Source organism: Salarias fasciatus, chromosome 1 (assembly GCF_902148845.1).
Source record: "Salarias fasciatus chromosome 1, fSalaFa1.1, whole genome shotgun sequence".
Classification (NCBI taxonomy): Eukaryota; Metazoa; Chordata; class Actinopteri; order Blenniiformes; family Blenniidae; genus Salarias; species Salarias fasciatus.
Genome location: NC_043745.1, coordinates 15,341,785 through 15,446,641, shown reverse-complemented (window position 1 = coordinate 15,446,641; position 104,857 = coordinate 15,341,785). Strand labels below are relative to the sequence as shown.

At 41.1% G+C, this 104,857-nt stretch overlaps 3 protein-coding genes and 1 non-coding gene across 5 annotated transcripts; 2 read left to right on the top strand and 2 right to left on the bottom strand.

The window, feature by feature from the left end:
• Positions 1-3,275: 3,275 nt before the first annotated feature.
• On the bottom strand, positions 3,276-16,678 carry alpk3b (alpha-kinase 3b). Its single transcript, XM_030096578.1, has 13 exons — positions 16,551-16,678; positions 15,084-15,205; positions 14,554-14,671; positions 13,136-14,375; positions 9,709-11,800; positions 8,829-8,976; positions 8,611-8,738; positions 8,460-8,495; positions 8,104-8,378; positions 7,812-7,900; positions 7,473-7,690; positions 4,671-4,719; positions 3,276-4,560 (listed from the first exon to the last, which is right to left on the bottom strand). The coding sequence occupies exons 1-13, from the start codon at positions 16,676-16,678 to the stop codon at positions 4,230-4,232; spliced, it is 4,974 nt and encodes a 1,657-aa protein (XP_029952438.1). The 3' UTR covers positions 3,276-4,229.
• On the top strand, positions 14,857-103,877 carry LOC115391751 (FERM domain-containing protein 5-like). 2 transcript variants are annotated; one of them, XM_030096216.1, is made up of 15 exons: positions 14,857-14,870; positions 30,699-30,844; positions 85,008-85,112; positions 86,366-86,408; positions 86,553-86,631; positions 90,818-90,915; positions 92,522-92,645; positions 93,983-94,070; positions 95,451-95,539; positions 96,315-96,378; positions 96,978-97,069; positions 97,159-97,233; positions 97,331-97,399; positions 97,483-97,589; positions 101,147-103,877. In XM_030096216.1, coding segments are annotated over exons 1-15 (1,770 nt in total). In that variant the 5' UTR covers positions 14,857-14,869; the 3' UTR covers positions 101,737-103,877. The 2 variants fall into 2 exon arrangements, with proteins under 2 accessions (XP_029952076.1, XP_029951993.1); XM_030096133.1 differs by lacking the exon at positions 14,857-14,870 and adding an exon at positions 27,625-27,635 and having other exon boundaries at positions 30,675-30,844.
• Positions 21,711-27,519, bottom strand: cry5 (cryptochrome circadian regulator 5). The gene is made up of 11 exons (XM_030096340.1): positions 27,412-27,519; positions 26,122-26,337; positions 25,821-26,015; positions 25,618-25,736; positions 25,361-25,515; positions 24,345-24,485; positions 24,017-24,184; positions 23,727-23,867; positions 23,375-23,526; positions 23,047-23,297; positions 21,711-22,936 (listed from the first exon to the last, which is right to left on the bottom strand). Exons 2-11 carry the CDS (start codon positions 26,325-26,327, stop codon positions 22,866-22,868), a joined length of 1,599 nt encoding a protein of 532 aa, XP_029952200.1. The 5' UTR covers positions 26,328-26,337; positions 27,412-27,519; the 3' UTR covers positions 21,711-22,865.
• Positions 27,823-27,894, top strand: trnah-gug (transfer RNA histidin (anticodon GUG)). The gene has a single exon. It is a non-coding gene; the product is annotated as a tRNA-His (tRNA).
• Positions 103,878-104,857: the final 980 nt, after the last annotated feature.

Sequence of the window (104,857 nt, the reverse complement as noted above, 5' to 3'; positions counted from 1 at the left end):
GGCAGGTGCGAAAACTAAAGCGAGGAGATCAAAAAAACCTTCTACACAGACAACTTGTTTGTACTTCTAACACTAACTGACACATTTAATAATTTGGTGTGCCAAGCTTTTAAGTAGAAGGCTGTCTCTTTTATGTTTGTTGAAGTAGCAGTACTGCAGGGAGCAACCATGTTGCTTGTTGTTGCACACACACACACACACACACACACACACACACACTGCAGAGTTTAGTTCCTCATCATGTCTGTTTGGCAGCTTTCAACAGCAACTTCTCATTTCCTACATAAAGACCCAAACATGTAAGTCAGATTTAGCTGTCTGAACTTATATTTTCATATCAACATACATCAGCAGAGCGGAGTGTATACGTTTTGAGCATTATATCACAGTTGGCTTGTTACGGCTTCACACTCTTATCAGAGTGAGCTGCCGTATTTTCACAGTCGTAAACTGGTACACAGGATGTCGTGGTGAGTGCTTGTCCTTTATCCGTGTTCACCAGAGAGCTGAGGGTCGTAGTCATGAGATACAGAGAAAACAACACTGTGCAGACAACACATGCTTTATTTTGATTTAGCCTTTAAGTGTTCTCACAAGCACAAAAACAATCAAGATCTGAATCTTGATGTCACTGTTTTATAGTAGGAAAAGTTCGCCGAGATGTGACAGATTAACTCTGCACTGACAGTCAGCTATAGCGATGGCTCGGGGACCAGTGAATGGAAGCGTGCGACTTTTGGAGGAGTGGAGATAAAAGTTTTTTTCAAATGCCAGCTAGTCTGTGGCATTTACGAACGTGTGATCTTTTTCATATAATCTGCCTAAATGGTCACAAACACCCTGGCCCGCCAATGGTAATTGAGGTCAGTCAGACTGAACAGTGTGAGGTCTGAATCACCGCCAGCCGGGTGCGAAAGTGGCCGTCAGATACACACCTTGTAGCCTCTGTTTTCCTTCTTTTCTGACGGATTTAATCAGATCTTGCAAACAGTTCATTATCTTTATGCTTAAATATAATTCGTGCATCCTAGTGTGAACTCAGAATTAAAAAAAAATGGACTCTTCGTCTTGCTATTGTCAGTGTTATCTGATAAAACTGTCAACATGGAATGCAAATAAGATCTTTTGTGTTGAGCACATTTCTTCATGTTGCCATACAATGAGAGCAAATGATAGAATGAATGCTGCAACTGTGTTTAAAGGGCTAAAGACCTGGCAGCTGAGCGCAGGATCTTCACATTAACTCAACACTATGTCTTATTAAATGAAACAGGAACTACTTTGCCTCAAATGTACACGCAAAATTTCTGCAGTTGGGGACTAACAATTCACTCATTTGCCATGTCTTATCATGGGTATTAATGCTGAGATCACTCGAAGTGATCCAATTCTTCTCATTCAATTTCGTCAGAGCTGATCAGTGCGGCATGAAGAGCTGTGCCAACGCATCTTTCCTCTGTAATTTCCCTACTTCTCTTATAATTCTTCCTTTAATGTCTTGTGGGAAACAGCTGGATCAAGGGCTGTCTCATTTTTTGACGTTCTGCCACGGCAACTTTAATTCCTCAGACAAAAACTCTCTCACAGAGAAGTGAACGCGAACAGACTGGAGATTATTTCACTCAGCTTCCAAAGCTACAGTCTCAGACTGTTGGCTTTGTCATAGGATCGCACTGTTGGAATTAGTTATTGGTAACAAAAAGGAACATTTTACGCAGAAAAAAGTTAGTTATGCCAACTTTTACAATTATTGTATCTTCTGCAGATAAACCTTAAGAGTGAATATTTGTTCAAATTAAAAATAGACAACATGCTCTTAAACTCTTTATTGGCAAAGTGACAATTTTTATCCTCTTATATTTTCTTTTAAACTGATAATGGTAAATTTAAGAAGATGTTGGCATTTAATTTTTGTTTAAAAAAAAAAGTAGGTTTTTTTTTTTTATTATATGAAGATTGTTTAAAAAACTGCTGGTCTTGAATGCCAACACTGGACAGAGAAAACTACTGAAAGTGACAGTTTGTTTAAGTATGTCAAATAAGTCACATTTTTTTTCCCCTCATGATACTTGTGATTGTGGGACAGCATTGTTCAGCATTTAGCCAATATGAAGTCCAAATATAAATATCATTTTCAAAATTTCTTCTTCAGAAATAGCTGAAAAATATTATAATATATCATTAATATTAATAAAAACTAAATAAATGATAAAGAATTTTATTGTGTAATGAGCATGTTTTATCTTTATACTGTTTCAAAAGAGTTAAAAGAAATATTGTTCAATAACATAGATGGATTTACACATATTAAATTACTGTGCCATAAAGGGTTCATCACAGTATTTTTTTTTTAATATTAAACAAACATGGCTGTTGAACTAAATGTAGATTTTTTTGGACACACTTAACATTTGCCATCTATATATGTTGTCATTGTTACACACAGATGATTTCTTTATTTGAGAACACAAATCAGATGCATGAAAGTCTTGTATAACTGGCATTATCCATATTATTGGAGATTAATACGATTGTAACACAAAGGCCCTTTGTGCATATTAAATACTGTATGTTGGAGCGTGCAACAACTGTGACCTGTGTGATAAGATCACAAGCTGCTTCACACCACAGTTATCTCTCTCTGGTTGACAACCCTCCAACCCTGCCCGTGCTACTGGACAACGTCAGACGTGAGATGAAGTTTTTTGTGTGCGATTTTCCCGCGCTGTTGACACTTGTGTGTGAAGCCCTCGCTTACATAAGAGATGACTCACTAATGACTGGAAATCACATATGATTATCATGATGAAGTTAGCTTTTCATGCCGTAAACACACATTCTGTAATATCTGTGAAAGACTCTGAGTGATAGCGTCCTTCAGCATGCAATGTTAAATCAGGTGGATTTAAAGCACCAAAGAATCAACACTGTCGCCAGATTTACATTGATTTATCTTTGTTTTTTCTGTGGAAAGAATGAAGACATCAGAAGCAGGGATATTTCTCTTCATTTGTTTTAAGAAATCTTGATAAAATAACAGTAAAACTAACTGGGAACTGGGAATGAGGGAATTAACCTCATACTCCTTCTCATGTGTGACTGGAAAAAAAAGCACAATTACACAGTAACACACATCGACCCATTTTGTGCTCCAAAATTCAATTAGGTTTTGAGGGTGTGTCAGTTGTGACACATCCATCTCATTGCACTGAACATCTCATTTAAAATGTAGAAAAGACTTTCTGACGTGTGGAAAAAAAAAACTGTCATAATGATTTGATGATTACATTTTTTACAGAAATCTGGCAACTGCTGCCGTGTAAGCTGCTTGTCCTGATGACGGGGCTGTGCGTAAAATTTGACGACGCCGTTTCAGATAAGAGGCGTCACTGAGACATATGTGAAAACTGATATCAGACAGGCGGAGTGGGAAGGCTTTTATTACTCAGCCCTCTCCACTGAAATGCAAATGTCTATTAGGGCTGACATTCAGAATTTAAACGGCACACGTCATGCACTCTGACAACGTCTCCAAACAGCCGAGATGTAATCGTATCTTTTATTGTACAGCCAGTTGCATTAAAATGTGCAGTTTCTAAAAATGCAGTGCAAAGTCGGATCGCAGTAAACATGTCAGGATACAATATAAAAGCACAGCACCGGTAGCCACTGTACAACAGTGTTCTGTGAAACTACATTTGGCTTTTTATGTTTTTAAAAACAAAGAAGAAGAGAAAAAAACTGATAACTCCCCAGGTTTTAAAACGTGCTGCACAATCACAGGGCTGACTGCAAATCAAGGTTGCCTTTTCCCTAGAAAGAGTCACGACAAAAGAAAAACATCAACGATTGTGCATACATTAGACCTCATATAATGCCACTTCAGTCCCAAATGCCCCACATGACTGCAGTAACGATTTACTGACCTGAGATAGGCATCGACATCCTCTGAACCATTACTCTTGACTGATAGAAGACAAACCCAGAATAGATTATACTTCTCGTTACGTAACAACTTCAGCCTTCGGAACATAAATGTATGCCGGAACTGAGACGCCCCACAGCCTAAAAGGGCATCACTGCACTTGAGTGGCATGATGGAAAGGAATGGTGGCTGTAAAAAAACAATTAAATAGATAAATCTTATTATTGATAAATCTTTTTGCGCTGTCTTCTTGGGGTTCTGTACTTTATATGTTTTATAAATATGCAGTTTGTTCTTTCAGTCCTTATTCGGTGATTCTTTCTTCAGTCTTAACCTCTTTGGGAGCGTCGGCAGCTTTTTGTTTAGTGGCCGTCTTGTTGCCGTCTTGCTCAGCCTTTCTCTGCAGCCTGGGGCTAACAGCAGCTTTCCTGGCCGTCTGAGGGCTGGAGGAGCCGCCTCCCATCCTGCGCTGAAGTAAGGGGCTCCTGGAGCCCTTCGGCTTGGACGGCGTCAGTAAAGAGTCCATGACCTTCAGTGACCTCAGGCCGAGCAGACCGCAGAAGTAGTTGCATTTGTGTTGTGAGATGAAATTCTCAAAAACTTTGGGAGTCCCTTCAACAGGTAAGCCTTGATGCCTGCAACAAAACACAATGAAATCTAATGTTACTGTCACCGTGAAATGATCTGTAAAGTGGAATTTTTTTAATTTCATGTACAGCAAACAACACAATTGAAATACACAAACCCTGTTGATTTGACTGAAATCCCAACATTGGTGATCTTGGTGTCAACACCTGAAAAACAGCACAGTGGATTCACTTTACCTTCCAGTTTATTTGTTCAGTTTTGACAAAATTAACTGTCATTTGCATCAAGGTGAACTGCAGCGCTGCATTAATCAAACAGAACACTTGCACATTCTATAAGAAATTATTTCCCTAGTGGGGTTCAGATAAGTAGATTCCAGGGGTTTTTAAAATAATTTTATGTTCCTTTACTTTTGGATGAAAGAGCAACAGATGTTTTTGTGTGTGTGTGTGTGTGTGTGTGTGTGTGTGTGTGTGTGTGTGTGTGTGTGTGTGTGTGTGTGTGTGTGTGTGTGCGTGTGTGTGTGTGTGTGATCACGGGTTCATTGGGATTTGAAAGGAAACAACCGTCATCATTCAACAGCACATAAACAAGGTAATTACTGCATATATGCATGTGTATGCACACACAGATACACACATGCACGGCAAATAACAATAATAACATGAAAAATTAAAAATGTAGCTATAAATAAATAACAGACAAAAAGAATCAAATGCCATTGACAAGTAACCTAGTTAGACCTATTAAATGGTTAGATGTTATCCACAATTTGCATTACACAGTAAAAACCCAAACAGGGAACATGAACAAAATAGCCTGATACAAAAGTTTGATCGAAGAGTGATCCTCCAGTGGACCTTGCTGAGGGGCAGCATATGTTTTAATGGCTGTTCTTCACTGCAAGTAAAAATAAAAAAGTGGAATGTTGCAACTTGAAGCGGAATGTGAGCTCTTCAAAAGACTTTACCCCCCTGTCCCCAAAAATGTCAACAAGGGAGTGAATCCCCTTGTCGTACCACTGTCGACATTGACCATACTTATTACAATGCAAGTGCATTGTCTGTACTTTCTATATGAATTCTGGAAATAAATATTCCTCCTTTATTGTTAGACCACGCATCCAGCAATTTAAAGTGCAAATTAAGATGGCAGATAACTGCTACACCTTTGGTTTTATTGCTGGCAGAAGAATGAGCAAGTACATGGAAAAACCTATAGATCAACGGTTCACATCACGTCCAACCATAAGTGTTGTCATGTAGCAAAATGGGCTCCTTGTTTATGAAGGAGGTCAAAAATAGCAACAGTTTTCACTGGATTATTTAAACCCCTTTTGTTAAGGTTCGGGACTTTAAACTGGAAGCCATCACCCATTACAATATAAAAACAGAGACAAAAGGAGGAAGACTGTGTAATTGAAGGGTATGGATATGAATTTCGCAAAGGGGGAAGGAAAAACCACTGGACCTGCAATAATTCAAAACCATTTGAACAATGCATAAAGAAACACAAAACAAGAATACAAAGACACCCGTGTCTGTAGCTCTTATAGAAAGAAAACAAGTGAGTCAAAACTTCAAAACCCTTAAGAAAGTGTCAAAGTCACTACTTTACCTAGCTTAAAATTGAAACGTGTTCCTTAATAATTCTAAAAATCATTGAAAGGTGGTCAACTCCCCATTCAGATAACTGCATAGTTCAGGAAAAAAAGGAGGGGAGTTAACTAATTTGGTGTGTGGGGCGCAGGGCACTGAAGTCGTGACTCACCAGCTGTCAGCAACACAATGAAAGGCAGATAACAAGAAAGTCACATGTTACCGTCCAGAAATGTCTTAGCATCCTCTGGGTCCTTGAATGACTTTTGTACCCCATTTAACCTGAATAACAGCACGGCAGGGAAGATCATCTGGAAGCAGATGTTTCTCTCAGTAAGTTCGGTCCAGACGGGGGTGAAAGCCCTGCGTGCAGACCGGACCAGCGGAGGATGTCGGGAGCAAAGCGATTAGACTGGTTGTCATGTTGGATGGATCCTTTGGGTCCTGCAGCAGACAATATCATGGAGACATCTCTGGAACGATGGATCTTGACAATGACAGGACGAGGGTGACCTTCCAAAGGTGGCCCGAGACTTCTGTGTGCCCGGTCAATTGTGATGGATTAGACCGGAAGCTCCAGCACCTTGGGAATGAATCCTTCAAAGAAACGAGTTGTCAGCTTGGCCTTTACTTTCTCCATTGTGGTTAGTTTCCTCTTCAGCGGCGTAATGTCCTCCTCCAAGGCAGAGAGACAGGCCTTGTGTTCTGTCTGACGTTCAGTGAGAGAGCTGCCGCAACCTCATCGATGCGCTTCAGCACGCCGTCAACTTTTTCCATCAGTAGGGATTCAAAGCTGATGAAGACCGACTGCCTCATAGTTTGCATCCACTTGCCTTCGTTGGCTATGACAGTGGTAATGTGTTTAATCAGCGCTTCAGAAGACAACTCAGATAAAGAGCTTTTGGCATTATGCTTGGTGTTAGCATTAGCTTCACTCAAGTCAACAGGGTCTTCTGCCGTATCCCGGGGCTGGTCAACATTATGCTGTTTTGCAGGCTTCAACATTACAAAGTGAAGTTAAGAAGACAGTTTGATTCGTTTTTTTATGTGGTTCAGCTGGTGAAAGATAAGTTAATTAATACTGAATGGGGAAAGACGATGCCACGCTGCTCCTCGCTATCACACCATACCGGAAAGCTCCAAAGAGTCCACAAATGTTATAACATTTCTTTTCAGCTGCCTGTGTATTCTATTTTTGGTTAACTGGCTTTTCAATATGAAACTGATTTCACTTTAAATATGTGAATGTTGTGCGGTGGATTGACCTCAGACTCAACCAGAGGAGGCTGGCTCCCAGTAAACTGTCTGTCCTAAACTGTCAACCATCAACACTCTTCTGTCGAATTTGAATGTCAGCCTACCCTCCAGCCGAGTGAACAGCAGGTTGCCATTGGTCCACTGGAAGATCCAGTGCTGCAGGGCGCTGCACTTCTGCTCCACATCAGAACCAGACCTCATGTCTATCCTGCCTGTGTGATCCAGGATGGAGTATTTCTGATACACTCCTGTCAGGTCAGTCTCCACTGTGGCGTAGGGGATGGTGTTCGCTGGTCGATACATCATGTAGACTGGAATAACCCTGTGTGAAGATAATTGCCACCAACTTAATGATTCGTAGAGCGGCTGAGCAGTCTTCATTCTCAACTGTGGCAGTGGAACATTTGAGAACTTTTGATCAACAATAAATTGATTATACTCACTCAAGACAAGACCCAAAGTTTTCCAGGACTCGTGCCTCTGCTGAAAAAATTTTACAGTATTCCCGGGCCAAGTTCTGGATTTTACAATCCTGTATGCAAATCATTTGAGAATATCCAGTAAAAATCACATCAGCCTACATTATTTATTTCAATCTTAATTTGATTAGTGTCACAGTGATCCGGGGGTGGCTGGAATAAAATGTTATTCACTTACATGCTGTAGGGGTTCTGTAAGCGTGTGACATATTTCAGTGTAAAAAAAACATTGTAAAATCAAAACAGTCTTATGTACCTGCTTCACTGTGTCCAAGTTCTTCTCCACAAGAAAGCTTTCCTGTTTGCCTCCATAGGCGATGGGATTGCGAACTTTAATGATGCAAGTGTTCCCGGACTCGAACACGGGCTCCAAACCATAGATGACGTTCGCTCTCCAGACTTTGTGAGAACAGCCCTCTCCAATGTGAGATTCCTTCAGCATTATACGACCGAAGAATTTGTTGCCCCACGCACCAGAATCAGCTACACCCTTGCTGAATATCAGGGGTATCATTTCGATTTCCTCTCCAACTGCAACCACAAGAACAGAAGAAATGCAGTGAGAGGAACAAAAGTAAAACTACAGTCTAAAACACTGAAAACACGTCTTACCACCGAGGTCCTCACGCAAAGACATTCCAGCCAATACTGCAAAACAGCAGGAAAAAGAGGCAGAGAATATAATGTTATGTTCGAATAAAAAAAACCATATATTCTAAAATCGTATTGAGGAAGAAATCTTTTATTTCAAAATAGTACATACTATCTGTGCTGAGCAGGATGTCAGTGGAGTCTGTTCCATATTCATTTGTGATTGAGCATCCATAAACACCAGAGTCTTTGCATGACGCCTGAACAATGGCAAGATTCACCTGAGTTTCATCCCCTGCACTGAAAAACACAACAATAGTTACATCTTAATATCATTCCAAATATTTGATTAGTTGGAACATAGCATATAGCTTTACTCTAACCACTTACTTTCTTTTCATCTGGGAAATCTCCTCTTCGTTTTTGTACCATGTGATAGTGGAGTCACTCAGAACATTGAAGAACTGGCACCACAGTTTTAAATGTCCGGAGGAATCTGCAAAGTTTTCACCTCGGATCTTACGGATAACCTGAGGAGCTGAGCAGAGAGAGAGACGCAACACAGACAACATGATGCATATTCTGTATGCACGAATCATGTGTTTACTTCAATATTTCCTTTTTTTTAATTCATTGTCCATCTGTGCAACTCCGAGCACATGTCACGGTTTCTATGAATCTAGAAAATGTGACAAAATTACAAGTTCTATCATTCAGATTCATGAGTATGCATTTTATATTTTTTCTGATCTTGTGGAGAAGGTTATCTACAATGCCTGTGTACATGTTTCCAATTCATTTTCTCCTAACTTTACAGTCACGATTCTGAAATGAGGTAGTAGAAATTTTCTATTTTAATTAAAAACTGTAATCGGCAATCAGTTTGACTGAAAGCTTAACATATGAGACACCTGCACACCTTCATCACTTTTCCACAGCAGGACTACTCATCTGAAACTCATCAGCTGTGGACAATTGCATTTCAGCTCACTGGAGTGTTTGTTAAAAAAAAAAACCCTCATGTAAAATACGAACATTTTCAAAAAGAAAATAAACTGCACGTGATTATCAGTAAATGCTCAATTTCTTTTCTCTTTGGTTTGGTTTGTCCTGTATATTTGCATGAAGGTTGTCAATTATTTTTTTCAGATCTTTTGAATAGCAGGAACTACCAGCAGAGGGTGTGCTTCAGTAGGAAAACATTTCCTTTGTGTCTCATGATATTGATGTTTACTAAAGCAGAGCTCCCAAATTTACTGATTTTCATTACCTTTGAATGGGTTGTGCTTGTCCTTTTCTGCAGGTTTCTGCTCTGTCTGACTCTCATCAGGTTGCAAGAGACTTGGAGTTTGAGGTTCAGGTGCTGTCTTCCTCCTGCTCACTAGAGGAGAGCGTCTCTCTGCAGGAGGGGTTTGCTCCCCAGCATCAGGCTGAAGTAGAGGTGACCGCCGGGACAGGCTTGGAGATACAGAAGGGGTCAGAGGGCTCGTGGAGAGCTTGCTGCTCTGTTGAGACGCTTCCTTTTTCTGTGTTTGGCTATCACCTTGGTATGTGGCCTCTGTGACCTCCTCAGGTTTGGCCTTTGGTGTTAAGATTTTCCTTCTGGCCCCAGAGGCCAGCTCTTGTGGAGTAGCAGAGGGAAGAGGGGAAACACAGCTTCTTCTCTTTAACAACGGACTTGGCTCTGGAGTGGGGTTTGTAAATGAGTCGGACTTCACCTGTTCATTAACCACAGAGCTGTCCAGCTGAACGAAATTATTAATTTCTTGTTTTCCAGAATTAGAGTCACTTTCAGAGGGAGACTTCAGTGCAGTCTGCACAAAGCCTGAGACAACACAGCATTCTTCCATTTTGTTGTGATCATAATGGGATGCCACATTAATTTCTGTAACCATCTTCTCAGATTTGCTGTTGAGTTCATTTCCTTCAGTAACGTTTTGTTCCAATTCAATATCTTTGCCTTGAATGAGTTGTTCTTCGGTATGACCTAAAACAGTAACATTTGTCTCTGGAATATCAGCCTGTGTCACTGTGATTGGAGATGCATATGTGTGACTGACACGTTCAGGTTGATTTGAAATAGCTTGAAATGTATTGTTCAGTTTGTCCTCATTCAATATCGGCAGAGGAGAGCTTTGTTTGACTGGAGAGTCTTGAGGGAGAATCAAAGGTGCTTCAGTTTCTTGGCCAATATCCATGGTATCGGCATGTTTATATGATTCTGCTATGCCTGCAGTAAGGCCCGTGTCTACAACAGAGATAGGTGGGACCACAACAGGTTCCTGCAAAGCCTGAACACATGCTGACATTTCATTTTGCTCTTGATCATCTTTAAGTAATTGATTATAAACTTCCATAAGTGTTGCCTTTATGGTTGTGAGAGGTGTATTGTCAATGCTTGTCTCACTTTTCCTGTCTGACCTTGATTTTTTCAGTTCAGACGTGTCTTTTCTCTCAGCATCTCTCAGATCAGGGCTTGGCTCTGTAGCTGTGGCTGAAGGTTCCTGCACCAGGTCAGAGCTTGCTGGTATGACGGAGACTGAATTTAACAGTGAGATCTCAAGTGCCTTTATTTGTGATCTCAACATTTCAGCGACAGAAATGATTTTCGTTGCAGGTTTTTGAACTTCTTGAAAGTCTTTGACGCGATCCAGTGAGTTGGTGCTTCGTGGAGGTTTTGGCTGGAGCGGTGGTGTCTCAAATGTATCTGACTTTGGAGTCTCGGATTTCGGATTGACTTTCTCCACAACGTCCACCTGAGACATGGCATCATTCTTGCCACTTTCTTTCTTTCTCCTTTCGTTGACGCTGACTACACCGCTCTCCCCATCACCTGCATCTTTGGTCCTTTTTGTTCTTGTGTGTTCAACCGCAAGAACTTTGACAGGTTCCGTCTCCATCTCAACTATTTTTTTATTTGCAGGCGTGCTACCAGCCGGTACAAACAGTTCATCTCTCCCATTAGCTTCTGCCTTCTTGCTGTCATGTATTTTTGGCCCTTTGTCAGATTTTATAGCTGTATCCACTTGGCTTTCGAGGACTGTGGGCAGAACATTACACTCTTGGGTGTTTACAGCCCCACCACCACTCGGGCTTTGAAGCGGTGGCTTTGGCAGCTGTGTAAACCGTGCTGTGTGGCTTTCATTTGATTCCCTGGATTTATCTGATGTGTTCACTTTTATCTCATCAATGGTATCTTGAAGGCTACTGTGCAAAGAAGAGGTGTGGATGTCACGTCTCTTGGTTTGCTTCTCTGTTGGGGTCTTTTGCAGTTCTTTGGAGGCGATGGCGTGCTGGTCGGGCGGTATCTCAAGGCTGACAGGTGCATCATTCCTGCTCATCTTTGCATGGGCCTGTGTAACCTTGGGACATAATACAAGCAGAGGTTTCCATGCTGTAAATACTTATTCCCTTATCCCTAGCAATGCTGGACATGGATAAACACATGCAATTTGGAAAACAGCAACAGCGTAACCAGCAACAAGCAGAGAAAGAAATGGAAAGACCTTTGAGGAAAAAGTCATTTATGCCCCAGAGGAAAGGTTGAAGGTGTTAATCTGCCCCATTGTCCTGTTGTCAAATTCAGATGACCACAAATGATAAAGCTTATGAGATTCATCCTCTATTATGTTAGCATTTGCGTTACTGTGGAGAAATTGAGGATAAATCCTTTATTCTGATTTGATTGAAAATTCAGCTAGGAAACATGGTAGCCCTGAATCCCAAACCTTCTCACATTATGTGCTAAAATGGCACACTGGTATTTTGCAGAACAAAACATTTTGCACCACACTATAGAGCTGCACCATTCAAGTGTGTGTGATGAGTGTTACTTCCCCTCAAACTCTGTGGTTCAGCAGTACCCCTTTTTAAAACCGGCATGTCTCTCTTTGTCACATGTCATTGCATCATAAATAAGATATTGTATATCATAATATAGTCCAAGTTTCATCCTTAAAGCTTTTGATGCACACCAACATGAAACCACAGGACTCATTTTGAAATATGTTGCATTTGAAATCATACATTATACGATTAAAACGTATCACTGCTGATTTCTGTAAGCTTCTACACAAAGTCCCACACAGCCTATTGAAAAGGAAGGTTGCTATTTTACATGCATGGGTAGCCAGAAAGGAATGCAAATTATTTTAAGTGGTGCTCAAGTCATGCAGTGTTTCTGTCTTGGCTCTTCGTGCCGTCAGTGTATAACTATGCAGCCCTGGTGGTGGAAATTGCATAACCAGTGTAGAAAGAGTGACAGTTTAATTGTCGGATTCACAGTAACAATGTTTTCCTCCACACAAATCATAGATTTTATTTCTTTAATGTGTTCCTAATCCTTTGAACAACATAATAAATTAATAGTTTCACAAGAAAGTTTTAAGCGTTAAGTAGCAAAGAAACCAAGGTCTCTAAGTGGAGTTTCCAAATCCTCAAAGGAACAACGCAGTCTGCTTAGCTCATGTAAAATTAGGTTTCCCGGTTCCTATCTTGAGACCTTCAATCTTACAATATCAAATGCACTGCTGCCATATACCTGTTGCGACTGTCAACATGTGCGTCATTTAATTCTTGTCACCCAGTGGGGCATGCTTGTAAAAAGCTATAAATAGCCCCGGCGTGCTTGTGTTACTGATGGGGCCTGTCTTGGCAGTACAAAGCACCCATGAGCTCATGTGGGAAGGTTCACTCACCTCGCTTGGCGGTGCTGGCCGAGAGACAGACGCCTTTTTTTGGTGGGAGCTGGTTTGCCTTGCAGACGGTGTGCTTGAACGCTGAGGCAAAGCAGTCCTGCTGTCCTGTGATTTGTCCACTGACGGACTGTCTGTGTGCGCTGCAGATCCGTCAGAAGAGGCTTTCAGCTGCACGTCAACATCCATGACTGTGACATGATCTGTTGCATATATATCCTGCTTTAATGTGCTGACAACTGGTGAAGAGGCACTCGACTGTGGTAGAGTTGAGGTTATGCCGGGATGGGGGCTTTGCGTTTCTTTTACCTCTTTGCGTCCAGCTTTCTTCTCCGGTATGGGAGCTTGTTTGCTTTCAGCTCCTGATGCAGCATGTCTTGTGGATGTAAAAGCAGCTGGAGCCACTGAGGTGGAAGGTCTCTGTTCTTTCTTTGAGGACATATTTGTCTCAGCACATGTACGCTCATCCTTTAAAGACCTGCGAGAAAATCTTTTCTCCTGCGTTGATGGTGTCTGATGCTCTTTTGTCTTGTTTTTTGAGTCTGAGTTTGCACCTGTTGAATAAACAGTGTTCTGTACCTCCATAGCTTCTTCTGGGCTCCATTTAGGCTGTGAGGTCTCCTTGCAGGCCGGAGCTACAGAGGGTGAAGCTTCTTCTTTGCCTCTTCTGTCAACAGATACCCTCTCTTTACTTGTATCTCCCCTTGCAATCTTTGCATCACTGGAAATCTTAATCTTCTTCTTAACAAAAGGAGTTTTGGCTTGGTGCGTGGTGGAAATCTTCTGAGTGGAGTCATGTGTTGCACTCTCACTGGCCTTCTCATCGACGGCCTGTCCATTAGTCAAAGTAGACTCTACTCCGTTAGTGACGGGGATCGGCTCCTCCTTGACTTCGGCCACAGCGGTCTCCTGTAATCTGGTCTCAGTTTCTGCAGCCGGACCCTGTTGAGTCTCCTCGCTGCCCTCGTCCTCCAAGGAGCTTGGTGTGCTCAGGAAGGCCTCCATTGTGGAGCGACGCTTCCTCTGGGTGCGGTCTGGGCTGATGGTTCGTAGCGGTTCCTGGTTCTCCTTCCCTTCTGCTTCCGTGCGTTTGTGCTCAGCCTTCTGCTTGAGCTTGGCAAAGTAACGCTGGTGGATTTTAAACTCGTTCATGTCGCCCACTTCCAGGACCCCTGAGCAAGACACGATCCCTTTACAGTTGATGGCTGAGGCCTGGTATATAGCAGCATCCTCCACAGTGCAACTACAAAGTAGATAACAATGAATCAACCAGTTGTCCCAAAGAAAAAATAAAGCACACTGTATATTAAAGACATTACTAAACAATTAGGATTACAAAAACATGCATTCATGAATATTTCATACTGTATTTGTGATCAAAGCTGTATGCATTAAAAAGTCATAAAAATGATTCCACGTACTTGTAAATATGCAGGGAATGATTTTGTCCGTTGCGGAATATTTCATATTTAGGTAATCCACAGTATCTGTCCAACTGCATGTCATCCTTGTACCATGTTACTTGAGGGGCAGGGTATCCTACAGAGGAAGGAAGGAAAAGGAAAAGAAGAACCAGCTTAAAAATTCTAGTTGATCTCCAGTTAGAAATATGGAAAATTATCTGCTCTTATGAAATATTTTATATATATATATATATATATATATATATATATATATATATATATATATATATATATATATATATATATGTGTGTGTGTGTGTGTGTGTGTGTGTGTATATATATATATATATATATATATATGTATGTATTTTTTTTTAAAGGCTTGAGATGTTTTATATTTAATGAAACTGATTCACTGTCTGAATTAAATTATGGAGAAAAGATGAACTTTTTGTTTTCTAAGTTTTGTAGATGCATCTGTATGTATTATCTTGGATGCATTCCCGACAAAATCTCTCTACATGTATCACCTGTGATGCAGCGTTTACCTGTCACCACACAGGAGAACTTCACGGTGCAGTTTTCCGACACAGCTTTTGACTTCAGGGTCGTCTCGAACGAGGGTTGCATCTCTTCGGTTAATTGTGCTATCACACTGCAGAGCGTGCTCCTGGGAAACACAAGGCACAGTGTTGAATTCTGCCACACAAACCTGATTATTTAGCAGCTTTCAGACTGAATTACTGTATACAGTTTACTGTTTAGTAAATTTAAGACTTGACAGCAAAAGTATTGGAAGGACTAGATGTTTTCAATTATAGACATAACAAAGGTCACCCTGTGATGGACTGGCGACCTGTCCAGGGTGTATCCTGCCCTCTCCCATGCTTAGCTGGGATTGGATCCAGCACCCCGCGACCCTGAACAGGATTAAGCGGTATAGAATTGGATAGATGGATGGATGGATGATGAATGGATAATAATGATCATGAAAACTTTTATAAAGTTTCAAGATTTATGACAACTCATGATTGGAGTTGAAGATGTATAAATAAAATACTGTCAAGAATATAAAAACAGCTGCAATGTGTGTAATGTCAGCCAGTGTTTCATAAAAAGGAATAGTAAGATTTTAGTCCAATGCATGGCAACAAAAAGAAGATCAGTCATACAGCTTTGAAAGACAAAATGCAGTGTTTCTTTTTCTTTTGAGCTTTCATTGCTGAAGGTCAGTGTGAGGAAGCGCTCTTCCTTTGAGAGTCTCATTGTTCGTATGACATTAATTACAGAAATTAAATATGGAATGGCATATTAGCAAAAGAATATTGAACCATAACAGCTTGTGCAAACCTCTCATAGGGTGTATTCTGAAATGATAACCTTTCCATGGATTCTATAAGAGCGTGAAGCATGTATATACTGTATGTCTGGTGTTGACGTCCATTTTAATGTTGGGTCAGTGAACAATTTAATGATACCGTCACGCTTTCCTGAACTTTACTAATGATTAAGCAAACACGTCAGGACACTAGAGCTAAAAACAGCCACATTTTTGAGTGTTATTCAAATTATTTATGACCCATAACATAGACTTGCTGTTCATGCTCTTAGAATTCAAAGCCAACCCAATGTGAGTGATAATAAAATGATGGTGAATTTATGTATCAAGCAAAAATAAATCAATCGTTATGTTCATTATTTTGTTTATTGGTCTCTGCTGATGATAATTGACTTTATTAATGCTTGAAACACTACATCTCTGGAATGTTAGATTATATTCTGTGTCAGTCAGACCTGAAGGACAACACCATTTGTTCTATGAACAAGTTGTTGTTCAAGTAAGAAATGGAGCCCGGGATGCATAACTGAGATTCTTCTCCTAATCAGTAGTTTATTTAAACTCTGGTGACCAGACAAAGAAATATACTAGTGACACACTTTCTGAACAAGTTCTGAAAATGTTTTTGGAAATGCCACTCAGCGGGCAATCCTCGGAGTGAGGGAGGAGGTGTTACCTGGTTTCTGGTCTCACGTTGGAGAGGTAGCTGCAGCCACCGGGCCGGTTATTCCCATTGACATGAGCCCCATTAGTGGTTCTTCCGTTCCCAAAAGAAGAACGTGCTGTCGTCCTTCTTGAATCCATTTTCCACCAAAAGAAAAAAAAAAAAAAAATCTAGAGTTCTCCAAGAAAAAAGAAATCTTATTGTCACTCTCTGATGGACTTTCTTGAAAAAAATTCTAAAAGAGCTGCAGGACGAAAGAAAGAATAACAGAAATTACATATTCTGTCCAGAACAGAAAACAATAACAACAAAAAAAGAGCTGTGACTACTTTGACTTCTCTATTGTCTCACAGAAGAAAAACACATCAGCAGAAGGGATGCTGAGTTTAGAGACAGTAAATCTTCTCTATATGCTGCACTGTTCAGTATGTTCATAAACAATAGTCTAGTTGGTAGGATTAAAGTTAGCTCACCATTCAGGACTTTCATGCCCTCCTTTGACGGATACCCCACAGCACTGACTTAAGGCACTGCAATTTCCAATCAAACATGAGCATGCGTAGGTCCTGCTCTATTTATAGTTGGCCTGCAAATAGGCACAAGAGCACATCACACTTTCCGAAACTCGCCTTTGGATCATTTTATAACATAAAAAACAATCTGCCAAACAGCACGGAGCCACAATCTAACAAAAATCAAACTGTTTAAAGATCTTGAGAGTGATAAGAGGGAACTTTTCGAGTGGAACAATTCCTCCGTTATCCCACGTCCAGCACAAGGTCGCCCTGATTTGGTAGTTCCCCGAATAGAGGGAGAGGATTTAAAAAATAGAGCCAAGGTTTTTTTTCTATTCTGTAACCAGAGGATTACATGTACTCAAAGAGAAGAGGGGCGTCACTTGTGTGGTCATGCCTTCTGCTGCAGTTATCAGACATTTCAGTTTTACTGAATGAAGTGAAGAGTCATCTGAACTTTTCGATCATATGATGATGTTTTTGGTTTAAAGTCTTTTTTTTTTCCGTCATGTAATGAAAAAGTGGCGCTGAAAGCTTGTCGCATACAAAAATATCACAAACTGGTAACTGTCTTCACTAAGAGGGAGTTCTTCTTCAGTGAAGTCTACATGAGGGTGAAGCTGACCGAGTATTCTGGCATTCATTGTACAGTGGCTGACAATTGCATTGGGTCCCAAGAGGAAAAGCAATAGGAATAGAACAGCCTTATATAGGCAGATCCTACTGACTGCCAACTAGCTACAGGCTCTTATCTTCTCACACTCACACGCACGCACGCACACACACAGTGATCAGCCTCGCATTTTCAATTAGTTTTTCATTTAGTTGTGCATTGTTGAGATTTTCAAATATTTACTGCATGTTTACGACTATTCAGGTTTTCCTTGGACAAATCAATATTCAGTCAAGACTGTATAGTTGGAATTGGATACCTACATGTCAAAACAACCTTAATGACACCTTTGTTTTTCAGCTTGGTATGCCTCGTCCATGGTAAACAAACTGCGAATCCTCAAACTTGTCTTTGACCCGGTTTTGCCTGATGTTAGAGTGATTTACAGTTTCCTGACTGGGTTCTCAATAAATCAACTTCAACTTCAAGGATATCAATGTGAATTATGTCTCCTGTTACCACATAGCTACATAGATTTTTATTTCTGTCCATCAATCATGCCGCACTTTCCACTTTCCTCCGCCAGGGTAAAACACTGACTCGTGAAACTTAAATCAGACACTTAGTTCAAAAATTAAAGTACCGTATAAAAAAGCTTAAAAGTGCTGTACCTCAACCTTCGTAGAAACAATATGGTGAGCTTATTCCTGAGAATGGACAGCAACACACACACACACACACACACACACACACACACACACACACACACAGTGGTGATAGACATGTTCTGGCTGCAGAAGCTTTGACTGTCTTCCAGTTCCCCGTGGATGGGCTGGAAAACACAGTTGCCTCAGCATGATAGGAATACTTTGGATGTGTGTACTGGCAGATCAAAGCGGAGCTGGGTGTGGAGACGGCAGCAGGCGGTAGACTCTCACATGACTGTATTTGACTGTGTAGCCTTCTTTAGCCTATGAGGTAACCTGTTGATGGTAGAAAAGGGATTTCCTATAGCTATATGTAGTACCAATTTATATTGGCAATACAAACAATGATGCTGCCTGGTGGAAGACCCCCCCCCACCCCCCCAAAAAAAAAAAAAAAAAAAAAAAAAAACACTCTTCCCATTGATGTGCAACAGCAGGATGGGATGCTAAAGATATGATTAAGAAAATTCTAAACATAATAAGTGATAAGAGAACATGTTGGAATGATGTCGTCCTGCTGCATTATATCGGTGTTTTAACGTTCCCTTTCCATGTCTGAGTTCCTGTTGGACCAGTGTTTTCAGTGTTGCATGTCCATTGCCTCATGTCTTTGGATGAATAGCACTTCACAAAATCCTGCTGTGGCTTCGCGTGACAGATTTATAGAGGCGCTACTGATGGTGCTTTCTGAGATCACTACCTCTGGCTTTGTTTATATCATTATCTGTAGTTCGTAAACATAATTGTTCACTATCAGAAACAGAGACAGGATCCTCTGGGGCAAATGCAAATTGTCGCTATCAGTCATTAGAACCTGAGCGCTAATAGACGATCACAATCCAGACAACTGTTGTTGTTCTGGATGCTTGCAGGGCTGCGTGCCTGGTCCACACAGGGACAGACCAAATGGCATGAGGCAGGTTGGACAACTGTCAGCTCTTCAGTTTCACTGTGGCATTTATGTACCATCTCTGTACACTTCCAATAAATAGTGACCTTTCGGCGTCAGATACTGAACCTTTAACTTCCTCCTGTCACTCACAGTTTTTCCTCTAAATACGTAATAGAGAAAAATCACATACGCTCGGCATGTAGCAGGATGAGTGCAATTTGAAGGACAGGTGTGTCAAACATATGGACAGTGGCTCAAAACTGACATTTCAGAAAGTCCAATCCTGCATGGATGACCTTGAAAGTGCTTGTTCCTCTGTTCAGTAAAACAAAGGAAAAGGAGAGCATTTTACTCCTAGTTTTCAGTGCTATCATTTTACTGGTCCGGCCCCCTTCAGATCAAATTAGGATGTATGTGGCCACTGAACTAAAACGAGTTTGACACCCCTGGTTTAGAAGCTCGCCATCAGATAACACCTGCCTTCAGACTAGAACGATTTAATGCTTTCATGCTCAATTTCAGCCAAAACAGGTGCAAAGGTGGTCCATTTGTTTTTCTCTGCAGTTATACTGTAGCAGCAGTTTTGTTCCGATGGAAGCCAGTCCTCAGGCAGAGGAGCCTCTCACTGCTCACCTTTGTGTTGAATGACAGTGCTCAAACGGTCTCTGTCATTTGTTGGCTTTGGAGTGCAGGATTAGAATGAGTAAAATGAGCACGTTCGCTGGAGTGGTAATCTTCAGAAAATGGTGATGAAAGCTTGAACTGACCCACTTGAAGCCAGAGGGCAGCACCTACTCCAAGTGAGCAAGTATACTGACCCGTGGTTCCCTAATCAAGTGATTGAATCCTCTCACATTATAATTCATGTTATTAATGTCAGGTGATGAACAGCATCTGTTACAAATGGTGCTCTTGATGAATATTAAATTTCTTTTTACCTGTTATTAAAGGTTGTGATTGGTAAAGGCAGTTTTTATCTTTTTCACAGACACAAAGAGGGACTTAAATGTATGATTTTGCCATTTGTTGAACAAATAAACTCTAGAAAAAGCACTAATATTAAAGCTACATGAAACACCAGCTGCATGAGAACAAACTGTTGTAATCCAGTGGGGATATTCCGGCTCCCAGGTCCAAGACGGTTTGTGCAGCGAGGTGTCGACACAGACACACAGAGACTGGCACACCAGTGGACAAACAAGGGCGGAGGCAGTTATAAATGGGATTTTAATCAGAGATTAATGTCAGTCTTGAGGCTGGGAGCCAATTTAGTTCATTCACCATATCAGAAACGGGAGAACAAAAAAAAAAAAGAAAGAAAGGAAGCTTCCTGCTATAAAGTTGCCTCATTTGCCACATGTTGAAATTGAACATCAAATAAATTTGTAATCAGTGTCAGTGATTTCATTTGGGCCAGAACCACCAAGCTCAGTCCGTCAGAGTTCATTGGTCGAACGGCCCTGCGCCAAGCGGCGTGGCCCCTAAGCCACCCACAGCATGCATGCACAGTTGGACAGCAGAGTGTTTTGATGTTTGACAGGTCTCTCTGGAAACTGAGCTTGGCTTTGTGCGACCGTCTGGCCTGCTGCGGAGGTTATGACATCATCCTCTGGATATTCACACCAGCGTCGACTCCAAGGAAGCAGAAACAGGAGAAGACTTGACCTCCATGAACAGCTGTGTGCCCCCCCCCCCCCCCCCCCCCCCCACACACACACACACACACACACACACCAGCTCAGCCAATCGCATTCGCTGACAGTAAACATGCATGATTTTCTATCCTGTATAGACTAAATGATGAACAGTTCATTCAGTATCATGACACCACTGATTATGTAGAATCTCTGAATATTCACAGAGTGTGTGTTTTGAGTCAAAGTGGATCTCTTACATCCAGCAGATGATATATATGACATTGAAGTTTTAGTTTGGAAGGGATTAAAAGTTACACAGGAGACACTGAATTTAATATTGTAGAATAGGTTAATTTTTAAAACCCTAGTGTTTAGAAAAATCAAGCGTTATCTACTTGGATCTTGTGTAAAAAATTTCAAGGAAAAAGGTTTGTATTCATTTTAGAAAGTCCACAAAGCTTTCTGAAATGTTCTTAACTAAAGGTCAACAACAGACTTAATCCATAATAATCTTTCTGATGTCTAGTTTGATCACTTGTTTAATCTATGGAAGAACTAACTCACAGTGAAGTGAACGTCCATGTCGTTTGAGGAGACAGAGCTCTACTGTCCTCTGGTGGCGACAATGAGGCTCTGAAATATTCTTTGGAAAACGTTTTAGTGGATATTGCCACTTCATGACTGATTTCAGGCTTTATTAAAAAAAAGAGAGAGAATTACAAAATTATCTTAAAAGCAGTTTGTGATAATGCATAATTCATTAAATAAATTGCAAACACAAGGCTGCGGAATGTTATAGTGGTTAATCTTCTCCCCTCATGATGAGATGATGCCTAGGTTGTGCTCGCTGGCCTATCTTTATGGAGCTTGCATGTTCTTCCTGTTCCTCTGTAGGTTTTTCCTGAATGTGCTCCAGTTTGTAAATTATTCTGGTCCACTCTGGAATCGGCTCCTGCGCCTCTGTTCCCTGAGATTGGAAAAAGCAACGAGGAAGTCGGATGGATGGAAAGCACAATTAAAACATCTTGTCAAAGGAAATTATGCAGTTTGTGTTTTTATTTGAACTGAATAGAAACATTTGAGTCATTATTTTCAAGGTTTAACTGGTTTGTCCATTCACATACTAACCATGTCATGTCCCAAAATACAAAGTGTAATAATCCTGTACAGTGCGATCGGTTTTGTGGAAACTAACTAAACAACATGCGAACGCTTTGTACAGTTTCTGTTGTTGTTGACCTGCTGCCGATTAATTTAGAAGTTTAAATTCAACTTTGAGTTTTCAATTTATCTACATCGATCTTGTGGAAAACCTTCAAAGATAATGGTTTTTCTTTATTTCTTCTATGTTTTATAATTTAAAGAAAAAAATTAACTGTTCTTTATGAAATGGTTCTAAAGGTCAATAACAGAGTGAATCTACAGTCATCTTTTTAATAATAATAGCGATTATTCACAATACAAGTAAATAATGTCGTTTGTTAACAGACTGTTGTACTGAGCTATTTTACTTAAACTTTACAATGTAGTTTTAAAGGTTTGTTTCTTTACCTCTGTTTTAAAGTTGACTTTAAGTTTTCAATCTGTAGCCTACACATCATACATTCTCACCTCATTTCACCACAAAACAAGCGTAAACCATACAGAATCCAAACCTTAGAACCACATTCAATCTGTCATGTGACAGATTTGTATTGTTCTTCCAAGACAAGGTCATTAATCCTGAGAAAATCAGATTCAACCTCTATGCAGCAAAGATGCTGTATGAAAGCTAACCCATGTAAACCCAACATTATTTCTTAATATTTTGAAAGGTTAAGATATAAAAGTAACCATGTATAAAACTGTAACCACTGAAATGTTTTTACAATAAAAAAGCATAGTAAATTTCTTGCAAATAGAGCTTCAATATTGGAAAGTCACCAAAACCTGAAAATGCAGTTTTCTCTCACTGCAAGAAAACTTATGACACCTCGCCTTTGCTCTTTTTCTTCACAAGCATGTCAGCGATAGACGTCATCTTGCGCTTCACACCTAAAAGAACAGAGAGAAAGAAAATTGTTTGAAAAGCAGTATTTACTGCAAACATGAACTGGTATCAGTGAAGATGAGAGTTAAAATCAAAGTATATCTTTTGGTAGTACCTTTATTTTTGACGGGGGATTCTGAGCTGGCCGTCTTTTTGATGGGGGACTCGGACTTGTTTTGGGATGACTTTGCATAAGCCTGCTTCATCCTCTGAATGTTTGTCTTACTTATCACCTCATGCTCTACAATGGGACGTGGGTAGTCTTGACCCACAATGCACCCTGCTGCCCGTTGGACACTCAGAGGAGCTTTCCAAGGCTCATAGATGTACTGTTCTGGGAACTTCTTTAAAACAGGAAGGTACTTTCTGGAAACACAGGAAAAGAAAAATCAATTCACATTCAAAGAGCTAAGAATTTGACCCAAATAGAGTAAAGATCTTACTTGATGTAGTCTCCACGTTTGTCTGTCTTCTTCCCAAAAGCGACAGGGGAGTAAACCCTGTAAAACTGGTGGAAGAAGGTGCTTGCTGAGAGCCACTGCCAGTTTCCAGCATTCAGAGCCCAGTCGTGGTCTAACAGATAGTCCTCAAACACCTGTTGAAACAGGGAGAGACAGGTTTGTTTGTAGTCCACAAATTTAGCATTACTTCAAAAACGAACTGCTGCAACAATTTATAAAAATGTGTATGGATATAAGTACATGATATGAGCCTTAAATGTTTGTTTTTTTTAATCCTTTTTTTAAGGCAAAACTAAGCACATGGAACTTAAATGTGCACGCCAAATTTCTGCACCTTCTGGCCCTCTTCCCAACTGATCCACAGATCTCCCCTGGTGAGGAAACAAGCGACGGCGTGTCTGGCGAGATGGTGGATCCAGCCCTCTCGTCTCAGCTGAGTCATGATGGCATCAATGAAGGGGAAACCAGTCCGAGCCTCCAGGGAAACAGTGCATGAATTAGCCACGACACAGGAAATTAGATGATACATCCATTACGTGAGTGATGATACAGTCATTACAAGAGTGAATCACCATCATCTTCCAAATGCCATCAGGTCTTTATTCACTGATTAAAGCTGTGTACCTCTCTCCATGCAGCCAGATATTCAGCGTTTGTGTCCCAGTCCACTTGAGTGCACACATGGTTGCCCACCATCTTGTTGAAATTAGGGATACCCACGCTGGCAGTGTAGAAGAATTCTCTCCAGAGCAACTGGCCATGCAGGGAAACTGGAGGATCGGAGTGCTTTTTCTGCAAAAAAAACCCCAAAAAAAACAACCACACGTAAGATCAGTATCTTTATCTAAATCAAATTTGTTCCTCACTAGACTTTAGCTTATTTGCTGATCAGTTATTGCTTATCACATTATCAGTGTCTACAGTGGCACCAGTGCTGTGGTGTTACACTCACCCCTCGATAGACGTCACTGAGCCTCCACCAGAAGGTTCGGGCCGACAGGCAGCCAAAGGCCACGTATGGACTGAGAACTGTGGTGCTGGGGCTCAGGGAGTTCGGAGATGTCTGAGGCTTCTCAAAGTTACAGACCCACCCCTGAGAAGAACGGAACAGATCAAATGTGTGAATATGATGAAGATGTAGCAAAGCAAAACAATTCAAGTCATCTTTATGTGTGGTATTTTTTTTTTGTTTAGATTAGTGAAACCAAAGAGGTGCTTTCACACCTACTAGTCCGCTAGAGTGGTTCGGTTTGGACATAAATTATTCATAAACGTCGCAGCTGTCAACTAGTTCGGTTCACATTCACACCACTTGTTTTTGCAGATGAACTATCCACTATGACCCTCCTGCCTCTTGGTGGCGCTGTTCACACAATAGTGTGTTTTGGGTGACAGAAGTGAACCCTGATTGGCCAGCATGTGTGATGTGATGTGCCGCGCGGCTTGCTACGGAAGCCGCCGCCGACCAAAAAGCCTTCTCCACAACAGAGCGGACAGGAGCGAGGCTGGTCAACGTTCACACCAGCAGCGGACCGCGCCGGGACCGCACCGAGACCGCCTCCTCGAGGAGGTCTCGGTGCGGTTCTTTGTCCCGGACCAAAACTAACTGGTCTGCTTTCACACCAGCGCGTACGAACCGAACCTGCAGGAGTTTGGGTCTCTAGTCCGCTTCAAGCGGACCAAATGCTGTTGGTGTGAAAGCACCCTAAAGGAGCTCATCACAAAACACAATAAACTATTTCACTTAGCATAAATGATATGAGTTACCTTCAACTTTTTTTTTTTGTAATTCTACAGGATATGGTGGGGGTAGCAGAGGGGTTACTTAGGTTTATAATGGTAAAACTGCGGATACTCAGAAAAAAGATTGGGATTCAGTGGTTTAGGAAATAATCTCCACTGCTAACATTCAAGGTGACAGGATGAATTCACACCCTTCATTTCAGAGCAAACCAGTAGCTCACTCACCGTTCTGCTCATGTGTTCATCCAGCCTTCTGAGAGCCTCTTGCTCTCCTCCTGGAAAAAGCTCCTCTGAGAGTGAAGTATCGTCTACGCCAACATCCTCAAGTGTAGGAATCCCATACTTCTCGTCATGCTTTTCTGAACAAGGTGTCTTCACATCTTAGACAGACAAGATATTGTTTCCTCAAATCGCTGCCAAAACGTCACATTCATATTTTGTAACAGTGCTCAATGGAAGTACTTCCACTGAGAGATACTTACCTTTCATGTCGCCCAAGACTGGAGCAGGAATCGGCTTCTTCGGTGGGCCAAGCCTCTTGACTATGCCTTGAAAACTCTTGTAAGTAAGTGGAGTCTTCCCATTGTTCTCCTCAATAATCCTATGGACACATGACAGACGGCAAATACTCAGTAGAGACAACAGAGAAAATGATGATGTGGCTATGGTGTCAGTGGCGTAATACCTGTCCATATCATAAAGCGTGTGGGAGACTTTGTAGAAGACTTCGACACCATGTTCTTTGGCCAGTGCAGTCACTTTGCTGTCCCGGTTCAGACTGTAGGGCTCCGTGTCGTACTCGTAGGTCAGTTTGGTTACATTCCACTCTTTGAACAGCTTGGGGAACACTTCCTCTGGCTTTCCCGTCACAACGAACAGCCTGAGGGAGGAAAACGCAACACAAAAAGACGCCAGTCTCACCAGCTCAGGCCATCATTTGACAATTGTGAAAATGCAACACGATTATAAATTGATTTATGTTGTACCTGGAGTTAAGTTTCCGGAGACTGCAGTCGAGGTCTTTGAGGGCTCCCAAGAGGAACCTCTTGCGGTTGTTGCCCCCATAGGTACAGTCTGGATCCACGATGAACAAGGGGTAGAGCACCTTACAGTCTCTCAGAGCCGCCAGCAGCGCAGGGTTGTCGTGCAACCTGAGTCCCTTACGGAACCAGTGGATGCATGTGTGAGCCATGACTGTGAACCTGTTGAACATAAATGTCAGAAGCTGTCATGAGGTGAGGGGGTGAACAGACATGGCAGAGGCGAAGGACGACACAGCGGCAGAAGAGAGCTGCAGGGTCAAAATTCATTTTTCATCACAACAGCAGCAGATCCAATGAGGAAAAATGATTCCACAAACAAAGGAACAAAAGCCGTGCTACTGACACACGCAACACTTCCTGCTCCTTCCATTTAATCTCTGAATTCCCACTGGCCTATCAGCTCAGAGAACAGCACAGGTAAAACATCTGAAAGAAATGACCACATTCAATAGTACCTCTCCTTTAGGCATCAGCACTGAAATAACCAGGAAATAAAATATCACATGTTCAGGAAATTCAAATGAAACATTCCATGTTGGGGTACACCTTTAAACCCGAAGAAGCTCAACTTACTGGGATGGAGCTGATGCTTCCTGACTAAGGTATCATCAGAAACAAAAGGCGGAAGTCAGGTTACATCACTGAACTCAGATACACTCTCACAAGTGACATCAAAACAACAACAGCAACCATGTAAAATAAACATGAATTTAAGCGGTATACACACACACACACACACACACACACACACACACACACACACACACACACACACACACATATGCACACATATTAAGTCAATTACTTCAATGAAACAAAAAATGCACAACTGAAATAACCAACTATTGGTTGCATTCTTTGTGGATTAATAAATAAGGGAATCAGAAACTGTATGGTCATTGTATTGGAAGATACAGAGAAATGCAGCAGCAATCACTCAAGTCAGCTACAGTATCAAGTATACTGTATATGAAAACTATATATCCGATTATGTAATAACTTCAACAGTTACCTAAATTAAATATTTTATAAACAAAATATAAAAAAGTTCACTGCATTTCACTAAATGTCAAAGGAATAATGCATTTTACACTTTTAGTGTCAAAAGAGGAGCAAGCTCATGAGTAAGAGCAATATAAAATAGAACATGGAGAACCATAACGTGTCATTCCATCAACGTGAAAAGCGTGCATTTATCTAAGAGAATGTAGAATGTTGCGAAATAAAACCTACCTTAAATTCGACGTCCAAACAATCGCATTTCCTTTGTACGGTTGCTGTTTCTACTGGAAATGCTCGCGTTTGGTAACTCCACGGTGTCTGTGTTACAAAATATGTTACGGTGTTGACAGCTAAGCCAATCAGAGAGCCGAATTCAAACACGCATGCGTGAGTTCAAGAGCTGCTGTGGCAGCAAAGCTCACAACAGTCGAGATAAACTTAATAACAGCGCTAACGTGACCCAACAGGCGTCTGTAAAGTCACCTAAACGCTGGAGGCTGTTTTCCTGGCCTCTCATCGCGGCGTTAAGGTAGAATGTTGTCCGCGAATCTACCCCACAGAACACCGGAAGTCGCAGGACTGACTATCGCACTAAAGACACCAGCTTTCTGTCTCTCAGCACTCAGCAGCTCATCGTAGCTCGCCGTGATCGTATAGTGGTTAGTACTCTGCGTTGTGGCCGCAGCAACCCCGGTTCGAATCCGGGTCACGGCATTGTGGAACAATGTCACGGCAGATGAGCTCACTTTTGATTCACAACAAGCTTTTGTATGAATGAAGAATTTTAAGCGACTTCGTCCATACTATAATGCTTTTTATATAAGTAAATAAATACTATTATACTTTATACTATTCGAAAGTGCATCGAACAAAATGCTCACCTATTCTAGAAAACAAACTGTTGTGGACGAGATAAAGTCTTACACTTGAAACAAGAAGACACAATGTGTATTTCATACAAATTACAAAGAAGAATATATGAGTAGCTTTCTGCATTTTCTATTCCTTCCTCTTCGCATTTTATTGTTGCTTTTGTGTTCTACCACCAGGGGCAGACAAAGTCAAAGAAACGAGCAGGGAAAAGTACGGGTTGGACTATTTCAATGAGACATTTTTTCATTGGATTCAATCAAAAGTGATTCAATCACTGGATATTTATAAATATATTGTGCATAGTTGATTATGAGAATCTTTTCCTTTAAGAACGTTTTAAGAACGTTATTCTTTGAAAAGACATATTTCTTGAATTGGGCCTTTTCTATTTGCTGTATTTGTTTTATTGTGAGTATGATGGAGCTTTATGGATTGCATTAAAAATGTATTCAAGGACATTTTTTTTAAAGTGTGTCTGATTCCATTAAGTAGTTTGCTGAGTAATACCCAGTCAATGCAGCACCCACCCAAGGTCCAATGATTCAAATATCAAGTGACAAATTAAGCATAACCAAGGATTAAATAAATCCAGATATGTTAAGACCTTTGTAATCAGAGTTGAAAAAGGAAGCAATGTAGAAAGTGCTGAAATGGAGAAACAGAACTTTGAATTGTTTTAAAGAATTGATGTCCAGGTTCTTTACACAGCTCTGATGAAGTTTGACTGTGTCAGGTTTTCAGTATTTGCCCTGTGATGGAATGGTGACCTATCCACGTAAACCCTGCCTTTTCTATTGCCTGGGATCAGCTGAGCACGTTGTGAACCTGAATCAGATAATGAAAAAAGAAGAGGGTTGGATGCTGTCAAACATTTGGCCCGCGGGCCAAAACTTGCTCACCAGAGGCTCCAATCTGGCCTGTGGGACGATGACGAGAACTGAAATTTTATCTTAAAAGGAGAACTGTTTGTCCTGGTTTATTTACTGGGTTTACTTACACTATGCACATGGTCCAGTTTACTCTTTCATTAATAGTGGCAGACATACAGTATAGGCTAGCTCTCTCACTCACATGTACTACAAAGTGGGATTAATTTACATCTTGACATCTGGATTGGAAAAACCTGGAATAAGAAGAATATAGCAGCTTCTCCATGGTAAAGTAGGGTACTCTGCAAGGTTTCTCCGTGTTTGAGAGATAACCTGAGAATGTTAATCCTGCTCCATAGTACAAGCCTCAGGTCTTTTTCTAAGAGAACAAAATGGTCGGACATTTGATCTCTTATCCAGATCAGGTTGATATAGCCTGTTCAGGAGCAGGTTAGCTGTTCAGTATGAGTCACCAAACTGGTTATTTTACCATGATAAAAAGTAAAACCAGCATTGTATGAAAAACCCAGCATTAATCTCGGAAGTTACCTCGAAAAGAGAGACTCTTTGCAGTAAAGACCTTGAGACTCTGGAAACAACAAACGAAAGAAGCATACTTGGAAGACAAACCACACTCAAACACTCAAAACAAGTAAACTGGTAGGCTGTTACATGAACTCAATTGTAACATGTTTTATCTAAGCTATAATTTAATGTTTCCATCATGAACATGATAAAATCATGCTACAAAAATCAGGGCTGTGGCAAAAATATTGTTGCAAAAGAGGAACTTAGATCTTTGTTCAGATTTGGGTTGCCAAAAAATAATAACAAAGTCAAATCATTTGTGTTGGTGTTGCAACAAAATTGGAAGAGAAAGCATGTTTGGGTGAAGAAGCATTGTCCTCCTGATGCAACAGCATTTTGTATTTGAATATGATATGCTAAAATTGTTCTTTTTTAATTCAACTTTTAACACACCCTTCTTTGCACTGACACATTTAGTGATTAGTTATTTGACGACAGATTCCTATGTCACGACTTTACTGCTCCAGATGTGTGACCCCTAAAACATTTGTTTTTTTTTAGATATAATGCTGAGAAACTTCTGAGAATCCATTTGGATCTTTGGTTATTATTAAGAAATATTGTCTTCTAGCCATGCAAATGAAGCATAATTTGAATACATGAAGATTGTAGGGGAAATCTGAATAAACGTCGACTATCATTTAAGGAGGCTCGATCAAGTGTCCTCTTTTTTTCCTTTTTGGGTCATTAAAAATATGGAGTCTCTAATCAATGGCCTCGTCAGTCTGCAGGACCTGCATGCTGTTGGACTTGAGGAAACTCCACTGTGATATTATTCTCCGCCATGTGGCTGTAGTCACGACCTTCAGCAAGCCTATCGGAATTCGGGCTCCTGTCGGCGCAGGCGGCAGCGGCTCGGTCTGGGCTCCGTTGGCTGCCAGCCTCGCCATTCAGAAAGCAGCCCGCCCCGCAGCACCGAGAGCGGCATGGCAACGGAGAGTAGACGGGGGGAGAAGGTGTGGTGAGAGGGGCGCTGACAGTTTAACCGGACCAGAGAGCAGCAGCAGCGGCAGCGGCGGCGGTGTCTGCACTCCCCGGTGACGGCACAGACGCGGCAGCTCCTCGGCCACGCGCTGATGAGACGATGCGCCACCGTCGCGTCGCTGCTCAGTCGCCGCCGCTGACCAGGTGTTGGAGCAGAGAGCAGGGACAGTGACAGGGGAGGGGGGCAAACTTGTATGTATGTGCTGTGTGCACTTCTCTCTTGGTCCCGTTCACAGACGATCGAGAAGATGCTGAGCCGACTGATGAGCAGCAGCATCAGGAGTCTGGACAGGGAATGCAACTGCACCGTGAGGCTGCTGGACGACTCGGAGTACACCTGCACGATTCAGGTCAGTGGAGACCTTCCCTCCCGGTGTCTCTGACCGAACCTGGACACGCGCTTTTGGCACGTACAGAGGTGACCAGGTAGAAGGACGCTTTCTTCTTTCAGTCTGCATCTTGCAGAAAAAATTTAAATTGAAGGACATTTTTTTTTCATTAACTAATGTGCAAAACAAGTCAAATAATCAACAGACATCGTCATCTTATCAGTGTGCTGCTGGAATGGCTGCAGTTAAAGGAAAATACATGTGTGGACGTGCCATCATGACCACATTAGGTGTGTGTACTGCGCAGCAAATTTCAAGGATTGTCATTTACCACCAGGACAAACAGTACTTAAAGCTGGGCTGTTTATACTTGCAGCTTGAGGCCCATGATGATTCAGATGCATTGGAGTAACTAATGCCAGTGGTAGAGGTAAAGCATGATGAAGTTGTTTAGCTTCCAGTTAAACATGGTGGATGTATCACAGCTAGCAGGTGTCCTTCAGCCCGACCTCTTGTTTGAGGGCAAGCATTTGCTGTGATGAGACACTCACCTCCAGTTTAGTTGATCAGATTTTCTTTTTCAAGTCAAATCTGTCCAAATCAGGTTGTGTGTGGACAAATTATTTTTCAGAGTGACTGTCAGTCATAAAGATCATTCAAAAATGCTGCAACAAGACCTTATTCATCCAGGATAGCAGTGGATCTCTCAAGGTTTTGTATCAAGGGATTGATATTCTTTGCAAACAAGAGTTTATTTAGTTCTTTATAGCTTACTTAATGGCCAAAACACAAAGAACGACATACACAGGGCATCATTTTTTCTGTTATGCACCATGGCATCAACAAAAACGGTTGATGTAATGCTGTGGGAGAAAAGAAAATAACCTTTTTATTCTTCCTCTAGACTGTTTTCATCAAAGTGAGGGTGAAACATTGTTGACTTCTAAGCTCTTTAAGTACATTTGTTTTGGTGGTATGGGCGCTTGGTGATTTTGGCCGTTTGTTTTTGCTGAATAAGACAATCAGTCGTTTTGTGTTTGATTTTGACACTTGAAATGAAAAGCACTGATTCAAATTGATGGTGAATCCTCCCAGAAATCATGTGTCTGTGGGCCCCACATGGTTCATGGCTGGAGCACCTGGGTATTAAGTGGACATGGGCAAACACTGAACAGCCTAAATAAGACCCTAACCAAGACAGCCCCATATACTGTAGGTTCAATTATGTGGGCTTCCTTTATGGGTCCCAGTTAGGTCAGTAATATGTTTCCATTCTTCTGTTTACCTGGTGTAAATCATTGGCCTTGGATGTTGTGTCGTCTTCATTCAGAAGCATTCTTAGCCTTTTGGTAAAACTAAATAAAACTAAAGCTCCATGTTGGATTAGTCATTCAACCTTTCATTCAGAGTTCTGGTGTCTCTCTTGTTGAGTCATACCTGTTTAAAGCGCCTCTCTTCCATTTCTTGCTGTTTAAATTGTCTTAAAAGTAATCAATTGTTGTATTGGCATGAATGGATGCGAGACATGACTGGAGTCAGTAAACACACTGTAAGTGAGAGAGCAAAGAGTAGACTTGTAGAAGTGATTAATGTGCATTACCTCCTTTATAAATCAAGTGTGTGTGTGTGTGTGTGTGAGAGAGAGAGGGAAAGTGGATCTTTTGTGTGGCTGCTTTGCTTTGAAGTCTGCTGTGTCTGACGTCTAACCTGGTCGTTTACTGTGGGAGCAGTTTTTGATGCTGGTTACTCGAAGGAATTCCGGTGCTCCTGAATTAGAGATGACAGTCCACAAAGGCCATCAACAAGCAGTCATTGCGAAGCGCCGACTGCAAAGAAAAAAGAAAGTCTTTCAACATCTAATAGCTCAAAGTGACAGCCCTCAGGGGACAAATAAAGTTGTAATTTCATTGTTTGTCCTCGTCCTGCCTGTTCCAAAATTAGTATTGCCAACAAGTGTGGAGTAGCATGGTTGCTTTTCATTCATATAATCATGTTTTCTGTGTAACGTGTGGGTGGGAGCAGTCAGATGGCTGTGGCTTTCAGCCCACCATCACCGCTTTCAACTATTTTCATCTTGATGGCTAAAGAAGTGCTTTGCGGTATCTTTGACTTGCATCCAGTTTATCGTCTTTGAGTTTTGACAAAATGGTTCGACCAGCAGGACACCGGGTCAGTTTTTGCCTCTGGTCTGATCTTGGAAAGAGATGGTGTGTCTTGTGTTTTGTGATGAGTTGTGTTTGCTAGAGTGCTGCCAGCACTTGTTCCCCCTTGACTCGTATGACGCTCCTTCACCCGAGAACAATTCATTGTGCTTGGCTGTCAGGATATGCTGATCCGATACTTTCAGAAACTGAGAGCACACAGTAGGGACCGAAAGCTTAACTTCTAGTGGAGCATCTATTGAGAGGATTAGCTCTGTTTTGGCATATTTCATCACTTCTACCATGGGAAGTTGTGGAATTTGTGATTTTTTTTTTTCACACTATGAGCCTTTCGAAAAAGCACGAACTGAAGCATAAATGAGATCACCGGCTTAATCAGTCCTCTATTGTTTATAACAGCACCGTCGCTATTAATTTGCTGGCAAAACAATGTGTGACACAGCATTTAAGGAGCTGAATTGAATTCTGTTTTACAAAAAACATCCGTAGAGCTACATAAACAGTGGTGATTCCAGTCCTGCACAGAGTGCGTTATGGTGATTTGTGTGTCGAATGGCAAGATTGAGGGTTTCACTGGAAATGAGAGAGCGTGGCTGCTGTCCTTTCTTGGACACCTCTGAGATGTGGCCTAGAATAAAGGGTCTCACGGGACCTGGGCGCGGTCACACTCTTCATTTAACTCAATTAGCTTTAACCTCAAACTGTTACACAAAAATAACATCACTTGGGAATGATGATCGTTATGACCTTGATAAATGGAATAAAAAAAAAAGAAAGAAAATAAAGTCTTAAGTTGCGGTCAGCAAGGTGAAGGTGAAGCTCCCAGGTCTCGTTTCTAACATGGACATGAGGCCACCGCCTGCCAGGTTTACCCACCTCCCTATTTCACAACCAGCACACATGCTGGCTCCCTTCAATCACTAGTAACACTGTTGCTGATTACATCAAAAGCCCTTGATCCACAGGGAGACTCATGTTCATTGATCTCCAGTGCTTTTTCAACACGATTCTGCCCTTCAAGATATTCACAGGCACCTCACATCCACAGGTCGCACTACAAACTTATTGGTCTCAATCCACAGACGATGCACAGCGCTGCTCCTGCATGTGGAACATTGGGCATCGGGCTGTTCGGTGTGAGGGCAAGCGAAGGGCCAGAGCGTGGCTGTGCTGGAGTGATGATCAACTCACCTGCTGTGGCCACATCAGAAACAGACACGAGGTTTTGAGGATAGTTCTTAGCAACTGTTTTTTAAGCGTCTCCTTTTCAAAATCCAAAAATACTAAGCTCATAAAAGATACTTGCATAAGCTGTTGTCAAATTTGCAGTTGCGCCTTTGGATTGCACCAAGATTATAATCCAGATGTCCTTAAAAAGATTTATGAGTGAGGAAGCCATCAGGTTCATGTGCTGCATCTACATGAAGGATGAGGGGCAGTGCTGCCACCATAGGGGAGGTCAGTCACTGCTCGCCACCTTGTCATTCAGTTTTGCTAACAGGAAATGCACAAAATTCTGCTGGAAAGTTCCTACGGCTTCCCAAAAGTAGCTCCCCCTCCTCTCAATCGTCTGTTGGCTGGCAGGCACTACTGGTGCCTTGCTAACTTACCCATTGGATGTGGTGCATGTGAACATGGCGGTCACTGCTAATTGTACAGTAACAACATGCTTCTGCCAAAAAAGGTGTAAAAACTTCATAGAGCTCCTCTCTCTCTCTCTCTCTCTCTCTCTCTCTCTCTCTCTCTCTCTCTCTCTCTCTCTCTCTGGATGTCATCCCATACTCAGAGATTATCTTTTTCACTTATAAAACCTTCAAAAAGACGACACACAGAAAAAAAACAGAGTGCTTTGATCAGAAGCATGACTGTCTAAACACAACACTGGTTGTCATCATTATTTAAAAGCATTTGTATGCCAGGATTTAGAAGAACATTGGAGCAGGAGTAGTTAGGAGTAATTTGTGTTATGATTTGGCAGCGATGCAAAAAATTGAATGAAACAATATCTGAAAATCTGACTCTTTTGAATTATATAGTAACTTTTTTGGTGGTCCTGCAAAGATTTGGAGTGTTATGACAAATGAAGATGCTACCACTTTCTGTGAGTTCATAAGTAGATTTTCTAGTTGAATGTGGCTAATGTGCATCTTGGGTCTTCTATCTTTCATACTTAAACTGTTCTACGATGAATAACTAACATGTAACATGAGAATTGAGAAATTTCTATTAGTGGCTTTTAAAGAGATCAGAATTTGTTAAAGTAAAATTATTTCAGACCAGACTGATTATAAGCCTTGAATTTGTATAAAGAGTGAAATGCTGAACATATGATAGACACTTTTGTATTTAATATACATCTATAAGAGGCTTCCTCAATATATGTATTCCCTGCTATTAAAATGAACTCAAATTTTATATATTCAATTTTTTTTACTTGGAAATTCATTCAGGGAATTTGTGAAGCTTCCATTCAGTCATAGACCACTATCCAGAGAGTCATGCTTTCATACTACATGTACTATCTGTTCAGGCTCCTTGTTCCTCTGAAATTAATCACTGTAATTAAACCGACGCACCAATAAAGAGATTATTTAGGCCTACATTTTGTTTGGCAGCTATACCCTGGATTCCTTTGAATTATGTAAGTAAGCTGTGTAAGTAAACAGCCATGGTCTGGGACTGTTAATCAGCTGTGTCTCTATAGATTTGCCGAAAAGCCTCCTCTGTCTGACATACCAGTGAGGTGCATTTCATGAGATCAATATAGAAACAGTAGCATGGGAGGAAGTCACCAGTCATTCCTAAGGTCTGACTAGCGCCACTCATAAAAAACCAAATGTTAAAACTTTATGCTCATCAAAACTCATCCCGCAGCAAAGTTTTATGTTAGTAATATCTTGTAAACCAGAAGCTGCATATCAGAAAGTGGAAGCCATATGAATGCTAGAATAGTACTGATGCAGAGAGACGAACCTCATCACTGTGAGTAAGTGGTTCAGTCACCTGGCACCGGCTCAGATCCTGTAGAGCTCACTAATCAAATTAGGAGTGTACTTTTGGAGCCAAATGCACAACTTGGAAGAAGCTCATCTCGTTTGCGTTGCGAATGCATTATTGAAATAGGCTGCTCTCGTCTCCAAAGTGGTCTCGCTGCACTTGTATTGTTTTCCTCTTGCTGTGTGCTGCTAAAAACGGAATGGAGCTTGTAACATATTTTATTTTGGTCTGCTCTTCTAGTCATGTTGTCCTCACTGCCATGCTTCCACAATAAAGTAGCAAAAGTGGTTTGTTTTACAAATGCAGGAAAAATCATGCCAGGAGAATCAGCATTTCTTTGACCAGTTCAAGGAAATACTTTTTGACTATAATGTAAAGAAGACTGTTAACGCGGGGGATGGATGATATAACAGTGAGGTGTGCACTTGTTGGTTGTGACAGAAAATAACAAACATATAAAGAGCTTTCATAGTGTTTCCTTCATTTACTCTAGCTAATTTGAGTTATTAGTGAGGATTTCTCTGACAAGAAAAAGAAACCGGACAAGTGTTTTTTTCTGCACATTGTCAGTCATACAAGCAACTCTCTGTAATTGGGCACAATGTTGCCTTCAACTAAAATATCATGTCTGCATGATAATAAGCTCATTGCATCTGACAGTGAGTGTTGAATTCAAAGTGCAGCTGAACTTGTTGAGATTGGAATATCAGTGCATTTCCAGACGTATAGCTTTCAACTTGGAGACCAAACTTTTTGTGTGAATTTAACTTTATGGAAGTCGGTTGAGTAGTTTTGACATTTCACTCAGAAGTGTAGATATCAACTTTCTGCTGAACAAGTCAGGCAGTTGCACACATATTCATAATATAGCAGCAGTAAATGTGTTGGCAGAATGTCATGGTCATCCAGCAGTTGTTAAGGTAATAATTATTGTGTCCATGGAATGCAGTGTAAAGAAAAAAAAAGACAAAAACAGATTTTAGTTGTCGTCAAAAAATAAACAACAGATCAATCATTCAACAAATTAGACATCCTGATATCAACTCAAAATTTATAGCTCATTTGAATTTGGGGGGAGCAGTGATGAAAATTACTGGGAAGCAGCATTGAAAGCTAAAAAATTAAGGATTAGTAATATAAACAGCTGAAGTGGCAGTTCATGATCAATCAGGTCAATGTGACTGTGGCTAAAAGGTTCATTTTGGAAAGGCAGAGTGAAAAATGAAAACACAAAGCATTCCATTTTAATTTGCAACAACTGATCACTCTCCCTTCACAAACCTCCTTTGTAATTTGGATGGGCATAACAAGAAAGATGAGATGAAAAAAAATAAAACTTATATTTAACACAGGATGAATATCAATTTTTAAAACCGTTTTAACAAGGTTAATAGAATAAAACATAACCTCCTTGCAAGAGGTAATTAATTGGAAAACATCCAACCCAAAAGACTGAAGCAACCTGCTGAGAGGCTGCGGTTGACTGCATGCAGTTTCCTGATGATTCCTCGTCAGCCAGCGAGGGACCTGCAGTACCAATGAGAGAAACACACCATACAGGTCGCTCAAAGTAAAAACAAACCAAAAACAAAACCTAAACAAAATTCTGAAACCTCGGATTCCTTCTGATTTAGCATAGATGTTTGAAGTTGTGGTGAATCTGTTCAGCAGCAGATCAGTCTTCTTTGAGTGTAAAACTTCCATGTGCAGAAAAAAGGAGCTAAATCTGTCATGATTTCGAGGGATGGTTTTTTTTTTAAGAGTAAATGAGAAACTATTTCCAAATTGGCTCACACGCCAGACTTCGTGGTGCTACACATAGCACCTCGATTAGTGTTGGAGGTGTGTTCAGTCACCCTTCCCTGATAAGGAGTTAGCATCCAGTTTCCATAGCATAGTTCCTGAAAAGACCAATGAGAATTTCACCTGACGTCTGTACGTTGAGCCTGTGGCTCACAGGCACATCACACAGACACAGCTTTCGTCCCGTAATAATAATCCACAGACTAGGATTGCTGGCCCCCTAAGTAGATTTATTTCTAACCGGTAAAGGCTTAATATAGAATAAAAGTGGGGTGTGCTGCTTTAGACGGAGACGTTGCTTATCTGCCTCGCCGTGAAGCGGCGTGCCGCCCCGCTCAAATCTGCCATGCGACGTGTCTTTCTGATGTGAAGGCGCGCTGCTAAATAGCCTGTTAATCCTTAATGTGGAGAAGGGGTGAGATAAGCCCTCAAGGCTTTGCTGTGCTTTCAGACCGGGACGTTTGGCTTGTTGGCCGTGACAGTTATGTGCTTGACTCCTGCAAAGTCAGGGCGACTGCCCCAGTGTCACGGACGATCCCCCTCATCATGTGATGTAGGATCGCAATCTATAGGTGGACTGAATTTTAAATCCAGATGCTTGACACTCAAGTTTGTGTAATTGGGTTATATAAAGTGGGACATGACAGAGGATGTGTCACATCAAGGAAATTAACAATGATTAATCTCAAGTGACACTAATTGCAGAAATTATGAAGTGATGTGACTCTTAATGCTGGAGCAGTTTTAATCACCAGCCTTTTAACGTCACATATCACAGAAGATAAGAAAATGAGTGTTTAGTGGAATATTTATGTTGCTTTTCCTGGCAGTATATATTACAGTGTTGGCAATGCTTTTTATTTACAATTTAAATGGTAAATTATTTGTGGGGAACATGCATTTGTAGGATGAGCAGCAGACCTGAGTCTGTGATTCATTTAATAACGTCATGAGTTTAAAAAATGAGATCATTTTGACTTAATTATTATAGCACTTAGCCTTTCCTGGAGGCATCAGCCTCCCTCTTCCCGTACCCGTGACCCGATCACCAACTGTAGGGGATAATAAAAGAAGAAAAGACAAAAACAAATCCTGAGTTTTGGGTTGATGCTGGAGTGTTTTGGGCTTGCAAAGAATGTCACTTTTTATTTTGGGATTTTTTTTTTTATTGAGAGGTCATGTGACGCACAATCAGCAGTCACTTGCCTCTAACCTGATGCTTCTGGTGTTGCAGCGGTGTGTTTGGATTGTCTGTACAGCAGGCGATTCAATTTAGTGACAAACTGATTTTAGTGTGAAGGATCTCGCTTGCTTTGTGTTCAGTGTTTTTACCTGCCCCTCATTTGATGTTTCTTTCATCTTCCTTCTCTTTTTGTTACTTTGTCTCCTGGCTGGCCTCTTTATTCAGGCAAAAGCCCCTCTTTGTTGCTTTTCACTTTCATTTCTCCTCTTCTTCTTTCAGTCCCTGCCTGTCCTGGCTCAGTAGGGAGCACTGCAGCTGAGCAGATTAATGAGCTTGCCCTGAGTGAACCTGACACCGATAGACGACACAGCAAAGACACACTATACGTGACAAAGCGATAAGGATGCTGGAGGGAGACCTTTCACTCAAGGCTAGACATTACAACTTTTGCTATGCATTTAAAAGGCTCTAAATGGCATACTGAGTCCATATGTTGTCGTTGCATGTTGCAGGATGTCTCTCAGGAAGTCTGTGTTGGAGGCTCAACCCTCCACTTTGTTCAAGACAGAAATATTCCGCAGGATGTATGACTTCAATATTTGTGCAGATATCGATGGTTCACAGTTGCTGATTCATACGTACTCTTGGTACACACACGTACATGGCGGGTAACATCAATTTTATATCCAGCATTTGCACTTGGAAAAAAAAAAACTGTTGTAGCTTTGGTGCACAGGTACATTACGGCCTCCGTAGCCAAAGATCCAATCTCCCCTTCCTTTTCACCATTCCTTTACCAGGTCTGACTTTATTGTTCGATTATACCAAAGTCTAAAAGTAAGGGAATAAATGTGCGTGAGCAAACAGCATGGACTGCTTTTTTCCTCTTGCTTCCCTTTCACAGTGGTGAATTACATCTCGCAGGAAGTCAGTGTGCTTTTGCTGAAGCCTTTGAAGCTTTTAAGAATAAAAATATGAGAAGCAAGTGTGGAACACAGTGTTGGGAATCTGTCTGCAGCCTGCTGACTCACCAGGGTGCTCAAGTCCAAACACGCTCAGAAGGAAATGAAGATGCGGCTGCAGAATAGTAGGTCAAGTGCACATTGAGTCAAACTGAGCTTCATCAGCGCAATTAAGTTTAAGATCACGTCTTCGAGTTTCTGCTTCACTAACCATGAATATAGAGTGAATATACAGACAGGAATACATTCATATTCTGTCTTATGAAATGAATGCAAATGAACCAACTCTGTGACATCAGAATTCATAATGAAATATCCAAAAGTACTGAACAGCTATATATTATGCGTATATGTATTATACATTATCTGGCTGCACATGATTTAAAATGGCAATAAATTATGTCTTGCATATAGATTTGATAGTTCCTTTATCACAATGGTGAGACGAGATATCTCAACACATCAAGAGTCCTGTTTCTAAGCAGCACAACAATTCAAAAGCACCTTTTTGCCGACAATAATGAAATCCCTTTTCAAACAGCTTGTGATATGAACAAGATGTTTCTCAGTTGAAGTCTGAGAATATTTCATGGCTGTGGAGCTACACGTAAGTCTTAAAAAAATCACTCAAGCTTGGTGCATATTAAAAAAAAAGCAAAAAAAAACTCACAGGTAAAGTTTGGAAGTCCAGACTGAGTCCAGCAAGTAAAGTTCGACAACACTGGCAAAGAGCAAGGAAGACACAGTGACATGAAAACAGGCACAAAAAATGCAAAACCCCTCATAGATGCACTGTAGACTTTCTGGGATTAGCTTCTATTCTCTGGGAATGCAGTGAATAATGAAAAAGATGTTTATGAGTCACACTGTGCCTTCATTCTTGCTGTTCTGAACTTTCTAAGTGAACAAATGGATTTTTCTTCTCTGTGAAATGTCATTAAAGACATTGTGTACCTTTCTCCATAGTAACATGTTACTCCCTCCGATTTTTTGAGGGCCTCCACTCCATCTGTCAATTTCCACTGTTACATTCATTGTCTGTATGTCCTCCAGCAGAGAATTCTCCATGGGGCGGTTCAGGAGAACAGTTTAGAGTCCAGGATAAATCCCACTGTGTGTGTGTGTGTGTGTGTGTGTGTGTGTGTGTGTGTGTGTGTGTGTGTGTGTGTGTGTGTGTGTGTGTGTGTGTGTGTGTGTGTGTGTGTGTGAGAGCATGTAAAGTCCTTCTTCTGGCCTGTAACGTCTGTAACGCTGTGTCTTCTTGCCGTTCTCTGGTAAAACAGGATGAATGCAGAATTTGTCTCTGTGATTGACGTATTTCAATCTTTGTCACCCAAATGGTTGATGACACTGACCTGCCTGCAGGAGGCAGCATCCTGAGGAGAAAACACAGGAAATGAGCGTTAGCTTCACGTTGGCTGTCACATCATGCTGATACTGCTGTTTGTTGACAGCTCATCTGCATTTAGAAGACACCTCCATGTCTTCCTGCAGCTCCATTGGGTCCTGCAGCTTCTCCAGCATCCAGGATGGAGAATATCCAAATAGCTTCAGGTGGAGCACCAGGACTATTAGGAGTTAAAAGAGAAGCAGATGAATCCTGGGGAAATCAGGCTGGAGTCCAGAGTCCAGGCGGGCTTCATCAGGCCGACACTGTTTCCAAAGTCCTGCAGGGTCGAGGCTCTGCAGGCTGGAGTTCATATAGCAGGTCTGGCAAAAACTCTTTCATTTCTCTGATCAATGTGATAGATTAGATTTATGCCTGGCGCTGTTGTACTTACTCTAAACATTTATGGCTTTCTTTCAGTCTCCGTCACTACAATGAGACAAAAACAAACCGTAAAACATGTCAGGTTGGATTCAGTCAGAGCCCAAAGTCAGAAAATCAATTTGGATCAGTTGAGAAACTTTACATTGTAACACTTTAGTGGAAGTAATTTGAGCAACTGGCTGTTGAAAGGTCACTTTTATCTCACTGAGTAATTCTTAACTAAAAGGTAATTAAAAGATTCCTACCTGTCCTGTGGAGTAGAGGACTCCGTCTGCAGCTTTCTCCTCTGCAGTGGGGAAACACAATATTGTGGTGAAAATGTGCATTAATTACCGGTAGTCTAAACCACTAAATACAGAAGATACAGACAAATAGAATCAATTTGCATGAAGCTCAGTCACTTCCTGTCAAACATACCTTGGAAGAGTCAAAGAGGTCGTCTGTCTGTTTATTTTTCTTCAGACTTTTGGAGGCAACAGGTGGATCTGGGACACTGGAGACAGACACACTGATAAATACAGTTATTCTCTATTGTTCAGTCAATTTTAGCCAAGAAGGAGTCACACTAATGCTCAAATTTGATTTCTGTTACACAGACCAAAAACTTATATGTATAGTATATATGCATACATACACACACAGCATACATACATACACACACACACGGCTAGCTGCAGTTAGCTACAGCCCCAGTAAAGTTACTTTGCTAAGTTAATGCAAATATAGTTTTAATTTAACTAACCTATTATAAGTGTTGTATCTCATTTCCTTTCATACCTTAAAGCTCTTGTGCCCTCGATCTGAATGTTGGTTGTAAGCTTTCTGTTTCATTGTAAGCAGGAATGTAAAACTGTTACTTTGATGAAAGAATGAACCCCAGCAAGAATAATCCCTACTTGTAGAGACTAATGGGAATCCTTAAATAAATACATAAACAGGATACATGTAATTTTCTCTTCAGTGATATTTGGAAGGTGTAAATCTGCAGCCTCAACTGAATGTATAGTTACATTGTCTTTTTTTTGTTTTTGAGAGGATAAACCCCTTGAGATGAGCCATCTCATTTTCGAGGGGGTCCTCAAGTCCAAAGGAAACTGAAATTAGATGTGCAAAACAGATGCAGTAGTATAGATATTATATATAACACAAAATACAAAACACAAATGATATACAATGATAAACAGTAAAAATATACCCCCCACAAACTCTTGATTTATGTCCAGATTCTCTGTTGGAACATTCACTGAATTGTCCGACTGATCTGAGTGCTGTTCTGAGGACAGGAGCTTTATATGTGTTTAATGCACTGTAAACATCTGTTTGAATCTACACCCTTGAAACACACATGGAACTGTGTCATAATATCTATTGGCGTGCTGCAAAACATCTCTGTCTCTCCCTGTTGTTAATTTTCTGCATGAACACGCATGACAATCCAATGCAAAAAGCCTGTATTTCCTTTCGAGACTGACGATTATTATGACTTTTATAAATGTGACTCAACAGTTTACTCCATGTATGAAATGTATGTGGACAGTCTGTGTATGGACGTGGATATCAATAATTACCCCGTAGATCATCAATAATCGCAACCACGCAAGATTGTTTCATGTTAAGATTACAGTTAATTCACTGGTGAATTTACATTAAAAAAACAAAAACATGAGTAATTAATTTTCAAAGAATTCCAAAGCTCATCACTCGACTCGTCACAGCATGTCAACCAAAGTTTACTCTTGTTTTGCTTGGTTTTAGGTAAATGTTGAATCAACTCTGCTATTAATATTATTAATAATCATTCCTTTTTGCTTGAAATTTCTTTTTTAAGAATTTCATGAAAAAAGCTGGTTGGACAGTTGACTGTTATATATTAAAATTACACAGGCATATTTAACATATGTTTTTGGCTTTCTATTCCACTTTTCCATATTGAAAACATTTATTTGCATCAACAAGATAAATTCCTCTATTTAAATCATGTAGGAAATTGTCAATAAATCACAAGAAAACACTGCTGTGTTGTCTCTGGCACTGCAAGCATCGGAAGTAACAGAGAAATTAAGAAAACCATGAACTTCTAGGCTAGTAGGTTGACCACTCATTGGTTGTTCAGGAGAGAAATATTGTAGGATTATACAAACAGCTTCATAACAAATAAAATGGACTGTTACATGGTCAGTAATGAGTCCTGATGTCAGTCTGTCTGAAAACCTTTTGAGGGAGCTGGAATCTGCCTCGAGTGTCAAGTTACTGGGAAAGAAGTGCAGGATGTGGGCTTTATTGCGAGACGTGATGTGCTTGACCTGTGGTGCGAAGGTTGGATAGAAGTGGAAGAGGTGCTGAGATGGACACAGAACGTATTTTAGAAGCTGGAGCTGATGCAAAGTATTGTCGTGTGACCATTTAGCAAATGTGATAAAGACATATATCTTTAATTTGAACGTATTTTCCCTCACCTCCGAGTATTTGATAAAATCCTGATAACATTGTTTCCTTTTGCCATTTAAAATGTGTTTAGATTCTAAAATGTGGATTTACAAATCACATGAAATAATCAGTCCCCTCCGAAAAAAAGGAACATACTAACAAACAGTAAGTCTCCTAAATGGCATCTTGTCTTTTGTTTTGTGGCTGTAAAACAACTCAGTAGTATTTCCGTCATGTTTTGGAAAGCATCTAGACGCCAGTGGTTTAACGGTTTAACGGTTTAACGTGTGAAACTGAGCTGCAGGAAGATTGGAACCAGCCGAACTGAATCACCCTGCAACATGTTTGGGAGCCGTTTCAGCTCAGGGATTTTGTGGTGCCACTACCACGAGACTGGTAAAGCCCAAGGGGGGAAATATCTGGAAACGAATGTTCCTCTCCCTTCAGTAAATCCTTCTGTCTGTGTGGGTCTCTGTTACGCCATTTTGCACATCTTCCAATTAACGCAGCATTTGGCCCATGCAGCCGCAGGAAAGTGTGGAGGTGCTGTATGCTGTGTCTTCATCAAGCTGTGGAAATGAAGCTCTGAAGATTAGCAGAGTGGATCTGCGTTAGCCTCTCAACGCTGGTTGATATCAGACCGGCGGAGAAATCCTTCTTACCGCAGCGCAGGCTTTACAGCAGGGGAATCTTGAGGGCTTTACAGGAATGAGAGAGAGCAATCTCTTGTTCTCACTGGGGTCTTCTCTGGTGCTTCTCTTCCTCTTTCTTCTTTTCTTTAAAGTCAGGCTTGAAAGCTTGTTTCAAAATGGCTTGCTGTGGAGTGGGAAATGACACCAGGAACGATGAGCTGATGCTGTGTGGACCCCAGTCCGTCCCCGCTGAATGTGGAAATCTTTCGGTCGGGAATTCTGCTTTGACATAGGTCATATGTTTTATTCATGGCCCAACAACTGATCTTTAATCACCATACTAATCATGCTCTCACCGATTCGCTGTTGATTATCAGTGTGTGAGCTGTGCAGTGGTATTTGTGCTAAAGATAGTGTTCACTTTCTTCTCGACAATGTTTGTCGGAATTCCTTTATTAATAGAAAATGGCACCCAGAAATGGTGCTGGACTCGTGCATCTTTTGGGATAAGAATTGGGCGCTCTGCAAACAAATGGAGAAAGCTTTGATTACACATAGATGCTGACGTCCTGTTGGGCTGCCTGCTGGCTCTGCACAATACAGACAACAGTATCTTCTGTGTATGTCTGGCTGCGTGTGTGTGTGTGTGTGTGTGTGTGTGTGTGTGTGTGTGTGTGTGTGTGTGTGTGTGTGTGTGTGTGTGTGGAGGATTTGCATCGGACAGGGGAAAATGGGGGCTTTACGCCATTAAGACGACTGTAATGACTGCAAGACTCTCACAAGGGTAACATAGTGTGGCTGCTAATTACTCTGCGGCGAAGAGACGAGATGTAAATGCTAATCGTTTCCAGATTAAAAGCAGAAAAGATCCTTCGTTGTGGCACAGTGCAGATTTTAAATCTGTTTAATATTTGTATATTTATGTTTTCATTGCCATGCATGCTACATTTTTTTGCATGCGCACTATACAAACAGTGATGCCTGACATGGGTATACAATTTCGGACTCTAAAAGATTGTGTTTGTGCGTATACACTGCAGTTTATGGAATTAGCTTTAGCAAACACTGATGTGGAGCGTCTCCATCTGTGTGGTCAGTCTCGGCTCCGAGCTGCGGTTTGTGGTGTGTGTTTGTGTTGTAGTCGTCTTGTTTGCCGTCTCTTGGGAGTGTGCGGCTGTCTTCACTGCAATGTGGGATGAAGGTGTGCAATTTGTGCTGTGGAGCGTCAGAGCCGGCCTCATGAAGGAGGTGAAGGTCACACAGCCTACACTGATAATGTTAACTCCCCATAATAGTATCTCAAATATCTGTTTAGTAAATGAGCTGTTGTTTTATTTATAAGCCTGCACAAACACATTGGTGTGAGCAGAGAAAAAAAAATATATAATTGAAGGACCAGAATGAAAACATAAGCCATTTGCACGTCTGTGCCTTCCTGCTATGCAGTTGTTACTTTTATGTATTTCATTTTAAAATGAATATATTTAGATGATGGGTTTGTTTTTTGCATTTGTTAACCTTTGTTTTTACTGTGAAGCTCCCAGCCTTAAATCTGTACAGAGGGACATCAGAGTGAAGCTCTCCCTGCACAACAATGGAGACAAATATGACTAATGGGTTAGAGACCTATAATATATCAGCTGACCTCCATCACCCCCTCATCAGCACCTTTCTGTACTTTTGGGGACTGGAAGTAGGATCCAGTCATTTATACAAGGACCCAAAGACTCGACAACAGACTTTTTGCAGCAGCCGTCCGGAACTGAACTCGCTTATAATCTGTGTTTGACTTCCCACGGAGACTAAGCTTTATCTTACCAAATGCACATCTTGGTTTGTCTATAAATGGCAGTTATGCAAGACAAATTACCAGTGGTAAGCAATTCAGCTTCCAACTGAATCTTTGCCCTCTGTACTTCATCTCAACTGGACACACTCTGTATCTGTTACTTCCTTTAGTTTTTGATACAAATAAGGTGAACTCCTCTCTTCTTTCCATTTCTTTGCATCTGTGTTTTGGTTACCTTCAAAGACAAAATAGAAGCGGTTTCTTTTCCGTGATGAGTTCTTCCCAAAACCTTGCTTGTTTGACCTAGATCCACCTTGAAGTTGAAAATATTTTGATTAGTATTATTGCATGTATTGGCCAACCTTAGAAAGGCCGTAGCACACATCCTTATATAATGTGTTTTTGGTATTTAATAGAGGGAAAACAGTTGGTTTTGACTAAATGAAATGACATTTTTCATTTGAACTAACTGACTACGTATTCTAAAAATGTAAAAACGCTCTGAAAACAGCCATTTTTAAAACTGTCCATATGAGCTCTGCCACAAATGTCCTTGTCATGGTGTTGTAACTCCTGCATGACTGATAAGCAGCTTTTTACATGAAAAAAATCTCAGACTGGTTTAACCAAATGATATTTTAGGTGCCTACTAAAGGGGGGGGGGGGGGGGGGGGGGGGCTTTTGATTGTTTAACCGCTATCTAAATATCTACATCCCTACAGAACAACCAGAACAGGTTCACAAAACCTAGTGTGCACTTTGAGCGAATCAAGTTATCACCCCATTATGATACTATTCGTTTTCAAAAAGTATTGCTTCTTTGCTAATTATTGTGAAGTTGAATCACATTACGAGTTCCACAGTGTACTTAAATGTAAGAAATATTTAAGAAAAGAAAAAAAAAGGCTATGAATCAGCAGATTTGAGTCGTTGCAGACTTGCAAAAAGTTCACTGATAATGTTTCCTGTCAGTGTGATTCACTGTTTAGATCATTTTGCCTTCACTGTTAATGTTAATGCTGCTGTAATGTTTTCCATATGCTTGAGCTGTTTCAGCAGTTTACTGAAACCAAGTAAAAATACAAACTATGTCAGCGTTACAGTACAGAAAACAATAAGAATTGGCAAGACACAGTCCTTTCCACACTCACACGCGACTGTGCTGAGAGGTCAGCAAGTTTTTTGTTTCCTGTCTCTAAAACACACATCATTGCGTTTCCTTAATTTCAAAGGATGTTAAATTTACCTGCAATCATTTTATAAATAAATACATGCATTTCATAAGCAAATATGCACTCCAAGCAAAGTCACCCCTCACCCCGACTCTGATCGTACCAACAACAAAGTATAGCGTTTGGGTTATAATCCTGTTAACAACCAGGCAGTCCACAGACAGTTCACTCTGTGGCTTTATTCATTTTACGTAGCAAAGCTATTCCCATTTAGCTTAGCACACTTAGCTTGTGTTTTTCCACTGTTTTTGGCACATCACTAAAGAAGTAACAACATCCATCCATCCATCTTCTATCCCGCTCAGTTATGTGCTGCAGCCAATCCCAGCTCACTATGAGCAAGGACACCCTGGACAGGTCGCCCATCCGTCACAAGACGAACGCATGCAGAGACAAACAACCACACGCACTCGCACTCACAATTCAGGGTCACCAATTAACCTCAGATGGAAGGTTTTTGGCATGTAGGAGGAAACCGGAGTACCTGGCGGAAACCCACACACACATGGGGAGATGGCAACAGCACACCGAAGCAAATCACAGAGACATTTTCATTTTCATCCAAATTAAAAATTCTTTTATTCGATTGTTTTTTGTTTTTTTTAATGAACAGCACCACAAACTGAATCCTCTTCCCTCCTTATTGTCTACTTGGTCTCTGAAAAATCATGTGGGGCCACTTTTTCTCACCGTCTAGGGTGCAAACAATCTTTTTTTTTGGCTGATTGGCTGCATTTGCCTGAAACTTTTCGCTGGAGCAAAACTTTGGGTTAAGGGAATGTCAGCACTTCAGTCAGGAGAGGTAAAACACGTCTCTTCAATCCTTCGGGTGGCTTGAGCAAGATTTGAACTCGAGTTCTTTTGGGAAAAGAGCAAAACTGTTCATCTTTGTTTCTTGTTCTTTTGAGAGGGTGTTTGAAAAAGAAAAGAAATGGTGTTATTTCTGCACTTGGAAATCCCTGAAAACACGACTACTTTGAGTGTATTGTTTGATGCGGTTTTATGCTCATGAGAAAAACAACACTGATTTCAGGAGTGTAGAAATCCAATATCCTCATACTTCTTTAAGTACATTCTGTTATGCATCAATCCATGTAAATGACTCTACATTCAGATTTTTAGCCATTATACCGTAAGAAAACAAGCCTAAAATTAAACTTTTCAACTGATGAAGACAGCTGAAAATTCAAGAACTAATTTCTTTGGAATCTTATTGATCTGATTGTAAGACACCGATTGATCCGTCAAAATGTGCCAATTAATAAATCATAAAAGGTGAGTTTCATAAAAATATATCTCTCACATGCGTTCATTTTGTCTGTTTGCTTCACAGAGCGCATTAAAACCATCAGTTTTGAAAGAGACTAAACAAGTCATGCATTACATAATTTGCCCAGTGCTGTGAGGAGAGAGACGCTTACTCTATACCTTTACTAAAGGCAAATCCATTGATTCTTCATCCCTTCACACCACCCAGACCAGTCTGGATCCCCCTCATCATACGTGACTGCACCTCTCTTTTTAGCTCGGCTCTTCAGTCCACAAGTCTGCCGCGGTCTATTTTTATACTCCTGCTATAGTGGAGCAACTGTGTGTGCGTGGAATATTAAGCACTCCCCCTCTTCTGGCTCGCTCTCGCTCATCCCCCTTCTCTAAACGTGGGTAACCGTAGTCATCATCGCCTCACTTCCATATGAAGAACGGAGCACACTTCAGTCAAGTGCCAGCCAAAGGGCTCCGGCTTTCTTCTCCTCGGCTCACACTCTTCATCCTGCACATACAAACACACGACACGTCTGCTGGCTCTCGCTGTGTCTCCCTTTTCTCTGCCTTCCACCACACCGAAGACATTCTCTTTGTGTCGTTGCTGAGCTGGGTTTTCTTCAGCGTCATCTCGCACAGTAAGGTTTGTGATCAGCGAGCAGACTGACTCACAGACTGCTTGGTAATCTGAGGGCATCTCGGAGAGAGAGAGAGAGAGAGAGAGCTGCTCCTCTGATTTGCAGGGCTATTAGAATCCCCTTGGTTTAAGTGTTTGTGTGTGTGAGGGTGTGTGTGTGTGTGTGTGTGTGTGTGTGTGTGTGTGTGTGTGTGTGTGTGTGTGTGTGTTATTCATATCTGTTTGTGTTCCTAAAAGTTGAAGAGTGAGGAGGCAGCACAGGTTTGCCTGCGCTGTGGGAGCTCTTTCTTCTTCTCTTCCTCTTTCTTGGTAGCGCTCTGAGAGCTGGACAGCATGAGCATGACTCACTAAGAGGGATTGATCTCTTCTGCATATAGCTGTTGGCATTTTGTATAATAAAGCTCCATGTTAAAATTACATTTGTTTTTTTGGGGGCTGTTTCCTTCACACTGCTGTGGTTTGTTTGTGCATTACTTAAAAAGTACCTTCAAGCTTAAATGTCAAGCGGCATCACAATCGTTTCCTGCCTTGATTCATTTACTAATGCCACCAGACAGCATTTAGACTGAGTGTGACACTCAGGTGTACTATAAAGCACATTTGGGAATGCACACATTTACATAACCTACACACAGCTCTCCAAACAGTGAATTGACCGTGTCCAGACAGATTGTTCATTCATGACTGCAGCTCCAATTCTCACAGTTTGAAACACAAATTCAGATGTCAACGGGAGATTTAATTGGTCAGTTTGGCTTTCAGTCCTGTTGAGATCTGACCATCCAGGTGCTGATTGAAAAAATGAGAGGGGGTGTTCTTTTGAATCATCACACCCTGAAGCAGCCTCATTTTTGAGTCTTTTTGAGGAGTATGACCTGATTAAAAGACTTTTAGTGTCAGAATTCTTTCATATTATTCCCAAAAATATGAGTGTCAGATAGAGTTGAATTTTCCTTCATATGTCTGTCCTGCTCTTCAAGCCTCTGAAAAAGTGTTTTTAATGGATAAATAAGCCACAATAAAGCATTTGCTTATTAAAAGTTGATGAGTCTGTCACCCTCTGATTCAGTGATGTTGTTATAATATTACCCCTGTTGTTGTTTGACTGGGAACCAATCAGCTGCCTGTATTAGTTAACTATTAGTATTGACTGGTCCGCATACTGCAGTCAATAGTTACGAGGACCTCCTGACCAGTGAAGTCTGTAATACACACATAAAGTGAAGTCCTCTCAGCGCCTTATTATTCGTTGTGTCTGTGTGCAATGTGCCTCACACCAACTTTTGAAGTATTAGGTCATCCTCCTCCGTCGTGTAACTGTCATGGTAGATGAAGATAAGCCAATGCTAAAACATAAAAAGACAAAAACAACTACCATATTCCGGAGGTTAGTTCTTCAGGGGAAAATTGATGTGAAATGAAACTCAGAAGCTCTTGAATTCAGGTCACGAGTTCATGTTTTCTCTTGAGGCTGTTTATTATATTCTCATTAGATATTGCTGACCTTTTGACTCGCACTGTCAAAGTACTTCCCGCCACGGCTAGATTACTGTGCCGAAGCAAACATGAACCGACATGTGTAAAGATGTTTTGTCTTAATAAACTCTTCAGCAGCAGATAGATACTTTTTTTCTGTCATCTAAAATGGTTTCACGCGATGATTATTTCCAAGACAGGCATTTAATAAATTCCTGTGCAGGGTGGCAGGCCTCAGACATCAAGATAAGGAAACCACTTCTTCTGCATGTTTTGAAGCAATCATCAGGCCCGAGCCGATGATGAGAGGCAGACTCCTTTTTTTCCCACCTTCTTTGTTCTGTGTCGTTATCGTTCTCTGACTGTCTCAGCCAGTTTTTTTTTTTTTCCAGCCCTGTATTTCTGTCTGTCTCCTCATTTATATCTCACATCATCGATATCAAAGGACTGAGGGGGTTTCTCTGCCTCTGTTAAGGATTCACGCTGATTTAGAAAAGCACATAACAGGCTGCCGTTGTGAATTCACTTTAAAAAGTTTTCGCAATTTTACACAACAGTAGAGGCTCGTTTCAAATGCTTTTCTGACCACTCTTCCCCTAATTCAATAGAAGGCAGCTACTGGGCTGGAGGAGTGTGTGTATCTGTCTTTTGAGTATTTGGGAAGTTCAGGGACAACACATCAAATTTCAGACGAGGTCTGGAGGACTTAATGGTGATGATCAAAACACTTGGATTTTTTTTTTTTACTTCAATCACACACAATTCATGTGGTATGTCTTAGATATTATCCTACTAAGAGAGAGAGAGACAAAAAAAATCTGTAAAATGGACTAGCCAAAGTGTGATGGACCAAAGACTTTCTAGGTGGGTGAAGAAGCAGAAAAATATCTTCGTTTGAGAAAGGTGTCAGATTGTCTTTGCTTTTCATTCTTGAGAATAGATCAGGAAAGAAAAGAGAGTATTCTTCCATATTCTATTCAGCACTTGTTTGAATTTGAAGTGTTATTAACATCATTATACAAAACAAATTAACTGACTTTTGTAGATCTTTATGCGTGGTGCATATCATCACAGTATGGTGCCAGAGGGCAAAACACAGCCGTGCTCCATTATTCAAATTTCAAAGCTAAAGTCTCTAATTTTCATGAATTCTTGAAATCCTGCACGATCTCTGACCACCTCAGTGTCCATCACCAGTTTAACAAGGTTAAAATTGAGAGTTCTGAGATTGCAGGAAGAAATGCCATTTACCAAATGTCGTTACTTTGGATGATAAAGAGTTAGGAAGCTTTTTGGCATTCACAATCATCTGTCATGTGTTCTTGAATGAAGCAAACGATAACAATAGCTGTTAAATCAGCCGCTGTGCCGTGAACCGGCACCGCAACTAACTTCCCGCTGGACGTCCATTTGAATGTTTCCGTGCTTGTGGCTGTGCGTCGTCTCTTCACAGCAGCAGCGTGTCAAAGCCAGCCTGCCCGGTGACTTTCCGCCGCCCTTGAATTTTTTGGAGATGCTCGGGAGCCACGGGTCTCCATGGCAACAAGATTATTACATCACTACTCTCCAGCTGCTGTCGTCAAGCTGGTGTTTGTCCAAGCTCTGCGGCAGCCCGACAGTGACTCCACACTCTCATCACACACGCCGCTGCGCACGCCAAAAGCCCGAGTCTGAACTCCTCCAGCGACCGGAGCACGGCCATGTGTTCAGACACACTCGGATTCTGTTCATGAGGATTCCTGTTGAAAAAGCAGATATCTTGAATGAGCTCGGCGTGATCATTATGACCGCCTGCTCAATATTGTGTAGGCCACACACACACACACACACACACACACACACACACACACCTGGCCCATCAGTGCACATGCTGCACCTCTGGAGGTGTGCAGTGGTGTCAGGCACCGTGATGTTTTCAGCAGGTCCTTTCAGTGCGGGAGGTTGCGGGGTGGGCCCTCCATGAGACCATTTGAGCTGGAACACTGTGACCCAAATATTTAATCGTCGCTGTTTGTTCCTTGTCAGCCTTGTTCAAATCATTACGCTTATCATTTTTCCCTCCGTCTACCATTACCTCCCAGGACACAGTTTTTATTTGTTGCCAAACATTTTCCATCCACAGACATTAATAAAGCGGTAATCAGTGTTATTTGTTTCACTTGTTTTCACATCTCCAGGAGTCCTCACAAAGCATTTATTATTATTTTTATCTTTGACTGACATATCTTGCCCACCCGTCTTGCACTTTTGTTTAATTTTTTGTTATGTGTGTATGAGTGGTTTGTGTTGTCTGTGCAGCAGACCCCTCTATCCATGACAAGTTGACCTTGACCTTGATCCTCTATGCTGCTCGTTTCCGTTCAGGGTTGCAGGGTGCTGGAGTCTATCCCAGGTTACACTGGGTGACGCCGGGATACACCTGGACGGTTCACAAATCCATCACAAAGCAAACACAACAGAGATCGACCGAACACACACTCACTACGGGCAATTCAGAGTCGCCAGTTAGCCACACATGCATGATTTTGGATTCTTAGAGGAAGCCAAAGCAACCCGAGGAAACCCAGGCACACATGGGGAGAACAATTCAACTCCACAAATACATACAGTAAATATTTTAGATTTAGTGGTTTCTGTTTTACTCCAGTGTTAATGCTGAAGACCCGTCACAGAGTTTCAGTGGCTCTGCCTGCTGCAGCGCCGTCTCCGGGTTTGGTCTCCCCTGGTGAGGTGGGAGGGCCAGACGTTGTCCGTTGGCGGTGACGCTGGGCTCGTCTCCTCTCTGGGCTGGGATGTGCCTTTTCATTCTGCTCCTGGGTGGTCTGGGACGGCGGCCTTCTGCTGCTGAGGGCTTCATTTGATATGATAGTGTTTCCTCTCTGGTTCACTGTGCTCAGCCGTGTCTTCAGCTTTGTCTTTTTTATCACATTGGTGGGCTGGAGGGTGCTAGGTAGGGTCTATGGGTGAAGGGAGTTCTTCTGTTTTTTTAACATGTAAAGCACTTGATGCTGCATTTTACTTTACAAAAAATCCTCTATAAATGAATATTTTTAGATTATGAGACATTTGTACTTTCACCCATTCGAATGTAATGAAATCCAGAGTGGTAGCAACATTATCAGATTGTTGCTCTTTGGAGATGCTTTTTCTCTGTGCCTGTGAGAATCTTAGCTGTCTTTACCCCAGTTTGCCGTTTGCCTGAGGGAAGGTTAGTTCATCAAGTCTTTGGCACAATTTAAATGAGGTTAACAGCCCCTGTTAGCCCAGTTTAAGTCAAACCGGTCTCTCTGGATGTGTGTGATAGATGGCCACCTGGAAGCATCGTACCTACAGCCAGCTGTGACGTGCACACGCAGGTTATCAGGCTCGGTACATCCTCGGCACAGCTGCCTTCCTTTGTTAACCCCCCGTACCCGCCTGTTTCTGGTCTGCGAACGTGTAGAAATCCACCGTGTCCCTCAGCGGCATCGTTCATCAAGTCACCATTACTGCTTCAGCCAGGACAGCGTATCCCAGAAGGCCTTGTGTACTTCCTGCTTCAGCAGAGGTCAACGTGACCCTGACGCCTGACTGAACCCTCTCTGCTCTGACTCGGGTCCCTCAGCTACCGAGCAGTTATGTGTGCAGCCGGCTGCAGGCCCAGGAGTCTCACTAAAAGGAAAGAGTTGTGGACGGACGAGATGAGTATCAGGTGAGCTGTGACTGGAATAAGAGGCGAGAAGGAGGCAGAGAAGAGGCTGGAGGTGTGAGAGAAAAAATTTCCAGGTACTGCACCTGGTTATCTGATGCTGTCTTTTGAACATGGCCAGGATTTAAATAGGAATAAATGAACTACAATCAGTATAAGCACAATTTTTTTTTTTGTGCATATTCCCTTCTTATGTAATTCAGGTTCTTTCTTGCAGAAAATCTAAAATAAGACATGGGACGTCAGCACACGTATCTGCAGGATGGTCATGACTGGTGAGAATTAAAAATGTATAAATCATCAGGTTGTGCGGCGTAATGCAGCAGAATGAGAGGTGAGGGCTCAGCAGATTTGCCGAGGCAAAGCCAGAAAGAGAAGTCCAAACAGAAAGGAGAAACCGTACTGATGATGAAAACTAGAACGATGGTCTCTGCTGACATATGTCATTTCAGAATCCAGTAATAAGTCCTAATGAATGTAGCAAGACTGCTGAGGAGGAATTTACCTGCAGCCTCTCCTGGTCACGTTTTATTCACAATACAGTGCAAACATACAGTTGCTTTACACCTTTTACCATCTAAATATAACAAATTACTGATCAACTGTCAATAATATTGAAATCAGATTCTCTTTAATCAGAATGCACCAAACATAAATACATTTCACTAAACTGTACGTGAACACAACAGTACTCATGGAAAACAGAAAATATTCCTGGAATGTACAGTCCTTTGTTTTAAAGACTTTCACTCCTGATTGGATGTAATCATTGATTAAGTTTTGCAATGATTTTCTTCATTGTTAGTGTTTTATTTTGATATTCTTTGACTAAGTCGTGAACACAGTAATATCTTTTAATGAACACTACAATAAATCAACAGATGCTGTTTCAACATTTCTCTGAACCATGCTGATCATCTCTAATACATTTCTGGAAAGTATAAACATCTGCCTACGAGTTTTCTGCTAATTTGAACCCTTGTTGCTACGATAAGAGTCTAAATATTGGGCAGGTGCAGTGACACATAAATGTTTTGATGAAATTAATTTTTGAGATCAATACGTTTGGCCTAAAAAAAATGTATATTGACTGGTGGCCAAAAGATGAGAGATTAAATTAATTTTAAATCAACTAGAAATCATTAGATTCATTTATTCATCTATTTGATTGGGACAGTGCATGTTGATGAACATACATAAAAAAAACATGAATGTAAACATGCCAGATTATAGCCGAGGGCTAATTTCCGTCTGTTGTCGATGTGTTGCATGTTCTGGAAAAAAAGATGTTCATATTACTGGAGTGTGCTCACAGTGTTTGAAATCATTCATGAGTTTCCATTATATAAAAAGCAGGAGTCGTTTAGGAACAAGGTTTTGACATTAAGAAGATGCACTTTGCCTTTTGCGACCGAACTCTCACCCCTGAAATCTCGTAGCTTAAAGAGACCCTGGAAAGGTGTTGACTTTGAACAGTGCTACTAATATTCAGTAATGAAATATCTGCTGGTAATTCGCAAAGACATTCATGTTAATGTGGATAAATGAGGAGCGACATCAGACTCCAGAACGACCCCTTAAATTAACACATTCCCACAATAATAGCTGTTAAAACGGAGTGTTGTAATAATTCATATTTATACTGGAGTGTCTGTTTCCAGCAGATTAGTGTGGGCTACACAAACTCAGTGCAAAGTAAAAAGGGCAAAGTGGTTTTGAAAGTATTTAAAGCAGTGAGCAATTTTTGACTAGAACACTAGGAAAAACCTTCATGTTAGCTTGAGATCACGTTTAGCACTGATGTGACACCAAACACTTGACTGCTTTGGTGATGTGTAAATTCAGTTTTGTATATTAATCTCACAGCTCTTATCTCTCTGTTACACGTTTCAATCCCACATGTTTTCAATCTGAAACTTTCCATCTACCAGATAGAAAGGAAAAAAGCGCTCTCACATCTGTTTGCTTGTTACTGTTATTGGTTTGTTGTCTGATGTATGTGAAACATCTGCGGCGGCGGTGTGATCAGTAACTTTCTCAGGTGCTCTGAAGTGTAAGAGTAAAGCTTGATTTAATGGGAAACTTCATTTTAATGCGGTATTTTTTCTGGAAAGAGTTAATCAAAATTATCAGATAAAAGTCTCAGCTTGAGATTAAGCTTCACTGAGATAAATTAGTAAAACAGGTTTTCAACTTTTCCAATTTTCTGTTTGTGTCTGTTATTATAATTCGCGCTGAACTCAGTCTCAGACCTGACATCTGCAGGTGACGGTTCGAATTTGCTCAAGAATGTCCTTGTGCTCATGATGAGTTTAGAAATGCTTTTTGCTTTTTGCTGTTGTCAGTAATTAGTCAGATCTGACTTTGCAGAATTGTCTGACCTCTGTTTCCCACACTTCTACCAGGGTACTTGAATGGACCGTTAATTTGATCTTATGGGGATAAACCACCATTAAGGTGCTTGTGATGAATTTTTTGCTTATGCTGTAAAAGACATTGGGGTGGTTCGGTGTGTGAATAATGAGCTGCAGTAGTCTCGTCTGAGGGAGAGAGATGGGTCAGCTGACATCTCTCACTCACGCCTCACAATGCCACTCTAATTCAGTCCCATCATTTGCTCAATTTCAGTTTGATTTACACATTTAAATCACTGTCCATTCACCCATCTTTTATATCCACTACATCCAACTCAGGGCGACAGGAAGCATTGTGCTCTGGACTAAATCCCTCACCTCCAAACTATTTTCTCCCGCTGTATAGAAATGTAAATTCCAATGAGTGCAGCTCAGAGTTGAAATAAATGTATTCAATTATTCTCCTGCCTTGCCATATTTTGTGCTGTGTGCTCACAGTATTGAAGGCTATGTGCTGAAGTGACATTTATTGGAACTATTTTGAGTTGATGTCAAGCCGCGTATCCAAGAGGCCGCAGCATTCATGTGAACACGTCGTGCTGTACAAGCTGCAAAGACAAACACCTGCAGAACATCCATGTTCAATTCACATTTCTGGCGAAAGTTTACAAAGCATGAATTGATACACGCAACAAAAGACACTTAAAGGCCTGGCCTGCCGAATGCCAAGACAGCATTGTGATTTCCTTCTGAGCTAACAGTCAGACTGAACAGGTTTAATATCGTATTACTGCTGTCAGGAGGATTTCACATTGTGAATGACGAAGCCTCTAGTTCACATGTTAGTGGTGTTAGGAAGTTCCCTGCCCTTCTCTTTCACACTCAGCCTGACTAACGTCATTCAGAATGCTTCTAAAAGTCAATTACCAACTCAAAGGATCGATAATTGCTCTGTTCTTTACAGAGAACAGAGGGTAATAATGACACCAGGGCCTCAAAAACCTAATTTTCTCTTTAATTAATCTATGTTTGGTGGAACTGACTGACTTGCAGCATGGTGGGCTGTTTCACTGCAAACGTAATTTGTTCATTTGACATTTTTTCAATATTGCTGCAGTGAGGCGGCGATGGATTCTTGACAGACCTGAATATTACAGAGAAGCTTCACAGAAAATCTGAGTGCAAGGCACTGGCTTCACAGCCCATTGCTGCATATTTACTGCTTTCCTTCGGATGAAACACAGATGTGTTTTATGCTATAACCTGCACACGTGGCTTCAGAAGAGCTTCTTTACGTGTCCTCCTGGATGCAGTTCACACAGAGAAATAAGGCCTGCTACGTTGGAGGGTTGGCATCATGTGATCATAGAGAGCTCAGCAGTCGGCTCCTCTCCTCTTCACTGTGCAGCTGAAGCATCGCAATTGTCTGAAGTACCGGACCTTTGAATTCAAAGACTTCTCCGGGAAGTGTCTGTCCTCAATGATGAGCTGTCTCAGTGGGGTTTTCACTTACTCCATAGCGTGCTGCACAATCTACAACACTAAAGCATGAAGCAGGGATTGATTGAACGCTTCAAATTATCTGTAATTTTCATTTCTCCCATTGTAGATTAATAATATGAATGTATAAACTGACAATAGTCCTCCTATTCGGTACTGTAAAGAAAATCATCCTTGTCTTGCAGTTGTTGATTGTTGAATAATGAGATAACTAGAGGACTAACATTGTTACACGGTGCAAACTAATACGATTAGCTGTCTGCTTATCATTTCAAGAACATTAATTTTCTGTCTGCTGAGGGGCAGTGGGAACCAGCCCAGCAGTAAACACATCACTGATACATTCAACTAATAAATTTCAGCAGATCGTGAAACTTCAGCATGTTTGAAAAGTTTTTTTCTCGGTCCACCACATATCTTGACCATAATCTGGCTTCAGTCAACCTCTGATACACAGTTTTAGCTCTGAAATGCTGCACTGTTCTCTGACTTGTTAATTTATGATAAAGGTGTCTTTTGTTTGACCAAAGTGGATTTTATTGTGACTGCCTCAATAAAAACTCATTCATTTGTCCATCTTCTGCACTTTTGTCCAACTCGAGCCTGGAGCTGATCTCAGCTACATTGAAGAAAGGCAGAACAGATCACGAGTCCAACACAGGCTGAACAGAAGGAGGCAGACGATCACGTACACTCACAGTCAATCAACACCCAATCTCAAGGAGAACATGCAGAATTCACACAGCAAGGCTCCCAAGCCACAGACTCGAACCACAGATGTTCTTACAATCAATCTATAGATTGAACAGTTTGAATGACAAATGTGAGGGGGGAAAATGTATATTTAATATGAAATGGTAACGGCCCTGTCAGTTGCTCGAATTAAATGCACCCGCTTCTCATGATTATACCTTTTTTTTTCTTTTTCCAATATAATCTATTGAAACACTGTATGCTGGAGAAAAGCCGAGTCTCACACACCAAACCTTATTTTATACACGGAACAAAAACCAGTTCAAGACAACACTTACTTTTGGACACTTCGTACTGAACGAGTAAACTGTCATGTTATTTCCACATTTTGGGACGTATTTTAACAGCAATCTTTTGCAAAGATGCATAAATTGCATGAGACACATGCATATTGTGTGAATCCAATATTCTGTCTCAGTCCCTCATCCCCCTGTTTACTTTACTGTTTGAATTTGTCCAGTTTCTGTGTACCTCAGTAAAAAACAAGTACTTGAGAAAAAAAGGTTCCGCACTTTCCTGTTGTACTTGGCAGAGGCTGCCTGTCCAGTGCTGGCTGCCCATGTCAGCAGACTCACAATGCACTACAAGAGGAAGCTGGCATTAGAGGGTGGGTTTGGCTGGGCATGTGCCCTGAGAGGAGGCTTAGCTCACACTGGGGCAGCAGGCACTGCCCTGTGAAATGAACCTGCTTGGCCCAGTATGTTGTGATGTCTAAATGAAATATGCAGTTTGACCTTCCGTGCGGTTGCACTGAGGTTGGCCTTCTGTCTCAAACAGAACGTTTGAAAACCAGCTTTTCGCAGCTCTTTAAAATGTCAATATGCATCGAATGAAAGGTGGAATCTCGACAAGGTCAGAGGCTAAACTCCTGCAGAAGAATGACAAGAAAATACCTGAATTGTCAAACAGGCGGAATAGCTCTAACTCGCTGCACAAGTGGAGGCGTCCTTCTTTGACCTGTCCGTCTTGTTGGACATCATGTGCAACCCAGGCACACGCAACCTGAATCACAGCCCGACCCTTTATTTTTGTTTGTCCTTTCCATCTGTCTGGCTTGTGTGTGAGGAGCGCGTTGTTCAGCTCAGCGCTGTGTGACAGGAATATGAACGAGTGCTGGTTGTCCTTTCAGGCACTGCGAGATTCTCTGCAGCTCTGCAGCTAATTGTTGGAGCCTCTGAATGCTGCAGGAACGCTGTACCTGTCACCGGCTCCCGTCTGCCCCGGGCGCTAATGCAGCCCGGCTGCCCCACCTGTGGAATTGGAACAACGGCAAATATAATAAGAATCATTCCTTTTAAGAGCTTCCCTCTAAAGCATTTAAATGTCTTATAGTTGCAGATCTATCACAGAAAACACATTTAAACTAACCACAAGGGTGATTTACTCCCTATTGATATGGTTGCTTTATGGCTGCCATGTTTTCAATAATAATAATGAAACAATATTGAAATCATCAAAACAGCATATTTTTGTGATGGCCATTACAAAAATGTGCGAATATGTAGTGAATATGCAGAATGAATCAAGTGATACTAATAAACAATAATAATAATAATAATAATACATCAAATTGTAATTACAAATTATTCATTTGTCTGTCTGTCTGGCAAGGTGAATTTGAGGTAGGTGAATCCTTTCCCCACACACAAACCGGGGTTTCAATCCCTCCCCGCTGTCTGTCTGTCAGTAATTTAATTTTCTCTCCTGCTGTCTCCTAACCTCCAACCAGACCAGCAGAGAGTCTCGGCCTGTGAGCCTGGCTCTGCAGGTTTCTTCGCCAATGCTTGCTCATGTGGGATTTTGGGGTTTTTCTCGGTAGAAGTGCTTTGACATGACTGTGTTGTATTTCGTGCTATGTAAATACGATTGAATTTGTTTGGGCATTTATGAACTACTGACTCACCTACGGATAAGTACTCTTTATTTTGCTCCTTCTGGTTTTTCTTCTTTTTAACCAGCCTTACCAGGGAGAAAGGTGTCAATAATATTTGCACTCACTGGAATGGATTTTCTCCTGCTGCATGTGAAAAGCAGTGGTAAATGTTTGACTTGTCTGGTGTCCTGTCGGTTTCACTTCAGCAGATGAGTAATCACACTGAGACACTTGAAAGCGCCCATCTGGCTTACAAAAAAACTTAGTTTTGCAAAAAAATGTACAAGAAAAAGCATCACTACAGGGTTTAATTAGTATCTCTCCCCTCTCTAGCTTGGTTTAAATTAAACAAGTAAAGAAACAAACACTTTTTCCAACACGAGTTTGCAGTTGTTTTGTGCAGAGATTAATTGCAGTCATAAGTGGGGTTCTTGACAGGAGCAGTGCTGCAGCCTGGCTTTTGGTCATTTGTCTGCACATTGGCTTGAGTCAGCTAAACACTACTGAATGTGTTTATTTCTGGCTGGCACACTTGCAGTGTTGCAGCTGACTTGCAGTTTAATGACTCAGCGCAATCGGTTTTCTGGCTTCCTTTGCCACCAATTCTCTTGATATTTGCGGGTCATTGTGACGATGTGCATTGCAAGCAAACGCTGTCGCTTTGACGTCGTTGGCTCCAAGTGATTGGTCTGACTGAGGGTAATTATTCAAACGTTTTGGTTCAGTGTTTTGGTCAAGTCACAAGTAAAATGTCTTATTGGAAGGTTGTATTGGTCTTCCTATTGAAAATGAGATAGGTTTTCCATTACATTTTTCTCTGTACACAAAAATGTGTTTTACTGTGAAAATACAGAAAATCCAGCTTCAAGCTCGAAATGACTATATAATATGAGGGAATGGATCTGGATTGTATGAATTTAGAGTCAATCAAGTGACTTTTATCACCGTTTTGTTAGAGTTAGCTGCCCTGCTCTTCGATTTTAACACTCTGGCATTTATCTGTCTGACTGGTGAAATACATTCCGTTGCTATTTCCACCCATGGATAAACATCATTTTAGCCCCCCTGGCAGCCTATACATGTGCAACTTTATGATAACAACTGAGAACCAAGGAGGGAATTACCGTACGTGGTGCCACACAGTTTTACAAATGTATCAAACTGACACACAAATGTAACAAAGATAAAACACAATTTTTTTCAATTATACTCTATTCTATAAATTCCTATTATAGCTGAATTCTATCATGGAGACATCATGGAGTCTCTTTGCATTTAAAAAGAAAGTTTTTCTCCTTGTTGTTGATTCATTTTTACAAACTTTGCGAAAAAATGTTTGCCAGTTTCCAAACTTGTGCTAATTTGTGACTTTTGCAAGGCTGGCATGGTGAGGGCACATCGAAAGTTCTTCCCAGCCTAATGGATTCCAGAAGTCTGAATATATAGACACGATGTGACTGGACTTTCGTGTAGTTATACCACTTGGCTGGCAGTAACTCTTGTCATTAGAGGCATTCGACTGTGCCGTTGGAGATTTAATGTGACAGAGCTGGAGGATGACGAGAGCGGAAAAGAAAGGTAATAAAAACACTGAATTTATCTCGGGGTCCTTGTGGAAATTTTGGAAATGAATGTGTATGCATGGTGATTCAAGTTAGAGAATACTGATGTACTCCTTAAAATATTGTTGTGTCTGTGCATGCTAAAGCGCATCTGAAATGGAGTTTTATTGTAACTCTACTGGAAATTCTGTTTGTGTCTCGGTGTGATGTGTAAACTGACCGTCTGTTGTGCCTGTGTTGGGGGTGATTAACCTTTCTTCAGCCAGGAGACCATATCTGGTAACTTCTTCAGTTTTACCTGTACCTTTGGTCGTTTGAAGCAATACTGGATGTTGAGATTGGTCCAGCTTCTGCAGGATTTCTGTTAAGATAATGGACACTTCTGCTCCATTGACACCATATTTAATGACGTCAGTGTGCTCCTCTGTCCTTCTGCCTTTGTTTCTGAGACTATTAGAAAATACCTGAAATACCTTTATCTGCTTCAGTTAAGCATACAATGAAAGGAATACAACCTGTACTCTACAAGAATAACACTGTTTCGTCTTATAATAGCCCCTTTTGACAAACTCTGAAAGTCCAGTTGAAAAGGTTATGCTTTCACAGTGCTGCCTTCAGCTGACGGGGAAAGCTTCAGAAACAAAAGGTAGGAGAAGGAGACAATGACTCAACAAGGAAGGAAGAGCAGCTTCGATAGTGTTTCCTCATCCTGTAGGCACCTGTTTGTACATGGTGGCTTTCTTCTTTTAAAAATCATTGGACCCAAAATTGCAGTGACCCATTTCCAGTCAGGGAGAGATTACCTTTGTTGAATTCAGTCCCCATGAAGTTGGACAGAGGATTTCCTAGACTGTCAGCCTCTGTCGCCATTGGGTGTCATTTTTCTTCTCTGCAGTTTACTTCTGTACTGACAGATACCTCTGCTTTTGTTTTGCTGCAAATTATTATGCTGTTTTTACAAATTTAAACCGTTCTTTATTCAGGTCCCTGAAGCTGTTCAGTGGCAGTTTAAATATATATCTCATAGCTCATTAAAACCTCGATTTCCTCAGTCAAAATAGCATTTATCTTTGCAATGATTGGGCATGCTGTTGTTTTTAATTCATGAGAACAAACCCCTTTAGATGTGTCATCTCATTTTCAGGGGTGGGGTCCAACAGGAATAGCTACTCAATAAAGTAAATAAGAAAGGAAATAATCATACAAACAAACAAAAAAACATGACAATCACACCCTGGCATTTGCGAACTGTCTTCTAAACACAAGAGTTTGAAATAAAGCTGAGAAAAACATTGAGACATTATGAGTACTAGAAGAGAAGGTTTGTATGTAAATATGATGGTATCATCAGCATAAAGGTAAACATGAGAACTGCTGAAAATCAATGGGAAATTATTAATGTAGATAGAAAAATCAAGGAGTAATCCTAATGCACTTCTTTCTGTTGGATTGCGTAATCTGCTTTGTTTCCATGCAAAGCAGCTCATTGTTTTTAGTCAGCACTGAATCATCGGAGTGGCAAACCACGTCTTAACTGAAGCAACAACAACCTTGAATTCTTGTGACCATGAAATAAATTTTTAATTTAAATGCTATGTAGTTTGACTGGGGGGCAGCGGAGCAAATCCAACAACAGACTGGGAGAGGCTTACATGTGTTGCAAAGTGGACTCTAGAAAACACATTTGCTATGCCTTCATCACAACATATATATCTGTTTTTCTAATTATTATATTTGTTCATTTAATTTGGAGCTAAAGCAAATAACTAAGCATTGCTCTGACTGAATAATAATGATTTTTTTAGTTGCAGGAAATTTGTTTTGCTCTGCATTTACGGTTCAGTGAGAAATGTATGCAGCCAGTTGGCGATACATTTAAATGTCCGCCCTCTCACATTTAGGCACAACAAATGTAGTAAGGTAGTGTTTTATCCATGTAAAAGGAGCCAGTTAACTGTCAGCCGCCTGCCTAGTCGGAGCTACCCCCCTGGTGCTGATCATGTGACACATGATATTCACATCAAGGGGAAATAATTAGTGGAAACACATATTCTTGATAAAAGCAAATACCTGACAGTGCATTTCAGAGAGAAAAGAAAGCCGTGAGACTGGGAAACACTAATGGTAGACCTGTCAGGCAGGAGTGTGATCAGGGACCGATCAGAAGAAGGAAGCCAGATAAAATCTGCAATCTTCAAAGTCCGCAAGAGGGGACTGGGCTCTCAAATCTACAACACTCAACTACACCTTCACATGTATTAGTGTTTGGATCGAGAACGATGATCTGGAAACCAAGACCTTTCTCACCTACACACACGCATCCACACAACACACACACACACACGAGAAGAAGAGGAAAACAAACATGGGAATTTGAATGGCTTCAGGCAAAGGTGAACGCTGCGGAGTGGACCTGAACCAGTGACTTTTCACTGATGCCGTTTATCAAGGCTGGCCGAGTCTAAGTAACTCTTGTAAAAATAAACTGGCATGGTTACTTTAACTATTCAGCTTGCAAATCACTCTACTTAAAAATGGATGTGAACCATTTGTGCAGTATTGGCTGCTGGAGCAGAAAGGTTTCATGGAAGATTTACTGTGATCCTGTAAATCTCCACAGTGGATCGCAGACTTTCAGCACAAACCTCGGTGAGCTTCAGAATCTGGTATTGAAGGGTACACTTCCAGGCTGTGTTTTTCAGTCGCGCATATGCAGAGTGAAAGGTCCCATGTGGGTGGTTCATCACTGCTCATGTGCCGAGCTTATATGGATGAGATGAATACAACAGAAGACTGTACATGCCCGCAGGGTAGCACACTGGAAAATACAATAGTGTAGTATTATGAGTAGCAGGGATAAAGAATGAGAACAATTTCACACACAGTGTCAGAATTTTAAAAGGAATGAGTTTATGTGAATGAGATTTTAAGCCGAGACGTCTTTCACTACAACTGTGGAGTGTCAAGTTTTGCACAACGGTAAACAAGATTTTATAGTCTGCAATTTATAATCCTTTATGCATATGCCGTTTACAGTATCTGTTCATGTTTTTTTTAAATGTGGGTATGTAAATAGACAACTACAGATGGTTCATGCAGGAGAAGATGAGAAGTATTTGTTCACAGCAATCCCAGCAGATTACCCATTTAACCCTAAAGGTTGAATTTAACAGGTGAAGAATATTGTCCCCAAAACTGATACCAAAGAGATGAAGGCAGAATTAGTGTTCAGGACATCTGGGTGTGTTCCCGCATCACACTGTGTGTCAGTGTGTCGATGCAGAGGTCAGAATTAAATACTTGTTTTAAGGCTACAGTATGATTCACAGAAATTTGTCTTCTAGTAGTAGCAGGCGTGGGTTCACACCTTTTTTCCAAGGAAAATACATCATTCACTTTGTTAGTGCTGAGGGTTCTGCCCTCGCTTGTCTTTTTTCTGTCTCAACCACCCACACTGATGACCGGGGAGGTGAGGGAGACGAGACTTCAGCTCATGGCGATGTTCTGCCGGGAACTGGAGTTTATCTTCATCTTGTTTCATGTTACTTCCCCTTGTCTCTGGCATAGGATAATGGATTTCAAGTTCAGCCTTGGTCCATTTGTGTTCTCTCACTGTGCATAAAACCCAATGCCAGGTTTTGTTGCTTACTGCAGTGGTGTGTCCAGCTTTTTCGCTCAAGGAGTGGTTAAAGAAATAAGAATCTGTTTTGCTGCTGTTCTGGTTCAGCTTCCCATTCACAAAACCATTCTGGCAGCATCCTGAGTGTTGTGACAGCACACCGATGGTCACAGTTTCTCCCCAAAGAAATAAATACATTCATTCAATGCACAAGCTAGCTGCTCATGGTGCATTCAGTCCATTCAGGGTGAGCAGTGGGAGAAATAATGACAAATCTTTTTTTGTGGTTTCTGGAGCTTACAGCGGAACTGCATTGTCTGTGGAAATATCTGTGTGTGTGTGTGTGTGTGTGTGTGTGTGTGTGTGTATATGTGGACACACACACACACACCATCTGGCACAATTCACGAGAGCAGATAATGATAAACCGTGTTCCGTGCGCCTGCGTGCGCGAGCATGTCTTTAGGATAGCTGATCCTAAGTGTTTATGTGTGTGAGAGCTCTGAGAGAGCCGGTGTCCTTCTGAATCCTTGTCTGGATGCAAGCGCAGCAGACGCAGGGCGCCTCCCTCTATCATGGGCCGTGATCACTAACACGTTTGACCTGCTGACTGCTCGGTCACGACAACAGTATCGGCTGTTAGCACTTTCGACAGAACGAACCCCTGTCTGTGGCGTCAGAGCTCCAAGTTTTTGGTTACAGTTCTGTCCTTAGATACAACGTGTCGCGAATTCAAGGGCTTCAAATTAAATCTCTCTTGCTTTAGCTTTTCCTTTTTGCCCACCATATTTGTTAGTGTAGAGTTTTTCAGGTGGCATGTTGCTGTCCTGTTCTTTCACTAATTAATCCTGTGGCTTTACCCTTTCAGAAGGAGCCAAACAGTCACTCAGCCACGTAATAACATCTATACATTAGCAGTGCTCCGTCAGTTATTCCCTTAATTGAACTGCTATTATAGGGCCTGTGAAACTGAGTAATTGGTGGGTAAAGTGACCTCCGGGCATTTGCTGCAGTTAGCACAACCATAATTCATATCACTTTCAATCTAAACAATTAACACAATGGAGTTGTTTTAAAACTTTTCCTCTTGTTGAGGAGGATGGGGTAAAGTCATTGACCATTTGAGTCGGGAATGCTCCGATAGTTCATTTGAATTAAGACTAATCAACTCATGGTTTTTTACAATTCACAGTTAAGTATTCCAGAATATATAATGTGCATTAAGAGTGCAATAAGCATTTTTAATCACAATTTTTAGCAATCATCCGATTTTAAATGCTGTTGAAGTATGAGGCACTTCACACTGTGGTTGTGGCCATTATTATATTGCATCACTATATTAGCATTTAGTGTAAGAGCAGCAGCAGACATTATTCAATGCAGGATATTATGCAGGGGTTTGAACAGAATTTGATTGACCATTGCCCCAGTGCAGCGCTCCCCAACCTTTTTTGCACCACAGACCGGTTTTAAACAACATCATTTCTCCCTGGACGGCAGGAAGGTGCATAAATTTACCTTAACAAGGTTTTAATGATGCATGAAAAAAAGAAAGAATAAAAAAACTGAGTTCAGCGCAGTAAAGTGGTGCTGATGGAAATGAAGTGTTTTTCAAAATAAAAATCAGTGAAGACTCATGGAAATTTATATGTGCATTTTCAAAATTAAACGTTTTATTCTTTCGTAACAAATAATCAGACACTGGTCCCGTGGCCTGGTGGTTGGGGACTGATTATATACCACTTGTCTCTGACGCAGTCAACATGTTTACTTTTTTTTTCTCAATGAACATTCTCTCAAAGTGTGCTGATTTGGCAAGAAAACATCTCTTATTTCCCGCTGCTTTGAAACAGCCGTCGACTCGAGTATTGCTGTCTGATGTTGTTCTCGTGCAAAATAACGGCAGGCGGGCACACCACAGTTGAGCGTTGCGTTGTGCAGGGATATCACACTACGATATGATAGTGATGGGGCAGACATTTAACCATTTCTACGTGCCGTATTTGTGTTTGAATTGAAACATCCCCAATTTTGCTGCAATGAATACATTACCAGATATTGTGCCGATCTGATGATGGAAGTGCCCTCTGATACAATCACATTTTATATGTGCTGTCGAAGATGTGCACTGTTGGACGCAAATCACCAAGACATTTGAATAAAGAGGACGATAAGCCTATAGCTCTCCTTACATCTCTACCTGAACAAGCCGAGACTTTTATCTTCTTTCACTTACAAAATGTCGATTTGGAAAAGAAATGGTCAAATTACTGTTGAAGCCCAGTAAAATGTCTTTAATGCTGTTTTAATACCACAAACAGCAATTCATCACTCATTCACATCAATGTGACTTTGTATTGATTATGTATTGTAAAGTATAATCAGATATTTTTAGCAGCACAGCCCATAAAAAAGGTTTTTTTATGTACCTTGTAATTGTTCTGTTTCTCTTCTGTATGGAGAGGTTTACTTCAGCTATTGTGGCTTTTTATAATTGGTCCTCATTCATCTAGTTCCACTTGGTTAGAGACTTGCAGGCAAACTGCTTGACATTTGCTGAGCTCTGTAACAGTCTACTGTAAAGCATTTTCCACTGATGTTTCCAGCCTGGGTCACATTGGTGCAGCTTAATGAGTTTCAAATTGATTAGATAACTGTGTGAAGGCTTTGCTCTGATAAACATTAAAAGTTTTGTGCTGCATTAGGCTTTCGGTCATCACTTTATTCCATCTCCCTTGTTGTCCTGCGGTGCTCGTTGTTGCCACGCACACATGTTGTTGATGCCTTTAATAATATATGGAGCATCTCATAGCCGGGCCGATCAAGTCCTCTGTGTTTGTTTCTGAGAGAGCAGGTCATAAAACAATTCCTTTTAATGCGCTGTTGAGGTTTTTTTTATTGAAACAGTCTAGCAATGCTAACAATATGGCTTTTGAGAAGGCAGACGGTCAGCTTGTTGGACAGTCTTTGGCTCTGATGGAAATATTATACAACATTTATCAGCAACTGAGAGAACTATGTTACAATTTTAATATTTCAACTCTCTGAGTAAAATGTTTTTTTAATCACATCAGTTATTGCATGACGTATTTCATGCCATCATGCCAATTAAAGATTGTGGTTTTGGTAAAAATGTGGTCAAAACAAACACCAATTCACAATTAAGAATGCAAATTATGCCCTGGTTGAGCATTTTGAGATTATTTATTGACAATAACCCGTTCAAACTGGTGTGTTTTTGTCATTGTGGCCAACAGTTGGCATGACCTGCTTCTTCATTGATTGCTAATCAGTGAATGATCTGAGCTGAGATGGTGCACACAGTAAACATTATCCCAATCAATTCACATGGATGTAGCATCGCCTTTTAAAAGGGAAGGTTCAGCGCTATAAATCCAGGCAGAAGCTCTGAGATTTATCCACCTTTCAACATTCAGAGCTGTCATTTTTCTGCTATGGGCTCTATAAAATCACCAGATTGTTTTCAGGCACTGTTTACCAGCCATCTGTCAATAAACAGGGTGTAAACACAACTTTTGCCCGGTTGAATACAGGAGTGTCTACAGTGGTGTTTCACCTGCATTTTAATGAACACAGTTCAAGACTGAAAGCTGGAAATGTATTATTAATATTTAAACTCATTCCATTTTCCTTTATCAAGCATCTTACAAATTGAAGGGTGGAGGGTATTACAGTACTATTTGAAGAAAGTCTCCAGTGATCAGTGGCAATGCTCCAGATTTTTGGCACACTTTACAAAATTCAATTTAGTCTCCCCCTCCTTCTTTGAGATGCTCCGTTCAGAATGACAGTAATTATTTAATGTGCGACAAATTATGCGTTAGTGACATCTTGAGGCCAGAGTCATCTCCACTGTGACACGGAGCTCGAAATTACATCAGTTTAGTTAAGATTATATTAGAATATTGGTAAGTAAAAAAAACAAAAACAAACATATATTAAACATTCACTTGCTTGTGTTCTTTTTCATATTTCCTGTAGAATATGTATATATAAGTGCACAATTAGTACTTCTTGGTCAGGAACATTATTATTATATATTAGTTTCCAGTACATCTCTCTAATAACAGTTTGGGTGGAGGGCATGACATTTGATGTGTTGCTTAAATGTTCCTCAATTACCGTAATTTGATCGTATTCATCAAATTTCACAAAGTCACAATGAAAGGATGTTTAGGTACAAAAACTTAACTTTCAGAATGCGGATAACATTTGTAAAACACATACGTTGACTTTCACCAGCTGTTTCTTTGCCTCCAGCAGTGATCCAGATCAAAATCATCACCTGCAGTTCCTAAAATGGCAGAAACATCTAATGTGAAAATAATGCTGTACGACACAGCCACAGACACTACAAACACCTTAATTCATGAACTATAATGTGAATAAAGCCATGTGTGTACATGTAAAAATGATTAATAATGCATGCTGTGCGTGGTGCTGGATTTATCGTTGTACAATGCAAACACTGACGTTGCTGCAGAGTGTGTGAAATGCCAGACGTGCCAGCCGCTCTCACCTCTCTCCGCCGTGAGCAGCGAGTCTGCTGCGCTCCCACTTGACTTTAAAATGCCTCTCTGATCTGATATTTCCCCTTTTTAAATCACTTACCACAGCAGCAATTTGTTTTGCATTTTATTGGCAAAGATCATCGACACGCTCACTCAATCTGCTTTGATCGTTGGATTCCAGTTGTCTACTCAGTATGTAAACTTACAGTTTTAATAGTAGTTTATATGATTTTAGATCTTCAAACTGATACTGAAACAAAGCATATATATTTATTGAATCATGTTCAGAGTCCAGGATCTTACCATATTTAGTGTAAATAAACTTGTTGTCAGCCATAGAACGGGCTTAAACAGTAAAATGCAGTAGAATGTAGTTTTGAATCTAGTTTTCTTTCTTAAGCTCAGTAAAAATGAGCTCCTGCATTGTGGAATGAAAAACCCAAAACATCTTAAAAAGAGGGAGCTACACTGAAAACAGCAGGAAGGATGTATGCTCAGGCGATGTGCGGTCTCTTGGGCACTTGGGGGTCGGAGGAAGGACGGACAGAACAGGTATACACACATTTTGCCCTAAGAGACCTCTCAACACAGATGAGAATACACTCTGTGATCGTTTCTTTTCGTTCTAGTTTCTCTTGTACTTCATTGCTTTCCTTTTCTTCCATACTCTTTCAATCCATTACTCCCACCTTCCCCCTTCTTCAAAAGGCTTTTATTGCCTTTATCTTCATCCTCCTCATCCCCTGCCTTTCTGCATTTCTCGTGGTGTGTGTTTAAGCTGTGGTGAGCACTCATATTGCGGTTGCCCCTATAACTCTCAAGCTTTTGCTGCTCTTAGGGCCACTTCTCCAATGTGGCGTCCCTGTAATGGAGCCCCCAGGAGCCCGAGCCTCTATCTAAACAAGAAAGGATTTACGCAGCTGAGCACTGATTGAGGATGCTGTCCCGACATTACTGCGTCCCGCTGGGCCACTTCAAGGGTAAAAAGATGGCAGCCGACTGACAGTGAAAATCATTTTAAGAGGATCTCTCTCGCTCCCTCACACAGCCAATGATTTATTAAGAACATATGAGAGAGTATAAAAAGGCAATAATGCAGGTGGGATGCAATAAATAGAATAAATAGCCATGTCTCAAGCATGATTATGTTGTGGGGTTTGTAAATGGGTGACTGAACTTCAGAAAAAAACATACAACCTACCACATTTTGTATCAAGAAAGTTCCTGGTAACCAATTTCTCTGTTGAGTCATGGAAATTTTAATTACCTTAAAAAAGAATTTGTTGAAAAGTTTAAAAATGCTAAAAAATGCTAGGAAAAATGTCAACATTTAACTTTGTTTTTGCTAAGTATGTTAAAAATGGAAGTTTTAGGCCTCGCCGCAGGCACACTTCTCACAGTGTTGACAGTGGTGGGGAGAGTAGTGTTTGACTTGATGAAGGCAGAGGCAAAAAAAAAAAATCGGTGTTTGAAGCTGAGGAGGCGGGAGATTTGGTAATGGGACATACTGAAGCCGAGCAAATGAAGTAGAAAAGGCGACGGAGATGGCATTCTGTTTTCCAGCAGACAGAATGCAGAAGTAGACAATAAAAGGTTGTCAGGTGAGGGACAACAGTTTTTTCTGAAAGACGGAGCTGAGCGGCAAAATTACGTCACAAGTTTATTTAATTCGTTCTTCAATAGGCTTTAAAAGTGGAAGGTTGTGAGAGAAGCATAAAAACAAAGAATGATTCATTGTCACAGCTGTGGACTAAAACTGAAACTAAAGTGGTTAATTTCACCCGTATTTCCTTTTATATTGGAAATTGTTTTTACTGAGAAGCTAGTTTTCACCACACCTGTCTCCACCTGGACAACACTGACTATGAAAATCATAGTTTTAATCTCAGCGATTGGATGTTTGACAAAATGCGTATTTATTATGTTTGAGCCAGTATGTTGAATGAGTTGATTTAAATTTTGAACACTAACATATGAAAAACATATTAAATAGGAGACTGCCATTTTTAACCACATGAAAACTACGTTGAACAGAAAATGTATGAACCATAGTGGAGGACTGTCAGAGATGCACGCAATCAGATATACAGAGATTATATATTGAAAGGAAATAATAATAATAATAATAATAATAATAATAATAATAATAATAATAATAATAATGATTTTCCAATTGTCAAGCAACAGGTCTTTATATCCCACAGTCTTGACTCGTATAACAATCTTTGCAGCTATCTTTATTGGTACATGTGTCATGTAGAATGTGAGACAACCTCCCATTATCTGTGATGATTGACACCAAGTCCAGTGAGGTTACGGCGTTCCCTGACCATCTCCACATGTGGGCCTGTTAGCACTGTGATAATTTAACCTGTCAGAGCTTCATTCTTCAGGCCATGAGGGGGCTGGAGGTCTTTTCAGGTGACTGCAGTCACCTTGGATAGTTCACCAGTTCATCACAAAGAGATGTAAAACCGTGCGCATTCATACCTATAGGCAACACAGAATTCCCGTGCAGGCAATGGGAGAACATTGAAACTCCACACAGAAAGACTCGCAGGCCTGTCCCGAACTGGAATAGGGACACTCTGAGGCAAGAGTGGCACCAGTATTTCTGTTTATGTGGACCGAGTATCAGCTTCTTTTCAGGTCTCTAACTGAAGGCTAGGGAATGTTACGATAGTTGATGGTAATGACAGTAGGACATAATATTAAAGAAAACCTGAAAATTCTCTGACAGCACGTGTCGAGTGTAGAAAGCAGAACATTTCACCATTTTAGGGGTCAATCGCTGGGGTATATTCTCACAAGTGTCTTATTGTAGTTTCCTTAAAGGTGCATTAAGGAGTTTGCACGTTTTATGCGAAACAGCGCCCCCTGCAGGCCTTGGGCGTAATGCAACATAGTGAAAAACTCGTCCCTGTGGCTCGCGTGCACGGAAGAGGGGAACTCCGTCTTCGCTCGTTTAGTAGTGCTCAAGTAAGATTTAAGTTTCTTTTACCTGGTGGAGTCTGTGCTGGAGCTGTGGCAGTGCTAGAAGCCAGTCTTTTCTTACTTTCTGGAAGATCCTGCTCAGTTGTTGCTCACTAAGCATCTGGTGGAGTAATGGCAGACAAAATGAAACCTACCCAGCCGGAGCACGCATTACGTCATTCCTTTCAAATTCTCCCCAAAAAAATGCTGGTGCCGGACCGGCACTGCAACTTTCAAGTGACAATTTAGCGCTGTTAGAGGTACTTGTAATGAATATGTCAGGGCACATTGTACACATCATTAAAAATGTGTAACATATTTATGGTGGAAAATAAGTATTTTTAAGGTTGTAAAACTCCTTAATGCACCTTTAAACATGTGCAGGCTGAATTTAGAAAAGCTGCTAGTTCTGATCAGTTTGTGAGTAAAACCGTGTCCAAGCCCTACTCAGAAAGATCTCTCCCTTCCGATTTGCACCTGGCAGGAGGAACGATTTGCATCCAATTAGGTTAACTGGAAACAATATCTCACTATGCCCTTCTAACTTCATGTTTGTCTTTTAGAATTTGTTTTCTAATCAAATAGACAAATCAATTTGCAAGCTGATTCAGTAGTGGGTTTAGAGCCAGAAGGCTTATACTGTCACGAACCAATTTAAACCTGAAGTTATTCTCCTGCATCTGATCTTTATGCTAAGTCCAAAAAAAAAGGATTTGAAAAACCTTCAAGTTGGCCACATTGTTGGATTTCATTTCATAAGCTGAATATCACCGACCTTGTATCTCTAGTAAAAGTTGTATTTATTCTGAATGTTAATGCAGAATATGCTCAAGGCGCATCAGAGAAACCCACCGGAAGTTCAACACATTATTAATTAGTTTACATTATAGAAACGCAGATTCATTTAAGAGGCAAAGCATGACTTCACTCATGGTGTTTCTGAGTTACACTGAGGTGCTGTCGTGCGATGCACAATATATCCTGAGCAATTTAAACAGGTGTCACTGTGCTGTGCAGGAGAATGAATCATCGACATACAGGCAAATGCAAAGCAATGACTCTGCAGGCAAATCAGGCTGCAGTCTCAAGCAGTTTGGAGGAATTACATGGAAAGCAGAGAGCCTCATCCACAGCAGCGGTGTGACTCATCCTCATAGAATTGCCAATAAGTAGGAATTTAAACATATTGTCAACTTTTTCTCAAGCAATTTAATGCCGGGCCTCATGGCCTTGATTTTTGATTAGTTGTGTGAAACTAGTGTGAATCACTCAAATAAAACACCTCTACTCTTCTGTTTGAGTTCATGAGATGACGAGAAAAACTCCTAACATGAACTAAAGGTTATAAAAGAGGACATTACAGCAAGATGAATGAATGCACTCTCTGATCTGTTCATGAAATATGAAGGTGGAGCCAGCAGCAATTGTAGTGCAAAGAGTGGTTGCACATGGCAACAGCTCACCTTGCCCTAATTTTGATATTTAATTCTTTCATTCTATTCCTTTTATCAATAAACAGCAGCACTATTACATTCTCATGGTACTGATACCTGTTAAATGGGTTAGAAGTGGGTAAGCGTCCTTTCTCCACTATACTTTAAGGAAAGAAATTGTGAATCAAAAGGATAGGAAGAGCAATATTTAATCTAGAGACATATTTGCAGAATTGACTGCAATTGACCTGGATTTTATACAAATTCAATGTATGAAATACGCTCCAGTTTGAAGCTATGAGGTGCTTTTATTGTGTGTAGGCTACACATGAAGATTTGCCACTATTTGTAATTTAAAAAGTTAGATTTTTATTTTTATTTGTTATTTTTGTAAACACCTTGAAATGCCTTGTATTGTCTATAGATCCCAACAAACAACAATATATCTTATCGTGAATTCAAGCATTCCTCTGAAATTATAAGTTGGTGTGAAACAACATGCGTGCAGCATGATGAGTTAAGAGGTCCCGACATGAGGTTTACTCTAGGAAAATGTTACTGCGTTACTTGGTCTTGTCTTCTGTCGAAGTAGCATTGCTATGCATGACTATGAATGGAGAGAAAACCCATTTCCTGCAATGAGAATCCTTCTTCAGGAGGGATACATACGTCTACCACAGGGATGCCATTACTTCTCCAGTGAAGAAACGTTCATTGTAAATCTCCATACGGCTGCTGACTCAAGAGAACATCCACTATGCTCTTTAATTTCTGTGTCGATTGCTCTCTGGAATAAGAAGAGTTGCCATTACCGTATCATAAGATTATAATAAGCCATTTACAGGCTTCGCTGCCACGAGTCTTTGAAGGCAACAACTTTAAGAACAGTGAAAATCAGCATATAAAGCATACAGTGGATCACTGAGATACAGTAACCGTTGGTTTTTGAGTCTAAAAGAAGCAGGCGACCACGAAGCATTCTTCTTCCTAATCACTGGCTACCCAGTAGCTCAGAGCTATGTGCAATTACACAACCATAACAAAACATCAAGCGTCACTTTTACAAAAATGTTTTTCCAAGCAGTAACCTTACAGGACCGTTCACTCAGTTGTTGCAATTTCCATCCTCGAGCTTAAAATGACACCATCATTTATTGATGTGGTGTTTCCCAAGCTGATATGGAACCCCTCTCAATAATTAATCTCTGGCCGGGCAGAGAGCGCGGCGTGTTTCTGCTGCCGACGCCTCGCTAAGGACCACTGTGATCATTTGGCCCCCAGACTGGGTTATTTCCATCTCCCCGTTTATCACTTTTATTATCGCTGTGATGAAACGCCGCGCGTGCTCCCATGAAGCACTTACAGGCTGCAGCTTCTTTAATACATTCCTCCACCAATGACAGGCCAACCCTAATCACATTTAGCAGTGAGTCACGGTGGCAAATATCACTGCACTCAACCCTGGGTGGTGTTACTGCTCTTATCACGTATCTCTTAAAAAGAAATTACATACATGACCATGTGCACAGCGGAGACTAGAACTAGCCCTTCCCGAAGCCTTGACAAAATCTGAGTTGCAGTTATGCCCACACTTAAAATATTCACCGTCCCTTCATTACTCTCTGCCGTCATGTTACCCATTAGTCTGCACAGCAAAATGAGGACTTGTATTTTCTCAGAACATTCGGACACAAAGGGCAGCTGAGAGGTTATTTCATGAGATGTCCAAACTCTCACAGTTCTGTGCTTGGCTTTTTGGTTCACCTGTCCTTGTAGGTGGGACCACATTTCACTCAAACACGCCTCTTCTACCTGTTAACTCTTTGTTTCAGCTGATGCAGAGAAACTCTGACCACTTTTGAGGAAATGAAGCAAAACTGACTTTGGATTACAGCTGTCACTGTCGTCAATACAGTTAATGGAAACGCATGTGAAATATGAATTTCCTGAAATCCAACCAGTGATATTTAGATATTCAAACGCTTTCATTTGGAAGCATGACTATCACTTGTGAAAATGTTACTAGAAGTGAGGAGCAGATTTGATCATCTGCTGTGGACTTTGAGAAGCTGACTTTTGTTTCGGTTGTTTAATGTTACAAAGAGACACTGGAAAAACAGAGATAAAGCAGCTGATTTGTTGTGTATCTTCATGGATACAATCGTATTGTTTTGTTGGGGTTTATTTTTCAGCTTCACTTGGAGATATTCACAATTAAATAAAAGATTGAAGTTAAGCTGCTATCTTAGTATATTTCTGCGACTCTGTCACAAGTCTGTCCTAAAGATGATGCAACATATAAAGACTGAGGTCTGAATACCTTCCTGTCTTATATAGTGGACAGCTGCTCCATTGCTTTATAATGGCTTCGTTAACCTTGAATAGGATTTTTATCCATCCGCAATCATTATTTTGGGCTGCACTGTCCTGTAATGGTTTTCTCTCTTGCTCCACAGTGTGAATATCCTCCATCTGAATTTAACCTGGGAGGCTTTTCTGTTTGGAATTTGCATGTTTTCCCTGTGGGTGCATGTGGGTTTTCTCCCAGTACTCCTCCTGCAATCCAAAATGTGGAGTTGAGGTGAATTGATGTGAGAGTGCAGGCAATTTCATCCCTACCTGCAGTAGAAATAATTTAGCAGAAGAGTGGATCCTTAGAGCGGTGCGTGAACAGATACTGCCCACCTCCCCAGAGCCAATCCCACCCTGCCTGCACCAGTGCACATTCCTCCACTTTATCACCAGTCTGTCTGTCTGTCTGTCTGAGGATCTCACCTCTTGATATTAACATGAGGAAAACCAGGACGGGCCTCAGGCTCTCTCTGATTCTTCAATTCTACTTTGTGATCAATTTCACAAATTTGATAGTGGATGAAGAGGATTATTTTATTCAAACCATATTGCATAGAGGTACTTAGACCAATATGCATCTCTAATACTCACATAAACAACTTTCATGCAAATGTAATGTCATGGTAACCTGCTTGAAGCCTTGTTTCCTCTGTCTGAGTTATTCAACGGTTTAACAGAAGCACTTGGATTCCACCTGAAAATCCTTCAATCCACCCAAGCTCCCCTCTTTCCACACTGAAGATTTGACTTCTGCAATCTCAAAACCTTCAATCGATCTGACCTTCTGACACTGCTTTCTTCTTAATCCCCCATGATAACCACTCTAAAATTTTCTCAGACGATTTCCCCCATTCGCATGGCATTCTTTCAACAGGATATATATTTTTTTCCTTTTTCTTTGTTTCCTTCAGTCTTTTGTGTCCATGGTATAAACACTTTGTTCACCTGCACACACCAGTCTGAACAACATGCTGACGACAGAAGCTTCCAGAAAGCCATTTGTCCTGATCAGAGAAGACAGATGAAATCAAACTCCTCACAGGCGTAATAAAACCTGACAAAAGCCAAGCTGTTGTATTATTTATTATATCGTAGAAAGCACTGCTCCTTCACTTATATCCATGATGCTTATGGTGGATTATAGTCATCATTGAGTGTGTAGAACAATTATTAATGATATGTTAATTTCTTTTCACATGAAAAAGTTTACCACAATATGAAGTCAGTCTTCTTGTGAGATCACACTGACGCTGTGGAAGTTGTTCAAAGTCACTGGTGAATCTAGTTTATTTACATTTGGACGTTGGTTTGGGTGAATGAGAGCAATTAGTGCAAGCAGGATTTTTTGACTATTAGGATTAGGAACAGCTACTTCTAAACAGGCCTCATCTGGTTTATTTAAAGGTCATAAAGAAAAAAATCCCACAGGCTGTTAGTGATTAGAGATTATTTAAAAGCGATCTACATGTTGGTGCTCCACAACACTCTGCTCGTTACATTTTTCAGAAGGAATCAATACTGTGTGGACATGCACTACGAGAAAAACAAACTTGAAGTCTGTGAGCGACTGTCACACTAATTCCCTGCAATCTCAGAGAAAGACTGGCCGACATTAAGCTCATTAATGCTTCTCTTTTTCTGGTGTGCAGTGTGAGAAGATGACAGCAGGCAATATTTAAGCCCTGCTTTGTTTACTCTAAAAAGTGATAAAAAGCAGCTTCGCCATCGAGATTTTAAAGACTTATTACAATGGACTTGACTTGAAAACAGGAGCTGCATTAGAAAGACTTCATTACCAAGACATTAACAGTCAATGTGAAAAAGTCCACTTTTAATAAGGCCACGATTCAGTTCCGGTGCAATGACTGTAGTGTGTATCTGATGTATGGCCATTTATCGCAATAGCTTCTAATGCTATTCCACAAAGGGATTTAATCTAAACCGTGAATATCTGATTATTTCCCCTACAGCGGAAAAAAAACTGGAGGGAGAGAAAACTGAGTGAAGCAATTCCCATTCCAGATTCACATGACCCCAAACCACATAATAGGCCTGCAGTTTATCCACTCACAAACAATAAAGCCGTGCTTTAACTGGCGACATATACTATTTCCTCCCTGTCACCATCAGTGTATTGCAGCATGGCTCTGAGTTTAAATCTCATAAGGATGTTGAAGAACACTTAACATCAGATCGATAGTGTTTCTGCCTTTGTGTCCCAGCGGAGCCTCGGTCGGCTCGCTGAAGTTCAGAGCGTCTTATTAGCATGCAACACAACACCCCCTATACATTACCAGTGTTTGGTCAGCGGCCTGTGGGCCTGAAGCTCTGCTGCTTATTGCTTTTAGTCAAGCCAGACAATGAGTGCAGAACAAAGTCAGTGTGCTTCGATCTTATTGTAGCAAACTGCGCCGGAGTGCAGAGTCAGGGACATTTCCAGGAACAATGAGATTAGCTGCACTCAATTTAATGCTGAATGGAAACTCAAGATTGGATCTTTAATAAGTCATTGTTTTCAGAAAGTGTTGGAACAGATGCTTTAAACATGTACATACTCTCTTTCGCTGTGTGTGTGACTGGGGACATTTTGGCTCCGGAGATCAGTTTTCCTTGAGAACGGCTTTTACACACCCAGCACATCGTTCGTCATTTCTCTGCTAAAGTGCTGACTGAGATAAATCACCCTGCATCTTTATTGTTGCTTCACAATTGCTAAACTGCAGAGGGATTATCAGTAACCTCTTGCGCGCTGTAAACACTCAGGCGTTGCAAATACCAGCAAACATCGGAGGAAAACAGAAATTAACAACATGATTAAGTTAACAACATATAAAACATTCCCAAAATGGAAGAAAGGGATGTTCGAGAATCACATGGCATTGTTTGTGGCATGTTGGGAGGAGTTTTTTCCTTTATTGCAGTGTCTTACACTACAGAGCACAGCAGATGGAGGGAGTGGGAGGTTCAGGGTCTGAAATGTTGTGGTTTCGCTGGTGTATTACTGACATTCATAATACAGCTGAAGGATTTGGGCGCCTTTGATGCGCGTGTGTGTGTGTGTGTGTGTGTGTGAGACAGAGACAAGTCAAATGGATGTGTGGGTTTCTATTTTAGCTGCAGGGCGAGTCAGCAGGCCTGTCCGGGTGAGTCAGGCTATATGTCCTGACAGTGACATGCAGACACACTGGCAGAGGAGTCGGAGGCTCAGCCCTGTGCATCCTGGGAAATGCCTGGTCGGTGCACAACCTGATGAGTTTTATTTGATTTTGCTTTGGAGTTGTGAACACTGGCTCTTTTGTGTGTGTGTGTGTGTGCTAGAGACAAAGCTCTGTAATCATTTGATTTTTTTTTTTTTTGTTTGATTTATGACTATACCTCATTGAGGCTTCGTTTGACTAATTTAATTAAATTGAATTTTTTTTCAATCAGGGCACATTCAATTATTTTTATGACTTTTTTTTTACTCACTGAGTGCTACAAACCAATCACATTAAGACGAGGTGAAGTCTTTACATACCTGCAGCTGACGGAGAATGGGCAACACAGCAAAATTACAAAAATAAAAAAACATTCTGTTTCAGCCGACCCACCCATTTTTATTGTGATTTTAACTAATTAATATATCAAGACGCAGACAGAAACGTACAGTGAGGAAAAATCAGTCCCACATGATCCTAATTATCATAATAAGCCCCAATCAATATGATTGGTGATCTGACTAAAGTCTCAGTAATAACACCAACACTTTCTGAAAAAAGAAAGAAAGAAAGAAATGAAAAGCTTTTCAAGCAAAAAGCTAACGCATTTGAAAAGAGCTTGGTTATTTTGACAGAAAACAAATCAACTTTCAGAGGTGAAGCACCACATGATACAGAGTCAATGAAGGGACATGGATGAGATGCAGAATGTGCTGGGGCAGCATGAATCAGCACTCTCGTTGCAAATGTTTCAACCCGGCTGAAAAATTCATGCACATCTTGGGGATATATGAATCTGCTGCATAAACAGAGAGAAACCAGAGATAAATTGCAGAAGCGGAGTTAGAAGACACGGACATGTTGGCGCATCTGTTCTCGGATATGAGTTGTTAAAAAGGAGAACGGCCTTCGTTTAGCCTGAGAACACTTCTTCATTTACCGGCGCGATTTACTTCAGTATCTTCAGGATGTTCTCAGAGCTGGGATTAACTCCAGAACATCATGACTAAGTTTGACAGAGAAGTATAGAAGACGGATGGATGAGTTGGTTGAATATGAGATTTATTATTGGTTTAATCATAATAATACGACATCATTCACATTATACCATAGCTGCTGGTAAACTCGAACAGTAAAACATGCAGCGGTGACAGTAATATCAGAGAACACCCACAATGGTTTCGCCTGCAGGTTTCTGGGTTGTTGGTTTTTTTTAGAGATCTTCCCTGATATTGAGTGAAGCAAAAGCTTGAACATGCTTCATAACAGATTCTCACATTGCCTTTAATGATGCATCTCGACAGGCCTTGACACAGATTGTTGTGACTCGCACACAGACCAGCCCTTCAGTGCAGTTCTGCTCCTGTCCTTTGTGAATGTGTTGCTGTGGCATGCTGCCTTGAGATACATTAATCAGTGCCATCCGGCCTTGCTTGTTCTGCCTCCTTCCTCTGTTTGGTTTTAGCTTTCTCTTCTCTTTTTCCCGTCTCATTCTCATATGTCTGCTTTTGACTTTCTCTGACCATGCAGTTTCGTGGTCCTGATGTGTGCACAGTGTCTCCTCTAAAGGGCAGAGTGGGATATTTTATAGTGTCCTTTAGCATCAGGGAAAGAGGATATATCCTATATGTGCTGTGCACCTGGCACGTGCGCTCTCTGCGCAGGGATGCAAAGTCAAACGGCTGCAGACACGAGTAGACACTGTTCATACTTTCAATTAAATATTATTATGTACAGGTAAAGCTGCTTCAAAAAAAAAAAAAAACATTACTTCACACAGTATACATCCCTGCTCTGTAAAATTCCAAATGATTCTGTCTCTACATTTGACCTTTTGGTTTGACTTTAACTTAACACAGAGAAAATTTGTTTGATGAAATGAAACCAAGCTGTTCACACTGTGAAGGTCAAAAATCTAATATACACTATTGGTCTGCAGGCTCATATCCCCTAAAATGTTTTGCAGATCAAATGAGTACATAAATGATTAAAAAAGTAAAGACTGGTGAGATAAACAGGTCTTGTTAATCATGTTAAATACTAGTTATATTGGTTCATACACAACTCTGAGACATGTAAGAATTTTATGATCCAAGCTTCTGCTGCAAAGATGCAACATGATGCTAATAAATGTAGAAATGTATTCATGATCAAGCAAGATATTATGGCATAATGTTGCACTTTCTGAAGTTTTTGAACATGAATTTTGGGACTTTGAGCAATTACATCTGAACTGTGGGTTCACAAGCCTGAGGGGGACAACAGCTGAAAACATGCTGGCTTTGTTGTAAACCTTCAAATCTCTGATTCATTGTTTGCAGTGACAGCTTTATTATTATCTATTGCATTGTTTGTGTCAAACTGAAATAAATAATTAATTAAAATTGAGGGACCAGAGGCCCAACTCAATCTTGAATTAAGCACCAAAGCCCAGGATGGAAGGTCTGATTGTTCCCTAAACCGAAGGCAGAGTTCCAAAATTCAACTGCTTCAGTGGTGACAGTTTATAAAGTGATCAAAACTCATAACCTTTTAACCAAAGTTTAATCCTCAACTCTGATTTATCTGAAGGTTTGTCATCACATGTTTGTTTTCCTCTTCGTATAGTATATGAATTGCTGAGAATCAGTTGCCTAATTTAACAAATGAGCACAACACGTCTGACGGTGCTGTAAAGAGGGTCTGTTAACCAACACTGTAACAAGTTGTTATCAGAATACGGTAACAGATTTTTCATTGATGATCCACTTAACTATCTAATGTGAAACATTGAAAACAATACCAGAGATTTAAGTTAAATATCTCTAAAAATTATTTATCTTAAAATGAAAAATGAAAAATAGATGAAATGTTTAGCTTTACTGTTAATGCCAAATATCTCTACAGAAATCATTCCTCATTAGTTCGCTTAATTTGCTTGATCATGCAAGCAAGTAGCTCCTTTTGTTTTCGTACGTTTTGTGGCTGATCTTGAGTGATTTTACACACCAATGTGTTGGTGGAGGGAGTCATCCGGTAATGTAGCAGAGTGATTCAGGAAAGTTTTCTCAATGCAAATGTTTTCACACGTTTCTGATTTCATTGCATTTTGTAGTTGAATCTATCAGCGTCAGCTCCTTCTGTCTGTTTGTCCTCAGTGGTTTTCTGTAAATATATTTCAGGATTCAGGCATCTTTTATTGTCATTTCATTTCACGTTTCATCCGCTTCCACATGTCTTTGTGGACACTATCAAGTTTGTTTCTGCTTCAATATTTGCAATTCTTTCGAAATTGAGCCTACTCTCAGCTGAAAACTTACCTCTGGAATCCATTTCAAAAGAAGCTTCATTAAAGTGTCATCAGCTTACTTTCCTCATCATGTTAGATTTGGTTGTCTTTGGTTTATTTTTTTTTGCTGAAAACAAGCTAAGAAAAAGTAAAAATCACTGAAACAACATATTGAACTATGAATTTCTCCAGAAGCAAAACTCGCACACCACTTTCAAATCATTACATATTTCCAGTCTCCATTTGCTTTGTCCTCACCTTGTCTCGCTGCTTTTCCAGGTCTTTTTTCTGCTGTAGGAATTTCTCAGAGCTTTTGCAGATGGTGGCTGCGTCAATATGAATATTTGATAGCCCTCATATATCTCCCTTGAGGGTAGTGAAATATTAAAACTCTTTCTGGTGGCCGTTTGGACTTTCTCACAGGCTCCAAAAAAATGGTCTTCGTGATGGGCCGGAAATAAATGCTTTTGATGTGACACTATCAACATGTTCTTTAAAATCTCGGCTTTATTTTATAATACATGATGCTGTGTGCTGCTGAATCTGGACAGTCTGGACTCATGTGAGGTGTTTAATTTTATTCTATAGACGATTCATTACCATGTCTGAGTGTAAATATCTAGGATTTGAGCGTGGGGCCACTGAATTCTGTCGATGAAATCGTTTCTTAATGTTCTTTGCTTCTCTTTTAACATCCCTCAGTAGTTGCTGCTTTAATAACGGTTCCTAAATGTTTTCTCTTTCAGCGGGATGCCAAGGGCCAGTACTTGTTTGACCTCATCTGCCACCATCTCAACCTGCTGGAGAAGGACTACTTTGGTATCAGATATGTCGACCCGGACAAGCAGCGAGTGAGTACCCATCTTCTGTGAAAAACACAGCATAAGTTCAGGTGTTTACATTTGTGTCATTTTGTTATGTTGCACTTTATAATTTTGCCAGTTCCTCTTTCTCTATTATTCTTTTGTCCTTGTGTATCCACAAGTGAAATATTCATTTAATTTTTTTAACAAAATGAAATGTCCTGGAAAGGCCATCTGTTCATCAAAGGGCGGTAAACATTAAACTTTTAATCTTTTTCCTCTTGACCTTTGTGATAAATTGCTTTTTTGAGTTTAGATTCTTAGTCTCATAAATTGCATCATTTGTTTTCTTGAAATATATTTAAGCAATGTTTGCCCAAGTCAAACAAATCTCTTGTCTCAGAAAATCAACTTTATATTTCCCCAAAGAAGCAGAGCAGAGTGTGTCACGAGTGCTGTCAATTGAAAGAAAAAATAACATCATTTAGATGTAAATGTTGCAGGCTGATGTAAGGAACAGAAGGGAAATAAGACATCTTTAACTGTTCTTTTCGTTTTGGTGACTCGTTATTCCATTTTCCATACATATGGTGGATTTCACAGACTTTACAAGCTGAGTCGATTGTCCAGGCTCACTGCTCACATTAGAAAATTAATTAAATTTTGCCTATAAATAATTTCTTTTCGGGGGTCTGATGAGTCTCTACATAGAGTAAATATCAGAGGAAGAAGGTGGGCCTGCAGGTTAATTATGCTAGCTGGCAAAAGGCCAATCAATTTGAACGATATGAATATCAATCCAAGCAATTAACACAGCTGTGGGCGATTTTTCAGCATTTCTTATTGAAGCACTTTTGAAGCTTTCTCATTAAAAGTCTTTCTTTGTTTCAGTGTTTAAGAAAGAAAGAACAGAGTCAGTCAGTAATAAAGGAAGCACGGCCTCTTCAGGCTTTACAGTCGCCCCGGAGTGACTTCCGCGCCCCGCTGTCGTCAACTCGTCCTTCTCTGTCACTCATTAGAGCCAGTTTCAACTGGCGACGCTTAGCAGTCTGACAGAAAGCAGCGTCCTCCTGATTACCTGCTAAACAGCGGCCTTCTCTCGTCTCCTCTCTGCGACGGCTGCGTTGGAGGGAGTCTAAACAAACAGAAGGCAGGGAGATGGGAGTAATTCTGCTGTGGCCTCCAGCGATAGATTACAAGTCATCAGGCTCAGCTGCTGAGCAATCAGCCCTCAGACTGACAGCGGTTAAAGATTCAGCCTTCAAAGTGCCGGCATTTACTTCTGATTCTCTCTCCTGCAGCACTGGTTGGAGTTTACAAAGTCAATTTCCAAGCAGATGAAATGTAGGTATTTCTTTTGGCATGCCTGATTATGTGTCAGATTGTTGTTAAAAATTGCCAAACAACCAAATCTGATGAGACTTGCAAATAGATCGCAATAACACAAGTATGACACAGAACTCTTTTATTTTTGTTTTCCATCCGTAGCCCAGCCACCGTTCACCATGTGTTTGCGTGTGAAGTTTTACCCACCTGATCCAGCTGCCCTGAAAGAGGAAATCACCAGGTAAGATTTAGTATGGCGCTGTGGGGTTTTGTTTGTAGGGGAAAATTCATGTTGTTTATGATCAAGTCTAATTTACATCTTTGTGTCACAGTTCAGACACACACACAACGCGCTGAACACCACACACGTCGGAAATCATCATGGGCATAATAAGTCCCCACATGCATCATACATTAAATACACAATTCATATCATGGTGCGACTCTGTACTTTAAATCTTCAGTGCAATCAACATTGCATCCTTTGTTTGATTATGTTTAGACTTCATAGAAAAAGAAATTATTCACATAAAGTCCGAGTCCCTATTTTTTTCAGAGAATCAGAACCATAATGGGCTTTATTATAAATAAATAGAAAATAGATATTGTCATTCTGATTGTACAATGAGATCGGATAAGCTCCCGTCATTATCAACCAAATAAAATAGAAGATGTATTTCAATTACTTTCTCAAATTAAAAACTCAATCAATGTAAGAATGAATTCACTCTTTATAAATAGAATACCTGAGAAACTGCCCAACATATGAAAAATTCATGTAAATAACAGTCCAAAGAGAATTTATCCTCCTGACACCATCACTGTAATTTGCAGGATCTTGGGTTGGTGCTTGTGAGACTCTATTCTCCTGACATCTGTCCGCCGCGAGCCTCTGAAACACTTCCAGTCTCTCACTCCTTCTAATGGAGGCTCTCTTTAGCTACAGAAGTGTTTCACATGAGGTGAAATAAAAGCATCTTCAAATCTTCAAGCAAGTCAAGTTGCCTTCATGATACAATAAAATATCAAAAAAATCATTTTTTAATCAAGATTTTATCATTACCACTGAATGAAGTTGTCAGATTAATGTGCAAGTGTATAAACAACAAGAACAGCATATTTGTGTGATAATGAAGGTTGTAATGTCTTTAGTTAAAGAGTTTAAGTAAAGAGGGGTGGGAGATAATAAGTGTTACTTCATCCCACTCCTTTTCGAGCTAATATAAATGAGTTTTGTTATTGTATTGTGTTGTATTGATTGTAATGATTTTTGTTTACTGTAATGTAATTTTTGTTTACTGCTGAGCACTGAGAATGAAATTCAGCTGGAAAAAAAATAAACAAAACAAACAGCATCCTGTCCAGCTAGTGGATGAATGTCGATGTACTTTGTGAAGTGTGACATCCACTTTTATCGGGAAGCCCATCAGTACTGAAGATTGAGTTGTTACTTACATTTATTTAGATTTATGTGCACACTGTGGGAGAATTCCTGTTACCCAACAAACAGCAAGCTTGATAAATCTAGCTAACAAATCAATTTTCAACACTGATGATACAATCTCAAACAGTTTTACTCCACCTCCTCTGATCTGATTGTAATTTCGGTGGGTTAAGGTCAGTCTAATCAGATACCGGTTTTTACATGTCTCGCTTCCACTCAGGCTGCTTATGGTCCATCTAACCACAGCGAATGACAGAGATGACCTGGAAAACTGTAAAAACTAGGATCGTGTACAAAAACATGGTCTGTGGTGTGGAACGTCAGGAAAGCTGTTTCAGTAGGAGTCGTTCACATATGAGGTGAGATGGGAAGAGCTATTTCTTAAGCTTGTCCTGAAAAAACAAAGGAAAAAAAATGCCAAGAAATGAAGTTAGAAAATGTGTTCTGTCATTATCAAGGAGATTCATTCTGAGGCAAAGCACCAAATAAAACAGATGTATTTTTATTTTTTTGCACATCAAATGTATCCAATTATTTGGATTATAAATTAGATATTTTGAAAAAGTAACACTTCAGAGGGAAAAAGTGAGACTGAGTTTTTTAAAATCTTAACTTGCGCAATTAAAACTAGACAGATAACCTGTTATTGTGTTCAGACAGCGAGCAGAGTTTCATAAAGCTGGGCTGAATGACAGATATAAAACAACAGTGGGCTTAAAACCAGCAGGAGGAAGACATATTTATATTCCACTTAATCATCTCTCGTAAGAGCAGATCAGCATCGTACTCTTTAGTGCCGCGTCTTTGCTGCAGCAATTTTTTTGCACAGACACATATCTTCATAGAAACTTCAGGAGGCAGGGTTTGATGAGATGCAAATGTAAATAACCGAGATGAAGCCTCAGGTGAGACAAATGAATGGGAGAACTACAAGACACTAAGCTAGAGCGGTGATAGTACATAATGGAAAAAAAAAACACTGCAGACAGAGGAACGTCGGCCATGAAGCAAGGCAGGAAAACACGACCATGAAATATGGAGCATGAAACTAAAAAACACGATGGCTTGATGTGAATAGACACCATTAACAGCAATAGTCAGAAATAAACCTGACTACATGGTGTGATGAGAAACACTGCACTGCTCCAGGACTTTGCTTGCACATAGCATGAACATGGAGGAAAGGCAAGAAATCACATAAGAGGAAACACACCATCTTAACTTTACCGTAGGTAACACTGAAAAAAATACTTAGTTTCAAGATAAATTCATTGGAGGTAAGTAAAGATACATTTTTAGCTCGTCTTCATTGTTTTTGCTCTAAATTGACCATGTAATATGGTATCCTAATAACATCATTATCCTCATTGTCACCATTATGTGAAGGTGTTAGAAGGCACACTGTGATCAAGGTGCAAAAGCCCACACATCCTTTTTCTTTTCCCAGAGTATCCAGAGCTCCGCTCTGCGGGCCCGTGTGCAGGGGGGATTAGGGTATTTCCTTCGTTCTAAGCAGTGGTGTCATAAAGCACATTGCCAGGACCGTACTGCGTGTGGCATCCTTGACAGCTGAACAAACTGTTGTGAGGAGCGAGCCGGCGAGCTCCCGAGCGCACGGATCCCTGTAAATCACATCCCTCGTCTGGTTGCCACGCAATGAAATCTCCTATTCACATTTCAGCTCTTCTTGATAGAGCAGTGCACCCGCAATAGAGATCTCCGTCACCCTCCACCCATCTGTTCTGACTGGAAGCTTTCACAGACACGGAAAGACCGAGGAAATGTCACAGTATATTATTTGACAGCCAGCTTTACTTGTTTTTATAAAGAGGCTTGGCATCTGGCACTTGTTCACGTTTGTGCTCACAAAAAAAAGAAGTGTTGAGACCGGGAGGCAATAATCGAACATCCAGGTGGTTCAAATAAGTTTAATGGAAGACAACAGACGATAACGTCAGGTGCTGTCATGATTCCACTTTAATGTGAAATGCTTCATATCCACACTGACTGTTCTGACCCAGCAATCATCGATACTCTAACACTGTTTATTGCTTTGTGGCTCTGAGAGAGGCAGAATCTTCCAGCAGTACAAAATCAAATTAGAGCCTGAAATCAGAGATCTGGGGAACTTCTTTATTTTTTTTCTGGATTAGGTGTTTTTAAATTGTGGCAGCAGCTCCTAATTAGAAATATCTGCTTAGTTTTTTCAATCTACAGCTGTCATAACTTTTGCACTCATGGTTTGGTACTTAATAAATAACTTTCAACAATACATTCATCTTTATTATGTGTTTGTGTGTATGTATTTATTTTTGATGAGGGGAAAAGCATCCTCTTGACATTTAAAATCCCCCCGCTGCAGTCCAGTTGGAATTACAACTGGGGATGGGATCTATTCTGGTCCATGGATTGGCTCTTCTGCTAAATTACTTTTATCACAGGCAAGGATAACAGTTGCCGTATCCACATCCCCTCCATCCTCAGCTGTCGTAAACATCCCCCTCCTGCCTTTATCACAAATCCCACCCTTGGTACAGGTGTAATTTTTCTCCCATAAGCCATTAAGAGGATGCTTCATTTCTTTGTCAGGATTAATGTCCATCCATCCATCTTCCACACAGCGTTATCCAATTCAGGGTCGCAGGGCGCTGGAGCCACCCTGTGGGTAAAGGCAGGGCGAAGCCCGCACAGGTCACCGGTCCGTCACAGGCCACTCACACAGTGACAGTCAAGCACACACACATTCGCACACACGTGGAGACCATGCAGTCCCTCAAAGAAAGGCCAGCTTCTTACATTTCCTGTGTTTTAAATGACAAATAAGTTACATTTCAGATTTCAATGAGCTCAGTACTGAGTAATATCAAGGTTTATAGTCCCAACAGGCTTGTAGTCACACATAGCTTTGCACCTTTAAGCACAGAGCAACCAAAACGTGTTGTCAGTGTATCTCATTTAAGTTAATTTGTGTTTTGTTCCGCAGATATCTCGTCTTCCTGCAGGTTAAGAGGGATCTCTATCACGGTCGCCTGCTGTGCAAGACATCAGACGCGGCTCTGCTGGCTGCCTACATATTACAAGGTATCACTAAACGGATGCTTTTATCATCAAATCATTCTACTTTACGGTTTCTTTCACGTCCGACTCAATTCATAAACGCTTCTGTGCCATTTGTGGCCACATCCCTCCATGTGTGTTACACATTGGGTGTGTCGTCTTCAGAGGCCTTTCTAAATAGACACTGCGATTACAGATTACAATAACCCTATTAGGATCATTTCAAGCACAAGTATCAGAAAAATTTAGTGGATTTGTTAAAAAAAGAAGCTTACATATATTTACACTGACAAAAATCTTACAAATGTGTTAAAAAAAAAGCTGACTTTAGCCCCTTTGGCTGATCAGCATGCAGAGAAGTGAGAAGCATTAGGAAACCATTTCCCTGTCACACACTGTGCCAACCAGCAACCCTGCCAGCATTTTATCTCCGAGCCATTCCCTGAATCTGAATGTTCTTCGTCTTTTTTTATGCCGCGTGTCTGCGTACGTCACGGAGTGCCACCGCCGACTGTCATATCCCCCCGTCTTCGTATTTAGGGATACATGGTGTGGGTTGGCTGTGGAGACCACTCGTATTATGGATTATGTGTGTCCAAATTTTAAAGAGGATAAAGTAAATGTTGTCCGGAGTAGGTGGAAGGAACCAGGAGACCAGTCAGAGAGTGACACACTAACCCTCGAGGCTGGGGAACAATAACCCACTCCAATAAAAAGCCGCTTACAACAGAAAAAAAAAACTCACAATGTCATCGCATTCTGCTGTAAAGGAGGATGAAATAGTAACTGCTGGTTCTAACTGGAAAAAATGAGGAATAACATTGATGGAGTAATAAATGTTGGTGAGACGACATTATTAAAAAAGATTGTAATGGTTCAGTAAAAATACATTAAATCAGTATATGGAGTCTTTTCCGGCTCAACTGCATACATATACTGGGAGGTTCGAAACCGTCCAAAAAGCAGTTTTAATAAACAATAAGTGCACGGTGCCGTGCAGCACAGTTGTCCCAGGAGAGCAGGTAGCCAGAGTCACCGTGCGTTTCCTTCACCATCTGTAGTCTGGCAGATATGGATTCTAAAATTGGCTGTTACAGCTGGCTGCATCACCGCAGTGACTGGCAAGCATGTGCAATCCAAGAAACACTCATTTTGATTGGAAGAAATTGCTGAAAAAGTTTTTTTTTTGTCATCAAAAACTGTGACTTTTATATCAGATGTTTTCCTGTGGTCACTGATTTTGTGTGTTTTGTTTTTTCATAAAACACTCATGCAACACTGGAAAAAATCCCTTTTCTCAGCATGCCACTGTAGTGAATACTGCGTTGCATTCATGCTAAAATTAGCCGTGGCGGCAGACTACCTTTATTCTGCATTCAGTATCTATCTATGCATTAATAGTTAAATTTTTTTTCAAAATGTTCTGTGCCAGCAAGATAATAGAGTGCACTCCAGAAAGATTCCGTTAGAAAAGCAGTTTGACTGTGATTTGGTTAAAATTGGCTGTTTCTTCTTCAGTCCCCCACTGATTTCATTTGTTGTGAATTTTCCAGGGTCTTCAATCATAAAAACTGATCTCCCCCACCACCTTAACCTGCTCCTTGTTGTCTCTCCGTTTCCTTTTCTCAAGCTGAAATTGGTGACTATGACCCTGGGAAACACCCAGAGGGCTACAGTTCCAAGTTCCAGTTCTTCCCCAAGCACTCGGAGAAACTGGAGCGGCGGATTGCTGAGATCCACAAGACTGAGCTGATGTAAGGTGACACCTTGTCCACATCCTTCTCCTACCTGTGCGGCCGCAGAACAGACCTCATCCAGGCAGACTGCGCTCCTCCACTTCACACGCACTCTGCTCTTTAATTTATAGGACCGGCGCTGCTCGTTGGCTCAGATTTCTCATGGTTAGATTCAGGTTCGGGTTGGCAAAGTCACAACTCCAGACAGGTTTTTAAAAAATATTAGTCAAACTTCATTTGAGAAAGGAGACTTCACTGAGATTCATAATCTCTTTCTCAAGAGATCTGAGAATAGGACAGGTGCACAAAGGATTGGAAGAGATAAACAAGGTTAAAAAAAACAACTACTCAAATTATCTGAGAACAATTATGTCAAAAACAGTCACACCTTGTATTGCAGCACTGATGCAGTTTTAAAATCTTTTCAGTTCACTTTTGTTGTAGAGAAGTGTTATGAAATTAAGGTAGTGATGAAGAAGTCCATGGCTCAAAAGGGGCTTTCCCACCGTCTGTACTATCCAGGGGTTTGATCATGCAGTGAATATTTTATATTGCCACTTAAAGGCATGTTTCAGTGGTTTGGATTTATGTTTTCAGTCTCTTCATGGAAATCCTGATTAATTGTTCTAGTTGTTTCAAAGAAAAGCAACATTTAGGAGCTGTCTGTGCAACATGAAAACACCATTGAGAGATGGAAGTTTGTTGCACCTTGAGTTTCATGGACTGCACAATTGATGATTGTTTAATTCAGATGTGCTGCAGAGCATATGTGGATACAGTCACATGCTATAGATCTTATCCTACACTGCCCTCTATTGCTCACTTCTATTGTTTGCTTTCATTTCAGTCCAGTGCCATTATCTATATTAATTTTTTTACAGTTAAACCAGGACAGAAGCTGAATTCAGGATGATTTAGGAGTCCATGTGTCATTGCATAAACAAGCCCTCCCCCATGTTGTGTTTCACTGGGTTATAAGGGTTCTGGATGTAGCAACGAGAAAATGTCTCTTTATAATGCCAGATGAAGAATATCTTCAAAATGAGTCACTGTTGGTCTGAAATTAGTTTTAGCACTGATTCCTCCACTGACTTTCCTTGAGGGAAGTAACTATAAATGATTACTTTATATAATCATTTATTTTATAATCAGTTCACATAATTATCACACTCCTTTGAGAAAATCTTACTGACAAACATGAAATAATTGTTTTTATTGTTTGAGGGTTTTTTTGCACTTTGATACGTTTTCCCTTTACTTATCCTTTCTTCTTTGCAGAGGATAAACACAAGTTCTGAATCAAAGACGACATGTTTCCTACGCATGAGTATACTAACCTTTAGTGTGTTTTTCAGAGGTCAGACTCCAGAGACATCAGAACTCAACTTTCTTCAGAAGGCTCAGATGCTGGAGACATACGGAGTGGACCCGCATCCATGCAAGGTGTGCAACAAATTTTATTAAAGTACCCTTCAACTTAGAGAGAAAAGCTCTATCGTTCATCTCACAGTTGTTGACACGTCTCTTTTTACTGTGTGGGTAAAGCTTTCAAGATGCAGACTGTTAAAAAAAAAGGTAATTTTTAATAAATGAAAGTCAAATCCCACAAAAACTATGTGAGTTCTCACACGACAGTAACATAGAAAGAATTTTAATTTAATTCAAACAAGGAACCAAAAACAAATTAAAATCCACGGTCAAGGTTAATCGAGTCATCAAAATGAAAATAAAGAGAGGTTAGACAGACGACTCCACCAGGGCAGAAAGAACAACAAGACTTGGGACGGGACATATCGACACACTGAGGCACAGTGGACAACCGTCAGGAGGAATCAGTGAAGGCGAGGGAGACGAGGGCGGCTGAAGACACTGACGACTGAATGTGGACTAAAACCAGAACAACCTGAAACCCAAGGTCACCATGTTGCAGAGGAAAAACAGATAAAAAGAGTTGACGAGACAAAGCAGAAAATTAAAATATCCAGCCCAAACCAGGGACAAAGGGGGCCCAGAAGAAGGATTAAAATCAACACTTAATTTTCAAAGAGTCTCAGAAGAGCAGAGCAGGAAATCCATGGGGACAGACCAGGTATGAGACCGATGGTACTGGACAAAGGCAGAGCAGGAGGTTGAAGGCAGGACGCCGCCGGGGGTCCAGCAGGAGGCGCAGCCACCACTATGAGCATAGGAGCATGCAGAGTTTGATTCTGTGGCCTCCCGCTGGAACTGGCACTGGAACGGACAGACGGGACCACCACGGGGGCTCGGGACTGTCTCAAAATCTGGCAAAGTGGGTCCTTAGAGAGGGGTGGGACCTCCTGGACCCCTTTGGACAAGAGCACTATAACGCCCAACCAGACATCTTCAAAGACTACAGGCCGTCCTGGACACCTCTGGAGGTGGGCGGAGAAACAGATCTTGGTGCTGGTCTGGGTCCTGTTCTGCTGGACCCCCTGCACTACCACAGTGGCATTGACGCTGACAGACATGAAGTAGATTATCTTCAATGGGAAGATCAACAGGCTGTTATACACAATCAACCCAACCAGGACAAGAAAACAGGTTGAACTGAGAATCCTGGGTATGTCTCAATCAAAGGTAAACTGTAGAGGGAAGGGAACGCAGAGGCGGACACGACTGCACAACAATAAGAAGTGAAGTAAAAACCAGCAGAGAACATGAAACAGACATCGACAGCGAGTAGAAACTGAAACCACAACTATATAACAGGATACCAGCTGGCATGAGAGAGCACAAGGGACAAAACAAGGACTCAAAAAAAAAAAAAAAAGATTAAAAGTTATGGATTTGTGTGTTTGTCAGGATGTGTCGGGAAATCCAGCTTTTCTGGCTTTCACTCCTTTTGGATTCACTGTGCTGCAAGGAAACAGGAGGGTGCATTTCCTCAAGTGGTATGTACAGAAGATACTTTTCAATGAAGCTGTCACAAGAGAGGATTCCTTCAATATACTGAAAATACACAAAGTTCAGCATGTTAATTTCTATTAAATGTGAGGATGTGTGAGAGTAAAACATCAACAAGCTGAAAATGACCAGCGATCGATGCAGTCACATTTTGGTGACATTTTGAGAAAGCTTGCTCAGAGGTGGTCGCTGTTTTTCAGCATGTTCCTGTCAACCTCTGTGTCTGGAAATAATATACAAAGACTTTTCAACACAGAAATGAACAACTGTTTGGCCTCTGATAATTTCCACAACTAATATTTCACAGTTTGAAGTTTGCTTTATTGCCAGTTCTGTTACATGTGTGCACATGCAGAGCACTGAAATGGCATTTATGTCAAACCCTCATTAAAAAAAATACACAAGTTGAAAATATACAGGGTAGAAATATAGAAGCTAAAAAATATACAAGCTAAAGATAGATGTTAAGGGTATAAAAGCAAGTTCAGTGAAAAAAACAAAAAAATTACTCAGATAATCTGCATAAGGCACATGTAGAGTCTGTCTTTCAGTATATAATGCAATGAAAGATGATAATTCAAAATACACATTAAACTGACAGAGCTTATATACTGTAAAGTGACTTAGTGTCAGGCAGTGTCGCGGCCTTTATCTAGTTTTGTGTATCCCGTCTTCCTGTTTCTGCCTCCCTTGTTCGGCTCACTTTCCTCTGTTTCTCCTTCTCTTGCTCCCTCCCTCATCTGGCCTGTATGTTAACCTCAGGGACGAAGTGACCAAGCTCAAGTTTGAAGCAAAGACATTCCATATATATGCAAATCAGAAGGAGGTACGTCAGTTCATTATTGAAACATTGCTTTTTCTTGCCTGTGGTGCTGCTGAAGCTGAATGAGTGTGGCCTTGGTTTATGCATGGAGCCAGTGTACTCTATTCTTAATAAAGAGGTAAACAGAACAGTAGTGAGTGTTAGTCTTTCCAGCACGTACAGGCAGACTTTCTACAGATTACAGTTATCAGGGGACTATTTTCAAGGCTGCTTTTGCTGAGTGGTGATTGCCCCCTTTAGCCAAAATACATACAAACCTCCTCTCTCAGCTCAGGCCGTTCCACCTGTCAGTGCCTGGCTTTTGATGGCTTTTCAAATCATAAGGTGTTATTGTTAATGGCTGTTAGGGATCCATAAGTAATTAAAAAAATAGCAATTCTTCTACAGCTGGTTCATTGCTGCTAGCTAGTTTAATATGAAGTATTGTGTAAATCTCTGTAGTAAACGTTTCTCCCATGTTTTGTCTGTACTGTAGCTAAAATTAAATCAGTATTTGCTATTAGAATAGTTATCAGTCCATTTCGCCATGATTTCCCCTCAAAATGTATGGAAAAGACGCCACCCGACTCAGAGATTAATCCTGCCGCTGCGCCTTGTTACAGGACAAGAAGATCATATTGACGTACTTTGCACCGACACCAGAAGCCTGTAAGCATCTGTGGAAGTGTGGAGTAGAGAATCAAGCCTTCTACAAGTGAGTCCCAGGACGTATGAAAGCCTGTGCATGAAAGAGGCGTCCGTTTGTTTAGATTAATACTTCTATTCGTGATTTCTCACTGCCAGGTTGGAGAAGTCAAGTCAAGTTCGGACTGTCTCCAGTAGTAATCTCTTCTTCAAGGGTAGTCGCTTTAGATACAGGTATTGTCACACAATGAAATGCAGGCGTTCGTATCAGGTAGCCACGTCACTGAGAATGTTCTGAGTACATCGCTCTGTCTTTTCTGTGTTTTCTCAGTGGAAAAGTTGCAAAAGAAGTAATGGAACAAAGTGCCAAAATCAAGAGAGACCCCCCTGAGATCCACAGGTAACAATCCTTAAGCACTTTATAGACATCGCTGTGTGTATGTTCAGCAGTTTTATTTGACTTCATTTGTTCCTCAATTCCAGGGCTGGCATGGTGCCAAGCCGGAGTTGTCCATCTATCACACACGGCCCTCGTTTGACCAGCGTGCCCAGGACCCGACGGAGAGCTGTGCACATCTCCATCATGGAGGGTAAATCTCTCTCTCTCTCTCTCTCTCTCTCTCTCTCTCTCTCTCTCTCTCTCTCTCTCTCTCTCTCTCTCTCTCTCTCTCTCTCTCTCTCTCTCTCTCTCTCTGTTATAGAGTATTAGAAGTAAAGGAAGTAAAGTTTTGAAAGTACTCCGACCAGCTATCACAATCCGATCCCTGTCAAACTCTCTCAAATCCTCAGGTTTGTACATTTTATTGCTTCGAACACTTTATCTTTAAGGACAAAATGTTCATTGCAGCCGCTGATACCAACCCTGCTGGCAGACACTGTGATAAAAAGATCAGTGTCACCTGCCAGCGGTTACAAGATTATGGTTTATCTCTGTGATCAAGATACTGAAGGAAAAAAAAAAGCCTTCCTTTGCTTGAACAGGCATTAAATCTCTGGTGGCAGTTTTTCTTAATCTTGCTTGTAAATAGATGAATTTAAGGAGAGCTTTCTACATAGCAGAAAAAGTGTGTAATGGTTTCCGTTTCTGTCCATTAGCTGACTGTGTGTACCTGAGCTTCGCTGTTAGAACTCCAGAGCCTCTCCAGTAGCAGCGCCTCAGGGCTCGGACTTGCTGTCGCAGTCCATGGGTTTGTTTTGCAAAGGAATATCTGTGCAGAATAAAAAATCCTGGGGTCGTTTTATTTCCACGCCTTCACACACATTTCAGTCCACAGAAACACATTTGCGGCAGAAAGTGGTCCACAGTAAGAGCTTTTCCATGTTAGCAGCCCTGTGGCTCTCTTTGCATTTGTGCAATTTTTATCTTTTTCTTTTCTTGGAGTGTTTCTTAACAGAGAGCTCGTCATCCACTGGCCTCGGGCATTATTTTGACATGGGAAAGTGATTCTGTCGGTTTATAAGGGGCCCTTCCTGCCCCCTCTTTCTTCCAACAGGCTATTAACCTTTTGCCAGCGCTGCCACTGAGAGTTACTTTGCTTTCGCTTGATCAGCCTGGATGAAATTATATTGCAGCACAGTCTGTTCTCAGTAAAAACAGGTCTTTTGTCTTGCTCCCGTCTTGTCACAGACAAAGAGATCAGATTTTGACATGGCACCCAAATGCTACAACAGAGGAACAAATCGACTGTGTTTTGTCCTGTTGCTCTGCCCACACTGGTATTTGCCCTGGTAATAATATCGCTCTCTGAAAATAGCTCCTGCTGTCAGGGGCCATGCTTTGTGTGTCACTGCTGTCAGCGGGGGGGGGGGGGGGGGGGGGGGGGGGGGGGTCGAGAGGAGCCGTGGCACAAGAGGACCGCATTCCCAGGCCTTGTCTTTCACTCTCCGACTGTCTTTCTATTTGTCTACCGCTGTCAGCCTGCCTGCCAGCGTGTGGGAGCTCACCGCCGAGAGGAGAGTGTGTCTCGGCCTGCCAGCCGCAGACGGAGACAGAGACAGACAGTGGGAGGACGGAGAGCGAAGAGGGGGCGTTAAGACAGCCTCATTTTAAAGAGAGCAGTCGAAGCAAAGTGCGTTTAAATTAGGCTGCTGAGGTCAGGCGTTGAGCCATGGTGAAGTGTCTGATCAGGATCAAGACCAAAGTGAACGTTCACTTGCGTATGATCAACCACTGCTACCGGGATGTGAACGTGCGAGTGCTCTCTCTGGGGCCCAGGCTGTTGGGCAAAGCTCTGGGAGCCCTGCCTCTGCTCCCCGCCCTCCCCGAGGGCTCCTCCACCTCGGGATCTGCTCCTGGATCGGGACAGAGCTCCGCGAGCCCCTCCAGGCTCGCTGTGCCTCTCCAGTATCATGGCTGTCGCCAACCGTCCAGCCGTGCAGGTAAACGGAAAGACCGGTTTCATCGTGCTGGATTGAGAGCGCTGGCCTCTTGAGGTAACAGCCAAAATAGTTTCGGATTCAAGTGAAGCAGAACGGATACTTTCCGAGACGGACAGATGTTTTTTCTCCAGGTTTTGAAAGCGAAGATGAGTTTGTAGATTGTTTCTCAGATGCGAAGGCAAACTGAGCATCAACATGACGTTATCTACTATTTGTTGACCTGAAATGTATTCCTGGGCCCATTCTAAAAGTTTGTATTATTCCTCAGGTACGGTAATAGGCCGAGTTCGTTCCCCGAGTGAGTCGCTGTGCGTGGGTCTCTTGTTTACTTTAGGGTTACAGTTGCCACTTGTATTTGGTTTAAAAATAGATGACATGGAGAAGACAATGGGTTTCTTGAGCATAGCTTGTGACAAGCTATCGTTTAAAAACAAATCAGTCTCTCCCTCTGGCAGCATCAAAGTCTGAAATGTCTGTACATTGTTCAACAGAACACGCTGTACCTGAATATTGTGGCAGGCGCTTGGAACTGGCGGAGGGAATCTTTGCTTGCAGGACTAATTAATGACGACCAGATGAACATAATTTCCCTTTAGACCTCTCTCTCGCACGAGCCTTAAGGAATAACTTCTATCTGCCCACATTTGCATCAGTGATTTGTGGACATCACAGGGATTCCTTCCACTGGTGTCTGTAATTTCCTCTTTGAACTGCAGTGTGATTGTCTGGGAGGCTGATCAGACGCAGGCCGTGGAGAACTGGAGGTATTGTTTATGCAAAGCTGTGCCACCTACGTCAGCTGACTTATGAGAAGCTAAATCTGTTATCTCCATATGTCATTAGCACGTCATCGCTCGACAACAAGTTGATGGACAGCTCAGCGGCACAGTGTGTCTCCCATTTAGTGCTTTGGTTTCATTTATGATGAGTTAATGGAAAAAAAAATATTGCATCTGAAAACAAACGAGAGGAGAAACAGCTTGAAAATTACAGTAAAATTATTACTTTGTTCTTTGCCTCAGTGGTTCCTGTCATTAGTCAGTTCTAGAGGAGTTCACTGTATCCAAAGAAAAATAATCCCGTGGATCTTTCAGTGCAACATGTCAGCCTGGTTTTGACTGGTAAAATATTATTAGTTCACCATTCCTTCACATATACTTCCTTTCCATTTGTGTGATTTCATCTGTATTTCCCAGCATTTACATCAAGTTTACTCAACAGTAAAAAAAAATGTTTTAGGTCCTCAATGTAGCTCTTTTTTTTTAAGCCAGATGGCAAGAAGTGAAATTCAATTTGAATTTGATTAATAAAAAAGAAATGCAAAGTCAAAATAAGTACACAAACATAAACTTGTAGGTCCTTGAACACAAAGGTACTTTCACTTGTACATCAATGCTGATTGAAGCACTGTGAATCACAAATAAACACAAACCAGCATGTTTGTATTGACCCACAATTATCAGTTATTTAACACAATATCTCCTCACAACCAAACACAGAAATACAGACTCTCTTTTCAACGGTCAGATATACAAACATCACTTAAAAAACTCTGGGATAAAAAAAATCAAAGAAAAAAAATTAATATAAAAGAACAGAATACACAATGAAACGGCTCCATTTTCAAGTCTTAACAAAACAAGAAATAATGTTTTGAAAAAATCCATTTGATACAATCCAGCTCTCCCTTTAAAAGCTGTTGAGACCAACAGCTGATGAGTATCTGGGCCTCCGTTCTGACCTGCTGTCCTCTGCTGTGTGTTCGCAGGGCTGGAGTCCCTCAGAGACAGCGCCCACTCCACGCCCGTGCGCTCCGTCTCCCACGGCGACTCCTTCATGTCCTCCCGGGGTCAGATGGTGGACGGGAGCGAGGCCAGCACGTCGGCGGTCATCTCCGACGAGGCCTACAGCCCCTCGGACAGCGTGCTGCCCACGCCCGTGGCAGAGCACGGGGCGGACATGCCTCTGGCTCGCCACATCAACGGCGCTCCCTGCAGCGTCGACGAGGAGAAGGATTCGGAGGCGGGGGCCTTGAAGGAGGGGCACGCCGGGGAGTTTGGGCCCGGCAGGAGAGCGCTGCGCATGGTCAAAAGCAGGCAGTCGCAGTCCAGCGACGTGGAGGAGCTGAACAAGTTCGTCCTGAGCGTGCTGCGTCTGTTCCTGGTCACCATCGGCCTGCTGTTCGCCCTGCTGCTGCTCCTCATCATGCTGACGGAGTCGGACCTGGACATTGCCTTCCTGAGAGACATCCGCAAGACGCCTGAATTTCAGCAGTTCCACTTTGAGTACTTCTGCCCCCTGCGGCGCTGGTTCGCCTGTAAGTTACGATGGATGGGAGGCTTCCTCGTCAGCAAGTGAAGCCCAGCGAGAAAGACTGAAGGGGACAGTGAGGGACTGATTCCAGGCCTCTGCTGCTGGAGATGGGACGCATACATGAAACAGGGCGGAAGATGGACGAGAGACGAGACAAACGATGACAGAACTGTTCATCATATCAGATCAGCTTCTCCAAAGGAGTTCCTGTCACAAGCCAAGGACTGTTCCCTGAAGAGCCTTGTTTGTTACATCTGACCATCGACACAAGGGAAGGAAATCACTTTTTACTTTACAAATTCAGGTCATCTTAAGGTATTTTATTTTTACACAAATCACAACGACAAGGTTTCGTTCAAGCACTGAACCTTACGCAATCACAGACAATAGTCGCCTTTATTTTTATATTAATTTATATGTTGTAACATCAGTGTGAGACAGAGTGTCCTGAAGTGTTGGGGTGTGTGCTTCTGAGAGTTTGAGCGACGTCTTGAGAGGTGGTGAAACGAACGAGCACAGCTGCATCCGTGATGATCGCCTGCTTTATCATCACGGATGCCATTCAGAGAAGGACTCGAGTCGGGGAAGGGTGTCGAGAAAGTGTGGATAAAAAGCAGCGCCTGAATGTAGATGAGTCCAGAGTCAAGTATTTGAAATGTTGCTGTTCTATACAGTACCTGAGCAGATATACACTTTACAGAACTTCACAGATGTGCTTCACGTCTGTCATCGGTGTCAGTGGTGGTAGCTTTCTGAGCCGGGGTGATGAGGCTACTGCCCTGTCAGGGGACTCAAAAGAGTATTTTCATAGCAAGTGTGACCTTGTTTGTGGTCTGTTCAGTGTGCTCACATCCCTTTTTTTTTTTTGGACACTAGTACTAATAACATTTTACTGTACAATGACTATAAATTAAGCATTTTTTTAGGGTTAGAAGTAATTAATGGGGGCAATAGGTTTACTGTTTATAAAATAGCAGCCAAATAATGCTGATGACTACAATCAAGATCTGCGTGGGAGGAACAGTTGTCACTTTGCTATAGTTGATTTTACAGTAGTTGTGAGTATGGTGGGACTGTGTGAGCTAGCACTGTTGTGGTAATCAAGTGGTTGGTTAGTTTTTAACTCCCACAATCTGTAGAAAGAGTTTATCTTCACGTCAATACCGAAATTATAAAAAGAACAAAGTTCCCGTCCAACAAGTGAGAATTGACCCTGTTACTTTTGTAAATTACATAAATTTATGCTATTTTCCCCTCAGTATGTAGTTAGGAGTTTTTAGTTCAGTTCTCATTGAGTAGAAACAGTTTAATTTAGCCTGGCTGTGTTCAGATTGATGCGTTTATCAATATAGAGTATATTATTGATCCTGTTTCCATTTTTGTACAAACCGCTGTCTCGTCACCTCAGTGAGATATCCTCAAAGTGACTTTTACTGTACTTGAAATGTTATTTTTTTGAAGTGTATTTGTGGATTTCCTACCCTGCTCTCACAAAATAGCCTAAGATAAGTCATGTTTACGTCCAGTCGCCAACTTCATCGTCACGCCTACCAAAGAAACCTCTGTTGTCTCGTTCCCACGCTGGTTTGTGTCAACAGATGGAAACTCTTAATAGTCTGCTATCCTTTCTCCAGCCTTATCGCTCCAGATATTTCACAGGTTAGCCTGCAGCCTGCTGTCCCAGCACAAAGCAACAGAATCAAACCGTGAAGTCAGTTTTGGTGGGGAAGTGTTGGACGTCTTATCGAGCTCATGGGTGCCTGTTTGAGATCACAGGTATATACAGCACTAATAAATACATTTATTTTATACAAGAAGGAGGTTTAAAAAGTGGCTACCAACCCAGGATTTGCACATATCGAAGAAACTGTATAGACGTCGTCATCGCCCCAGTCACCACCGTGCAAGGAGACACGCGTGCAAATAGAGCAGTGGTTTGGGAACCACCGGTTTAGGAGGACTGAAGGGTTGAGGTCAGAGGTCTGCAACCGTTTCTGTGACTTCCCACCAAATGAGACGTAAGTGGAGCCGCAAAACACGTTTAACCTTTAAAATGAGGCAAACAGCTTCTGAAGTTTCAACTACAGTATAATTTTCATATTCACACGTAAACTGTATTTTACGTTGTATTTATGAAGTTTCAATTACAATTCAGGACAGTAAACATTTTCTTGCATTTTTCAGCATTTTCTCAACAATTCTGACATTTTTGTTAGTTTAGCAGTTTTAAGCAGTTGTGCATGTTTTTTTTTGTTTGTTTTTTTTGTTTGTTTTTTTAGAAATTCTAGTCATTTTAATTTTTAGCAGCTGTTTTGGCATTTTTCCCTCTCAATTTCTTGCTGTTTGTGCTATTTTTCTCATTTTGGTTGTTGTGCCTTTTAGTAGAGCCTGTTTCGCCAAACGATGAGACTCCTTTTGAAAATGACAAATGAAATAAAAATAAGATAAGATGTTTGACATTTTTTGCCTGCTACAAGGAGCCACAGGTTGCAGACCCCTGGTTTAAATGACGCAGGTGTCTATAGTTAGTGTGAAACATATATTGAAGAAAAAAAAACCATAGTGCTGTGAGAGTTTCTGAAGTGTGAAATACCCAGCTGTACACGCTGAATTTATTTTTGTAAAAATGAAAAGAATACTGATTCTCACTATTTGTCATTGGATGTTTAGTAACAAATACAGATTGACAATAAACAAAATCACATGGATTGATATCCAGAAGTTTAATAAGCGGATGGTGCTCTTTGGCTTTTGATTGTTCATTGGTTGTTTATGAGGGGAAAAGGCCAGTCACTGAAGAAATTTTGATTTTTACCTACTTACATGTTGATGCGTATTACAAATTTGACAATATCTGAGCAATAAATATTATAGATGAATATCAATAACCATAAATTGCTAACTAATGTTTGCATCCATCTCTTGGACCTGCACAATGTCTTGTAAAATGTCTCAGAAGGTGGCAGCCTGTAGATGCATGTGTCAAAGCAGCACCGTCTCTGACTGTGTACAGGAGGCGACGCTCTGCGGGATAAAGACACTTCTCTGAAACCGGCTGTCAGAAGTAGTGATTTCCTGTGTGTCGTGTTTGGTTGCTCCGCTCTCCCTCCACCACTCTTTTCTAGAAACTGATACGATGCAGGTGAACAGATTTGCCACAGAATAT

What these genes read in the sequence shown, in the direction of transcription:
- alpk3b (XM_030096578.1), bottom strand. Translation starts at nt 16,678, where the DNA reads ATGGATTCAAGAAGGACGACAGCACGTTCTTCTTTTGGGAACGGAAGA. An exon ending in CAAGCACAACCCATTCAAAG is followed by an intron (nt 8,977 to 9,708) that starts GTAATGAAAATC and finishes CTCTCTGCTCAG; the next exon opens with CTCCTCAGGTTATCCGTAAG. An exon ending in TTTGCGTGAGGACCTCGGTG is followed by an intron (nt 8,379 to 8,459) that starts GTAAGACGTGTT and finishes TTGTGGTTGCAG; the next exon opens with TTGGAGAGGAAATCGAAATG.
- LOC115391751 (XM_030096133.1), top strand. Translation starts at nt 30,689, where the DNA reads ATGTATGTGCTGTGTGCACTTCTCTCTTGGTCCCGTTCACAGACGATC. An exon ending in AATTTCCAAGCAGATGAAAT is followed by an intron (nt 86,409 to 86,552) that starts GTAGGTATTTCT and finishes TTCCATCCGTAG; the next exon opens with CCCAGCCACCGTTCACCATG. An exon ending in CTGAAAGAGGAAATCACCAG is followed by an intron (nt 86,632 to 90,817) that starts GTAAGATTTAGT and finishes TTTGTTCCGCAG; the next exon opens with ATATCTCGTCTTCCTGCAGG.
- cry5 (XM_030096340.1), bottom strand. Translation starts at nt 26,327, where the DNA reads ATGGCTCACACATGCATCCACTGGTTCCGTAAGGGACTCAGGTTGCAC. An exon ending in ACGCTTTATGATATGGACAG is followed by an intron (nt 25,737 to 25,820) that starts GTATTACGCCAC and finishes ATGTGTCCATAG; the next exon opens with GATTATTGAGGAGAACAATG. An exon ending in AGTCTTGGGCGACATGAAAG is followed by an intron (nt 25,516 to 25,617) that starts GTAAGTATCTCT and finishes TGTCTGTCTAAG; the next exon opens with ATGTGAAGACACCTTGTTCA.